The sequence below is a fragment of the Talpa occidentalis genome, unplaced genomic scaffold (genome assembly GCF_014898055.3).
Source record: "Talpa occidentalis isolate TD23 unplaced genomic scaffold, MPIMG_talOcc4v2.1 talOcc4.14, whole genome shotgun sequence".
NCBI classification, from domain to species: Eukaryota; Metazoa; Chordata; class Mammalia; order Eulipotyphla; family Talpidae; genus Talpa; species Talpa occidentalis.
The window spans coordinates 2,395,700-2,535,100 of NW_023601433.1; the positions used below are offsets into that span (position 1 = coordinate 2,395,700).

The 139,401-nt window shown below is 54.1% G+C and overlaps 4 protein-coding genes, 1 long non-coding RNA gene and 1 other non-coding gene across 7 annotated transcripts in view; 4 read left to right on the forward strand and 2 right to left on the reverse strand.

Moving 5' to 3' along the window:
• Window positions 1-6,181: 6,181 nt before the first annotated feature.
• Window positions 6,182-37,250, forward strand: IREB2 (iron responsive element binding protein 2). Of its 2 annotated transcripts, XM_037509994.2 has the most exons (22): window positions 6,182-6,244; window positions 6,861-6,950; window positions 13,133-13,298; window positions 14,311-14,448; window positions 15,185-15,403; window positions 17,606-17,675; window positions 18,142-18,325; window positions 19,196-19,335; window positions 20,945-21,116; window positions 23,495-23,595; window positions 25,108-25,224; window positions 26,008-26,167; window positions 26,988-27,123; window positions 27,669-27,753; window positions 28,346-28,502; window positions 28,806-28,930; window positions 30,440-30,544; window positions 30,634-30,776; window positions 32,894-33,041; window positions 33,118-33,240; window positions 33,904-34,089; window positions 34,486-37,250. In XM_037509994.2, the coding sequence occupies exons 1-22, from the start codon at window positions 6,226-6,228 to the stop codon at window positions 34,594-34,596; spliced, it is 2,895 nt and encodes a 964-aa protein (XP_037365891.1). In that variant the 5' UTR covers window positions 6,182-6,225; the 3' UTR covers window positions 34,597-37,250. The 2 variants fall into 2 exon arrangements, with proteins under 2 accessions (XP_037365891.1, XP_054550698.1); XM_054694723.1 differs by lacking the exon at window positions 15,185-15,403.
• Window positions 37,251-45,117: 7,867 nt separating this feature from the next.
• On the reverse strand, window positions 45,118-56,051 carry LOC119245175 (uncharacterized). The gene is made up of 5 exons (XR_005125185.2): window positions 55,982-56,051; window positions 54,564-54,751; window positions 54,287-54,390; window positions 53,393-53,518; window positions 45,118-47,943 (listed from the first exon to the last, which is right to left on the reverse strand). It is a non-coding gene; the product is annotated as an uncharacterized LOC119245175 (long non-coding RNA).
• Window positions 56,052-59,506: 3,455 nt separating this feature from the next.
• KIF7 (kinesin family member 7) lies at window positions 59,507-74,477 on the forward strand. Its single transcript, XM_037509996.1, is given in 20 exon segments — window positions 59,507-59,551; window positions 61,329-61,669; window positions 62,585-62,785; window positions 63,082-63,475; window positions 63,565-64,081; window positions 64,359-64,475; window positions 64,946-65,173; window positions 66,006-66,133; window positions 66,446-66,561; window positions 66,680-66,811; window positions 67,907-68,109; window positions 68,933-69,130; window positions 69,474-69,599; window positions 69,737-69,913; window positions 70,724-70,939; window positions 71,459-71,665; window positions 72,303-72,501; window positions 72,582-72,731; window positions 72,902-73,020; window positions 73,023-74,477. Coding segments are annotated over 19 exon segments (4,005 nt in total). The 5' UTR covers window positions 59,507-59,551; window positions 61,329-61,341; the 3' UTR covers window positions 73,272-74,477.
• Window positions 73,271-104,936, reverse strand: TICRR (TOPBP1 interacting checkpoint and replication regulator). The gene is made up of 22 exons (XM_037509995.2): window positions 104,283-104,936; window positions 102,308-102,581; window positions 100,613-100,851; window positions 99,304-99,538; window positions 98,287-98,416; window positions 95,813-95,952; window positions 94,302-94,520; window positions 91,818-91,969; window positions 90,720-90,820; window positions 90,352-90,445; window positions 90,184-90,263; window positions 89,789-90,028; window positions 89,189-89,285; window positions 87,502-87,559; window positions 85,434-85,580; window positions 81,143-81,233; window positions 80,103-80,164; window positions 78,968-79,099; window positions 78,272-78,429; window positions 75,002-77,141; window positions 74,803-74,925; window positions 73,271-74,348 (listed from the first exon to the last, which is right to left on the reverse strand). Exons 1-22 carry the CDS (start codon window positions 104,934-104,936, stop codon window positions 74,236-74,238), a joined length of 5,679 nt encoding a protein of 1,892 aa, XP_037365892.1. The 3' UTR covers window positions 73,271-74,235.
• LOC119245418 (small nucleolar RNA SNORA51) lies at window positions 87,334-87,463 on the forward strand. The gene has a single exon (XR_005125346.1). It is a non-coding gene; the product is annotated as a small nucleolar RNA SNORA51 (small nucleolar RNA).
• A 28,856-nt stretch (window positions 104,937-133,792) lies between the features above and the next one.
• RHCG (Rh family C glycoprotein) overlaps window positions 133,793-139,401 on the forward strand; it is a 14,820-nt gene continuing 9,211 nt past the window's right edge. Inside the window, exon 1 of the mRNA XM_037511436.1 lies at window positions 133,793-133,979. Within this exon, the coding sequence (XP_037367333.1) occupies window positions 133,793-133,979 (187 nt within the window). The remainder of the gene's footprint in view (window positions 133,980-139,401) is intronic.

Sequence of the window (139,401 nt, forward strand, 5' to 3'; positions counted from 1 at the left end):
AAGGCCCGTGTTCCGGCTGCCCAGCATCTGGATCACAGCCGCTGTTGCTTCTCGGCCTGTGAGAAACCCAGATGGGTTCATCACCTGGCTCTCAACAGACCCGCCAACTGGTATCGCTCAGCCCCAGCCTCCGTGCACACACAGGACCACCCAGGACCCGAGGACAGGCCAGGCCGGGGCCCGGAGAGCTCGGGGGTGGCTGTGGGAGGATGACCAGACTGGAAATGTCCCTCTTCTGGAAAATGCCGTCTCCTCCACACTGACCACTGCCCTTTTGGAAGAGAGGCTGGAATGTCCACGTGACTCAGGCCGGCCCCTCTGACTTCACAAATGGGCTGCGTTGGGGCTGCGGCGGCGGCGGGGTGGCCGGCTGGGTGGTGCTGGATGGCGCCAGCCTCAGGTCCAGTGGGACAGCACCCGCCCCGCAGGCAGTAGGACGAGGGCAGCCGCTGCCACCCTTGGGATGCGCCAGCCTGGCATGTGGACCAGGTCAGGCTGAGGTCACAGACACCTGCTGGGGGGACCCTCCAGAGGCCCCGCCTGGGTCCCCAGACTCCATAGCTCCGTTTGCTTATCTACTTCTTGTCACCAGAAATCACCTTTCTGGCAGGCCTGACGTGAGGCTGGCTCCGCCGCCGGCGCCTGGCCTGTGCCCTCCTCCCCCTGCAGCCCAGCCCCTGCCCCCTTCCTCGGCTCAGGACGCAGACCCCCATCTTGCCCACTGACTCAGAGCAGGCATCCTGGGGGGTCTGTGCCAAGGTGAGGCCTGCCCTTTCCTCGCTGGTCTGGGCATGGCCAGCATGAGGGGCGCCTGCAGGGCTGGAGGTGTGGGGGGGGGTGCACACAGGCCCCTGCGCCCCAGTGCTTCCGGCCCAAGGCTCTGTGAGGCCATGCCACTGTGGCTGTGGGAGGCGACTGAGTGGGAGGCGACTAGAGGCTCTGGCCTGGATTCACATAAGTGCCTCTGGGGTCTGGGAGCACGGGGACCCAGCGGGGTCCCCGCTGGCTGGCTCCATGCTCTGCCCCCTGCGGCTGGAGGGAGCGGGAAGCTGCTTGGGGAGAAGCAGCGGGAGCTGGGAGGCCCAGGCCTGCGCTCAGGGCAGAGTCTGACCCATGGGGACAGCTCCGCTTCACGGCAGGGCAGCCTGTGTACAGGTGGGTAGGCGAGGCACAGGGTGTGGAGGGCTGCCTGGCCTCACGCAGGTGAGGTGCCTGTGGCACCGGCTCAGACCAAGGGGAGTCCTTCAAGCCCCACCCCCCCCAGCTGAGCCCAAGCAGCCGCCCTCGACAGCCTTCACTGTCACCCAGCCCCAGCCTTGCAAAGGGCCTGGGTCCTCCTGCCCCAGCGGGTCTGGCGTGGGCCTGGGAGCTGCCCCAGGGGCTGAGGATGCCACGCCCTCTGCCGGCTGCGAGTGCCCACACCGAAGGGCTTCCTGGGCCAGCGCTGGGCCTGCTGGGCAGCTGAGACCATGGCCCAGGCCCCCAGGCCTCCCTCAGCTGGCTGAGCTGCAACTCCGCCCTCGGCCCTCCGGGCCCATTCAAGCCCATCTGTCCTCTGTGCTTGTCCTCTGTCCCCCAGGGCAGGGCCTTTGTCCTGTGGCTGGGTGTGAAGTGGGGAGAGAGGCACTTCAGAGCTCGCCTGCCTTCCCCCAGTGTGCCAGAGCCACAAAGCCCAGAGAGGGGATGAGGCTTGCCCAAGAGCACGTGGGGGGAGGGGAAGCTCCTGTTCCCTGCAGGGGTCCTGTGCCCTGAGCTCAATCTGCTTCCAGGCACAGCCTCCTCTGGGAAGCCCTCCTGGGTGTCCTAGTTGGGCGTGACCTTCATGTTCTCTGCTCTTAGAGGCGCTTTCCAGGCTTAGCCTTGTCTCATAGTGGTGCCAAAGGACAGCCCCCCAAAATGTCCCCCCCCTGAGACGGCCACCCTAGCATGTGGATTATGTCGAGCTAAAGTCAATGGAAACCCTGCCTGGGGTGGTCGGAGCCCCCTCTGCTGGGGCCCTCGGGAGCCACGTCCGTCTCTGTTGAGTCCCTAGGAAACCAAGGAGTATTATGTGTAAATAAGCTCTGGCGCCAGAGACAATTAATTCACTTCACCAAGTCTCCTGAGGTCCCGACCGCTCCCCCCCACCGCACTGAGGGAAACTTTCCCACTCCGGGTCTCCTTGGTGGAGGCCTGGAGGCCTCCTGGGGAGCCTTTAACAGTGGGATGGGAGCTGGGGGGCGGGGAACCCAGCCTCCGTCTGCCTGCAGTGTCCAGGCTCCCCGGTGATGGCCATGTGGAGGCTCCCGGGCCGTGGCTGCCTGGAGTGGCTTTTCTGTGCAGGGGCTGCCCGCTCTCCACGGAGGCGCCAGCCGCCCCCCTCAGTCTCTCTCCAGGCCACGTGGTGCCGGTGCCCCCATGCATGTCCACCCGAAGGTCAGCGTTTCCAGGTGACCTGGGGAGCATCGCGGCCACCATCCTCAGGCCTCTGGGGTGGACACAGGCGCTGTCTAAGGCCTCCGGGGTGGACACGGCGCTGACTCGGCTTCTGGGGTAGACATGGGCGCTGACTCCCTCTGTGGTCTGGAGAGCGGTGCGGGGCAAGGGAGTGCAGGGGTGTGTCTGCTACGCCGGGGGCCTGTGGCCAGGGGAGCCACGCTGGACTCAGCTCGTGCCTGGACTTGGCCGCAGGGGTTCAGTGCGGTGGGAGGTGTTGGTGGGCGAGTGCCCTGAGGTCAAGGGAGCCCTCCGCTCACCCCCTCGCTTGCACTGCCCAGGGCCGCTCCCCTCCTGGCCATGCCTGCCGTGGGGCGGTGGGGTGGGGGGGATCTGTAGCTATCACAGCCTTGAGTCTCGGGTGAGCCTGGGGCCGGGGCCCCCAGGCCGGAGCTGCGTCTGTGGCAAGGTTTTCCTCGGGGTCCTGACCACGGCAGCCCGGTGACCAGAGAAGCTCCTGGACTTGATAACGCCCAGTGTTGCTGGAGCCCGTTCCGCTGTCCGTGGACTCCCTAGCTGCCCCAACACGCTGCGCCTGCCTGTGCCAGGGATGACCTGCCGCCAGGCAGCCGGAAGCTTCCTGAGAAGAGACTCGCTTCAGCTGAAGGGCTGGGCCTGGTCTGGGGCAGGTGGCTGCCTCCTGCTGCTCAGGCCTGTGTCCACTCTGCACTGTCCCGGCCCGGGCAAGCCCAGCAGCGGCCCCCGTGCTGAGTGAGCAGTGGTCATGCGGGGGCGGAGGGCATGGGCAGGCCCGCCAGGGAGGGCGGGGGTGGAGCTGGAGGAGCAGGAGTGGAATTGCTGGGGAGCTTGGGAGCACGTAGGCACCTGGGCGAGATGGTGCCGAAAAGCCTGGAAGTGAGCCCGGGATGGGCAGGCCCCGAGTGCTGGGCCGGGGAGAGTGTGTGGGTCAGCCAGCAGGACTTGCACTTGGCCTTGTGTTGGGACTGGGGGTCTGCGCAGGAAGATGGCTGTGGTCACAGTGGGTGGCTCTGGGAGCCTGGCTGGGCGGGGTGCAGGTGGGGTGACTGGCAGGTAGGAGGCCAGGCGAGGGGCGATGCAGGCCCAGATGGGGTGGCGGGGAGTGGGGCGAGGATCACAATGAGGGAAGCACAGGCCCTGGGGGCCACACTGTGCCTGCCCCAGGCGCCATGCCGGCCCGAGCTCTCTCGAAGGTCAGGCCTGACCGGACAAGGCTTCTTCGCGCGACTTGCAGTGGGTCCCGCCTGGCGGTGGCCTCATATGTTTTGTGTTGATGCGGCGGATGGCAGAACCCATTTAGAATAGGCAGGTTTGTGGGGTTTGGGCTGCCCCTCTCCCTGCCCTATAACATTGGCAGCTGCTCAGGAGCAAGCTGTCCCCCAGAGCTGCCCTGCAGCTTGCAGGCTTCAGCTTCTCTGGCTTCCACGTGGGAACCCCCCACCCGCCACGGCAGGCATGGCCAGGAGGGGAGAGGCCCTGGGGAGTGCAAGCGAGGGGGTGAGCGGAGGGCTCCCTTGGCCTCAGGGCACCCACCCACCGACACCTCCCACTGCACTGGACCCATGCAGTCAAGTCCAGGCACGGGCTGAGAGCAGGCAGGGGCTTGGGGCCAGCCCTAGCGTGGGGGCCGCATCAGGAGGTGGGCAGTGGGTAGTGGTGAGTTCCGGGATGTGGTCAGAGCCTGGGAGTCACCATGGGCAAGAGTAGGGAAGGGGCAGGGGGTGGCCAGCACGTATGTTGCGTCAGGTTGGGTCAAGTAGGTCAAATTGGAGCAGAGACCGGAAGCTGAGGCGGCTGGGATGGGTGTTGGGCGGGGGGATTGGCAAGAGGTCAGCAGCGGAGCAGTCAGAGCAGGAAGGGGACCAGGAGGTGAGGCCAGGGCAGGTAGGGGGCCGCGGGGCCCTGCGAGGACTTTGCTTTCACTGAGTGCCACTGGGCTCTGAGCCGATGGCGGGAACTGGCTTCGCTTTCACAGGCTGCTCTGGAGGCTGCGCTAGGGTGACCCATCAGTCAGTGAGTGAGGAGTTGTCAGGAGTAAGGCCCAGGGTCCCGGGATAGGGGAAGGTCACACTTCGACATTTCGATCTCTAGGTGAACAGCCCCCAAGGAAGCGAGGCCGACCCTCAGCCCAGTGTGAACAAGGCTGCTCTGCTGGATCCGTGTGAGGGACAGTCCACCGGGCCAAGCCTAGCAGGATGCCGCCCTGCTCAGCCCAGGGGGTGTCTCACGTAGTAGAAGCAGCTAGTTTGCACGGAGAGATTGGAGGTGCAGCTGGGAGCTTCGCTGACCACGACTGGTGTCCAGGCCGACCTCAGGCCCCTGAGTCTCGGGGTATTTCTAAGGCCTCTCGCTGCTACACACGCAGTCCTCCCAAACCTCACTTTTCTTCCTGGGCCCAATCATGGGCCCAGCTTGCAAACGCCAGGGAAGAGACCCAGGGAAAGAAGGTGGCTCACAGCTCAAGTGACCCAGCAGCAGCCCCGCACCCAGAACCTGGCTTCCTAATTCTGCTCTCGCCGGCCACTAGCTGGGGACGTCAGCAAGCCCCAAGCCCCCAGAGAAAGCCCTTTCTGCGCTGCCTCTTTGTTCCCTGCTTGCGCTAGAGTTTGAGGTCTAGACGTCAAATGAAGTTAGGCTCCCATGTGACCCCACACTTCTCTCTCCCCCCAAGTTCTCCCAGCGCCAGGGGGGGTCCCTGGCCCTTCACGTGGGGGCAGCAATGGTGGGGGAGTTCCCGGATCCCTTCATCATGGGAAAGGGAGGCTCTGACAGGGAGGGGCTGGGCTGCAGGGCAGGGGGGAAGCAGCAGCGTGGTGGGAAGTGGGGGGAGGACACGGGCTGCACTGTCTGCAGCGGAGGCTGCCGAAACAGAGAGCAAGTCCAGGGTGACCGCTGGCTTCCCAGCAACTGGGCGATGGAGGGCGGTGCCCTTCAGGGGCATGGGCAACACAGGGGGGCCCCCCTGGGCTGAAGGGGAAAGCGCAGAGTCCAGTTCTGGGGACTCTGAGCCACCCTGCCGCGGATGCGGAGGCAGCCAAGGCCCCTGGACGCGCCTGTGGCCCGCGCTGCAGGCCCAGGGCGCCCACACATGGGGTCAGCGAGGGTGCGGGAGCGGGCAGTGGACACCGAGCTGGCACACCAGGCCCCGCACGCACGCTCGCGGCCGACCCTCCAGCCCAGGGCCGCGTCTGGACGGTGCGGGGCGCAGCGCAGCCAGAAGGCCAGCCCCGGCGCGGGGCCAGCGGAGGCCAGGGGCAGCGGGGAGGGCTGCGCCGCGGCCCTGCGGGAGGCCGTGTCTCCACCGTGCCGGCCCGTGACCCGGGGCGCGGCTGTCCCGCCAAGGCGCCCTTGGGGACCCCGTTCCCGCGTCCACTCCGCGGGCCTGCGGCGCTGGCAGGTGGCCCGGGGCCCGGCTCCGGGTTACAGTGGACAGTGGGGTCCGCACCACCAGCCCCGCGCCCACAGGTGGGGACCCCGCGGGGGGCGGCGCGGGCGGAGCCGGCCGGGGGCGGCGGGTCGCGGGGGGCGGCGGGGGGCCCTTGGCACCGGGCCCGCGCCCTCCGCGCCTGCGCCGGGAGCGCCGCTGACCCGCCCCGCCGCCGCCGTCTTTGTTCCGCGCCAGCGTCTCGCGAGAGCTGGCGGCCAGTCTCGCGGTGTTTGCGCGGCGCCGTCTCGCGGTGTTTGCGCGGCGCTCGCTTCCTTCCGGCTCCCTGCCCGGTCCCCCGTCCGGTCCCCCCGCCCGGCCGCCCCGCGGGACTATGCTCGCCGGCGATGGACGCGCCCCGCGCAGGTGGGTGCCGCCGCCCGGCCCGGCCCCGACGGGTGGCGGGGCCTGCGGCCGGCCGGCCGGGCGCCGCCCGTGCGAGGGCCCGGCCGCCGGGGTCTCCGCCGCCCCGCTCGGCCCCGACGCGGCCAGGCCGGCGCTCCCCGGACGCGCGCCCCGGGCCCTCCGCCGGCCCCAGGCGGCCCCGACCCCCCGCCCCCGCGGCCCGCGCCGGCCGCCTCCCTCGGCCCTCGGCTTGCTTCGCCTTTGCCCGCTGCCCCCGCGCGCGAGGCCCCGCCGCACGGGCTCTCGGAACCGCGTCCCTCCGAGGAAGTCGTGGCGCCCGCGGCCCCGGGGCTCCCTGCCCGGGCCCGCGCGAGCCTCTTCGAGCTCGTGACTTTGCCGGTGTGGCTTGGCAGGAGCCCCGGGCCGGGGTTATTCTGGGCATGAGCGACGCGGGCCGCCCCAGTCAGTTACCGTCATTACGTCAAGCCAGGCCCCGGCCGCTCGCCTGCCGACGTGGGGCCCCGCCGCTGGGGCGGACAGTTCCGCTGGACACGGCGGGTTTCCGGGACTTTCACTTTGAATAAGGGACTTTGTGGCCAGCTGTGTGTAATAAAAGTTTTTTTTTTCCCCCTTCCAGGAAATGCCTTTGAGTACCTTATTGAAACATTAAGTGACAGTTCCCGTAAGAAGTTCTTCAATGTACCTAAACTTGGAGGCGCCAAGTATGGTAATGTTGCTTTTTGGGGGGCTCGTTTAGTTTGTAGTAATAAATATAGGGTTGTCAAGCCGAGATGAAATTTTACTTACTCCCGTGATGTTGTAAGAAGTACATCTATACAGATCTCGATAACTTTTTTTGAAAAAGATTTGTTTATGCGTACAAGAACTGGGGTATGGGCCAGAGGTGCAGGGTGGTGAGACGATTCACCAGAGACAGAGTGGGGAACAGAACAGGCAGACTGACTGAAGTATACTGCTGAGGGGAGCAGCGGGGAGACAGGAGAGGTCTGCTGTGCCCTGTGGCACAGCTCCCTGTGCCCGTCCAGCTTCCTGGCTGGGGATGGAACTCAGGCTACAGCGGCTGTGGACAGCTTCACAGTGCTGCCACTCAACCCTTTGCGCCACATCTTTAATGGTCCATCTTTAATGTTTTTTCCCCTTCATTTTATTATGAACATTATGTTTGCTATTTTTTCTATAGATTTGATGGAATTAAATGTTCTAGACTGGCACTATCCATGTGTACTTGTACGTGGTGAAAAGACTCGTATATCTTAGAATATCGCAGAAAATTTCTGTATAAGAATCAAGCTCCTGTCCAAAAATAAACAGCCTATCAAAATGGGAGCAAGCGCCTTCCTCGACAGGTTAGGCTGAGCCGCCTGGCCAGGCCTCCGCCCTCATCTCTTACGCACTTTGATCTTGTCCCTTCAGCGCTGATGAGTTTGTGTTAGTTTTGAAAAGGAAACAGCCAAATTGATCACATGCAAAAAAGGTGTTCCTTTAGTTTGCCCAAACATGTAATGATTGTGGACTGGAAAATTTTTAACCCGTATTGTAATAGCTTAATATAGTAAAGAAGCATGAGGGTGATCTTAAAAGCATAGGTACTTTGTGTGGATAATTTGTGGGAATGTGCTTCTATTTTCCAAATGCAGGGAACCCGAGAACAACTGTAAAACGCATTGAAAGGAAGGGCTAGTAATGCAAAGGCTACGTTATCTCTGAAATCAGCATGTTGGGCACGTACACAGAGCTGAGTTCTGGAGCACCTGGGTTTTCATAGCCATGATGAGTACAGGAATAGAACACCTGACAATGCAAATGCTTTCCAAACAAATTTGGTTTTTCTGTGGGGTTAAAACCTGTTATTTCCAGAGAGTGATTATTATGAGAGGTTCATTATCAATTATTTAGTATCTCCGTAATTATTTAAGAGGGAATAAAACTTAGAAGAGTTGACTTTGAAAGAAAGGAGCGACCTGTCTGGACAGTTGGTTTATTATCAGAATACAAACTCCTAGTGTTTTTGGAGTTTTTGCAAAGGTGTTGCCATTTTGTGCACAGCCGTCCAGGCTCGCCCGTCCCTCCGAGTACATTAGCCTTGCATGACTGGGCTGTGGTGGGGTTCACAGCTGCTCCAGTTATCTTGCCAGAAGGGACACGCGGCCCTGTCCACCTTCCAGTCTTCTCCCGTGGGCCCTGCAAAAGCCTGTGGGTTGGGAAGTAGCGGACGGTCTGCCTGTGGTCTTCACTCCAGTGTGAGCTCCCTAAGGCTTGCTCACACACGTGTGCCCGGGCACTTGCCACTGTTGCACGTTGTGTCCAGGGCTCTGTCGGTTTTAACTCTGCTTTTGCTGACAGTTTCTGTTCTAGGTTAGGCCCTGCTACTTCACAGCGAAGGCACCACCTGCCAAGTGAAGTTGGCTCTGTGTGACTGTGGGCGGGCCTGGCCGGAAGCGCATCTGGAGAAAGGGGCAGGGCCATTTCTCTCCGGGGGCTTCAGACTCCTGCTTCCCTCCACTCTTCTCCCTCAGCGGCAAGAGCCTTTGCGCCTGCCCCTTTGCACTTGGCCCAAGGTGGCAGCCTCTGTCCCTGTCTTAGCTCTTGACACCTTCCTGGCTCAGTCCCTGTCTTCATGGCAGTTTCCTCAGCCTCAGACCTGCTTGTCCCAGGGTGTCCTGGCTGCTAGCCGTGGGCCGCTGGCCTGCCAGGGATTGGTTGTGGTTGTGGCAGGGGCAATATAGGGAGGACTATCCGCTCCTGGGTAGCCATTCCAATAGACTCCACGCTTCCCAGGAGCGAACGAGGAGTGAGCATGTCCGCACCGTCGCCAGCCATAGGTATCTGTCTTGTCTTCTCTGTTGGCCAGTGAGTGAGGAACGTGACAGAGCAGGACTTTGTTTTCTCTTCTGACATTTCCAGGCCTCTCGTTAGTGATAGTACAAAAAATGTTATGTGTTCAGCACGGACCCGGTCTAGCTTGGGCTGGCTGGAGACAGAAACAGGCCTTGCTGGCCACACAGCACTGCCCGGAGCTTCTCGCCCAACTCCGGACGCCGGGGGCTTTTCCACTTACCCTGTGGCAGCTCCAGCAGGTGCGAGCCGGGTCGCTGGCCCTCCTTGGGCCTCAGGTAGAGTTCCCGCAGTCAGAAGATGTCCTTCATCCTGTGACTGTAGCTGTCGGTGCTGATCCGTGCCCCATGGTGACCCTTTCGGTGCTGCCTAGGCCAGGACTCTCAGGCTCCAAGACTGTCTGCGCTGTGATGCTGTATCTCTGCTCCATACAGCTGAGGGATGTGAGGCTAAACCTGTGAGTTTGCCTGACTCTGCATCTTCCTGGGGAGGTGATGCACCCTCAGGTGCCCCCAGCACTGCTCTGTTCTCCAGGGGCAGCAGTCTTCAGCCGTGCTGTCTGCTGTGCCCGTTCTGCGTGGTCTGCCCTCCATGTGCCCTTGGCCCACTGCTGTGGGGTGGGTGGGCTGGGGTGGGGGCTTGCGCATTAGGCAGCAACCCTGAGGCCCGGGCCGGCTGGGTGCGGTGTCTGCCAAGACCACCGAGGCAGCACACAGGAACCTTATGCCCTTGTTGGAACTGGAACAGACGGGGCCTCGCTGCTCCGGTAGGGTGGAGGCCCCGGTCAGTGTTGTGCATTTTCTGGTATTTTCCTTGAGACTTGTATTTTTGTGTGAAAAATTTCCCCTTTTTTTCCAAATTTTTTAAAAGATTGATTTATGTATCCAAGAGCTGGGATATAGGCCAGAGGTGGGGGTGGGGTGTGAGAGGATTCCCCAGTGACAGGGTAGGGAACAGAACAGGCAGACTGACTAAAATGCACTGCTGAGGGGAGCAGCGGGGAGACAGGAGAGGTCTGCTGTGCCCTGTGGGTAGCTCCCTGGCCGGGGATCGAACTCATGCTACAGAGGCTGGTGATTGCTTCATAAGTGCTGTGCTTAACCCCTTGCACCACCAGAGAGGCCCCCTTTTTTCATTTTTTAAATATAAAATAAGAGGTGTCCGGGCCAGCAGCGTGTGTGGGCTCTGAGCTGAGAGACCTCACAGACTGCCGCGTGGGCACTGTCCCGCCGGAGGCGGTGGGATGTGTCATTCTCCCCACACCCGCCTGCGGTGAAAGTATCAGAAGTTGAGGCACATTTGAGAAACACTTTCCAAACACCATCGCTTGCCTGGCCGACCTTGGCCGTGCCCAGACCGAGCACGTTAGCATAAGTGGACCTGATCGTCTCTCTCAGCGTGTTCCCCAATGAGCGTCATGACGGTGACACAGCGTGTGCTGCCCAGGGTGGTCTGTGCGGAACCGTGGCCGCCAGCCCGGTCTGCATTTGTGCCCCCAGTGTGGGCTGCTGCCCTCCTCCGTAGCAGCCAAGGGGCCTCAAGCATCTGCCTCCCTGGGGCCCTGAACATGCCAATATCAGTGGTCTTGTGGGTGGTGCCTACCTTCCTGGCCCCGGCTTCCACCAAATCAAGAGGGTGACGGTGGTGACAGCTCGTCATAGACGTGTGGTGATAAGTGACTACGCTTCTGCAGCTCAAGTTGCCATCGTGTCCTGGTTTCCACGTGCCTGAATATCTCCCCTTAAAGTGTTAGTTCTCTAGAGCCATAGAATTCTGGACATTCCTGGTTAGGGACAACAGCAGTGACCCCATCCAGTTCTCAGCTGGATGGTGTGCAAACCCCCACTTTGGTGGGTGCGGTCAGTTCACGTCGCTGCAAGCTTTGGTTTCTGGGTGGGAGAAGGTGACAGACAGGAAGTCAGAGACGGACACAGACAGGCAGACGGCGCTTCGGCTGGCACTGGCCATGGGGCTCTGGAGAGGTCAGGAGAGAAGCTCTGCAGGACCCACCTCGCCGGGGAAGTGCTGCCCACCGACGCAGACCTGGTGAGGCAAGGGCATGGCCTTCATCGTGGTGCTTAATGAAAGACCAGTCTGCTGACATTTCTGGAGACCTGGTGGTGGGCAACAGCGGTGAGGCTGCTCGATGCCCAGGAGTGTCACTTCCCTTGGCTCTGAGACACTTCTGCCCCAGACCCAAGTGGCAGCACCTGGTTTGCCAGTTGGGGTTCTCGGGAATGGACTCTTGAGCAGCCCTAACATCTACACTGGTGACTTTGCGCACGTGACCGGTGTGTTGGTGCGATGTGGGGCCTAGCGCACGCTTCCCGCTGCGTGGAGACTGGACTCAGCAGTCTCTTCTGCCTCCGCGAGGTCGTTCTTAAGTGCATTGGCACCTGTAGGGAACAGTCTCCTGAGCCACATGCACTCTGGTGCCGTGGTCTCTGGGCCTGCTTGCGCCCGCTGTCCGCCCCCGGGGCATTCGCGCCATTGGCGCCCGCGCCAGTGCAGTGAGGGAAGCGGGTGGCGCCTGGGCTGACCTGCAGGTGCCCTGGAAGGGTGGGCCTCCCGGGAGGTGGGGCACACTGGAGGGCAGGTTGCAGGTCGGCATGGTGGCGACTTGGGCGAGAGTCCACAGGGGCCGCAGGGCCCAGCCTTAGTGGGGTGGCAATGGCAGACTCCCAGCCCCGGGAGACCTGGTGCGGGAGCAGCTGGGTGGGCGGCGGTGCTGCTTCAGGAGCTCTCGGCCACGGGAGTGACCTGGTGCGCGCTGGGCAGTTGCAAGATCGGGGAGTTTGCGAACAGATGCGTGTACCTGCAGCCGTGTCCGGGCCATGGCTGGATTTGGTTGGAGCTCAGGCACAGACCCCGGCTGCAGGGAACAGTCTGGAGTCATCGGCGATGACGGAGTCAGCTGAAGTCAGAGGAGCAGTCAGAACCCCGAGAAGAACGGTGTAGCCACCTGTGGGGTCAGGGAATAGGCGCTCTCGAGGGCGCCTGGCTACCCCTGGTGCCAGGGGCTGCAGAGAATGAACACCTGACTGTTCCGTTGGCGAGGCCGCCGGTGTGGTGGCACCGAAGCTGGCGGAAGGCACAAGAGTCCTGGGCCAGAGGCGGCGCCACTCACTGCCTGTGGCAACACTGTGTCCTGGCGCCAGCGAGGGTCACTCTACCCGGCCGGTGTCGAGGGGTGGCGGGTGGGAAGGCCCTCGGGGACCCGCCCGTCAGTGGCCTGCAGCAGGGGCACCGGAGTTCTCCACGCGGGTCCTTTAGAACAGCTGGGACTGGCCTGTCCCCTCTGCTTCTGGCCGCCTCCCCGCGGCCTGTGGGGGAGCAGATGCCGGGTTGTGGACGCCGGAGAGGGTGTTTCGGGAAGGAGGAGGGTGCCAGCTCTGGAGTCCGGGTGAGCGGCCGCGAGTGAGGGTAGAAATGAGGTCGCTGTGGGCTGGACAGCGAGTGGACAGTAGGAAAGTGACACTGGGTGTAGCTCATGCCCAAAAATCGGATGAAAGCCTGGAGGAAGGATGCGAAGTTGCTTTTTGCTGGGACTGGGTGCTGCTCCTGTGCTGCTGGGCCGGCCGCTCAGGGACGACACCGGGCAGGAGGCCGCACTCCCGGCTGGGTGGCATCAGACCGGTAGACGCGGGCTCCTGTGGGGGTGGGAGGGGCCCGCAATGCCTTCATCCGGGAAGGGCCGGCTCCAGAGCCGCTTGGTCGTGGACTGGTGCTTGGGGTGGGGACCTCGGGCCTGTCCCCTGCGGCCAGAGGATCTGCAGCTGCGTCCACTTGGGCTGGGCCTGCTCGCAGTTCATGTGGGTGAGTGCCACCCTCCCTGCCCGGGGTCCCGGTGCCGGGCCTTTGTGCCCAGGGTCGCAGCGGACCTCTCGCGGGTCGCAGTTGGGGTGGGGCGCGGTGGAGCTTCTGGCTCGCCCAGGGTTTCTGCCCAGCGGGAGGCGGGAGAGCAGACGTGGATGCGGGCCCTGCGCTTGGGCTGACCACACATGGAGAATCGTGTTCGCCTGAGTGCCTGTTGGCCCGGTGCTCTCTCCGCAGACGCGCTGCCCTTCTCCATCCGGGTGCTGCTGGAGGCTGCCGTGCGCCGCTGCGACGGCTTCCTGGTGCGCGAGGACGACGCGCTGGCCATCCTGGACTGGCGAGCCCGGCGGGGTGGCGCTGAGGTGCCCTTCTTCCCCGCGCGTGTGCTGCTGCAGGACTTCACGTGAGTGCGGGCTGTGCGGCCCCTCTCGGGCCCGCCGCCCTCTCAGGCCCTCCCCCCTCAGGCCTGCCGCCCTCTCAGGACCCCCCTCAGGCTCGCGACCAGGCCCGTGGCCCTCTCAGGACCCCCCCCTCAGGCCAGCGGCCCTCTCAGGCCCTTTCCCCCAGTGGCTCCCCCCCACTCAGGCCCTCTGCCCTTTCAGCCCCCCCCTCAGGCTCATGGCCCTCTCAGGACCCTCCCCCCCAGGGCTGCTGCCCTCTCAGGCTTGCTGCCCTCTCAGACATTACCACCCCCCTTACCCACCTCAGGCCCAAAGGACTGTCCTGCTCCCTGTCCTCACGCCGTGCCCTGTCCCTCATGCCCTGCCCTGTCTCTGCCCCGCCCCTCATCCTCCGCCCCCCGCAGCCACCAGCCTTGTCTTTTTGCTGGAGAGGCAGTGACTGGTCAGAAAAAAGCCCCGATCCCACCCCTTATGCACTTGGCTTGTCCCCAGGCATAAAATCCCGCCATCTCCTGGGCCCCTGGGGCCCGCTGGCCGAGGGAGGCAGGAGCTGCAGGAGCGGCCTCCCCTTGCAGATTCGGGGTGGTGCTGCTGCCCCAGTGCCAGGCACGCAGAAATCCCCGAGGGCAGAGCTCCCCCTTCCTTGGCTCCGGTCCCACGTCGGGAGCACTTTGGGGTCACGGGGGGATCCTGGACGTGCGCTGGTTGGAGCTGCCCAGTGGCCATGCTGGAGGAACAGGAGAGCCGTGAGGGAGAGTCTGGAGCTGGGGGCAGCATGAAACCAGAGCAGGAGAAAGCCTTGGCCGCTCCCCGGGGTCTTCTAAGTGTCATCCATGTGTGCTTCGGCGTGTCTGCCCTTCGCACTCAAGCTTTCCGGCCGTGTGTCGGAGTTGGTCCTACCCGAGCAGGGCACGTGGTCAGACAGGCACGCGAGCTCAAACTTTTTAAGCATAAAAATAAACTGATGTGTGTCAGTCATTCAGAACTGCGGTTTGTCCACTCTTTGTTTTGTAGCGGGATTCCGGCCATGGTGGATCTCGCTGCTATGAGGGAGGCAGTGAAAACGCTTGGAGGGGACCCTGGGAAAGTCCACCCCGCCTGTCCGGCAGACCTCACTGTGGACCACTCTCTGCAGATTGACTTCAGCAAATGGTATTTCATAGGGAACCGGGGAAACAGGCGTGGGGTTGGGGGTGCACATGGCCGGTGCCCAGGGCTGCGGTGGGGGTGCTGCTGTGTCGTGGGAGGCTGAGCGAGGCTGGCGCTGGCCAGGGCTGCTTGAGTCACTTTGAGTTAAACATTATTTTCATGTTTTTTTATTTCTGCTGCAATTTTGGGTAGGAATTTCTAAGATTAGAATTTGCTTTTTGGAGTGAATTGTCCAAATTCTGTTTCTTTTTTTAAGTTGATTTTTTTATTTTTTGGCAGAGAAGAACTGGGGTGCAGGCCAGAGGTGTGGGGGTTAAGAGGATTCACCAGAGACAGAGTGGGGAGCAGAACAGGTGGATCTACTGAAACACACTGCTGAGGGGAGCAGTGGGGAGTCAGGAGAGGTCTGCTGCGCCACGTGGGTAGCTCCCTGTCTGGGGATCAAACTCAGGCTGCAGTGGCTGCGGGCAGCTTCATAGTGCTGAGACTGACCTCTGCGCCACCAGGGAGGCCCGAACGTGACGAGTATTTTGTGGGGCACTTAGAATTATGTTTTGTTTCTAAATTTAAGTGACCTGTTCTTGTGTGTGTGCTGGTGACCCGAGACGTGCCGCGGGGCCCGCGGTGAGCTGTGCTCTGGCTTTCGGCGTGGGCGTGCGCTCCCGGGGCAGCTCCTGTGTGTTGTCATCTTAGCTTCATTTCTGTTTCACTTAAATGATTTTCTTTTTTTGAATGACAGTGCGATACAGAATGCCCCAAACCCCGGCGGTGGGGACCTGCAGAAGGCAGGGAAGCTCTCCCCACTTAGAGTCCAGCCCAGGAAGCTGCCCTGCCGCGGCCAGGCCCCCTGCCGCGCGCCCTGTGACCCCGGAGAACCCGGCCGGCCCTCGGGACAGTGCTCCCCGCAGATCGAGAACACGCCGCTCCTGTGCCCCTTCCACCTGCAGCCAGTACCTGAGTACGCATCTGCGCAGACCCCCCGTCTGGCAGGGCACACCTGTACTTCCTGAGTTGCTTAGTATCAGGAACAGTTTTAATATTTTTTTGCAAATATAATTAGTTTTTTAACTAACGTAGGTAGAAAAATGGGATCTCATTTTAAGCTGTGAATTTTTCATTTCAGTGAATTTGAATTTGTGCCCTTTCCATGTTTTATTGTTAATTCCTACCTTTTTTGTGTGTTCCCCATTTGTACGTCCAGCTTTTCTTCCATGCCACATCACCTGTTTTTATCCACTGCCTTAAGAACTGTACTCACCCGTAGGTGAAGGGGGGCGGAAGGGGTGGGCATTAAGCTCATGACTGCAGGGGACAGAGTGGAGGCGCTGGCGGGGGCAGGGGTAGGTGAGACGGCCAGGGGTTAAGAAACAGATCTCGTTAGACACGTCATGAGGCTATAGATACTTGGCTGCCTCTTGGCCCCATGGAAAATAGCAGACCTGCCTGGGAGCGAATCCTGTTCCTAGCAGTTGGTTACAGTCCCTAATAGTTAAACAAAACAAGTGAAAAAGTTATACAGCTTAAGTTTTTATATGCTATAGTCTCTGAAAGCACATTGGGCTGCGGAAAAGTCAAAGTCAGGACTTTTAAGGGTGATGTCGTTTCGTTTACTGCCCCGTGCCGTTTACCGCATTGCCAGTGGACTTAAAAAAGAAAAACAAAAAACTGATTTTCAAAAGATTTTTAAAGAGCCCCGAAAAATGGCTTGCTTTTTTAAGTGTAAAGAAACTTAACACAATTAAGATTTAGAATAGCTAAGAGTAATATTCATGCATAGTTCACTTAAGTGCCAGTTAATGTATTAATTCATTTATTCCTAATCTGAATCTTTGAAATTCTGTTCCTAAAATTTTGGGTTCACTATTTATAAAACCATGTGTGTTCTTTAAAAATTCAGTATAATCTGGGTTCTTTGCTATCAAATTGTGACAGTTTATGTGAGTCCGCCTAAGTCTTGCTGCCTAGTTATCCTGATTGTTAGGGGCATGTTGACATTTGCGATTAACATGTTTTTATACAGAAATTAATTTCCTAAAAGGAAGATTTATTTTAAAACTCAGAGCTTTTCTTAAGTGGCAGAGTATGAAGGGCTAAGATAGTTTTCTTTTGCTTCTAAAAGTCCAGTCTGGTTTAATATTTCCCATCTGCTTTTACTCTTAATTTAAAAAGTATTGAGATGAGCGATGTTGTTGTCGCTGGCTGAAGGAGTCTGTCTCCTGTGTGTTTTCATGTGTCAGGTATGTTTACAGACTTGCAAAAATGTCAAGAATAGAAAGGTGGGAGATCCTGGCTCTTGGTCAATTATGAGCTGAGAAGTGCCTGGATGGCAGCTTGTGGCTTTGTGTGTTCTGCAGCTGTGGGGGTGGCGGGCTCTGGACATCTTTGCTCCCTGGGGCCCTCGGAAAAGCCTCACCAGGCTGTGTCGTGACCCCAGGGCTCACCCAGTGATGGATTATTAAGGTGGTCTTTGTTAAAAGGCAAAGTGGACAGTTAAACAAGTATGATTGTCTGGACCCTGGAGGACATGCATAATTCAATCATATCGATATTCTGGGCGGCGCTTAATCACTAGCTGGAGGCTGAAATAAGCAACTTAAAGCTGTTAGAAATAATTTAAAAAATATACCGGTTAGATCAAATGAAGTTTTCCTTCAAAAATGGCACTGATTTTATGGGTTGGAGGTGAATTGTTGGGGGCCTTGGAGTAAGTAATCCATGTGAAATGTGATCTGCCTAAAGCAAGCTGCTGCTTACACCAGATGGAACCTTCGCTTGGGTGAGAGGAATACAAGATTTTTGCCAGAAGTTCTTTTTACATACAAACCTTGACATCGTTATGACATACATAACCAGTGTCCCCCTCCCAGTGTAAGGCAACACGGAGTCACGGGGTGAGACACACGCACTCAGGGCCCAGGGCCTCATGTCTTTCCCGGTGGAGGGCCAGTGTGGCCCATCCTGTCCTGGCGGGCTGTGCCTCACCGCACAGAGCCACCTGGGGTGCTGGTGTAGGCAGCGCCTCTTTGTTGAGAAGAAGGCAGCTCCTGCTGAAAAATCCAGTGAGAGTGCAGGGCTGTTGTGTGTCTGAGGTGTGGGCTTGGGGGCACACGCGGTGCGTCTTCTCTGGGATGCATTTAATACCGGCTTTTCTCTCTCTCAGGCCTGAAACAGTGTTGAAAAATCAAGAAATAGAATTTGGCAGAAATCGAGAACGGCTTCAGTTTTTCAAGGTATAAATGACTTGGGGGAAACTTTTGTGTTGACAGTTACAAACTATTGGTAGGTACAGCGTTTATGTCTCTAGACGAGTAATTGTTAGACACTTCCCGGCAGTAGAGCCCTTTTACTGCTTCAGTAAACTCTTGGCAGAGCCCCCGTGGATAAAACAGGTGAGACGGGAGAGTCCTGTGCCGGGGGCTAGGCGCTGTGCTGGCGCCTTCCCTTGTCCACGTGCGGCCGGAGCGGGAGACTGCTCCTCTGGCTCCAGGATGTCCCCTCTGCCTCTGCTTTGTCTCAGCGATCTGCTCGCGGAGTGTGTCATGTTTTGTGTCAGCACATTTGGTTTCATGTCATGTAAACTCTGATCGTGCTGAACATTGGTAAATTTTTCTGTCAATATTTACTTGTATCGTGATTGTGAGCACAAGTTCATGTAACCTGCTAACACTTGGATTTCTTAAATTAAACACAATACAGTGGAGTTCAAGAGCTTTCAAGGATGTGGCTGTCATCCCTCCTGGAGCTGGGATGGCACATCAAGTGAACTTAGAGTTTCTGTCGAGAGTGGTTTTTGAAGAAAAGGACCTTCTCTTCCCGGACAGTGTCCTTGGCACAGATTCTCACATAACCATGGTGAACGGCTTGGGGATCCTGGGGTGGGGTAAGTAAACACTGGACATACTTACTGTGGGCAGAGCAGGGAGGATGTCAGGGACATTATAAGAGAAAAGCAGCTGCTTTTTTGTGGTCTCTTTGAAAATGTTTTTCATCTATAACTACAGCAACAAAAATGATACCTTAAGTGGTCGGGACAGTGTAGGGGAAGGAGCCGTGAAGGGCACCCCCGGTGTTCACGGGTGGCGGGGCGAGGTAGCGTCTGCCAGGGCGGTGTGCTCGAGGCCCCTACGGTGGCTCCTGGCTCCCTGCATTCTATGCCTGGCCTTGCCAGCCTGGCCCTCTCCGCCTGTGCTACCGCCCGTGTGGCCCACATGGGCTGCCTCCAGCACGATGCTCTGCTCCAGGGGTCGTGAATTGTGGCTTTTTGTCTTTGTCATTGAGTTCAGGGTGGCTGGCAGGGGCTGGGTTCTGCTGTGACCTGGCGTGATCAGCATTAGTGCAGCTGAGCTCCTGTGATGGAAAGGTAAAGACCAACTTTCTGGTCACGTGGTGGAGCCTTTTTTAAAATTTATTGTGTGTAGAAAAACTGGGATACAGGCCAGAGGTGGGGGGGTGAGAGGACTCGTCAGAGCAGATTAGGCGGATCCACTGAAACATACTGCTGAGGGGGTAGCGGAGGACAGGAGAGGTCCGCTGCGCCCTGTGGGTCAGCTCCTGGCTGGGGATGGACTCGGGCTGAGGTGGTGACTGCCTGAGACTGACCCTGGGCCACGGCGCAGCCCTGGAGCCCTTTCCTCGAGCGGACTTGTGTGTCATGCCTTGTCTGCGGCAGCCAAGCTGGCACCACATAGGCGGGGGCGTCACGGAGAAGGCGCCTCGCCTGCCCCTGTTCACCTGCCCGTCGTTGCTGCAGGGGTCGGCGGCATCGAGACAGAAGCTGTCATGCTCGGCCTGCCAGTCTCCCTCACTCTGCCAGAGGTGGTTGGATGCGAGTTAACCGGGCCGTCAAACCCTTTCGTTACGTCCATAGACGTTGTTCTCGGCATCACAAAGGTAAGTTCAGGCTGTGTCACATGCTGGACCCTTTCACGAGTGGAGGGGCCGAAGAGCAGGGCCTGGCGCGAGGCACGCCCTGTCCCCTCACAGGTGGCCGCCGTCGCATGGCCATAGCAGAGGGTGACACGGTGTGAGGGCGGGCGGTCCGCTGTCACTGCTCCTTCCCACATGCTGCTAACATGGCTACTGCCACAGGCCCGTTTTCCTGAGACAGCGGGACGCAGCAGGGCTGGTGCTGCCCAGAGGGCAGGGGCTCAGTGGAGAGCAGGGCTGTGGCCGTGAGGCCACCCACTGTGGTGCTCGCTCGGGTCTCCCCAGTTGCCGGCTGCGTGAGCAAAAATGGTGTTTAGCAAAACATCCTCAGTATTTAATCAGAGCATTTCCCTTCAGAAGTTATCCCTGTGCTTGACGACGCCTTCCAGTTTACATGCTGTGAGGAAACGGGGTTGGGCCGTGGGCTGTGGGCACATTGCTCTGCGGTGTCTGTAGGAGCTGCTTCTCGGCGCAGAGCCGCGTTGGCTGCGCATGGCCTCCTCGGTCACGAGGATCCTCCTGAACTTCTGGTTCTCATTAGCTGGAATGCCCGAGTCCCGTTTTGCTAAGTGGAGGGAGCGGGCGAGCGCCCCCTTGAGCTCCCTGGCCCCGAGGTCTCAGCGCTTTTGTTGAGCTCTTGGTCTGCAGCCTCCCAGGGGAAGGGAGGGCCTCGACCATTGACCCTTCCTCCTAATGAGAGGGGATTTGACATCTTAGGTGATTGATCAGTGAACACTACAAAGGGTTGTGGACTCAAATTGGGAACTGCAGGTTATTCCTAAAGGACAAGGGGCCCATTATGCTTCCAGATAAATCACTTCTTTCCTGCGGGCATCCTGGAAATGGATGCTGCTTCTCAGATCCCCCGGCTGTGCTTTTTCCCCTAACAATGTTGCTCCCTGTTGTTGAGTCAGAGTGACTGACATGCGTGTGTTCACAGTTACCCCGTGTTGTCCCTCCCTGGGGCCCCTGAAGGTAGCGCTTGGCAGAGCTAATCGATACAGCTTCGTCCTCAGAACAGCAAGGAGGTTTCCTGCCCAGTCACCCCCGCGCGCTCCCCCTTGCAACCTGAGCGTCTTGCGGTTCAGAGAGTGAGCAGCGGATCTGATGACCTGCCTGTGACAAGGAAAATTACTTGAGAAGTTCAGCTTGCAGATGTGTGAAATCCTGTCAGAGTGGAGTTAGGATTAGTAGTGCTAAGAATATTTCAGCTCGCAACTGGAAGTTGGAGAGTTTTTATATGTGGTATATAAATTTTTTATTAAAATACAGTTTCACAGCATGTTGGTTTTTAATTAGACCTGAGGGCCTGTCAGTGACTAGCAGCACCACTGATTTTTGTTCTGCTGAGAACAGAAAGACGCCCCATCTGATCTAAGGTTTGCCTGGCCCCGCGGACTTGGCGGGAGCGACTCTGCGCCCCAGGAGCCTCCGGCACCATCGGGCCACGCTCCCGCAGGTGCTCTGGGGACTCCCACGGCCGGCAGCAGCGGCCCTTCCAGCGCTGCCGTTGCAGAGAGCCCAGGCTGACGTCGCTCATGCCCGGCTCACCTCTCCGCATGTCCCCCTGCAGCACCTCAGGCAAGCTGGAGTAGCCGGAAAGTTCGTTGAGTTTTTTGGAAGCGGAGTTGCGCAGTTGTCTGTCGTGGACCGAACTACGATCGCTAACATGTGTCCCGAGTACGGTGCCGTCCTCAGCTTTTTCCCTGTTGACAATGTGACGCTGAAGCACTTAGAACACACAGGTAAGAAGAGCGGTACACGCGCGGCGCCTCGCGCTGCAGTACTCTGTCCTCACTGCCTTGAGCACACTTTAACATGAACGAAGTTCCTGCCTGTGAAACAGCGACAGAGACGCCGCAGATGTCTCTATGGAGTGCCGCGCCCTCAACTCCCAGCCCCTCGTGGCTTGGGATGGCTCTTCCCCGTAGTTACGGACTCCATCCTCCTTCAGGGCGTGACCCCTGGGCAGACTCAGTCTGCACGTGTCCATGCCCCTCCCTCCCTTCATCGCCCAGGCGCCCGTCCGGAGGCGTGCACGTAGTGGGGAGAGGCAGCCGAGGCCGGGGGCCCGGCTCCTCACTGACCAGCGGTCTTGGCCGCTGCCCGCGGCAGGGACTGCAGAACCGCATGCGCGCATGCCCGGGCCCCACCTCCGGGCGTCCAGGTCTCTCTCCCCGTCCACTTCCTTTCTGTCAGATCCCGCTCCTGAGGCGGCATCTGTCACCCTGGCCAGCCAGGGAGGTGAGTCCAGTGTTCCTCAGTTCGGAGGCAGAAGTGGCCGCGCACGGGTCAGTGCAGGACGGACAGCTGGCGTCTGTGGGGTGGGGTGGGGGGTGTCCCTCGCGGGGCATGGAGCTTCGCTGAGCGTACTGTGTGGGATGGACGTGTGGGGGGGGGTGGCTGCGGAAGCCGTGAGCACCGCGCTCTGATGGGCAGGTCACCCGGGGCCAGCGGCTTCCGTGGCTGCTGCTGCTCGCTGTGGTGTCTGCCACCCCGTCCTCTGCGGCAGGGCCTGGGGCCTGTGGGCCCTTCCATGGCTGTGGCGTCCGCAGGGCTGGTCTGGGCTGCAGCCGGGCCCCTGTGGGGTGACGTCGGGGCGTGTGCCTGAGCGCGGGGAGCCGGGGGCCAGCGGGCAGGGCCCAGCTGAAGCAAGTCCTTGCTGCCGGCGTCTTCTCAGATGTAGCGCGCGCCACCCAGGGCTCGCTGGATGCCCAGCCGTGCTGCCTCGGCCTTTCCGCTCTGTGAGACTTTCCTTTCCTTCTTGTCCTCTGACGCCCAATGCTGTCTGTTGTTGTCATTTGTCGTTGTTACTGTGTTTATTTTCTAGGGAGGGAGTGAACCCCACTGTTGGGATGAGCAGTGGTGTGTCGAGTCCAGTGCTCATGCTGTGACGGACCTTTTTTTTTTTTTTTTTAATAGAGGCATGTTTTTATTTATTTGTTTGTTTTGCTTTTTGTTTTGTTTGTTTGTTTATACATGCACTGGGTACAGTCAGAAGCGCGGGAGGGTGAGAGAATTCACCAGAGCCAGAGCGGGGAGCAGAGCAGGCAGAAAGACCGAAGCACACTGCTGAGGGGAGCAGCGGGAGGCAGGGGAGGTCCGTGCGCCATGTGGGACCCTACTCTGGTGGCCGGGTAGCAGCCGGGGATCGAACCGGCGCCGCAGAGGCTGCGGGCAGCTTCGCAACCCAGCGCTCAACCGCTGCGCCACCGGGGAGGCCCTGTGACGGACCTTTAATTGGGATGGTTCCCTTTTGGTTTATTGGACTCCGATGTACTTTTTTTTTTTTTTAAGATTTATTTATTTATGCATACAAGAACTGGGGTACTGGCCAGAGGTGTGGGGATGAGAGGGTTCACCAGAGACGGAGGGGGGAGCAGAACAGGCGAATTTACTGAAACACACTGCTGAGGGGAGCAGTGGGCATGACAGGAGAGGTCTGCCACGCCATGTGGGTTGCTCCCTGGCCGGCCCGGATCGAACCCACACTGCAGAGGCTGCGGACAGCTTCATAGTGCAGTGCTTAACCCCTTGCGCCATCAGGGAGGCCCCTGATGTACATTTTTTTAAAACCTTTTTCCTTTATTGAGGTAACATCAGCTGAGAACGCTGTATGTGACTTAGGGGCGCAGTCACGTCTCCTCTGATGTAGGGCGCAGGCCCACCCCCAGCACACCCACACCTTGTGCCCTGGAATCCCAATCCCCCCGCTTCCTGTAGCCTCACTTCTCTAGTCCTGTGGGGCTTGTTTTGGTTTAGTTCTGGCAGCTTCCTCTCTCTGTGCGACGTGTGTGAGTGACGCCACCTGGCCTTGGTCCGTCATCTTCTGACTCGTGTCCGTAGCATGTCTCCCTCTAGTGTTGCTGAGCGACTTTTAAATGGGTGGGTGGGTGTGTGTGTGCGCGCGCGTGCGTGTGCTGCTGCTTATTTTATAAAGTGGAGTTTTCTTGAAAGTTATAATTTTTACTATTGTGGACAATGTGATGTTCTGATAACTGTGTCCTGAGTTCATTGTAATCTGGGTGTTTCTTGCTCGTTTTAGAATTCAGTGGCACACACTAAGATTTTAGAATCTTAAAATCTTTCACTGCATTTCTGTTGTTGTTCTTGATCTTTTTAGGTGTTGACAAAGCCAAACTCAAGTCAATGGAAACCTACCTTAAAGCTGTGAAATTGTTCCGGAATAACCAGAATGACTCAGGAGAACCTGAATACTCCCAGGTGTGTGCAGGAGGGCCTGGTAGAAATGCGTAAAGGGAACGAAATATGAAAGTTAAGAGTGTAGATGCTGGGCCCCATCCTGGCCGCGTCCTGGCTCCGCAGGCGTTCACCGAGCCTCCTGCCATAGTTGCCTAACCCTGCGCTGTGGGAGCAGCGTCCCCTTGTGGGGGCTGAAGTGATTCAGCTCAAATGCAGACACACAATGAGTGCTCGGGAATGTGAGCCTTTGTCAGTACACACGTGTTACTTGTGACTCTGCTTTTGAGCTTTTTTCATTAGTTTTATGTAGATTTGTTAAATTATTGACTTTTTTGTCATGTTTGGTTCTTTTTTAATTTAAAATAGAGAATGGAAGCGAGTTGTGTGGTGCTCCTGTGCTCTGCCTTGTTGGGTGCAGCCTCTGCGTCCCGTCTGGGGTGGGGGTGGGGGGTGTCTGTCAGAGTGACGCAGGCAGAGTGTCTGGGACACACGGCGCACCTGGGCCTAGTGCGGGTACACGTAGCATCCAGAGGCGTTGAATTTGTGTGATACTTTGGGCAAATCTTTGAATATCTCTGGTTATTTTCTTATCCTTGCATCTGTGTGTTGAATTTAGTGGTTTGTTCACATTACAAAAATGAAGGACATACAAGGGAAGAATTTGGGGGGGCGGAGGGAAAACTTGGGTGATGTAATAGTGGACTGTAAAATTGGCCTCTTATAAACTTGACCTGATTAAGAAATAAAACTACGACTTACCAGGGTGTTGCTTTCAAGAGAAACTCCCCAGTGTGCATGTCAAAGCAGGCAGATAAACAGGCACTGCAGCTGTGGTCAGTCAGAATAGCAGGGCCCTCAGGTAATCCATGAATTGATGAAACCCAAATAATATACATAAAGGGAAAGGGTCGGAATTCCAGAAGAAATATACAGAAAGTTGGGAGATGGGATTTTGAGAAACAATGATTTCTAACCAAGTAATGAAAGCGAGACCTGTGGGGCCCTGGCTGGCAGCCCAAGCCAGGAGGGGCCTCCCCTTGCGTCCCTCCAGGACTGACGTAGCGCCCAGCAGGCTGGGGGAGTGGCCCTGCAGAGTGGGTGAGGAGGAACAGTCTGGGTGTGCAGGCTGCGACCAGAGCGCCCTGGGCAGTGTCCCTGAGCCGCGGCCATGCAGACGGGGCTGTGGGCACAGTGGGCCCTTTGCTTGCCTGGCTGCCATGGTCTCCTCGCACCTGCTGGCCTGTGCACATTCTGTTTCTAACATGCATGCTTTAAAAATCTGTGCAGGGGGCCTCCCCTGCTGGCGCAGTGGTTGAGCGCTGGGCTGCGAGGCTGCCCTCAGCCTCTGCAGTGCCAGTTTGTTCCCCGGCCGCCGGCGAGGGTCCCACCAAAAAAAAAAAATCTGTGTGGGGCTGTGAGTCACCTTAAAGTCCCTAATTGAAAGAAACGTGAATATCCCCACTGTTTCAGCAGTCACGCTCATGTCAGACCTGAACTCGCAGATTATAGTGTCTTTCTGCTCTCACACCCCAGGTGATCCGGATCAACCTGAATTCCATCGTTCCATCCGTCAGCGGCCCCAAGAGACCCCAGGACAGAGTTGCTGTGACAGACATGAAGACTGATTTCCAAGCCTGCTTAAACGAGAAGGTACCCTACCTACCTGCCCGCCCGCCCACCCTCTGTGTTGCGCTTCCTGCTCTATCGTGAGCGCGTTGGGCTGTGGCCGTGCCTGCGTGGGCAACCCTCCAGCTGCCACGTCCGCTGCTGTCCAGAGCGTAGCCAGCCTGGGGGCTCCCCAGTTTCACCCAGGAGCAGAAGTTGATTGTGCTTATTTAATTTAAAATTGTCTTTAAAGCCAGATACAGTTAAGAGTTGAGTTGCGTGTGACCAGGCGGGGCTCACTTGGCACTGTGGGCGTGGGCAGGCTGGGTGGCGGGCGGCCCGCTGGCGCTTGAGTTTGGTAGTTTCCACCTGAGCATCGCAGCGTCCACCTTGTTCCTTCCCTTTGTTCTATAACTGGCAGCTGACTTCCTTTCCAGAGCCTTTCTTTTTATAATTTCTGGGCTTCTGTGTTGTGGACAGCTGCAGGTCTTCTGCACGCTCAGGGCCGTTTTGAGGCGCATCGTCAGTGCCGCTGTTAGCAAAGAAAAAGTTTGTGCTGTCCCTTGAGACTCACTGTCCAGGAACAGAGATGATCTGGGTCATGGGTGGCTGGCTAAACTCCGCGGAGGACAGCTGTGACCCCGCAGGCACCAGTCTCACTGGGCAAGCTCTAGGCTCAACTGGGTCTCGGTGCTGGTGCCCGGCCCCTCACCCACCAGGACTGCGACACGGCATCAGCAGGGGCAGGGATCAGCATGCTTGCCCTCCATCTCTTCCTGCATGTTTTCAAAGTACTTATTAGTCTGTGTCATTTGTGCCTTTGTATAGGTTGGATTTAAAGGCTTCCAAATCGCAGCTGAAAAACAGAAGGACCGCGTGTCCATTTGCTACGAAGGGCGCGAGTATGAGCTGGCCCACGGGTCTGTGGTCATGGCCGCCCTCAACAGCTGCACCAACAACTGCAACCCCTCGGTCATGCTGGCGGCAGGTGGGTGGCCCCGGCCCCTCGCACCCTCCCGCTCCCGGCCTTGCCCTCCGCCTCGCGGAGTGCACCTGCGCTTTATGTTTGTTTGATTTTAAGGAACCTGAGTTTTATTGTATTAAGAATTCTGCTTATTGCACAGGAGGTAGTTTAGTGAGCTGCGTGTCAATTTTCGGTTTCTTTCTTTCTTTTTTTTTTTTTTTTTTTTAAAGATTGATTTATTTATACAAGAAGCAGGGTACAGGCCAGATGCATGGGAGGGTGAAAGAATTCACCAGAGCCAGAGCAGGGAACAGAATAGGCAGACTGACGGAATACACTGCTGAGGGGAGCAGCGGGCACGACAGGAGAGGTCTGCTATGCCATGTGGGACCCTCACTGGCCGGCCGGGATCAAACTGGTGCTGCAGAGGCTGCGGACAGCTTCATAGCACTGCGCTCAACCACCTGCGCCACCAGGGGAGGCCCTTGGCTTGTTTGTTTCCGCAGTGCCCACAGCCCATGCAGGGGCTGGAGGCCATCCAGGCCGACCATGAGTGACGCCGGGCGTACGCCTGTGTGCACCTGTGTGGTGATGCTGGCTGCTGTCAGCTTGTCCTGCAGGGTGGGGGTGCTCAGCTGGTGACACCCACGGGCTGTGCCTTGTGAAGCCACAGCTAATTGTTTGGTGTCTGCTGTGGTTTTTGTTTTAAATGAAACAAACCAGTGGCATAGAATGGACCAGAACCTGCCAGTAAGGTCACGAATTGAGCCCTGACCTGACATGAGGCCGGTGTGCCATGCCAGCCCTTCGATGCCTGCCCTGACGCTGTGCTGTTGCCCTGCAGGTCTTTTGGCCAAGAAGGCTGTTCAGGCCGGTCTGCGCGTCAGGCCCTACATAAGAACCAGCCTGTCTCCCGGCAGTGGGATGGTCACGCACTACCTCAGCGCTAGCGGGGTGCTGCCCTACCTCAGCAGACTCGGGTGAGTGCAGCACCAGCGGGGCGGGTGGGAAAGCAGGGCCCCTCGCTGCTCCGCAGGGCTGACACCGGCAGGCAAGCTCAGCTAGCAGAGCCTGCGTGGGCACCGGGAAGCGCCTGTGGCCTCTGGCTTCAGGGTGGGAGGGCCAGGCAGGCCACACAGCAGAGGTGGAGCAAGGGCTGGTGCCCGGGACGTGCCACGTCCGTAGACAAGATCAGAAACTGGGTGGCGGTTTTGGTTGAGTTGGTTGTCTCTGCGAGTCCTCTGGTCCAGTGGGGCCTGCCCTGCTCCAGAGCTAGCGCAGGCCCTGGGTACGCCGTAGCACATGCCTGATGGGCGGTAGGCAGTGCCAGTCATCCAGGTAGTCATATTCCTGGAAGGTGGGACGCGTGGGTTCTGGGTCAGCGACTATCCTCACCCCAGGCTCTCCCGGCCGATGCCGTGGGCACCCCAGGGACGCCACCGCGGTGGGCAGGGGAGCAGGACGTGCTCTTTCTTTATAAACGTTACCACTCCTTTGCCCAATAGCTTTTATCTTGGGTCTGCAGGTTTGAAGTAGTCGGCTATGGGTGTTCAACCTGCGTGGGGAATACAGCACCCTTGTCAGACGCAGTTCTGAATGCAGTGAAACAGGTAAAATGTGGGAATCAGTAAAACAACTAGATGGTTGGTTTATTTATTTTAAAGATTTATTTTTATCTGCATACAAGAACTGGGGTACAAGCCAGAGGTTTGGGGGGGGGAGAGGATTCGCCAGATAGTGGGGAGCAGAACAGGCAGATCCACTGCTGAGGGGAGGAGTGAGGAGACAGGTGAGGTCTGCTGTGTGCTGGGGGCAGCCCCCTGGCTGGGGATGGACTCAGGCCACAGCAGTGACCGCCTGGGACTCAACGCTTAGGCCACAGGGAGGCTGGAATTTTTTTTTAGACTACAGTGTCTTGTTAGTTGGTAGGAATACACGTGGAAATATTTGTTTCTGTAAGTTCCAGTGCCTCTTGGGAAGAGTAATCTGTGAGTCATGAAGGATGTGATGTGATGTTGTGATAATCAGCGTAATCGCTAATGTAAAGTAAGGAATTAGTTTATTTACCAAATTGGGACTTCTGCGCCTACAATGAGGCGTGTGTGTTTCAGTGTTCGTACCCTTAGAAATATTTGAAATTACGTGTCATTATTCAAATTTGTGCTACCTTTTAAAGTGGATATTTATGTTTTTTTCCTACAGGGTGATTTGGTCACTTGTGGAGTTTTATCTGGAAACAAAAACTTTGAAGGTCGTCTCTGTGACTGTGTCCGAGCCAGCTACCTCGCCTCCCCACCCCTGGTGGTCGCCTACGCCATCGCGGGCACCGTGGACATAGACTTCCAGGCCGAGCCACTAGGTAGCGCCCTTCGCGTCCGTGTCTCGTGCGCACACTCCTTGCATGCACACATGCCTCCCGCGTGCACACGCCTCAGGCACGCACAGGCCCGGGCTGTTTCCGAGCTGCCCCTCGGGCCAGTTGCTCTTTGCACTCCATCTGAGTGTCGTCGTGTGCAGCTGCTGCCGGCCGCGTTCCCGCGCAGGGTGGGGTGCAGGGTCAGCCCCAGCGGCCACTGTGCTGAGTGTCTGTGATGTGTCCTTGGGGAGCTGTGGGCCGTGGAGCAGGTGCTGGGGCGTCGACTCACGGGGGTCTCTTGTGCAGGCGCTGACCCTGCCGGCAGGAGTGTCTACCTGCGTGACGTTTGGCCCAGCCTGGAAGAGGTTCACCAGGTTGAGGAGGAGCACGTTATTTTGTCCATGTTTAAAGCATTAAAGGAAAAAATAGAGGTAAGAGACTTGATTATTTCTTAGTTTAATTATTTTGTGCATGTCACTTTTGAATAGAATAATGAAAAATAAAGTTTCTGATACAGAAACTATAATCAGCCGTCGTCACTGCACGTGGAATCTAATGACGCCGAAGAGCTCAGGGTGCTCAGCTGCTTGGCAGGCGTTTGTGTTAGGCGCTGGGTGTGGGTACCTCGGGGCGGCTGCCCCGGGCCCTGCCACTCATCCAGTGAAGTAAGAGCAGACGGCCCCCACACCCCAGCATGCGCGTCTCCTCCTTGAGGCAGCCCGTGACAGCTGTTCCTTCCATGTGTTTCCAGAGAGGCTTTGTGCGCCAGGAACGAGGACACACGTCTTGCTTCTGTGTCAAGAACAGAATGCAGGTGTGAAGGCAGAGAAAGTGTTCACGTAGCAAGCACCCTTGAGCCCCCGCTAGATTGGGCTTTCCGGCTTTCCGCTGGGTGTTTACCAGTATCAGGGATCCCCCCATCCCCCGCAGTTTTCGTGGGGAGAGGCGGGCAGTGAACTGTAAAGCGAATAGTGAGGTAAATGGCGTAACGTCTTCAACAGTGTTAAGTGCAGCAGGAAACTGCGGGCCAGGTGCAGAGACCTGATGCTGCCCTTGTGTGGGGGGAGGCAAGCTGGTGGGCGGAGTCTGAGGTCTTGGGGAGCGGCCCATCAGGGGGTGCCTGACCTGGAGGTTCAGGGCGGGGTGAGATGGAGGAGGCTCCAAGGGCCCCTGTGGGAGCCACCAGGAGTGGGGCTGGCGAGGGAGATGCTGCCAGGCAGGCCTCTGCGCCGGTTGTGGGCCAGGGAGTCTACGAGGCCCAGAGTGTGGCTTGGGGCAGGATGGTGCAGGGTGATGTTGGGGGGGGGCATCTCCGGCACTGCTCAAAGGTGAAGGCCGCACCAGGGCTCGCTCTTCAGCAGACGGCTTGGTGTTTCTCGACTCTTTTGCTGATTTTTTTCTTTTAAAGATTTAGTTACTTATGCATATAAGAACTGGGGTACAGATCAGAGGTGGGGGGTGGCGAGAGGATTCATCAGAGACAGAGTGGGGAGCCGAACAGGAGGATCTACTGAAATACACTGCTGAGGGAAGCAGTGGGGAGACAGGAGAGGTCTGCTGCGCCATGTGGGTAGCTTCCCTGACCGGGGATCGAACTCGTGCTGCAGTAGCTGCAGACAGCTTCACAGTGCTGTGCCTAACCCCTTGCACCATCAGGGAGGCCCTGATTCTTTTGCTTATTTTGGATTCTGTGACGTCTTTGTGGTCAGTTTATTATGTTGACTCAGCTCTGTGGGTGTTCCTGAATATGTGGGGTGCCAAAATGTGGTGAGAGGCCTTCTTGCCTTCTGGTCAGAGAGCCGGGACTTTGTAGAGTGCAGAGCCTTAGGCTTCTTCCCAATGGGGGGAGGCCTGCTTGCTTTCATCGTGACATTTCCATGAGCTCTTTCCTGACGCCATTTTATCTTTCTCTTACTCGTCAACTGCACCCGCGTCTGCAGCTGGGGGATAAGCGGTGGAACTCCTTAGAGGCACCAGAGTCAGTTCTGTTTCCGTGGGACGTAAAGTCCACGTACATCCGCTGCCCTTCGTTTTTTGATAAGCTTGTAAGTACGGTTTTCCCGTTAGATGTTTGAAAGAAGGTCGTGGACCCTCACTCTCTGGAGGGACCCAACATCTTGACTTTCATCTGCAGACCAAAGAGCCAGGCCCGCTCCGGCCCATTGAGGGCGCCCACGTCCTGCTGCGCTTGGGGGACTGCGTCACCACGGACCACATCTCCCCCGCTGGGAGCATCGCCAGGAGCAGCGCTGCCGCCAAGTACCTGGCGCACAGAGGGTAGGTGTGCGCCACCACCCGCCCAGCCACCTGCGCGGGGCTCCGCTCGGCTGCCTCGGGGTCAGCGGCCCGATGACCATGTGTCGGACCCAGGCAGGAAGTCGCCTCTGCCGTAGCTCTAGGAACGGAGCAGCCGTTTTGTGACTTGAGTCCATGGGACAACAGGTTGGCAGCAGGTTTCTGTGATACCCACCCTCAGCCCCCCTCCAGGGTGGTGGTGCGTGATGGGCTAGGCCAGTTGTGTCAGGGCAGGACAGCACTTCCCGTCTGTGCCTTTCTGGGCATAGATGAGACCTGCAGCCACGTGTGCAGGGGCCCCAGCCTGGTCCACCGGCAGCGTGCTGCCACTCTGTCAGCCGCAAGTGTTTTGATGCCGGGGAGCCCGGCTTTCCAGAGCGCCAGGCTGGTGGTGCCCTGCGTGGCTGGGGAGCGGTGTGGATTCCTTCCGCGCCTCCTGTGGTGGAAACCGCTAGCAGTAGCCCCACTTGGTTCTGCGTGAGGGTGAGCGGTGTGTGCCAGGTGCGGCTGTCGTGCGTGGTGGGGAGCAGTGGGGTACCTTCTTTCTCCCCAGTGTTCTCTGACTTGTGGTTTCCATCTTGGTCATAGCTGAGCATGACCCCCCACACACACCTTTTACATTTATTTCGATGTTAAGTTGATTTCTGAGCTCGTTTTATTTAGTGGTTAAATACGCTCATTTAAAAAAAACAGTCACTTGGCCCAAGCCCCCAGCGGGCCGGCCCGGAGAAGTTCTCTGAGTCTCAGGCTCTCGCCATCTGGAGACCAAGTCTGGGCCCAAGGGCGTGGGGCTGCTGTGGCGTGGTCACCTGCCCGTGTGCATCCATCCCTACAGCGCCGTCACGGTGGCCGCTCCGGAAGCACGGAGCATGCACGGCTCTGGGGGGAGTATGTGTGTGGGACCCCCAGTTCAAGCAGCCCGAGCTTCCCAAGGAAGGGGTTGACTCTGGTCAGGCCTGGGTGACGGGCCGGGGACCCGAGGGCGCGTGTGCGCCAGAGCAGAACCACAGGCGCCGTCAGGCCCGGGGCAGCCGGGCTCCGCTGCTGGTGCTGCCGAGTGCACCCCACTCCCGCGCTTCGGATCCCGAGTTCTGCGCTGCCTGTGGGGGATGACGGAGCCACCTGGGTCTCACCATGTGTGTCTGCTCAGCCGTTGCTGCTGCAGCGTGTCGAGTCTAACCAAATCATGGCGCAGCAAACCGTGTCTGTGTAGAAGGACCCCACTGTCACAGAGCAGGCGCGACAGAGTCAGCGCGTGTCTGAGGGTGCAGCCTGAGCCCTGCCTCCCAGTGGCCGGGCGCTCTGGAGAGTGCTGGGAGGAGCACTGTGGGGACCAGCTTTGTTGGCAGAGATTAAAAGCCCGGATGGTGGGGGTCACTGGGTCTCGGCACACGCCGCGTGGCTCACACGTGTTGGGGGAGAGTGTTGATGGACAGGGACTGGGTCTGCCGAGTTAATTTTTAGACCATGTTTAGATCCTTTATTGACAAACCAGACACAAAGTGTGGGGAAAATCAGAGATACTTGAATATTGACTGGCTGTCTTGTAATTTCAATATCTTTTTTTAAAGATTTACTCATTTATTTATACAAGAGCTGGGGTACAGGCCAGAGGTGCAGGAGGGTGAGAGGATTCACCAGAGACAGAGCAGGGAACAGAACAGGCAGACTGACTGAAATGCACTGCTGAGGGGAGCAGCGGGGAGACAGGAGAGGTCTGCCGCGCCATGTGCATTGCTCCGCGGCTGGCGCGGATCGAACTGGCACTGCCAAAGCAGCGGACAGCTTCACAGCGCTGCGCTCAACTGCCTGCGCCACCATGGAGGCCCTCAGAATTATTTTGTTATCAATAAAACACTGGTAAAGAGACGGTGTCTTTAGTGGCGGGCCAGAGCACGCATCTCTGTCCCCTGGCAGCGGGTTGGGGCAGGGGGCGTCCTCATCACGGAGAGAGCTGCGGGGGGCTGGCCTGGCCTGTGTCTCTGCTTCGGAATGTACTTGACAGGTTCTGAAGGACGCTGACGTCCTTGGTAAGTCTCCGCCACCCTCCGGAGGGGGGTGGTTTTCCGTCTAGGTGAGCATTAACAACTCTCTTGCAGCCTCACCCCTCGGGAGTTCAACTCCTACGGAGCCCGGAGGGGGAATGACGCGGTGATGACGAGGGGCACCTTCGCAAACATCAAACTCTTGAATAAGTTTATTGGAAAACCCGCGCCCAAAACTATCCACTTCCCTTCAGGACAAACGGTAAGGGCGCCCTGCGGGCGTGCGGGCAGCTGGGCCCCGCGCGGTTTGCTTTAAAGATGTTTCTGCCCATCTCCAGCTGGATGTGTTTGAGGCCGCGGAGCTGTACCAGAAAGAAGGCACCCCACTCATCATCCTGGCGGGGAAGCAGTATGGCTCGGGGAGCTCCAGGGACTGGGCCGCCAAAGGACCATACCTGCTGGTATGGAGTCTCGCGCCCCGTCCACACTACCCACAGGGGACTTGTGCTCGTGTAGCTCTGTTTGCATTTTTGAAAGTGATCTTGTGGGGCATGTCATACCCCCCGAGTCCGTGCTCTTGGATCTGACAACGCCCACAGCTGACGAGGCACGGTGCCGGGAGCGTCTGTCCTAAACCCTTGCTTTCCATCACCGTTCTCTGACGTGACGGGTAGCTCGGTTTGCTGCTGCGTCGAGTCTGCTTTGCTTTGCTCTAGACCCAGAGGTGGTGACCAGCTTCCCCTTAGTCCATACAACAGTGATGGCGCCTGCCTGGCTGCCTACTGGGAGGGCTCTTCCTTGGGGCCCCAGCTTTGTTGGGGAGCAGACAGAGCCCCTGCTGGAGAAGAGTGCTGTCTGGGACACGTGCTGTGGACCCTGACAGCGACATGGCATCACTCTCTTGGGGTGCTCAGTCTCCCCCTAAACAGGATAGTCCGAGGACTTGTCAGGACAAGCCCCATCCTCGTGTCCGAGATGCTCGCCGACGGGCCATTCCCAGCAGGGGATGTGCTGCCCAGGGTGGAGTGCGGGGCCAGGCGGCAGCAGAGCTCGTGCCCTTTAAAATGCCCAGGAAAGGCACCTTGGGAGAAGGCTGGGTGGAGCCAGACGCGTGTCTCCTGCAGGGCGTGAGAGCTGTCCTGGCTGAGAGCTACGAGAAGATCCACAAGGACCACCTGGTTGGAGTCGGCATCGCGCCTCTGCGCTTCCTCCCGGGGGAAAGCGCCGATTCCTTGGGCCTCTCGGGCCGGGAGACGTTTTCCTTCACGTTCCCTGAAGAGCTGTCTCCAGGGGTCACGGTAGACGTGCAGGTACCTATGACACTCTCAGGCCTGGGCTGTGTGTGGCGTGGCGAGGGTGCTGCGAGCTGACTGAAGGGCAGCGGCTGTCTCGGTGGCTGTTCTCTTCCCACTTCACCCCGTGCAGCAGGGCTCTCTCCGGGGGACACCTGGAAGAGGAGGCAGCGTTGGCACGCGCGGGCCCCCTTCCAGCTGCCGGGGCGGGGGCGGGCCACCCCAGGAGAGGGCCGGGCGGGCTGCAGGGTCAGGGTGACGGGCCTGACAGGAGCCCCCTGCTGTGCCCCCCTGCTGATGGGGCTCGAGTCCTGGGCTGCGGCGCTTGCGGGTAGGGTTGGGGTGGGCGCTGCAGTGCCGCGGAGCTGCAGGCCACACTCAGGGCGCCTCCCTCACCGCCCTGTTTGCTCGTAGACAAGCACCGGGAAAGCGTTCCGTGTGATCGCGTCCTTTGAGAACGACGTGGAGATAGCATTGTACCAGCACGGAGGGTTATTAAACTTTGTGGCCCGGAAATTCTCCTAGTACCTCCTCCCCTGCTGGGGACGCCCTGGACGCCCGAGCCACCCGCGCGGGCCGTCTCGCCGTGGGCGCCAACAGCCATGAATTGACGTGATGACGGAAATGAAATCTCCTTGATTCTCAATCATACACGAATGGTGCTATTAACATTGCTTCAATCAGCGTGTGAAGTGTCTGGGGAAGAGACCTGTAAGTACGGGGGGATCTTTTATCAGACCATTTTGTAAATAACGGCAGGATTGGAACTTGAAGATTCTCATGAGCGACCTTCCTGAAGGTGTTTAGCTTTTGCACCTGTAGAACTGTACACTGCTGTTGGCTGGTTTAAGAATTGCCTATTGGGATATAAGAAACAAGATCAGACTCAAATTCTGGACGGTGGAATGTGATTTATAAATGGACTTTCAAGCATGTTGATTTCTTTTCATACCTGAGCTGGACACAGCCAGCCTCGTGGTTCGTCGCGTTGACCAGGGCTCCCCGCACGCCCCCACTGCAGGCCGCCCACTCGTTCTGGCCAAGCCTGTCCAGGTGCCCGCTGCGGCGCGTCTGGTGCACAGCCCAGGTCCTGGCAGCGCTTCCGGTCCCGGGGCTGACGGCCCTGGCTTCTCTTGAATTTGCTGCTGACCCGCTGGTGAGCTTGGATGGAGAGTTCATTGGAGCCTATAGTTTTGCTCGCTTTACTAAACTTCCTGTGAGCTAGTGTAGCTGTCATCAACCAAAATTTCATAGCTCTTTTATTTTTGCTAAAGAGATCTTTATTTAGTCATTACACACTAAAGTGACTTTCAGCTTTTAAATTACCCACCCATAAATTATATGGTTGCTTAGCCCTAGGCATTTTTTAAATGTCGGCTGTTTCTTAATTATTTAAGTGGATTTCCTGTCTTTGGGACTCTCACTTTCCTGGGGTGCTTCTGTTAGTCATGGCCTCTGTCCCAACCGGCGTGGCCTCGGGCCAGAGCCCCACTCGGTACTGGCGGCCTCGTGTGTCTGTCCCGCGTCGAATGTCCTTTCAGCAGCGAGGCTGGCGGCTGCCTTGGAAGGGCTGGGTGGTTTCCAGAATGTCCTGTCCCTTTTTTCTTTTAATGAAGGTATTCAGGGAAGTGGTTGGTTGTAGTGGGTTCTTGTGTTTCTTTCACACGGAGCTCTGCCTGTGCTCTGTTTAAATCACTGCAGTTTGGAACTAGCTCACATCACACAGGATTCAGATTTAAGTGAAGCTAAAATGCTGAAACTTCCAATTCATTGGGTGAAAACCTCTGAAAATTTTGCACATACTCAGTCACAATCATGTGAAAATATTCTGCAATTATGGGGTAAGATAGACTAGAGTCTGACACATGATCTTCTGTCTTTACAGTTTTTACAATATTTCTGTCGGTCCTTTCTCACCACACCGTGTCCCAAGCCTCTGTTGTGCTGTCTGTCTGTCAGTGCCTGTGTTTTTACTTTAAATGGAAACATGAGTCAGGAGTGGGGAATTTCCAAGTTGAGTGTCACCATAACAGTTGTCTGCTTTGAAAAAATGGTGATCCCAGCGCGCAGGCCACGTGGGTGCCATCTGGAGCTGCACTTTCTGGACCGAGGCTGGCACTGCTGTCCTGTGCAGATCTGGGCGAGGACGGTCGGAATGCTCGGTGGCTGTGAGCTCAGCATTTCCGTTTCCGGTGACGGTACAAGCAGATCTTGTCCAAAGTCAGAATTCTCTTTGTCTCTTGCTCGTGTGTGAACTGGAAGCCTGGGTCAGTATGGCCGTCGGCTTGGAAGAAGAGGCCTGGGCAGACGTCCCAGGTATGCTGAGAATTCTGCCTCCAGCCAAACGCTGTGTTTTCAGAACTGCCATCTCTTGGTTTTTACTGTTTTATTTACCTGCCTTGTTGACTGTATCTTGGTAATTTTGTATTAAAAACAAGAGCGGCATGGAAGGAAGTGGAGTCACGCTGGAGGCCAGGAATGCGCCTGCAGGCACAGTCCAGAGGTTGCTCCAGCCGCAGCATCCGCGAGCCCCTTCGGCAGACATCACACTCCTCACTGGCGCCTTTGGGCTCTGCCCCCTGGAGAGCAAAACGCCCATCCCCTCGCTGCCGTTAGTTACCATCTCAAAAATGTTTCCAACATGCTGTTGTCATTTCCTGTTTTCTCTCCAAGCTGAGTGAGATGTCTGCACTCCGTCTGAGCGATGGCCTTGCCCCCATGACGATCAGACAGAAGGCCCAGCTGGGCGCGGCAGCAGAGATGTTGGCAAGGATGGGGGCGCTCGCCCAGCAGTAGCACCTGGCGGGATGCAGAGAAATTGGTTGATCTATTTCTGTGGTTGAATTAGAAGACAACTTTCTTTTGCCTTCAGGCCTCGAAGAAGGCACAGAGGCCCTGGGTGTCGGCTCGCCTTAGTTTGGGAGTGATAAAGGGGGCCGGACGGGGCTTTCCGCGGAGGCTCCCGAAGACGCTGTGAAGCCGTATAGATCATTACGTCAATGCAAATCATTGTATTTAAAGCCAACAAACAGTGTAACAGTTTTAAGCTCAATAATGTTAAGTATTGTACAGAAACATTGGAGGCAAGTCCAGTTAGTGACAATTGTGTATATGTTATTGATGCTGTAAATTATTTTTAATAAAGAAAATTGTATTATCACATTTTTTGACTTTTGTTATATTTGATGGTACTTGAACTTTAAGCAGCATGACTTGAAACAGAATGGGGTGTTGTCCAGAAATCTCTCTGTGAAGACATCCCTGGGGCGTCAGACTCAGCCGCCCGCAGTGGGCTCGGCGTGCCCCGCCCGAGGTGGCCGGCCGTCCTGGCCAGTGGGAGGGGAGCCAGGGGCAGCGCTGAAACAGGGACCACGTGGGGTGAGTCGCGTCGAACTCGTCCGGGTGGTGCCAACAGAGCCTGGATACGGGGGTCTTGTTTCAGAATCGGAAAGGCTAGTCTTCACCCAAAGCGAGATCCTTTGTCCAAGTAACACAAAGTGCGGCTCCCTTGTCTTGAGCGCTCAGGAGGTGAGGGGTGTCTGCCACCACACAGCCGGCCCGGTTGACACTCCGGTGGTTAAATAAACTTTGCTTTCAGCCAGTTTCCCCTCACAGCTTCCACTTGCTCGGGTCCCAGACGCCCATGTTCCTCGGGCAGGTGTTGCAGCTCCTCAGCACATGCGCAGCGAAGGAGCTGGGTGGGCCGCGAGCATCGTGAACAAAACACGCTCGGACAAAAGGGAAAGAAAGGGCTGCGGACTGTCCCCCCCTCCCGCCGCGGCTTCCCGAGCCATCCAAGGAAAACGAGTGTGTCACGCCCGGCCAGGTCAGCTCACTCGGGAGCTCACGGGGCTCTGCGGCCATTCCCGGGGTCGGGCCCTGGGCTGGGTGCCGCTCAGGCCTCCCTCTCGCCCTCCGTGCTGCTTCCCCCTCAGCCTCCAGGTTCTTTGTCCTCCTGCTCAGGCCCACCCTCCTCTGGGTGGGGGACCCTGGGGCCTCTTGCAACATGATTTGGAAATATTCTTTTGAAAGTTTTACAAGTTCATTTATAAAGGGAGCTAGGAAGTTGCCGGCTTTATATTACTGTTGCTTTTGCACTTTGGTCGCCGCTGGCCATCATCTCCTAGAATCCACCAAGCCATTCTGGGTAATTTTCAGACGTGCGGAGCTGCCGAGAAGGGACCTTTTCCTTTCAAAACCACACCGAGCTGACCAGCGCAGTTTGGGGACCGCCAGGGAGAAAGCAAGGAGTTGGTTCCTGGTGGTCAGTCAGGAACAGGGTGCCCCAGCCCCCAAGTCCACTTCTCTGCCTGACTGAGAAACACCGGGCTGAAACCAAGAGGGTGCCCTTACTGGCCCCCAGCCCCACTGCCCCCCCAAGCCCTAGGTGATTTAATAGTCTGACTGGGGATTTCAGACACCAGCACAGTAACACAGTGCTAGCGACGTGAAAGGCTGCTTTCAGGAAGCTTGGCCAGGTCAGGTGGGTACCCTCAGCGGACCTAGGTAGCCCAGCAGAACCCCACAAACTCAAGCCCAAGAGACCCCCCCCCGAGAGCCCAGCCAATCAGCAAGAGACACAGCACTGAGACACCCAAGGACCAGACCCCACCCCCTGCTCCCTCTCCCCGTGTAAGCACCCACTTCTCACCCCGAAGGCTGCCCAGCAGGCCCCTGTGTGTGGAGAGCTTTCCGGTTCTCCCTCCCTGCCTCTCAGCAAGCGTCTCGCGTTCCTGTAACTCCTCCATGTCCAATCTTGTTCTCTCCCAAGACCAGACCGGGAAGAGCCCGCCCGGGGTCCTCAGACGCCGCGCCTGTCCCCGGACCCCAGTTCTTTAAGAGTCATTTGGATTCTACTGGTTTGTGTTCCTTTTGTGCATCTAGCGCTGCAGTCCTGATGACACTGGCGTCTTCCCCCGAAAGTGAGCTCATCCCGGGGACAGCCGGGGTCACGCTGGGATGAGGATGATGGGAACAGCAGCGCAGGTACTGCTGACCCCTGAGGGGTGTGTCCGCGGCTGGTGCGGTTCTCAGCGCTTCCCATGCAGGTACCCGCCATGTTCCTCTTCTAGGGCAGGAGTGTATACAAGAACTGGGGTACAGGCCAGAGCTGTGGGGGGGATGAGAGTGTAATAGGGTGGCCCCCAGGAAATGGGGAGGTTCCAGGTTTCCTGCCCTACCCAAGTATAGGGTGGAGCTGAGCAGAGAAGGAACAGGACGGAGCCAGAAGGAGACCTGGGGGTGGCACATGGAGCCAAGAGACACGTGAAGAAACTGCGCTTGCCTTTTGGTCGTGGACGGGTGACACAGATGTGGGGGAGACCCGTGGGGAGGTGACAGTGGCGGTTTTTGTCTTGATTTTGCTCTTTTCCTCCCATACTTGTCCGGTTGTTTCTGACCCTTTTCTGTGGGTCCCACTGGAAGGTGCTTTAACCCTGGGGCAGGCTTTGGGGCCTTGCTCTGGGCCAATCCCATCTGGATGGACTTTTACCCACGAGGGGACGGGGAACTTTGGGTGCTTCATTTAGAAACTAGGTTCTTTGCCTTCCCTGTGTTGTTTCCTAATTGTATTAAAGTCCCTTCCCATTAAAGTCTCATATGTTTTGTGCTGATGTGGTGGATGGCAGAACCTATTTAGGTTTGGGGGGCCTGGGGTGCCCCTCTCCCTGCCCTGTAACAGGAGGATTCACCAGAGACAGAATGGGGACCAGAACAGGGAGAGTGACTGAAATACACTGCTGACTGAAATACGGGCAAGTCAGGAGAGGTCTGCTGCACCATGTGGGTCTCCTCCCTGGCCTGGGATCGAACTTGTGCTGCAGTGGCTGCAGACAGCTTCATAGGTTGTGTCTTAACCCCTTGCGCCACCAGGGAGGCCCCCCAAATGCATGAATTTCTGTGAATAAGGTGAATGGACTTTAGACTATGAGATTAATGTAACATTCACAGTGATGATACCCTAAAATATTTTTATTCCACTGATGGAACTCTAAGTAAGATCATTCTTTTGTGATCTGCTTCATGGTGCCACCAGAGAAAGTTGCACTTAAGTGACTTAGTTGCAGGATAGTGCCAGTGTGCTTTATAAAGGAATCAAGGAGAGGAATTAAGTCAGGAAATTCAAAACATGATACTGGAAAACATGAAATTGATAATAGAGGTAGAACCATGTCACTGGTCATGTGTGTCTGTAAAATCCACAATCCTCGATTGTGGGCTGGTCACTCGCTGCTGGAAAAGTTTGGGCCAAACCCACTCATCCGTGGACTGTCCTTTCGGAAGCTGGACGTGGGGTCTGAATTTGTACCTGGCGAGCAAGGGCACATCGCTGCTGTCCTGGGCAGACTGGTTCATGTCCTCCTATCTTTGCCTCGCTGGGGAGAGGAAAGGGAGGAACCAGATGTTTCTCTCCCAGGCTGCGACCAGCTCCAGCAGGACCCGGGTGTGGTGGACACAGCAGCAGGGTGAGCTCCTGGGTGGACCGTGGTGCATTTTTACCTTGTTCCATTGAGTCCTCCGCTCAGAGTGTTCAGAGCACAGCAGTGATCAGACCTTCATGCTTCCGTGGGTCTCCTGCACCCCCCCTCACGGTGTGGGTTCTGACCCAGTGGGGTGCTCAGGAGTGAACCCAGACCTCTGTGCTCCTCCGTGCCCAAAACACAACCTGCCAGAGCCTGGCAGTTTTCCACATCCAGCCCTCCCTCCCCTGAGTCCTCCCGACTGTTGCCCCCCACTCTGCCATCGGCCACCCACAGGAGATGCTCTTCAGTCTCCCCTCCCTCTGGGCTCCCCTTTTGCCCAGATGGAAGCACAGAGGGTGCTTCCCTGCTGGGTCCTGTAGGACCAGGTTCCTGCCCCCACCCCTGCCCACCCCGTTCCCCCCCTCAACTCTCCCCCCCGCCACCCTGCAGGCCCAGGCCAGGACTTCACTCTAAGTCTTTGGGGAGCCTGGACAGGAGAGGACGGGACTCACAGTGGCGACACCCACCCGATGGTCCCGCTGCATCATGACGGTGTGGAAATTCAAAGTGAGATAGAGGTAAATAGTCCACGTTTCCTCCAAAGATGGTGACAATGTAAAAATTATAAGATGAATGGGGGAAGGCTCAAGTGTCCTTACGTCTGAGGTGGAAATGTTGGTGAGGATATCCAAATGGCCAGGCCCATGTGGGCCTGTGTGCAATTCCATTTCAACATTGCTCAAATGGGTTGAGACTAGAATATCTGTTGCCATTTTTGCTACCTTGAAAGTCACCAGGTCACAAATAATAAAGGTCACGGAAGACAAGGCAACAGCTGTCTGCTCTGTGTCAGTGGCTTCCTTTCATTGACAGTAGACAACATTCATTTAAAGGGTATCTTTTTAGCCAAAAATAAAATCCCCTTTTAAAAAACTGGGAGTTAAATATTGTTGGCATTCTTTGGTTCCTTGAACACTTCCTGCTATTCCCAGTGGGTTTTTTTTTTAAGATTTTTATTTATCTATGCATAAAAGAATTGGGGTATAGGCCAGAGGTGTGGGGGGGGGGGGTGAGAGGATTCACCAGAGACAGAGTGGGGAACAGAACAGGCAGATTGAAGTACACTGCTGAGGGGAGCAGTGGGCGAGTCAGGAGAGGTCTGCTGCGCCATGTGGGTCTCCTCCCTGACTGGGGATCGAACTCATGCTGCAGTGGTCGCTGACAGCTTCATAGGTTGTGCATTAACCCCTTGCGCCACCAGGGAGGCCCTGTTGTTTTTTTTTTCTTTCTTCCTTTTCCTTGAGCCTTAGCACCCTTTTCATTTATGAAACTTCTGACCTTGTACAGTTTACAAGTTTACCCAGAAATAAAACCACTGTTGAACTACCACAAAAGAATCAATATAAATTTTGATACCATCTTTCCTGTCAATGATGGAACCTCCGCTGAAATAATCATGTTTTCATTTCTAGGATGAGACAGAAAATGAAAGTGTTCTGTGTGGCAGGACCCTAGATTTATATCCATCTGTGACAAGTTGACTTGGAATACAGGATTTTCGTTCTATTATGTTCTATATTTCTTTTTGCAAAGGCAATAAACTAGTCGCAGGAAGGTTTTATCAGTTATTTCAAATTTTGTTTTTTGAAATATCATTGCACCATTCAAAATTTTGTCTTTTTCTTCCCATAGTTATTGCACAACTTTCAGGCCTCTTGTATTTGTTTATCTTGTAAAATTTTTATTTATTTGTGCATACAAGACTGGGGTTGTAGGCCAGAGATGCAGAGATACTCTTCTGAGGGGAACAGCAGGCAAGACAGGAGAGGTCTGCTGCACCATGTTGCCAGCTCCCAGGCTGGGGATGGAACTCATGCCACAGTGGCTGCCAGTAGCTTGATAGTGCTGAGACTTATTGGTAGCATGATTAATAATTGGTTTCAGTCAGAAGTTGGCTCTCAAAGAGAATTTTATTACTGTATTGGTCACACACACACATTCACATAGGCAAGCCAACCCCAAGTTCCCAGCGTAGCTCTGACTGAAGACAGTAGCCACAAAATGTCTTAGCCAGGCCTTCCACCCAGGGGAAAGTCCTCCAGCTGTGGAAGTCTCTAGGCTCCAGTGCCCGAAGTCCGGATGGTCCCCAGGATGTGGAGCCGGTCTGCAGCGTGTGCTGCTGTCAGAGAGCAGGCGACAAGTTTGTGGGAGGAAGAACTGGGGAGTGAGTCTGGGTTCGTGGTGTGCCAAACTGAGGACTGAGGAGAGGTTCTGGCTGTAGAGCAGTCTGAGTCCAAAGGGGGCCAGTGGTGAGCTGGACTCGGAAGAGGAGCCTTAGGCAAGTCCTTAGCTCAGAACCAGATTTGGGACTGCTCCGAGACTGCTTCATGAATCCACTCCTTCTATACATCCTTATCAGGTTTAGGCCCAGGTACCATCTGTTTTTATCAGCCTTTAACACTCAGAATGTGGATGCAGCCACGTTCACTCAGCGCTCGCAGGCGCCTTGACATACTCTTAGTTTCACTTTTAGCCTTTGTATTTATATCGCTTGTAAGCGTTTTATGTTGGTTACATGCTTAACCCCTTGCATCCCAAGGGAGGCCCCAGACCTCTTGTATTTGAAAGCTGGAAGGGTCTGGACTTTGAATTAGTGCCTTATTATTTCCACTGTTTTTTATTTTTACCTATAACTAGATGAAACTTGTTGACTAAAACAATAAATATTGTAAAAATTGAAAAAAGGGCAAAATGTGTTCATTTGGACTGACAAAGGAGTTCAAGCTAAAAATTGAAAACCCATTGATGGAATTCAGGTGATGGGGTTCAGTATTGGGGGGGGGTTCTTGGATCCTCTGAGAAATCATTCAGTAATTGCCGCGGACCAGCACAGCAGTAGACGATGAGGCCACCTCAGGGTTGAGAGAAGCGTGCAGGGTGGTCAGGGCGTCGGTGAAAGAAATGACAAACAGACACACTTCAAGAGTGAAAATCTGAGTGTAATTTTCTTTGAGTTTGTGACCAGTATATATATGTTTTCCAAAAGCACAGGAATGAATATCAATGAAATCAGCTTGCTCATGGGCTCAGTCTATCACCATTAGGGAGGTGATCTACATAACAAGCAATGACTTTTATAGAAGAAAGAAGGAAGTTTAGAAAGACAAATAAGGGATTAAAGTTTGTAGTTCTAGAAAGACGGGATAAGATTTTTAGCATTCTTGTAGTGGTTCCTGGTGGTCGTTATCTATTGATAAGCTTCTGCCTTTTCAGGGAACTTCTGCTGCACTTCCTCTGCTTCAGGGTGTTATGCTGTTCTCCCCCTGCGCGCTGGTTGCCCAGCCAGACCGTGGCGAAAGCCATTCCTAAAGGTCACTGCAGGGGGAGGTGCAGCAAGTACGTCTTCAGAGGGTTTTGCTGTTCGTGATGTGACTAAGATGCCATTGCTGGGTAAAGGCTTTCCCACACTCTTCACATCTGTCAGATTTCCCACCACTATGAACTCTCTGATGTTCAGAAAGGTGACCCACATCTAGAAGGGCTTTACCACAGTCTGCACATGTGTAAGCCTTTTCTCCAGTATGACTCCTAAGATGGCGCGTAAGCTGTGACTGCCAATACAAGGCTTTACCACACTCTTTACATTTGTGCAGCTTCCCTCTGAGCACCATGTGTTACCTTTGCCATATCCTTCCGAGTTGTAGGGTTGCTCACCAACTGTGTGATGTTGGATAAGTTTTGAGGACTCCTCAGTAGGATCCCATGTAGTTTTTTGATCTTCCCATTTTCAACTCTGATGTTGAGAACTATTTGACTTAAAGTATAAACCTGTCCTATATTCACAATGTATTGAATGATTATTTGCATTATGGACTAGGGGACTTCCCATATGTTCCAATTTTCTGCTCACAAAATACGTATTGTTAATAAATTTCAAATGGGGCCTCCCTGGTGGCACAAGGGGTTAAGGCACAACCTATGAAGCTATCTTCAGTCTTTGCAGCATGAGTTCGGTCCTCATGTTATAGGACAGGGAGAGGGGCAGCCCAAGCCCCGCAAACCTGCCTATTCTAAATGGGTTCTGCCATCCGCCGCATCAACACAAAACATAGGAGACTTTAATGGGAAGGAACTTTAATAAAAACTAGGAAACAATACAGGTAAGGCAAAGAGTCTAGTTTCTAAATGAAGCACCCAAAGTTACCCATCCCCTCGTGGGTAAAAGTCCATCCATATGGGATCGGCCCAGAACAAGGCCCCAAAGTCTACCACAAGTCTAAAACATCTTCCAGTTGAGACCCACAGAAAAGGGTCACAAACAACTGGACAAGCCCGGAAGGAAAAGAGCAAAATCAACATCCAGATAAAAGCTGCCATTGTCACCTCCCCACGGGTCTCACCCACATCTGTGTCACCTAGTCCACGACCAAAAGACAAGCGCAGTTTCTTCACGTGTCTCTAGGCTCCATGCACCTCCTCCAGGTCTCCTGGCTCCATCCTGCTTCCTTCCTTCCTCAGTCTCTTCTGCCCCTTCTCCTCTTCCTGCTCAGCTCCACCCTCCCTTGGGTGGGGCAGGGAACTCCCCTTTCCTGGGGACCACCCTGTTACAATCCCCCCTTTTAATTTTTATTCCACCATATCTATGGTGGCAGAGATCTCATGGTGCAATCTTAGGAGACAGTCTTTTTTTCAGGGTTATAATGTGTGTAAGAGAAGCAACAATTAGTCAGCAGCATTGTCCATGAATGTCCAGTATGACAGTTTCATTACTTAAAAATAGTCCATTATCCTAGCCAAAAGAAAAAAAGTTGGAGCATTGGCTAAAACAAGATAGCAAATATATCAAATCACAGGGAAAAAATGTTAAAATGGTTTAACTTATGCAAAAACGAATTCTTTCAACCTTGATCCCAAACTTTAACAGCATAGCAAAAGTTTGCAAATTAAATCTATCTTTAAACCATTTTTCCCATTTTTGCATAAAATTACAGGGCAGAATAACTAAGCAGCAATTTTAGCTGGCTTTGTTGAAATACTCCATATTGGATCAGAGCGAACCATTGGCATCCGGTCGATGTAGGCTTCAGGTACAAAGTTAGTGTCATCAGACTCCACCTGGGCTTCCTCTTCTCGAGGGTACCAGGGCATTTTCGTTGGCCGGGTTGTCCAGTCCTGCCAATGGAGGCAAGCTTCCTCACCTTCTTTGGAGGTCTCTGGAACCCTACAAACAAGGCAAACAGGTTCTCCTCTTCTTGGTTCAGCTCTTTTTCAACTTTCTGGAAGAACTCCACACAAAGCCACACAATCAAACTCACGTCCAATTTTCGTTAAAACAGACAAAATCCCTATGGAAGTTATGCAAAAACAGACTCTGAAATAAGTAGCAAAAATTACTACCACTATTTGTATGCTGTGTTGGTATCAAGGGGAGAGAAAATGTGACAAGTTAGCTTTGCTGGAAAAAAATTACAACCTTTCTGCAGATCCTGGTTAGTCAAAACAAAACAAAACAAAACAAAAACTTCGTGGATTCAGGACAGAATGCATAAAAAAAAAAGTTCCAGTATTATGTCAAAGAAACCTTAGTAAATGTCAGGTGTATTTCCAGGTCTATTGAGTCCTTTGTAAGAAAGTTTTACTCTCAACAGTTCCATCAATAGGAATCTGTTGAGACCTTTTCTCCCTATATTTCCAGAAACAATTTCTGTAGATGTGAAACAATTGAATTATACAATATTACAAGGTGACAATCACCACTGACAATTTACATACATACCCGATACTACTGTTAACATATTGGACATACCAAAGTTTTTTACCATTTTCCCAAGTGACAATGCTTCCCTTCCAGTTTTACGTCATTAGGTAAAAAGCCAAATAGAACAAATTCATGTAATGCTTTCCCAGGAGGAAAAGGAGAAACTTCGTGGAGTGTCTCAGGAGCTCTACTGAGGTTCCACAAAATTTCCTTGCATCAGTCAAATGACAGGCCACCAAATTTGTACTTGAATTTAGATTTCTGGGAAGCTTTGCCATAAATATCAGAAAAGTAACAGAAACAACAATATTCAATCTCTATGAAGGCACCGGCTTAGTTCAGTAGCACAATGTTGACAATCAAACCATAACTTTTTGTTTTTCTCATAACTGGAGACTCTTTTTTTCAACTTATACGGGCACCAAGTATACCAATTTGTCGATCACTGGAGGTCAAGACGGTTAGACACAAAGACATACAGACAGACAACATACAGACACAAAGAGCTCTTTAGTTACCATTCATCACGCGTGGGATATCCCATACAACTGCAGTTTGTCTGATAGGCCAAAGTAATAATAAAAAAACAAGCAGGGTTAACAAAAAAACTTCAAAGAAAAAAAAAAAAAAACAAAAGTTGATAGGAAATAACAAAATCAAGATTAAAAACCTTTGTATGAAAGAAAAAAAATACTGTCAGCATATGCATGATCCTAGATGTCATTTCACATCTCCTAAACTTTGCAAGGAAAGAGATTGGTTAGAGCATGGTAGTTTTTTTCTTCTCAGGGTTTCTTCAGAAAAAAAAAAAAAACGAGTTCTTGGGTATCCTGCAACAATAACTGGAAAAAGAAGTCAGTAACATTCAAGTTTCTTTCTGTTTCTTAAATAAATATCTCAAGTCTTCAATGGGTTCACAAGACCAATGGGACTTCGTCTCTGGGTCCGTTCCTTCTGGCGCTTTTTTAACTCTGGAATGATGTACCCAGGGTTTTATTCCTGCAAGTTTCAGAGAAGTATGTGTGCTTAGCAAAACATCATATGGACCAGTCCATTTTTCTGACAACTGGTTTTGGGCATCCCCACTCTGCCAGGTCTTCAGTAAGACCTGATCTCCAGGTTTGAAGGGATGCAATGGTTGATCAGGAGGCATAGAGATTCTCGAGGTTGCGAAGTTATGAATTACTGTCAGAACCTCCTGGATGTGTTTCACATATTGTGTGATCCGGCAATCTTGAGCTATTTCCGGACTGGCTTTCAGAACTGAGGCCTGGAAGGGTCTTCCAAACACAATTTCAAAGGGGCTTAATTGTAGCCCACTTCTAGGTGCCACTCTTATGCGGAGGAGGGCAAGGGATAGTACCTGGTCCCAACGAAGCTGTGTTTCTTGGCACAGTTTCGCCAAGGTTTTCTTCAAGGTGTGGTTCATCTTTTCTGTTTGCCCAGAAGACTGCGGTCTCCAAGCAGCATGCAATTTCCAGTTGATCTGTAACGCACTGCTTACTGCATGAGTAACATCAGAGACAAATGCTGGCCCATTATCACTCTGGATAGAATCCGGCAACCCAAAGCGAGGAATTATCTCCTTTAGCAGCTGTTTTGTTTCTGTACCTGACTGGGGCATGAAGACCTGGATGTCATGAGAAGAGATGGCTGGAAGACAGCAAGTGATGAATTACCATATTTACAGCACTCAAGACAAAAACTTAAAATGTTTATGATATAAAATTAATACCAAATAAAAGACATTGGCATGACGTTAGAATAGGTGACACGTGGGCCTACCTGGTGGTGCAAGGGATAAAGTCTCAGTGCTATCAAGCTTTCCCCAGTACTGTGACATGAGTTTGATTCCCAGCCAGGGAGCAGACCCACATGGTGCAGCAGACCTCTCCTGCCTCATCTGCTGCTCCCCTCAGCAGTGTATTTCAGTCACTCTGCCTGTTCTGCTCTCATTCTGTCCTTGGTGAAGCCTCTCACCACTACCCCCAACTCCTCTGGCCTACACCCCAGAGGAGTCTTCAAAAATGAAAATAAATATCCTGGTTTGATGAATTCCTACTTAACTAAGCAATAATTTTTTTAAAAAATTGAAGCAGGTCTGAAAATTTCAAAAGTGAAAAGGGAAAAAAATTTTAAAACACTTTCTGTGAGGACAGTATTGAATGGCTGTCAAAGACCAATCAAGATTCGACTAATGGGGCCTCCCTGGTGGCACAAGGGTCTAATACACAACCTATGAAGCTATCTGGAGCCACTGCAGAATGAGTTCGATCCCTGGCCAGGGAGATACCCACATGGCATAGCCGACCTCTCCTGGCTCACCCGCTGCTCCTCTTAGCAGTGTATTTCAGTCGGTCTGCCTCTTCTGTTCCCCACTCTGGCTCTGGTGAATCCTCTCACCCTCCCCCCATGCCTCTGGCTTATACCCCAGTTCTTGTATGCATCAATAAATAACTCTTTAAAAAAAGATATGACTAATGAGGAGCATTTCAACTGCACCATCATGAACATGGGTGCAGAGTCCTGAATAAACTATGAATAAAACTATGCACACTGAATAGAAAAGGACATTTAACAACTTTACCATGTGAACAACTGGGAGAACATGCTGGAATTTAAGGGAGACCCAATACATGAAGAGCTATCAATGTAAGACTCCAGAGTAACAGAATAGAGGGTGAAAACTGCATGATCATAACAACCCATGTAGACAAAGAATGAGACAACAGTTAACACTCTTTCATGATACCGTCATTCAGCCCAATAGAATTGGACACTCTAGCCAGGACTGCAATACTTAATATTAAGCTGTCGGGGCCTCCCCGGTGGCGCAGCGGTTGAGCGCTGGGTTGCGAACCTGCCCGCGGCCTCTGCGGCGCCGGTTCGATCCCCGGCTGCTCCCCGGCCACCGGAGGAGGGTCCCACATGGCGAGCAGACCTCTCCTGCCGCCCGCTGCTCCCCTCAGCAGTGTACTTCGGTCCTTCTGCCTGCTCTGCTCCCTGCTCTGGCTCTGGTGAATTCTCTCACCCTCCCGGCTTCTGACTGTACCCAGTGCATGTATAAACAAAAACAAACAAACAAACAGATAAATAAATAAATAAACATGCCTCTATAAAAAAAAAAAAAAAAAAAAAAAAAAAAAATTTAAAAAAAAAAAAAAAAAAAAAAAAATATTAAGCTGTCAACATTATTCAAAGTTACCTAAAGGATCGAAATAATCCCCATTAAAATTCCAGTTATATATTTGAAGGAAGAGAGACCCCACCCCCTAAATTCACGTGGGAATAAAAAGTGTATGTGTGGGGACGCCTGTGAGATGTAGACTCACAGGAGCAAGGGCTGAAGGATTACAATTTCCACTTACAAAATCCACGGTGCTCGCGTCATCCCACATTTTGGATATAAAGGGCAAACTAAGCAGTATTTCCTTTCAGATCTATTATGATGCATTGGGCATACCTCCCAGGAAATGAACCCCAAGCCCCGATCAGGAGAGCATGGACACCCTGAGATCAGGGTAAAACCATGACCAGATAAAATATTCAACATCCTTTAATAATAAAAGCAATCATCAGTATTGCTTTATATGTCATCCAGAAGAAAATAGACTATACATATATATAAAATATACTTTTCATTAAACTATTAACTGTTCTTCCATCAACATTCAGTTAATCTTATTTATCAAATAATTACATTCCCAAATATTTTGTTTTGTTTTATGCTTGTCAGGCAGAATTTTATGTTCATTTTTATTATATTCCTATGCATAATGTGAAAGTTCCTGCCAGAATGCAGAGGTAATTCATATGAGAGGAAGATGTTTTTTGGTGGGGGGGACAAGGAGTGAAACATTCTTAATTATTTAAAAAACACAAGAAACTCTCAGTATTTGTAATCAGGGAAATGCAAATCAAAACTACAATGAGATACCATCTTACACCAGTGAGAACGGCACATATTAAAAAAATTAGCAACAACAAATATTGGCGAGGTTGTGGAGAAAAGGGAACTCTCCAGCACTGCTGGTGGGAGTGCAAACTGGTCCAACCACTATGGAGAGCTGTGTGGAGATTTCTGGGCCTACTAAACATTGAGCTTCCATATGATCCAGCAATTCCACTCTTAGGTATTTACCCAAAGGACACAGAAACAGTAATTCCAAAGGGCACCTGCACCCCTGTGTGTATAGCAGCACTGTTTACAATAGCTAAGCTATGGAAACAACCCAAATGCCCCAAAATAAATGACTGGATCAAGAAGATGTGGTACATATACACCAGGGAATATTACTCAGCAATCGATAAAGATAAACACATGCAGTTTGAAGCAACATGGATGGAGCTAGAAGGGATCATGCTCAGCGAAATAAGCCAGAAAGAAAAAGAAAAATACCGGATGGTCTCCCTCATAGCAGGAATTTAGGAAACCTAAATAAGAGACCAGGAAAAAGACTAATCAACACAAAGTAAAAATCAAAATCAACAAGCAACTATAAACCAGAGACACACTACGGGGGCAGGGGGTGGTAGAGGGAAGGGCAGGGAGAGGAAGGACTAGAGTCAAAATAAGAGGGGGTACAATTGTATGGGGAATATAACCAAAATGAAAATGTATACATTGTGCAAAGATGAAAAATCATGTAAGAATTTTATAAAATAAAATATTAAAATAAAAAAAAAAGAAAGAAAGAAACTCTCAGTGTCATCCTGTAAATGCTGTGAAAGCTAACAACAAGGATTACATTGCTAGCCATTACTCTAAGGACAAAGAATGAAATTCAGCCTGGCCCACAGACCCTGGATCATCTGTTCTCCATCTTCCTCCCATCAAATAAATGGAAAGATATACCCAGTTCATAGGTTGGAAGAATCAACCTTGTCAAAATGGCCATCCAACCCAAAGCAATTTAGACATTCAATACAATCCCAATAAAAATCCCAATGGTGTTCTTCAAAGAAAGAGAACAGATATTACTGAAGTTCATAAGACAACACAAAAGACCCCAAATAGCCAAAGCTTTCCTGATATCAAAGGGGGGAAATGAGGTATCACACTTCTGATTTCCAACTATACTATAAAGCCAGAGTAGTTAAGGCAGCATGGTAATGGAATAAAAACAGACACACAGACTAATGGAATAGAATTGAGAGCCCAGAAATAAAACCATATGTTTATGGACAATTAATATACATGACAGGAGCAAAGTACATGCACTGGAACAAAGAAAGCCTCTTCAATAAAGGGTGCTGGAAAAGTGGACTGCCTCATGTAAAATAATGAAACTAGACCATGATCTCACACCACACATGAAAATCAACACAAAATGGATAAAACACTCAGATATAAGACCTAAAAACATCAAATATAAAGAGAAAAACCTATGTAAAATGCTCCCTAACATAAATTTCAGAAACATGTAAAGGAGAAAGTAAACAACAGATACTATATCAAACTAAAAGTTTTCTGTACAGCAAAAAAAGACAGTGACCCAAACAAAGAGGAATTAACATAAAAGGGGGCCTCCCTGGAGGTGCAGGTGGTTGAGCGCAGCGCTGTGAAGATGTCTGCAGCCTCTGCAGCGCGGGTTCGATACTGGCCGGCCAGGGAGCTACCCACATGGTGTGGCAGACTTCTCCTGTCTCACCTGCTGCTCCCCTCAGCAGTGTATTTCGGTCCATCTGCCTGTTCTGCCCCCTGCTCTGTCTCTGGTGAATCCTCTTACCCCCGGCACTTCTGGCCTGTACCCTGGTTCTTGTATGCATGAATAAATAAATCTTATTTTTTTTTTTTTTTAATAGAGGCATGCTTTATTTATTTATTTATTTGTTTGTTTGTTTTGTTTATACATGCACTGGGTACAGTCAGAAGCGCGGGAGGGTGAGAGAATTCACCAGAGCCAGAGCAGGGAGCAGAGCAGGCAGAAGGACCGAAGTACACTGCTGAGGGGAGCAGCGGGCGGCAGGAGAGGTCTGCGCGCCATGTGGGACCCTCCTCCGGTGGCCGGGGAGCAGCCGGGGATCGAACCGGCGCCACAGAGGCTGCGGGCAGCTTCGCAACCCAGCGCTCAACCACTGCGCCACCGGGGAGGCCCTAAATCTTATTTTAAAAAAGGGAATTAATATCAAAGACATACAAAGTACTTTTGCAACTCAACAAAATGAAAACAACGGAATCAAAAACGGGAAAATTAGCTAAACAGTCACTTCTCCAAAGAAGACATATAGATGGCCAACAGGCACATGAAAAAATTCTATCATTTATCACCAGGGAAATGCAAACCAAACCATAATGAGACATGACCTCACAACTGTGAGAAAGGCCCATAGTTAAAAAACACACATACACACAAACAAAAGTGCTGGCAAGGATGTGGAGAAAAGGACCCTCTTACACTGTTAGTGGATGTGTTAACTAGTCCAGACACAATGGAAAAAAGTGCGGATATTTCTCAAAAGACTGAAAATGGATCTTCCACATGACCTTGCAATTCCACTCCTAGGGATCTACCCAAAGAGCACAAATGAGGGTGCTTCCTGGTGTTGCAAGGGGTACAGTCTCAGCATTATGAAGCTCTCCACAGCCAGTGTACTGAATGCAATCCCTGGCCAGGGAGCTGAGCCACACGGTGTGGCAGACCTCTCCTGTCTCCCTGCTGCTCCCCTAAGCAGTGTATTTCAGTGGGTGGGCCTGTTCTGCCACACACACGCACATCTCTGCCCTGCATCCCATTTCTTGCGTGCATATATAAATAAATATTTAAAAGAAATCTTGATTTATGAAAACGTCCCCTGGATCTTTATGTACAGGAAGAACTGACGGGAAAGCATCTCAATGAAAACCCCAGGAAACGAACCACTCTACCTCTCAGATATATCAAATGTGATGGGCCTCCCCCGGTGGCGCAGAGGTTGAGCGCTGGGTTGCGAGGCTGCCCACAGCCTCTGCAGCGCCAGTTCGATCCCCAGCCACCGGCGAGGGTCCCACACACACACAAAAAAAATTATCATATGTGACTGTGTTCAGTCAAGAAAGTGGAATATAAAATTCTCAAGATAGTGTTATTCCAGCATGGATAGGAAACAGGAATGAACTCACCTAGTGTGCATGTGGACAAGAATGGACTTGGTGTCCAGTGGAACAAGATACAGCATTAACAGCAGGAGGCTCTAGCTGCAGCCAATCCTGGGGATCACCTTGCCCACATCTTGTTCAAAGAGTGTCCTTAGAAAATGAACCAAAGAGGAATGATTTCTATTTCACATACCAGACAAAATCAAAATCATGTTTTCATGCTACATTTCCTAACACACCATTATGTGAGAACGTGTCGTGAAGAGCATGGGGAACTGTTATTGTAAAGGTCACCTATTGGTGTGAACTCAGGGAAGAAGATGATGACATGTGATGGTATGTTTCTTCCCCCAGTTCATGGGAGTTCATGTTGTGATTCTGAAACTCTACATGGATACAAACTGCCCTTATACACATGTGTTTTAGGTCACAATTCAAAATAATGGAAATCACCACGAAAAAAGTCAGCTAACTCATAAAAGTGTTTCTCTGTGGATGAAAGATCATCATTGGCCATAGGTCATTTTATTTTCATGTATGGTTGAAATTTCCTAGAATGTACACAGTTCTCTCCGAGGTTCAGAATCAGTCAACTCTACTTGTGAAAACTCACCGGTGCACTTATATCCCGACCCTTGCCAAGGGAAAAGGAACCAGTCAAATTATTTTCAAAGTGAATCATTCTATTGTAGTCATAGAAAAACTACTTTAAGGGTGAAACTATGGCCTTCCTGCAAGTCAGGCAGGCATGGGCAGAGCAGACTCACTTGGAGTGAATGTCAAGGTCACCTCACTGATGTTAGTGAGGGGGTTTGGGTTTCTGGCCCGAACCCAGGCTCCTGCTCATTCGTAAATCCAAACAAACACATTTTGCCTTTTTTTAATTTTAAATTTAGAAATGTATTCTGCTTAACTCACAAGCTTTATCTTGCTTTGATTAAAACAGAGAGACAACAGGACACGCATTGACAGTCCAGACCCTTCGAGCTTTCCAATACAAGAGTTCTGAAAACTGTATGTACCTATGGAAGGAAAAAGGCCAAATGAAAAATAATGCCATGACATTTCATCAAACAAGATTTGAAATAACTGAGAGATCCTCTGTCTGCCTAGGTAATTGGCCTTAACAAAAAACAAACCACAAAAAAGAACAGGACAGCACAGAATGAAATTCCTGTGTTCCAAATCAACTCACCCCACATTATAGCCATGCCTAGGGTCCAGCCAACAGCAAGCTGTCATTTTCTGTCTCCTCCCAGAGCTCAGATCCTGATGATGGTAGCAGAGATTCCACAGTCAATAAGAGATATGGTGGCAGCAACACAGAGTTCCACTTTTGTGGAATTGCAGCCTTGGGCTGACTTCCAGGCAGGCTTGCCATCCCTACAAAGCCAGAAGCATCATCAATTATTTGGGCGCTAAGACTCCAACGAAGTAATGAGGAAGGAAAAACACCTCTGGGAATAACCAGAGCCAGGTCAAGGAGCCGTAAACATGCCAACATCAGGGTTCTCCACCAAGGAGTAGGAGTAACATCAATATAGTGTCATTAATGGAGATCACTCACTTCAGTCACGTGTGCACTGCAGGGCCTCAGGTCACCTCCAGCAGGTGCTCAGTAAACGTGATTCCTTTCTCCTTACCTGAGGAGCCCAACTTCTCCTCATAACAGGGGATTGCAAGGAAGGATGTAACAACAGTTTAACACATTAGAACGGTTAAGAGGCTAGTGGATTATCTACAAAATGCCCAGTTCCACGTGAATGAGTCGCTGTGGCTGATGCAGGCCCTGAAATAGGAGGAATCCTCTTGGCACCATGGGTCATAGAGAAAAGATCTCCAGAGCTCAGGAAAGGGCCCTTCTGGGTCTCAGATGATCCCCCATGAAGAACTTTCCACCCCTCATTGGTGACAGCACCTGGCTTCACCTGCTGTGTTTCTCGGGTGTGTCCTTTAGTGACACAGAGAGGGTCACTGCTTTCACTACATTGAGTCGGTTAATAATAACCCATTTTAGAAAACCAGAGACGTGCAGCCAGAGTGCGGCAGCCGCTGGGCTCCTGGTCACTCAAGGCTCAGGAAAGCCTGGGTTCTACTCAAGGGAGAGTCTAAAGGCGCCTCCTGAGGCAGTTTCCAGGTGTGAAAGCGCCGTTCCAGGCTCTGAATGGCCACATCAGCTGCGCGACAGCAAGAGACGAGGCCCTCAGACGAAGGCCCAGGCCCAGCAGGGGCAGCACCTCGGGAAAGCGGAGCCCCAGGCCCACGCGGCCCGCTGGTCAGAGCCCGCACCCGGGAGACTGGACGCGGCCCGGCCTCCCGCCTGCTGGACCCGGGGCGGGCGGGGACGGGCCCCGGAAAGTGGAAACCCCGGTCCCCAAGCTGCCCTGTAGCCCGCGGGGTGGAAACGCACAGGCCCGCGGGGGGGGGAGGCCCAGGACCCGCCGGGGCGCCCTCGCGGGCCGCAGTCCGGAGCAAACGCCTCGGGGAGCGGCGGGGCCGCGCACGAGGGACCCGGACCCCCGCGTCCTGCCGGCCCCAAAACGAGCCCCCAAAGCCCCAGTTCTCCACATCCCTGAGCCCCGAGCCCTCGCGCCTTCCCTCCCTCGGCCTCACCTGTCCGCTCCCCGCCGCCGGCTCCCCGGGTCAGGGCAGCGGCGCCCCCGCGGGGCTCCTGAGGGACCAGGCTCACCCCAGCCGGAACCTCACCCCCAAAGGCGGGCCAGCGGGGCCAGGGGCCTGGCCTGGGCGGGAGCGCATGCGCGGTAGCGGCGCAGGTGCAGCCAGGTGCGCGGGGCGGGGCGGGGGGCGGGGCGCGCAGGGGCTCCCGGAGGCCACGCCCACCGGCGCCGGCGCGGGCGGGAAGGTTCGCGAATAAACCCTGAGGCGCGGACGGATGTCGCCTGCTCGCGTATATACTGTGACCCTAAATTATCCGTAGTCATTAAAACGGCAAACAAGGCTGCTCCAGTTTCTGGGAAAGATTTTTTTTTAAATCATTCTTAAAAATCCCCTCACCTGAAGCTGACATAAAAGCATGACTAGGAGCCTCCCTGGTGGAGCAGGAGGTAAGCGCCGCGCTGTGAATCATCCCCAGCCTCTGGAGCCCCAGTTCACCCCCAGCCGGGAAGGTGACCCACAGGGCGCCACAGACCTCGCCTGTCTCCCCGCTGCTCCCCTCAGCAGTGGATTCCAGTCAGTCCACCTGCTCTGCTCCCCGCTCGGTCTCTGGTGAATCCTTTTAGCCCCAACCCGCACCTCTGGCCTGTACCCCAGCTCTTGTGTTCATAAGTAAATAAATCTGTAAAAAAAATAAACAAAATAAAATAAAGGCATGACTAAAACGTCATTTACCTGCAGATCCTGACATGGATCCTATTGCAAACATGAAAAAGCAGCTGCTATTCAAAATACACTCTGAGAAAAATGAAGGCTCTCGGCTCCACATAGAAGGTTTCTCGTTGCACATCATGGTGCAGCACAATACACCGTGGCCCCGACTCTGACATCCCTGAGTCTGCTCTGTGGTTAGTGGTTAGGGCTTGGAGTCAAGCCAAGCTGCAGAGACTGGGGCGGGATACTCTCCTTTTATCATCAGTGATGAATGAATGAGTCAAAAAAAAAAAAAAAGAAAAACAACACACCCCTGCCAATCTGCAATTACAAACGTGTCTCAAATTGAGTTTCCTACCTTGGAAGAATTGATGGAGGACAAGAGTGAAAAAACTGGAAAGGTGGTGCCCCAAGACCACAACCTGACTAATACAAGTTGGTGGGGGTAGAGGGGAGTAACTAATTCCTGAAACAACTTCAGTTTTTCAAGTTAAGTGGATATAGCCATTTAAGTTTGTTTGTTTGTTTGTTCTTGGTAATCAAGGAGGTTTCTAATATGAGATGGAAACTAAAGTCCTTACATGTTCTAATAAGTATCCCATTTCAATCATTTTATTTTTTTAAGATTGATTTATTTATGCATACAAGAACTGGGGCACAGGCCAGAGCTGTGGGGGGTGAGAGGATTCATCGGAGACAGAGTGGGGAGCTGAACAGGCAGACTGACTGAAATAGCTGCTATGCTGAGTTGTGTAGGGAGTGATGGCAAGGGCAGCGGCTGGGCAAGTTCAGGGCAGACACCCACCGCGGCCTCGCTGGATGCGCAGCCGCTGCAGCAGAGGCTGCCTACGGCCTGGCCTGACGCTCCCCCCCTCACCGCCCTGTGGGCTGTGTATCCATCCTCTGTAGGGGAGGGTCCAGCGAGTGTCCTGACACCTCCCGCGGCCCATGCAGGGCCCGGGAGATGTTTCCGAGCCCCGATATGTCTGCTGTCAGCGTCTTCTCCGAGGCAACAGCAGCGAAGAGCTCTGGGAGCGGCTGCTAAGTCAAACTAGAGTCACTTTCTGAGTCATGGGGCCGCCGCTCTGTGGGGCCACCTTCCTAGGACAGCCACGTGCACTGCCGCCCTGCTCCTCCCCACAGTCTTCCCTCCCTCCACCTTTCCATGCTGGAGCCGCCTGTGCGGCGCGATGGTGCCTTCCCACCGGGAGGCTGCGCAGGGCGGCTGAAACTCAGTGTGAGCCACGTGGGTTTTCTTGTAACCGACGACGGTAAACGTATTGTAGCTGATCAATGTTGAGTCCGTGAATGGAGAACCCACTGACAGCACAGCCGGCATAAGGGATCGCAGCTTTCTCCAGGCATTTTGGTGTCTGCAGGGTGGTGGTGGGGGGTGGGTGGCAGCATGGCTCCTCCAGAGTCAACTGCACTTGGCAAACTGGCCACTGGCTGGTTGAGGCACTCAGTGATCATGAGGATGGGCCGTGTCCATGAAGAAGCTGGTCTGGGCAGCTTCCCACCCTACTGCACATCAGTGTCACCCAAGGAGCTTTTAAAATGACACACAGACCCCCCTGCTTCCCCCAGTTTAACCATCCTATGTGCACCTGTGGTGAAAACCACCAGAAAGCTGAGGCCGGGACAGATGGGCTTCAGGAAACAGGCAGAGCCCACAGGGACCAGCTACATCCAGCCCTCTGTGGAGATGTCAGTGGAGGGGACCCCACATCTGTGTGAACCTTCCATACTCACGCCCTTGGTGTTACTGAACCCCCTGCTGTCATTTCCTAGGGTCACCAGTGCCACCAACTTGGTGGCTTTAAACCACAGAAATGGACACTCCCAGCCCTAGAGGTCCAAGCACAAACCCTGGCAAGGCTCCAGTGAGGGTGTCCGCAGGGCCACACACCCCCCCCCCACCTTCTGGGCTGCGGCCACACCACACAAGCCTCTGCCTCTGTCTCCACATCGCACGCGTGTGTGTGTTTTTGCACATGGGTGCACACACCTGGGCTCACACATGCTCAGGCCACACGGCCATCGCCACCCGGCCCCTCACACTGCGGATATTTAAAGTTGAGGTGCTCTGTGGGGCCCCGCAGCCTCCTGCCAAAGGCGCTCCCTGACCTCGCGTGCCAATGGCCTCGGAGCTGATGAAACAGAGGCCATGATTGCCGCCTCCTGCTCGAGTTTCCTTTAGATCCAACTCGTGGAGCCTCACCTGGCTGCTGTCCAGGAGGCAGAGCGAGTCTGCAGCCAGCGGCTTGGCCCCATTTGTCACCCAAGTCCAGCCAAAAAGTCAGACGCAGGGTGCCCCAGACTTGGGGATCACTTTGAAATCCCTTTTGAAGAAATGTTGCTTATCTTTAGCTCACTCTTAGCAGAATTTCAAGGCTGGAAAAGTCACCGACCCCTCGCGGGGGGGAAAAGCCTCTTAGTGGTCGTTTCTCAGTTGCTGCCACTTGCCATAGTGAGCCCCGAGAGGGCAGGCAGGCTTCTCCAGTTCAGAGCATCCGGCCGGCCTCGCCGGCCCCGGAGTTCCCCAGAATTCGCTGGGATCAGAGGGCGGGCAGCGCGAACCAGGGCCGTGGCCCGCCCGCCCCCCGCCCAGGCCCCGCCCAGGCCCCGCCCCTCGAGGCCCCGCCCCGGCCCTCGAGGCCCCGCCCCGTCTGCGGACAGACTCCGCGGCGCCGCCCGGCTCCCGCGCCCCCGCCCCCGAGCGCCGGGCGGGCGGAGTTGCGGGCGAGGGGCGGGCGGCGAGGGGCGGGGGTCCCGGTGACGGCATCCGAGCGCGCCGCGCTGGGGCTGGGAACCTGGCTGCGGGGCTGGGGGACGGCGCCGACGGCCCGGCAGGTGGGTGCGGGCCGGGGGCCGGGAGCGGGCGGGGGCGGGGGCGGGCGCGGGCCGGGCTGGCGGGGGGGGCGCGCTCGCCCCTGCCCGCCCGGCCTGCGCGGGTGGCCCCGGAGCCCGCACCCCGGGGGAGCCCTGCCCGGCGCGAGGAGCCTCGGTCCTTGCTCCAGCCCCGCAGGCCCCTCCCGGGCGGGCGCGACCCCCTCCCCCAAGTCGGGGCCCGAGCCCGGCACCCCGGGCCTGGCCTGGAGGAGCGGGCGCGGGCGCTGCGGGGATCCGGGCCCGCCGTGGCCGCTTCTGCAAACTTTCCGGAACTCCCGTCCCCTGCCCGCCGCCCCACGACCCTTCCCCTAACTCGAGCGCGGGTGTGGGGGCGCGGGCGTCTCGGGGGCTCGGAGCCCGGCTCCCCGGGCAGCAGTGCGGGGAAACGGGGACCCCCCCCCGCCCACACCCCGGCTCCACCAGCCTCAGGGAGAGGGGTGCGCCGAGGCGCCCGCGGTGTCGCGCGGCCGAGTTACTGGGTCCCCAGGGCCGCGCCCAGCAGGTACTGGACGATTCAACAAACCACTGAGCGCACGAACCGTTACACGTGCCAAGAGATCTAAAGTAATGAGAATAAAGGGGGGTGGGCAGCGGGCAGCGAGGACTGCCACCGGCGGAGGGAGCATGGGCGCCAGGAAGGTTCCTTGATGAGGTTTAAGCATGGCTCTTTGTTGGGCAGCTGCTGAGCATGGGGTCCCAGCAGGAAGGGGCAAGGAGGGCTGGCCCTCAGCTTCCAGTCCGGAGGGGGGTCATCAGCTCCCCCAGGGACTAATGATGGCCGAGTGGATGTGAGGGGTGGGGGGACACGGTGCTCAGGGGCTTCCCTGGCTCCCTCTAGAAGGTGGGGTGGCTTAAGGAAAGGTGGTGCATGGGAGGTGGGTTGTCAAGGCAGCCAGTCCCCAAGGCAGAGGGAACCTCCTTTAGGGGAAGGTTACAGAGGAATAGCATGATCGCGCCCCCTTCTGAAAGATGTCCCTGGCTGGTGGGGGAATGGGGGGTTGGAGCAGGAAGACTGACCCAGGCAGCTGTAGGTATCACCCTATCCAGGTGTAAGGACAGGGCCTGGGCAATAGGCAGGGAGTGCATGTGCCCCTGAGAAATGCCAAGGAGGTGGATCTGGCGGTGGAGGTTGACTGTGGGGTAAAGAAGGTGGGGTGGGGCCTCCCCGGTGGCGCAGCGGTTGAGTGCTGGGTTGCGGGGCTGCCCGCAGCCTCTGCGGCGCTGGTTCGATCCCCGGCTGCTCCCCGGCCACGGGAGGAGGGTCCCACATGGCGCGCAGACCTCTCCTGCCGCCCGCTGCTCCCCTCAGCAGTGTCCTTCGGTCCTTCTGCCTGCTCTGCTCCCCGCTCTGGCTCTGGTGAATTCTCTCGCCCTCCCGCGCTTCTGACTGTACCCAATGCTTGTATAAATAAATAAAAAATAAATCTTTAAAAAAAAAAAAAAAAAAAAAAAAGAAGGTGGGGTGGGGGTGATGTGACAAGCCAGACCTAGAAAGCCTGATGGGGTGTGGGAAGGAGTCCTGGGAGGCGGGACCCAGGGAGAGGGTGCAGCCGCAACTCTGACACCCTGGGTATCAGGTGGAGTTAGGGCTGCATCCATCACAGCCCCTACAGCTTTGGGCACCAGGGTGGGCACAGGCCTGGCCTGAGCTGTGACCACCCTCCCCTCCATCCTTCCCAAGTTGGGACTGAGGGCAAGTCGGGGCCTGATAGAAGAAGCCTCTTCCTCTCTCCGCAAGGCGCTCCCTCAACATGGGGCTGGAGGCCCAGAAGCTGCCGGAGGTCGAGGAAGCCCCGGTGAGGGTGGCCCTGCGAGTCCGCCCGCTGCTGCCCAAGGAGCTGCTACACGGGCACCAGAGCTGCCTGAGGGTGGAGCCCGGGCACGGCCGGGTCACCCTGGGCCGAGACCGCCACTTTGGCTTCCACGTGGTGCTGGACGAGGACGCCGGGCAGGAGGCTGCGTACCAGGCCTGTGTGCAGCCCCTCCTGGAGGCTTTCTTTGAGGGGTTCAATGCCACCGTCTTTGCCTACGGTCAGACCGGCTCCGGAAAGACCTACACCATGGGCGAGGCCAGTGTCGGTGAGTGACCCATGGCCCTGTGCCCTCTTGAGTGTGTGTGGCTCTGGAATCGCTGGCCCTGCCCTCTTGCTGCGGCTGGGAGAGCAGGTGTGGAAGTTGCTTCCTCTTTGGGGGTTGCCAGGCTGGCTGTGGGGGGGTCAGGAATCAGGGTTCTGGTTGGAGTGGTCGGGATAGGAGCTGCTTTACCACATGGCAGGGGGCAGCCTGGAGTAGTTTGGGGAGAGTTGCCCCTCTTAAGGAACACACAGTGTTTGCTTAGAAGTTCGGAAAGATACCTGTTGGTCATAGGAAAATAGGAAAATATGGCAGGTCACGTGCAGAGTAAAACTTATTTGGTAGCTGCCTTTTAGAAATCATGCCCTGTTAGCATTTCTTTCTCAGTGAAAATCATACTTTAAAAAATGGGATCATATTGCACCCACTCTTTTCTACCCTGTTTTATTTTCTTAATTTATCACAAACGTTTTTCTGTCTCGTTAAATATTCTTCAATTAAATTTTTTAATGGCTGCCTGGGATTCCACTGGAAATATAAGGTAATTTACTGACCCAGGTCTGCTGGATGTGAGGATGTTTGTATTGTTTTGAAGTTATGAGAACAACCTCTGGTTACCTGCTTGCAATAAGCCTGGGAGGTCCCAAACTGGAGGTCCCAGATCCGGCCATCTGGCAGGAATGTGGTGAAGGAGATACTGACATTGTGAAAGGTGCTGGTGGAACCGCAGAGGTTGCCTCCAACTCTGAAGTCATATAACTTGCCTGACCACCCAGCACCTGGCCTGGTTCAGGCTGCCCAGCCCATTGTAGCCCCTGCTGCTGCCTTCCTGCTGGAGACCGATCCTCAGCTGTGGGCAAGGGCCTCGGGCCATGTGCAGCTGAAGGCACAGTGGCAGGAGGCCCGGCGGTGTCTCCCCAGCCTCCCTGCACGAGGATGAGCAGGGCATCATCCCGCGGGCCATGGCGGAGGCCTTCAAGCTCATCGATGAGAACGACCTGCTGGACTGTCTGGTGCACGTGTCCTACCTGGAAGTGTACAAGGAGGAGTTCAGAGACCTGCTGGAGGTGGGGACCGCCAGCCGGGACATCCAGCTTCGGGAAGATGAGCGAGGCAATGTCGGTGAGGATGTGACCCTCCGCTGGCTGGAGGAGGGGTGCGCCTGGTGGGAGGAGGTTTGCCTGCTAGCTGGGGTGGCTCACTTGAGGGGGTGGCTTCCTAACTGCTTTGGTTTCCAGTCCTCACTGAGCTCAGTAGGCGCCTGAGTGAGAGGCACTGAGGTGGGGCAGGGGCGGGGCTGCATGCCCTCAAGCCCCAACTAGGGTGGGCAGGTCCCCTGGGCCTGGGGTGGGCCCCTGAGTTAGGAGAAGCCATTGAGGCCCGTGGTGCCCCCCTGCCCCGGCCCTCTGTGCCCGCAGTGCTGTGTGGGGTGAAGGAGGTGGACGTGGAGGGCCTGGACGAGGTGCTGAGCCTCCTGGAGATGGGGAACGCCGCCCGGCACACGGGCGCCACGCACCTCAACCGCCTGTCCAGCCGCTCGCACACCGTCTTCACCGTGACCCTGGAGCAGCGCGGCCGCGCCCCCAGCCGCCTGCCCCGGCCCGCGCCCGGCCAGCTGCTCGTGTCCAAGTTCCACTTCGTGGACCTGGCGGGCTCGGAGCGGGTGCTCAAGACGGGCAGCACGGGCGAGCGGCTGAAGGAGAGCATCCAGATCAACGGCAGCCTCCTGGCGCTCGGCAACGTCATCAGCGCCCTGGGCGACCCGCAGCGCCGCGGCGGCCACATCCCCTACCGCGACTCCAAGATCACCCGGTGAGCGCCCCGGCCGGGGGAGCGGGAGGCCCCTCGGTCCCCACGCGCTCCCGGGGTGACGCCCCGCCCGCGCGCCCGCCCGCCCGCAGGATCCTCAAAGACTCGCTGGGCGGCAACGCCAAGACGGTGATGATCGCCTGCGTCAGCCCCTCCGCCTCCGACTTCGACGAGACCCTCAACACCCTCAACTACGCCAGCCGCGCCCAGAACATCCGCAACCGCGCCTCGGTCAACTGGCGGCCCGAGGCCGAGCCGGCGCCCGAGGCGGCGGCGCCGGGCGCGCGGGGGCCGCCGCGGCACCGCTCGGAGACGCGCATCATCCACCGCGGCCGCCGCGCCCCGGGCCCCGCCGCCGCCGCCTCGGCCGCCGCCCGCCTGGGCGCCGAGTGCGCGCGCTACCGGGCCCGCACGGACGCGGCCTACAGCCTCCTGCGCGAGCTGCAGGCCCAGCCCGGGCTGCCCGGCGCCGCGGCCCGCAAGGTGCGCGACTGGCTGTGCGCCGTCGAGGGCGAGCGCAGCGCCCTGAGCTCCGCCTCCGGGCCCGACAGCGGCATCGAGAGCGCCTCCGCCGAGGAGCAGGCCACGCGGGGCCCCGGCGTGCGGCAGGTGGCCGAGGGCGGGCGGCGCTGGGGGCCCTGGGGAGGGGGCGCGCCCAGGGGGCGGGAGGAGGTTTTCAGCCGGACGGCTGTGCCCTTCCCTGCCCGTCAACCGAGCGCACTCGGGATTCAGGGTCACCTCTGCTGGTGACCGAGGGCGTCTCGCGGGCCAGCCGCAGGGTCTTTCTGCAGACCAAGTTAGGGGAACCCCTGGCAGGGCAGAGAGGACCAGGTGTCCAGGGACGGAGAGGCCTGTCTGCCCCTGAAGCCCTTCTCCCGCCCCGTAGGAAGAGGAAGGGGCACTGCAGCTGCTGGCTCTGCAGAGCCAGGTGGCCCGCCTGGAGGAGGAGAACCGAGACTTTCTGGCCGCGCTGGAGGACGCCATGGAGCAGTACAAACTGCAGGTGGGGCTGCCCCCTTCCCGAGGAGGTGAGGTCTCCCAGGGTGAGGAAGTGAGGGGGGACCCGGCAGGGGCGTATAGATGGGGTGGTGCAGGCACACCTGGCACAGGGGGGCACTGGGGAAGGTCATGAGTATGGTGGGGAGAGGGGACCAGAGGGACAGCAGGACGGATTCTGGATCCAGAACCTTTTTGTCTTGTCCCAAGATAACTGGGTCAGCACCCCTCCTGGTGCCCCCTAGGCCAGTGGTTGGCATGGATGGGAGGAGGGGCATGGAGGGGCACGGGGGGGGGGAGGGGGCTCAGGGTGGGGTGGAGAGAACCTGAACTAGTGCTGCACTGGGGGAGAGCACTGGCCCCCACCCCACCCCCCAGTTTTGGCCTAAAGAGGCCAGGGTGGCCTCAGCCCTGTCCTTGGGTCCCCTGCACGCTGCCTGTGAGTGCTGCCCCTCAGCGCATGCTCATGTTTTCCAGAGTGATCGGCTGCGTGAGCAGCAGGAGGAGATGGCAGAGCTCCGGCTGCGGCTGGAGCTGGTACAGCCTGGCTGGGGGGCCTCCGGGCTCCTGCAGGGCCTGCCTCCTGGGTCCTTCATGCCCCGGCCCCACACAGCCCCCTCAGGGAGTGCCCAGGCCCACGTGTTGGGCATGGTGCCTTCGGTCTGCCTCTCTGGAGATGAAGCTGGCCCTGAGAACTGGGGAGAGGTGAGGAGGCGACGAGGCTGGGTGTCTGCTGGGAGAGGTGCCCCCTTTTGGTGTCCCTAGAGGAAGGGTGGAGAGGTGGGGGACTCCACAGGGCCCCTCAGAGGGTCTGGTGCCATCGGCACCCCGGGCTAGCTGGAGACTGCTCACAGTGCGGAGGGTACGGAGGGGGTGTGGATGGTCCCTGGCTTCCCATGCTGCATGGGTTTCGCCGCCTCGAGAGCGGGTGAGCTCACCACCTCTGGGCGTCCCCCGTCCCTGAACACCTCTCTTTGCAAGGTCCTTTCCTGGGAGCCCTAACCTTCCCCGGGCCTGGCCGCCTGCTGTTAATTCTGTCACGTGGACCTCTGGGCAGAGGCTGCTCCTGCATCTCCCCGGGCACCCTGGTCCCCTGTGCTCCGATCCTAGGGGACTGACGGGTGGGCAGACTTGGCTTTGGCAGAGGTCTGCTGTGCACCCACACGCTGGCAGGGCAGTGCTGGCAAGACAAGACTGGGCGCAGCTGAGCCCTGTACACAGAATGGGCAGGTTGTCCCCTGAGGGGTAGCAGGTGGTAGGAGAGCCAGAGCAGGGGGAGGGCAGGGAGGGCAGAGGGAGCCAGAACAGGGTGGGCAGGGAGGGCAGGGGGAGCCAGAGCAGGGGAGGGCAGGGAGGGCAGAGGAAGCCAGAGCAGGGAGGGCAGGGAGGGCAGAGGAAGCGCTTGTTCCAACCTGAGTTTGGAGCAGCCCCCACGGGTGTCCTGAGTCCAGACCTTGGAGGCGCGGGGACTGAGGGGTTGCGAGGCAAGGAGAGGGCCCCGAGGCTTTGCTGTCCTGAGACACCGACATGCCCCTAGCAGGTGGCAAATGGTGAGGAGGCTGGAGCCGTGCTGCTGGCGGAGGGAGACAGGCTGGAAAGCGGGTCCTCAGCTGCATCAGAAGAGGAGGAGGAGGAGGAGCCCCCGCGAGCCTTGCACTTGCGCAGGTGAGGGGCACCCACTGCTCCCCTCACCAGGACCAGCACCCCACTGGCCCTGGAGAGCAGGATGGGCGTTGGGTGCCCTGAGCCAAGCGTTCCCAGCTGGTGGGCCTAGGCCTCCTGGTCCTCAGCCAGGGTGATCACTGTGTCCCCAGCAGCCCTGTGCCCCCAAAGCGGGGCCCCTGACCTCAGAGGCCTACCAGATCAGCACTTGAGGTGCCACCCCACCCTCAGGAGGCAAAGCTGGTGGTCTCTCTCCCGCCCTCTGGACTGAGAGGTGTCAGGGTGGGGAACACAGACTCCCGATTCTTCCTCCAGAAATGGGATCAGCAAGTGGAAGCACAGAGTGGGGGCTCACCCACGGAGCCCCCCTGACCTGAAGGGCACTGAGCTCTGCCTTGAGGAGTTGGATGCTGCCATCCCGGCGCCCAGAGGTGAGTGGAAGGGACACAGAGGGCCGAGCTCTCCCCAACATGTGCCCCTGCCCAGCTGTGCCCCTGCCCTGCCTCCCTCGTCATTTGGGGTGGTGGCCTGACAGTCAGCCTGTTCCAGCAGTCAGGGGGAGCCAGGCCCCTGTAGCCACGGCCTCCGAGTGGCGGCTGGCCCAAGCCCAGCAGAAGATCCGGGAGCTGGCCATCAACATCCGCATGAAGGAGGAGCTCATTGGGGAGCTGGTGCGCACAGGTGAGGGCGTTCCGGGCCTCCCACATGAGGGCGGTGGGGGCCGGGTCGGAGGCCCTTGGTTTCATACCCAGCTCAGCCTCTTCCATCTGTGTGACCTTGAGCAAGAGGGAAACCTGTAGGTGCCCCAGTTTCCTCATCTCCTGAGTGGGGAGCGCGAGTGCCCCTGTTTTGTAGGGCTGCTGTGAGAATGAAGGGTGTTACCTCCAGTGCTTAGAAAGGCTCCAGGAGACACTCCTTCCTCCGCTTCCTCCTCCTCTTAGCACACCCAAGTGCCTGCCGGTGCCACGCCCCTCTTGGACACACTGCCTTGGTCCTGGAGAACACTCAGGGGTGTGACCAAGACTCAGTGCCCCCAAACTGTGTGAAACCTGCTCCCAGTGACGCGGTTCCTATGTCGGGGCCAGGGGTGTGCCCAGACGGTGACCAGTGACCCCGTCTTTGAGTAGTTGTGAAGGTCCCACGCAGTGCTCTGAGAGTGTCCCTGTGACAGGCCAGGTGAGCGCAGGCCCCTCAGAGCCGCTGTCTGCCAGTGAACAGCCCCGAGATGTCCCCTCCTCTGTCTCATGGCTTTTTGTTGCTGGAACATTCTGGAGCAGGTCCCAGACATCACGTCCTCCCCCGCACTTTGCATGTGGCCCGCGGTGACTTCTTCCCAGGCCGAATGCCAGTAGCCCTGGGTGCTGAGCCCCGTCCTGGGGGTGAATCGGGCTCCAGACGTGTCCCGCATTGCCTGTTTGCCACCTCCCGGCCTGGCCTCACTCCCTCTCCCACCTTCACAGCCATCCTGCAGAATGTTCCAGAGTGTTCTGGGCTTGCCTGTGAGTAGAAGGTACTTCTCGAGGCTTAGAGCATGCAGGCTTGGCCTCTGTTCACACACGTCAGGTGACGCGCCCCTGGGTCACCGCTGGGCACGAGCTCCTCTGGAGACTGAGCCAAGACAGTGTTAAGCGGCTGGAGGAGCCGGTGGCGCTCAGCCTTGGCAAGGCCGAGAGGGCAGGTGTCCATGGTGACAAAGGTCTCCAAAGCCATCCAGTGGCCCAAAGAGGGTCCTCTTGGGGGAGGGGCCGACGTGTCGACTCAACCCCTCTCCTCCAGGGAAGGCGGCCCAGGCGCTGAACCGCCAGCACAGCCAGCGCATCCGGGAGCTGGAGCGGGAGGCCGAGCGGGTGCGGGCCGAGCTGAGCGAGGGGCAGCGGCAGCTGCGGGAGCTGGAGGGCAGGGAGCCCCAGGATGCTGGAGAGCGGTCCCAGCTCCAGGAGTTCCGCAAGAGGGTGGCCGCGGCCCAGAGCCAGGTACAGGTCAGTGTTGGGGCCCCGATGGGTGGCAGCTCTGGTGGGGTCCCTAGGATCAGGCGCACAGGCCGAGGAACTAGGCTTGCTGTGCATCCTGTGGGTACCCAGGCCTTGCACCCAGCCCCTGGCCGGTGGTGCAGATGCCTCCTGGCCTCGGACGAGGCCTCCTGGGCAGTGCTGGGATCAGCTCAGCTTTGACACGGCCGCGGCAGGTTCTGCCCAAGACCATCCAGGGGACCAAGGAGAGGGTGGGGGTTGGGCCCCCACAGAGAATCACCCCTCCCTTATGCAGCCCTCTCTTCCCTCCACCCGCCCGCCCCTCCCTGTCGGCCTGCCCGCGTGTCCTCTCCCCAGTGGACGCGCATAACCGCATCCGTGCGCCTGTCCGCTCCCTGTCTTCCTCGTCCCTGACACTGACCCGTGCGCCATCCGTCCACCCTACTTTCACCTCCGAGCTGCCCCTTCCGCCTGCCTGGCCGCGGACTCCCGTCACGCAGCCCGCCTCTCCCAGGCCGGGGTCTGAGCTCAGGCTGTGGCGCCTGCCTGCTTGGGTTTGCGTCCCGGCCCCACTCCTCACCGCGTGTGTCCTCGGCCAGGTCCCTGCCCTCTGTGCCTCCGTTTCCTGATCTTCAGGGTGGGGGGAGAGTCATCTCACTGCAGGCCACGGAGCCCTCGGGACCCAGCCCGCCCCCCCAGGTGCCTGTGGGCGCCGCCCCACCTGTGCGGGCTCCCTTCTTCCCGGGCCCCTGGCACGCACCGTTGGTCCCGCCGGCCCTTGCTGCGTGCTCGGCGCCAGGCTGCGGTGCCAGCAGAGGCTGTGTCGGCCCAGGTGCTGCGGGAGAAGAAGCAGGCCACGGAGCGGCTGGCGTCGCTGTCGGCACAGAGCAAGAAGCGGCTGCAGGAGCTGGAGAGGAACGTGCAGCTCATGCGGCAGCAGCAGGGGCAGCTGCAGCGGCGGCTACGTGAGGAGACGGAGCAGAAGCGGCGCCTGGAGGCGGAGATGAGCAAGCGGCAGCACCGTGTCAAGGTCTGCGCTTGGCTGCCAGGGGCCCGGCCCAGCATCAGGCAGGGCTTGGGCTGGGGCCTGCCCGGGAGCCAGGGAGGTGGCGCCCGGTCTCACGGCTCCCCGCCTCATGGCCTTAGTCAGCAAGGGGGTCCCGGTGGTCTTTGCCACCAGGAAGGGGGCAGTCACGGGAAAGTCAAGGCTGGGGTGAGAGGGCAATGAGGGCCGGCGCCAAGGGGACTGCAGTGGGGAGCTGGGAAGGCTTGGCCTCTGTCTGTGGCCCCCAGGGGGAGAGATGGGGTGCTGGGGCAGGCGCTGGCCCCGCACCAGGCCCTGCACCCAGAGTCTCTCGCTGGTGTGTTCCCAGGAGCTGGAACTGAAGCACGAGCAGCAGCAGAAGATCTTGAAGATCAAGACGGAGGAGATCGCAGCCTTCCAGAGGAAGCGGCGCAGCGGCAGCAACGGCTCGGTGGTCAGCCTGGAGCAGCAGCAGGTGCGAGTGGGAGCCCCCATGGCCTGGCCGGGCCCCCGGGCATCAGCTGGTGGGCACACTTCCCCCCATCTGAGCTGGGGGGCCTAGTGGTCAGAGGTGAGAAGCTGAGTACCCCCCGCCCTGCTGCTATCCCACAGAAGATCGAGGAGCAGAAGAAGTGGCTGGACCAGGAGATGGAGAAGGTCCTGCAGCAGCGGCGGGCACTGGAGGAGCTGGGGGTGGAGCTGCACAAGCGGGAGGCCATCCTGGCCAAGAAGGAGGCCCTGATGCAGGAGAAGACGGGGCTGGAGAGCAAGCGCCTGCGGTCCAGCCAGGTGAGGTCCGGCCAGGTGAGGCCTGGCCAGGTGGCATCCCATCAGGTGAGGTCTTCCAAGTGAGGTCCCGTGAGGCGATACCCCTGCCAGGTGAGCTCTTGCCTGGGGAGGGCCGACAGGCGAGGCTCTTCTGGGCGATGTCCCGGCCAGGTACAGTGAGTCTGTGTCTTTCATGACCTTAGGGGTCACGATGCGGTTCCAATGTGTGGCTTGAACCTCCTCAAGTTCCCATCCCATTATCCATTTTGCCTCATTAGACCCCTGCTCTGGGAGGGTGAGCGAGGAACAAGGGGGGAGGTGCCTGGCCAGAGTGCCCCCCACCTGCCCCCAGCGGCACACCACTGCCCCTCGCTGCCCGCAGTGTTGCTGTTCTCTCTGGAGCAGGAGGCTCCGAGCCACGTTCCTCCCATGAGGTGGAATTCCACATTGCTCTCAGGATTAGAGGGGCAGGCCACACGTGGACCCGAGCCCGCTGCAGGAGTGGTGCTTGGGTAGAACCTCGCTCTAGAAGTCCAGGAGCTTCGGGGTCTGAGCCATGGTGCCCCCTGGCCTTGAGCACCCTCATGGCCTCCCACACCAGGCTCCCAGAGGGCCTCAGGCCCTGTGTCCTATAATCCCCACTGCAAACCCCAGTGAACGGCCATACCAGCCTCCTCTAGGGGCCTCCCTGGCAGCTGCAGGCCCGTCCGTCCCCACCCCTGAAGCTTCTGCAGAAAGAAGGCCGGCTTCAGGATTCTAGAGAGGACTGCGCCTCCTCAGCCCCCGACTGCGGGGCTGGCTGTTTGTGTGACCCCAGCGGTGCTGCCCCAGGCCCTCAATGAGGACATCGTGCGGGTGTCCAGCCGGCTGGAGCATCTGGAGAAGGAGCTGTCCGAGAAGAGCGGGCAGCTGCGGCAGGGCAGCGCCCAGACCCAGCAGCAGATCCGTGGGGAGATTGACACCCTGCGGCAGGAGAAGGACTCGCTGCTCAAGCAGCGGCTGGAGATCGACGGCAAGCTGAGGCAGGGCAGCCTGCTGTCCCCGGAGGTACGCGCCACCTGCCTGGCCCCATCTCCTGGCTCCGGGCACTGGCCTCGCTGCAGCCCTGGACGGGGTGGGGCCGAGAGCCCTGGCCTGGTCCTGGACACAAGGTGGGCCTTGCAGCCAGACCTGGGCTCATGCATCTCGGTTCCCTGGGCAGGAGCCATTGGGGCAAGACCGTGTACCTCGTGGCCATGTGCACATGCCCGACCCAAGCAGCAGGGAAAGCCGGGGCAAGCCGAGCTTGCGTGCAGTGCCCGTGCTCCGCCGTGGCCCGGCCTCATGTGGGTTTCTGAGCTTCCTGGGTCCTGTGACCACTCAGGCTGCTTCAGAGAGCAGCTGAGTAGAGCCCGGCTCTGTCCCTGTCCCACCAGGAGGGGCCGCCACCTCTGGACGGCCTGACTGCACACTCAGGACCGGGCCACTTGATGGCTCGGCCGCAGCTGCGTGCTCACCTCTCCATGTGCCAGAATCGCTGGCTCAGGGAGCGGGACTCGCCCCCTCACCCTGCCCGTGTCCTCGCAGGAGGAGCGGACGCTGTTCCAGCTGGACGAGGCCATCGAGGCCCTGGACGCGGCCATCGAGTACAAGAACGAGGCCATCACTAGCCGCCAGCGGGTGCTGCGGGCCTCGGCCTCCTTGCTGTCCCAGTGCGAGATGAACCTCATGGCCAAGCTCAGCTACCTCTCCTCCTCGGAGACCAGAGCTCTGCTCTGCAAGTACTTTGACAAGGTGGGTCGCCCACAAGCCCCCTGCGGCCTCTCTGGGACGCGTGCAGGGGAGGCGTTTGGCGGCCACCCTCCCGACAGCGGGGGCAGAACTGGAACGGTCCAGGGCCACCTCGGACTCTGCTTTAGAGCCAGTTTTGCTTAGTGGGACCGAGACCGGTCTCCTCACCTACCCTCTGGTCTGGTTGCCCCTTCAAGGTGGTCCTGGCCGAGATCAGCGGCTCTTAACAGGGGACAGATCATGCCTGGGGGTGCTTTCGATCAACACAAAGGTGGGGTGGGCCGGGGACGCCGCTAAACAGCCCACAGTGCACAGGATGGGTTCCCACCGCCAGGAATTACCTGGCTCAAAGCCAGAGGCGCATGGGGAGCAGCTCTGGCCTTGTGGAATCCCACAGCCGAAGCCCTGCTAAACCTTCTCAGTGCGAGCAGGAGGGCTGCTGGCAGGAGGGCAGGTCTGAGTCACCTCGGGAGCCAGCGGCCATCACTTGGATGTAGCTGTTGAGAGCTGAGACCCTGATGTCTCAGGGACCTCTGTCCCGGCGTGGGGGTGGCCAGCTTGCCACGTCCCGGCTGTGCTGGCGGAGGGCGACCGGGGTTCCCGGGCCTGGGCCTGACTGAGCCAGGCGGTTCTGCGGCAGGTGGTGACCCTGCGGGAGGAGCAGCACCAGCAGCAGGTGGCCTTCTCGGAGCTGGAGATGCAGCTGGAGGAGCAACAGAGGCTGGTATACTGGCTGGAGGTGGCCCTGGAGCGGCAGCGCCTGGAGATGGACCGCCAGCTGACCCTGCAGCAGAAGGGGCACGAGCAGAACATGCAGCTGCTGCTGCAGCAGAGTCGAGGTGAGGCAGCCCCGCAGGCCCTGCCCGCCCACCCCCACCCCCCGCCGCCCCTCATCACTGCCTGCCCTTCTCTCCTCCAGACCATGTTGGTGAGGGGGGCGTGGACAGCAGGAGGCAGTACGAGGCCAGGATTCAAGCCCTGGAGAAGGAGCTGGGCCGCCATGTGTGGATAAACCAGGAGCTGAGGCAGAAGCTTGGCGGCCTGAGCACGGTCGCAGGCCCAAGTCGGGGTAACGTTCACCTTCCGTCACCCGGTTCGTTCCTCTCTGGGGGCCACTTCGAAGCCACACTGACCACACCTCTGGTGGGGGCTTTTCGCACAAGGCTTTGGGCAGATCATGCTTCGGGGCAGGGGGAGGGGAGCCACCCCCTCTGACCAGGCTGGTACTTTCTGTGACAGGTGGAGAGAAGCGGACCCTCTGCCTGGAGAGCAGACACCCTCTTGGGAATGAGGAGGAGCTGCCCCCAGCCCCCGAACTGTTCTGGCAGCCCCCCATCACTGAGGGCAGCCCCCGCACCCCCGGGAAGAGATGCGGGACTTGGTCCGCGCACCTTTGCCAGTGACCTGGAAGCGCTCCAGCCTGGGGGGTGAGGAGCAGGCTGCCCCTGAGGAGCCCCGACAGTGGGAGGTGGCTGAGCCCCCAGCAGGACAGGCGCCTCCTGGGGGTGAAGGGGGCCTGTCCCGGGGTTTCGGGCCCTCAGCCAAGCCCCGGAGGGAAGTGCGCAGGGTCAGCCCCAGCATGATTGACGTCAGGAAGAACCCCCTGTAGGCTCTGGGGCCCAGCAGCCTCGAGGGGGGCTAGTCCTGCTGAGGTGCACCCACAGATCTGTACCCCAACCAAGTGACAAGCTGGCCATTGGCCTAAAGAGCTGGACTCAAAACCTGGTTTTTAAAAAGTGCACCCCTCCCCCTTCACTGGGGGACTTGACTGCCCCAGGCCTGGGTCTGGGGGAAGGCTAGCGCCATGTCCAGTGCCCTAGGTCTGGGGCGCAGCAGGAAAGGAAACGGCCTTGGGCTCTAAATGTCTTCTGCACGCGGCGGAACTGGGCAGTACATATTTTTAGGATTTTGTAAAACCATTTTATAATAAACAAGTACAGTCTCTAAAGGGAGAAATGGAGCGTCCACTTGGGTTTGCTGTACCAGCAGGCAGGAGTCGGCTTCGGGAACACGGCAGGTGAGGTGGTCTGGAGACGGCCCCCACGGCCCGGGCAGCGCGGCCTCCAGACCCGGCCCCTCCAGCCAGCCGCCAGGGCGCAGCTGAACAGAAACACACCTGAGGCCGGGGAGCCAGAGGGACTTTATTGCTGCAACAGAAATGGCTCCTGTCGCCCACAAAGGCTTTGGCTTCTCAGGGCGGAGTCCAAGAGCACAGCGTGTCCCGGGGTCCCGCCTGAGGGCAGCCAGTGGGAAGCTGCCTGGGGTGGTCTCTGCCCTCCTACCTGCCCAGGTCACGCCCACAGCAGGGCTGGGTGGGCTCCACCTGCAGCCCAACCTCCAGCTCCCGACAGGTTGGCTTTCAGGGGGTCCTGAAAGCTGATGTGTCAACAAGCCTTGGGGCCAGGCCCCCATCTCTCCATGTCCGCGGGGCCCTGGCTGACTTCACCTCCATCTTCAGTGCTCCCGCAGCCATCAGAGTCCTGGCCGATGACGCAGAGCAGGGCCCGGCTGGAGGGCTGGAGCCCCCCTGGGGCAGCGCATAGTGCTGTGCTCGGCTGGCGGCATCCCCCCAGCTAGCTGATGAGCTTCTTGCGTGTGTAAGTCCTCGCGATGGGGCGCCGCCTGGAGAAGGCTCGGCTCAAGGGGGACTCCTCTGCCACAGGAGGGAAGATATCTGCATCCTCGTCTAGAAAAAGCAGACAAGTGGCCTGCAGAGACGGCTGGGGTGGAGCAGAAAGAAATGCATGCGGGGGTCCCCAGCCTGTGGGTGCCGTCCTACGGGGGCGGGGTGCAGCGCCCCACAATCACGTGCTCCCGGGAACACCAGCCCCGGGGCAGCACAGATCTGTGGGGTGTGGCGTTTGGTGTGAAGGGAGGCCCACGGGCCGCACCCACGCTCAAGCTGCAGGCGCAGCACTGCTCAGGCCCCCTCGGCCCAGAGTCAGCAGCAGGCCGCGTCACCTGCCCCTTCTGGAAGCCAAGGTGGGTGCACCCAGCGGCTTGTGTCTGGGTGCACAGACCCAGGATGGAGTTTCCCTGGGGCCGGCCCGTGGTGCTCCCTCCTGGGCACCGGGCGGAGCCTCGGAGCTCATGTCCACACGGGGCAGGTCTGTCCAGGCCACAGGGGCCCTCGCAAATACCTGAGGCGTCGCCGCGCCGGGCGGGCGCCTTCCCCTGGAGGAGCAGCGGAGACTGGGTCAGCGCCTGGAGCCCGCTGGCAGAAAGGCCACTCCCCACGCTGCAGCTGGGGGGCGGGGTGCAACCTGGGGGGAAGGCACACGGTCAGCACAGCCCCGCAGCACCCCCCCCCCATGGTGTGCTCAGAGGCAGCGCACCCACCTGAAGCAAACACGTCGTCGTCCCCTGCAGTGGGCAGCTGCCAGGCGCTGGCACCCTGGGGCCCGTCCTCGCTCCTGCGGGCTTCCTGGAGCTCTCCCTGCGGACCACACCCCCTCTTGGCCTGGCCCTCGGCTTCCTCCTTGGCAGAAAGGGGTCTCTTCCTGGACCCCAACCCGAACAGGCCCCAGGCGGCCTCCTCTACCCTGGGCATCCCCTCCCAGGGAGGCGACTGCTCTGGCAGCTGGCACACTCCCTCAAGCTCAAAATCCCCCAAGAGGGGAGTCCTGGTGACGCTGAACTCCAGGTGGGGCTCCTTCCCCTCGGGCTGGAACATCAACATGCCCCCGGGAAAATCCAGGGTGGCCTCGCCTCTCCCGGCGTTGGCGCCGACACTGCAGCCCACCGCCCTCTTTCTCCGTGGCCAGTCTTTGATGGGGTCGGGGGGCGTCTTGCCGCTGTGCTTCGGAGATGGGGTCCAGGGAACCCCAATGTCTGTGTGGAAGGGTGAGGGGGTACTGGTGGGGCAGTGGGTGGGGGTACAGCACTGGCAGATGTAGGTCTGCCCCCCACCTTTGCCGGGGGTGCTGTGCGAGGGCCGAAGGCAGGGGGGCGACAGGTAGGTGGGTTCAGGTTTGCTGGAGAACTTGCTGCCCCTGGGGGCGCTGGGGCCGGGGAGGCTGCTCTCCTCTCCCGCGGCGTGCTCCCCGCTTCCTGGGGGCTCGGCTTCTGATGTGGAGCTGGGGTCAATTTTTTTAATCCGCAGCTTGGGGAGGCCGGAGGCCTGCATCTCCAGCTCCACCGCGTAGGTCTGCGGGCTGGCGGGGGCTCTGGACACCGCGGCCGGCAAGCCCCCCGGCTGCGAGGCAGGCTGGCACCACCTTCTGTCTGAGGCCCCGCACGGGGTCCGTGGGGAGCTGGGCCCTGTGGAAGGAGAGGGGGGACGCCCCCGGCTGGACAGATAAGTCTTCTCGGCAGCTGCCACGCTGGACCCCTGGCCTTCCGCCGGCGAAAGACTCCCTTCCATGCCATCGTGGGCACCGGGCTCGGCTTCGTCCAGGAGCGTGAGTGGCTCCGTGTCACCGGCAATCCGCGGTGGTGGGGATGCAGGCCAGCCGCTCCCAGAACGGGCTCCAGAGGAAGCAGGCCTCTGCGGAGCAGGCTGAGGCGAGGGGCTGGCTTCCGCCAGGGCCTCTAGAGCGCCCCCGGCAGCAGCCGGGCCGTCAGTGACAGCAACCGCGGGAGCAGCAGCGGGTTCTGAGGCGCGCTCCAGGAACCTTCTCGTGGGATTACACACCCTTCGAGGCCTTTTCCCCCATTTAGATGGGGGCAGCGGAGGGACACTGTCAGAGTCAGGGTTCTGGGAGATCCGGGGGGGAGTTGAGGGTGCAGGACAGGAGAGCGAATGGGCTGCGCTGCCCGCTGTGTGGGGCCCTTTCCCAGCCAGGTCTCCGGGGGCCGGAGGCGCTACCGACTCCCTGTGTGGACTCCTCCAGGGAACATCGCCCAAAGAAGGGTTCTCTGGAGAGCCAGGTGGGGAAGAAGTCAGAGTTGTGTCTCCTGGTCCCTTTGGGGTGTGGACACTCTTGTCCTCCCATGTCTGTGCTGGCTCCTCTGCCTGAGAAGCTCCGGGGACAGGGGGATGTGGGTGCATTTGATTCAGAGGTGTGCCTGTGCAGGCAGCTTGTCCCTGCACCCCCAAGGTAGCTGCTCTCGGGGGCGTTCTAAGGGCGTATCTGACGGGAGTGGCAGCGGCTGACAGAAAGGGGGCTGCCGGGCCCAAGGTGCCTTCTGGACTGGGGCTCGGGCAAGATGGCCACACAGGATTCTGCAGACAGCCAAGCGGGCGAGCCCCTGGCCCATGGGGAGTTCCTGGTGTCGTCTTTTCCAGAGGAGAGGCAGTTCCTCCTGCCAGGGAGCATCCGCTCTGAGGGGTAACTTTTGGCTGAGTTGGTGCACCCCAGCCACACGGGGAGGAGTCTCTCAAAGACCCCTTACAACCGGCCTGCTTGGCAGGTGTCACTTCTGCAGGGGGTCTCTGCGGCCTCTCGGGGGTGCACAGCGGGCTCTGTGGTGGACGAGGGAACCTTCTTGGTGTTGCTTTAGAAGAGCCTGGAGATTTTCGGGACGTCTTCTTAGGCGTCTGTAAAGGAAAACTCATTCCAGTGCTGGATTATCATAACCCGTGTTCTCTAGGGGGCGTTTCTGTCATCCCTCGATGCTTAGAAGGGCAAATGGGTGCTTTTGATTTATCGTCTCAACCTAGTCTAGTCAGCACTCGTGCTCAGTGGGACACAGACATAGTAATAGTGGGGCCGGTACAATAGGCCAGGCAGGGGCATTGTGGGAGCCGAGGGAGGGCTGCCTGTCTCACCCAGCTGGGGGTTGGGGAGGAGTCTCAAGCCACACCTTCAAGACTGAGTGTCCGCAGGTAAAGGCAAGAGGTGGGAACGTGGGGCAAGGGACTTCAGGCACAGCAAACACTTTAAGTAAAGGCATGAGAGTGAAAAGCAGCAGCTGTGTGCAGGCCAGGACACAGCCTGGTGCTGCTGAGAAGCCCCAGCAGAGTTGGCTGAGGCAGGCCAGCAGGGACCAGACCCAGAGGCCCTTGTCTGTCCAGGGAGCAGCCTGAACTCGGGCCTGCAGAGCTGAGTTTCAGACTTCCCAGAACTCCATGTCCTCCCCCAACCTCAGAGCAGCTTACTGGGTTTCCAAAAATTAATATTTTTTAACACAAGGGCTCCATTTTAAGAAAACTTAGAATATCCTGCTCTAACGGATGAGCGCCAAGCAAGTGATGTGGCCAAAGAGATCTCTGGGGCAGGATGGATTTGAGAGGAAAGGCAGGACAGGGAAGGTCGATGTTCTGTAAGACACAACTTGGCCTAAAATGGGCAGGAATGATTGACTGGCGGTGCCAGGGGAGAGGGAGCAGTCAGGGCGACTCCAATGGGTCCCGGCTAGAGCAGTGGGCAATCTAATGGCGGGTGACATGCTACACGCTCATCTCCCGTGTGTGCCCACGGCCCACTACAGATCAGGAGCAGCCACAAGAGAATGGGACCACTCCCATAGCCTACCCCCACTGTGGCCTCCGCCAGACAGCCGCCCTAGTCCCCGTATACCCAGTCCCCTGGGTCACCTGCTGTGGCCCCCAATCTCTAGGATTATCACCTACAGACCCCCCTCACAGACTCAGTGGACTTCCTTGGCCTTGTCTCTCGATATGCTCCCCAAGACTATGCTATTTTAAATATTATAAAAACTTTATACCTGATAAGCTGTAGGTCTGTCAGACCCAGGCGTGTTTCGTGAAGGCCTTTTAATTCGGGCTGAACCCTTCTCTGAAGGACTGATCACCTCAGACACAGCCCCAAAAAAAAGCCTCTTGGGAGACCGAATACTTTGAAATGGAGAATTTTCTCTTTGTTCTGCAAATCAAAAAAGTGACATCACTTAATTTCTTCACCATTCCTGCCCTCCCAACACCAATGAAATAGTCCATATGAGAAACAAGATGAACTTTTAGAGCAACTGGGAAAGAAACCCCATCAGTAACTGCCACCTTCTTGAAATATAAGCAATTACATTAGTTTAATTTAAACCTATAAATAAAAACTCCTAGATGATCCAAGCTAATGATGGGGAAAATTATAAAGGGGATACAAACAAGCATCACCTTCTCCCTGGGACACCTGTTTGGGGTCTCTGAACACAAGCTGGAGGTTACAGGTGACTTCTTGAACGAATTACTTCTCAGGACAACGTGGACAACCAGCTGGAGGAATCCAAAGGGATAACTCCAAAAATGGTGGCCATGAATTTTTTAGTTCACCATTATGAGCCTCAAAATACAATCTGATTTCACTTCTCTAATGTCAAGAAAGAGAATGTTGAATGTTATCCTTCTCTTCCTAGATTACTCCCCACCAGTCAGCGCGGACTTCTGGAGCAGGCGCGCCACGTTACCTGACTTGTCTTGGGATGAGTGAACTCTCTGCACACTTCGAGACTTGGGCTGAGACACAGAATAGAAGGAACCAGAATTTGTCCTGCTGAACGACAACTGCTTGATTCGAGGACTTCGTCTCAAACCTAATTCTGTAAAAAGGGAATCAGAGCCAGTGGTCAGGGGAGAGCATGAGGCTGACGATTCCCCACGGCAGGGATGACGGCTCTGCACCACCCAGGCGGAGACAGGACAGCTGTTGGTCTTGAGACTTCTGAGTGTGGGTCCAGAGTCAAGAGGCCTTTTTCTAGACCCCAGCAAGATACAAAACACACTGGCTCACCAGACTGTCACCTTCAGAAGTCTCATTTTAAAAAACATACACTGCAGGTTTCACATGTGTATGCTATACATATCTGTATAGCAGTAACACTGGTGAGAGTATTATTAAAGCTAAAAGTACCTCTAAGTTAGGATCACCCAAGTAAGCATTAAAATTTTGACCTCTCTACATGTTCTGATTTTTCAACAATAAAAATCAATTGTAAAAAAAAGCTAGTTTTTAGAAACCCTTTCTTCACCAAATACTTTTTTAAAAAAGCCAAGCTGGGCCTCCCCGTTGGCGCAGCAGGTTGAGCGCCGCCTGCGCTCTAAAGCTGTCCACAGCCTCTGCAACGCGGGTTTGATTCCTGGCTGGCCAGGAAGAAACCCACATGCCTTCTCCTGCCTCGCCTGCTGCTTCCCTTGGCAGTGTCTTTGGTCTTTTTGCCTATTCTGCTCCCCACTCTGTCTCTGGTGAATTCTCTGGTCCTCCCTCACCGCTGACTGTACCCCAGTTCTTTTATAAATAAATAAATCTTTAAAAAAAAAAAAAGCCACAGCACTTTGAGTCATGTGACAGTTACAGCCCTCACTCCAAATTCCATTTCTTTGGTAAAAATATTTCTCAGCACATTCTAAGACCATCCATTCACCCGTAGGTATTTACTGATTGACGCGATGGATCCAGAACTGACAAAGTGTCTGTAAAATATCTAAATCAGTATCTTGAGAGACAAAACAAATAAAGGAAAATTTTATAAACTAGGTAGACTGTAATAAACAAACCCACAAACAAAAGTGCAAGCCCCCCAAACAAACAAATGTTGGTAATACCATGGTCTCCTTTTTCTGGGGACTCTTCAACCACGTCAATCTCAGGCCCCGGATCAGAGGACCTTGAGGAACAACAAGCAGGACGGTTACTTGCCATCACCACTGCTGTGTGCGGGACACAGCCTGTCACCCCCAGGCAGGACCCCTGCTGTCAGTGCCCATCTGCACTCACATCCAGTGGGATGCTTAGGGGGATTTTTAAGAAAGCAGTTTTAAAGATCACATCTAAAACATGTATACCTTCTGCCCCACAACTTCATTTCTTGCTATCTGTAGGGAAACTTGCACAAGTGCAACATCTGTACATAAATGACATTAGGACAGGGCCCTGACAAGGTCAAGTGTCCCCCCACTGCTCCTATTCAAATAGCTAGAGATCCTGGGCATTATAGAGACAACATACTTAAGACTAGAAGTGGAGATAAGTGATAGACTGGTTGGGGAACTCAGGGGCAGGAAAGAGACGGGGCCAGTGAGCCCCCAGTTCCCTGGGTTGGGTCTTCAGAAGCTGACGACCGGAGCACCAGCAGTAGAGCACCAGCAGCTGAGGACAAACACTACCTGAGGTAAAGTCAGTGATCTCCAGTCAGAGGGCAGATGAACGGGACAGCAACCTTTCAGACAAGAACAGCCTGCCCTCTCCCATTCAATTGCCACGGAAAACTGTGGCCCCTGCCACATCCTGTTCTAGCCTGGCCTGGCAGCAATGATGGTTCCCTTCTTCCCTGGGTCACTAGATGAAATGGACGTAAGCTAGCAAAAAACTGCAGCTATCCACTCGATGGAATACGACTCAGCTATAAAAAGGAATGAACCATGGACACACCCAGTCACATGGACAGTCATGCCAAGTAAGACAGCAGGTCAGTGCACATGCTGCATGTGGTTTTCCCGCCCCCTCCCCACCCCGGCATTTACTGAAGACCCTTTGGTTATAAGCTCACAGTGAAGACCTAAGATGCATGGGTCACGAGGAAACAGCGGCACCCCAAACTGGTCACTGGGAAGGCTGCGTGAAGCTGGACCAGGCTGTCACCCACCTGCCCTTGATTTGCCTGTGAAGCAGCCTCCTGGACATCTGCTTGTGTACAGGGGTCTCGGCCACACTCTTCGTCAGCAGTCTGTGATAACCTAAAACATAAACAGCAGGAGCTTCCTTTCACTTCATCAAGCCGCAGCAGCAAAGTAAGAGGAGCATTTTACACTTAAGTGTGCCTAATTGCTGAGCTGGAGCCAATCTTAATGGTTTTGGACTAAGGCCTAACTACAGCCCAACCACTACAACACAATACAGTACAGTACAGTAGATACAGTACAGTATCTACAATATCAGTAGATTATAGAGATTAAATAAAATGTTAGAGATTAAATAAAATGTTAATGTAAAATATTCTAAAATTATTAGTTCCTGAAATCCTGAGGAAAGAAACACGCTCACATACCCATCCTAGTTGGTCATTCTTATATTTATGATTAAATGAAAAATAGGATGTGAACGTGCCGACAGGCCACGCAAAGGTGAAGCTATTTAATATAAGGTAAGCCAGATGGCATACATTTTCTCATTAAGTAGTTAGTAATCTGCTTATGGGAAGACTGGCTTAAAGGAAGTTAAAAATGACCAGAAAGAGGCATTCTATCGGCAGGAATGCACTGGGAAAAGCCAATGTTTAGAACTCTGAAAACTGACCAGTTTACAATCCAGGGAGTAGTTATTCAAGAAAAATAGCAAGGTAGGCCCAAAGACCAAAACCATACAGGGTATGTTCTCCAACCACAACAGAATGAAACTAGAAATCAGGAACAGAAGAAAATTTGGGAAACTCACAAATGTGTGGAAGTTTGACACACAACTAAACACATAACAATAGGGAAAGGAGAACTTAAAGGTATTCTAGATGGAAATAAAAACACAACAGACCAGAACTTTCAAGATACAACTAGAGATGAATTTGTAGCTATATAAATGCCTGCAATAAACATCTCAAACACTTACCTATCTTAACCTTTGAAAACTAAAAAAGATGAAACATCAAAGCAAATAGAGGGATAGAAGTAATGAAAGTCACATAGGAAATAAATGGAATCAAGAATAGAAAAATAGGGGCCTCCCTGGTGGCACGAGGGATTAAGACGCAGCACTATGAAGCTATCTGCAGCCACTGCAGCATGAGTTCAATCCCCCACCAGGGGCCTGATCCACATGGCACGGCCAACCTCTTCTGTCTCCCTGCTGCTCCCTACAGCAGTGTATTTCAGAAGATCTGCCTGTTCTGTGCCCTACTCCGGTGAATCCTCTCACTTCCCCATACCTCTGGCCTGCATCCCAGCTCTTGTATGCATAAATTAAAAAATAAATCTTAAAAAAAATAGAAAAATACCAAGATGAAAATGCATACATTGTGCAAAAATGAGAAATGTAAAAAATACATAAAATTTTTAAAAAAGAATAGAAAAATAGTAGAAATAATAGAGAAAAACAAAAGAGAGAACCAACCTAGTTGCTTCTTTGAAAAGATAAATAAAATCAATAAACCTTAGTTGGATCAAGAAAAAAATGGTGGGCCTCCCCTGGTGGCGCAGGCGGTTGAGCACTGCGCTGTGGAGCTGTCTGCAGCCTCTGCAGTGCTGGTTCGATCCCGGCTGGCTGGCCTACAAGGGTCCCACATGGCGCGGCGGACCTCTCTTGTCGTGCCCGCTACTCCCCTCAGCAGTGCATTTCGTCAGTCTGCCTGTTCTGTTCCCCACTCTTTCTCTGGTGAATCCGCTCCCCCCCCCCCGCACATCTGGCTTGTACCCCGGTTCTTGTATGAATAAATAAATAAATCTTTAAAAAAACAAAGAAAGAAATGGTAAAACGCAAACTACCACCTCAGGAATGAAGGGAGACTCACAGAAAAACAAAGGACTACAGGGAAATACTAGGAACTGTAACTGCAAATCAGATGAGCTAGGTGAGGGGGCAAATTTCCAGAGACATACACTACTGAAAACAAACTCAAAAGAAATAGATTTGACAAAGGAGCAAAGAATATGCACTAGCACAAAGAAAGTTTGTTCAGTAAATGGTGCTGGGAAAACTGGGTCGCTACATGCAAAAGAATGAAGCTTGACCACTACTCACACCATGCACAAAAACCAACTCAAAATGGATTAAAGAACTAGACATAAAACCTGAAACCATAAAATACATAAGTAAATATAGGTGAAACACTACATGACATGCACCTCAAAGACATCTTTACAGACACATCACCCAAAGCAGTGATAGTGAAGGCAAAGATAAACAGCTGGGACTACATCAAATTAAAGAGCTTCTGCACAGCAAAAGAGACAATAACCAAAACAAAGAGAAACCCCACCCACTGGGAGAACATTTTTGCACACAACACTAACGATAAAGGACTGATCACAAAAATCTACAAAGAGCTGATGAGACTCAACAAAAACAAAGAAAATAATTCCGTCAAATAATGGGCAGAAGAGCTAAAAAGAAACTTCTCTGAAGAAGAAATGCAAATGGCCAACAGGCATATGAAAAAATGTTCAACATCACTTGTCATCAGGGAAATGCAAATCAAAAGTACAATGAGATACCATCTCACACCAGTGAGAATGGCACATATTAAAAAAACTAGCAACAACAAAAGCTGGCGAGGTTGTGGAGAAAAAGGAACTCTCCTGCACCGCTGGTGGGAGTGTGAACTGGTCCAACCACTATGGAGAGCTGTGTGGAGATTTCTGGACCTACTAAACAGAGAGCTTCCATAGGATCCAGCAATTCCACTCCTAGGTATTTACGCAAATGACACAGAAACAGTAATTCCAAAGGGCACCTGCACCCCTATGTTTACAGCAGCACTATTTACAATAGCTAAGCTATGGAAACAACCCAAATGCCCAAAAATAGATGACTGGATCAAGAAGATGTGGTACATATACAAAATGGAATATTACTCAGCAATCAAAAATGATAAACACATGCCGTTTGCAGCAACATGGAGCTAGAAGGGATCATGCTCAGTGAAATAAGTCAGAAAGAAAAAGAAAAATACCAAATGGTCTCACTCATAGTAGGAATTTAGAAAACCTAAATAAGAGGCCAGGAAAAAGACTAATCAATACAAAGTAAAAATGAAAATCAACAAGCAACTATAAACCAGAGACACACTACGTGGGGGGAAGGGGCGGGGAAAGGAAGGACTAGAGTCAAAATAAGGGGGGAGGTGCAATTGTATGGGGAATATAACCAAAATGAAAATGCATACATTGTGCAAAGATGAAAAAAGATGTAAGAATTATATAAAACAAAACATTTAAAGAAAAAAAAAAGAGAAATAGAAAATCTGAACAGATTTGTAACAACTAATAAGATTGAATCAGTGATCAAAAATTTCCCACAAATGCCCAGGACTAAATGGTTTCACAGCTGAATTCTATCTAACATTTAATAAACAATTAACACCTTAATGTATATGTTTGATTGTTTTCAACTATGATGTGAAAATGACTGAATGACTAAAGAACAGTTGCTTCCTGTAATTCATGCTGGATCAACCGGAAACTGACACGCAAAGAATGATGTTGGACTGTTATCCTCCCACAAAATAATATACAGAAATTAACTCTAAGTGGATCAAAGATCTAAAAGCAAGCACTTAAACAATAAAACTCTTGGAATAAAAAAAATGTAAAATTAACTAGTAGTAACCACAGAAGAAAGGGAAAAAAAGATCAGATTCCCAAATTTCTGCAACCATGAAGAGAGTGGGGAATCACACTAGGTCCAAGAAAGCCATCTGTAAGAGAAGCAGTCAGAAGCAACCTCCAAATCTACAGCAGATGCTCACAGCCAACCTGATGGTACAAGGTGGAGCTTTTCAGACTCTACCCTTAATGTCACCTCTATGACAGAAGGTGGACTCCATACCTGGATGTCCTAGAGCAGGCTGATGGGAAATAGGGATGGAACTTGGGCTTTCTGTATTTAGACCCTCCCAAGGAGGGTGTCTGTGGAGAATCTGCCTCTGCCACATGAAGCTTCAGCTTGCACCTGGGTCCCTGCTCAATGGATGCTCGCTATCTGGGGCAGGACAGACGGCTTCCAGCCACATGCCAGTCTGTGAGTACTTTCTCTCTCCCCGCCCCCACCCCCTTTCCTCACTCCCTGTGTAAATAAATTCTGTTATTGCTGTTTCTCCTTGCGTGTGTGCTTTTGGGTAGGGTTCTGTGTTCTTAAGTGCATGGATGAGAACCCAGCAACTGGGTCAACCCAGTTCCTCTGGATTTGGTGTTCCACCCCAATGTAGTTTCACTGCTAAAATGTAGTACCTTTGGTCTTCTTGAAGTTGTCAGGTTTATACTGCAGACCTTCCACAGCGGACACAGATTGGCTTCTAGGCAACACCTGCTTTTGTGATCTCTTCGAAGAAGAAATCATTTCCTCATTAAAGAGATTCCTTCGAACTTTGGTCATTTCTGAAAGCATCAAAAATAAAAGTCAGACCTGCTCTGCTCCCCGCTCTGGCTCTGGTGAATTCTCGCACCCTCCCGCGCTTCTGACTGTACCCAGTGCATGTATAAACAAAAACAAACAAATGAATAAATAAATAAATAAAACATGCCTCTATTTTAAAAAAATAAATAAATAAATAAATAAAAGTCAGAAAGTATCACTACTAAATGTCATGTCTGAGAAAAAGACAGATATCCAAACCAGAAAAACTGCTCAAAGAAGCCATTTCACAAACTGATGCTATATTCACATTCACTAATAGGGTTTCCTTAAATAACATGCTCACAAGGTAGATTCAAATTATTTATTCACAAATTCAGTTTAAATCCAACTAAACTGCTATCTTTTTCATTGTAAAGTAGACAGAATCCTTAAAGAGTTTGGTCCTTTTAGTATATCCTACTATAACAATTTTTCTCACTTTGGACCGTTTCACTGCTTTATATTCAGTCCAGCTTCAAGGAAATAAACTCTTCAGTTCCACAGATTTCATTCTTCTTTTTGCTGGATTATTTTAAATTCCCTTTCTCACCCCAGAGCATGAGAGTTGTGACCATCAAGATCCCAAGTTAGGAGAAATAGCTAGAGTCAAAAACACTTCACAAATCCAGCAGGATGGCATCTTAAGCAAGAGGGCCTGCAGGGACTACGCACAAATTGACTAAGGGTAAATTCTTCTAAGAGCAAGTTATTTAAAACCAAACAGGGTTGAGATCCACAAACTAGGAGAGGCCCTCACGCTTACCTATTGATGCTGTAAACATTAATGCTAAGGACACCAATAATAACTAACAAAATCTCAAAGAAAAGTTTTTGCCTTAGGTTTCCTGTGAAACTGACGGGGGAGAAAGAGCAAGTTTAATGACCTGATGGCCTAATTTGATCTATTTTGTTTTGTTTTTTCCTCCCAAGTTTTTAAAAAGTTTAATATCTACAGAATATTTTTAAGAATATAATAGGGCCTTCCTGGTGGCGCAGGCGGTTGAGAGCCACGCTGTGAAGCTGTTCGCAGCCTCTGCAGTGTGGGTTCGATCCCGGCCGGCCAGCAAGAATCCCACATGGCGCAGCAGACCTCTCCTGAGTCTTGCCTGCTGCTCCCCTCAGCAGTGTTTTCAGTCGGTCTGCCTGTTCTGCTCCCTGCTCTGTCTCTGGTGAATCTTCTCACCCTCCTGCGCCTCTGGCCTATCCCCAGCTCTTGTATAAATAAAAATAAAATCTTAAAAAAAAAAAATAATAATTATATATATATATATAATAAACAGACTCATCACTGAAATCCACCAACTGACAGCATCTCCTTTCTTCTCACCCTTTACACTCCGTGTGCAGATGTCACAGCCCCAACCCCCGAGCTCCAGCACCCTCTCCTACAACAAGGGCACACTGTCTAGTACAGAGTCCATCTCTACTTTCTCTCACTGTCTCAACACTATCTGTCAGCTTTCTCCTTCCCCTAAATTTAAGGTGCAAGCAGGGATCATGTGATATTTAGTGACTATTCTTCTAAACCAAACTTACTGTCTCTTCTTTCTTGGCTTTCACGATAATGCAAGATTTCAGGTGATTTGTAGAATGTAGTATTTTGAGACCATGTGGACCTTACTCCCCCAGTGCTTGGTATTTGGGCATTTCATTAACAATTACACAAAAACTGTAATTTACCATGTATGCAGGTGCTCATACAATAAAATAAATTTGCCATTGAGGCCAATAAACGTGTACACTGTGCTTGCCGTGGCCATGTTCTCACACTGACTGTACGGAAAGAGGAGGTGAAGTAAACTCTTCTCTGCACACCCCAGTCCAGGCCACTTGCCTGCTCTGTATTGTGAATAGGGCAACAAGAAGGAACAGAAATAACTGCACTGAGGAGACCAAGAGTACCTTGTACGGCTTCTTTCCCTGGGAGAGGAGGCTGCTGAAGGGCAGGGTGACAGCTGTCCTGAAAGATGGAAAAACCCTGTAAGAAGATGTAAGGAAATACTCGCTGAACATACGAGACTAAAAATCCCACATGAACCCCTTTCACTCAGGTAGCTGCACTTGCAGGGATCCCTAACAAAAGCAGGAGCAGAGGCCCAGAAACAGGCATGTGCTCCAAGGACACTGGAGCTGCTGCGGTGGTGCAGTGAGACGTCCGTACACCTGCACCGAGCATGAGACACTGCAGTATGGCCACCTGACACTCATGAGAAGAATCCAAACAGCTGAGAGCACACAGGAAGGAAGGCCTACATATACTGACACAGAAAGGTCTGCAATGGGGGAAGTAAATTTAAAAAACAAAGAGTAAGTGTAGCAAGTTAACCACTTACTCGGGTTCTGCACGTGTGTAAGAGGGGTCTGTGAATCCCTGACATGCTGTCAGCAGCACAGAACAAGGCCTGAGCATATATAACCCCCAGCTGTCATCAGCGACCACTTCTGAGGAACAGATGAAAAAGGAACACCCTACCTTTTAACTTTATGTGATTTTGGTTTTCAAATTATTATACTTTTCTAACTAAAAAATGAGGAAAAGCCCATATCAGCCACCAGAGGGTGGCCACCCTCAGGAACTTCTCTATTAAACAGCTATGTATTTGCTATATTAGCAGGAGTTTCAAGCGTTTAAATTTCAGATGCATCTAGACAATGGAATTATTTTTAAAGATTTTTATGTTTTTCCAATTATGCTACTCTAATAACTGAAAGATAACGATAATATAACCAAAATTAAATCCTGATCTCAGTAAATCTTGTCTTAAAGAAGTAAATGGTCTTGATCAATCCCAAACAGAAAATTTAGAAGGAGTGCTGGAGAGGACCTGCACCGCTGGCAGGTCTGAAAAGGGGAGGCCTGACACAATGCAGCCTCTGCTTGTGGACTATGCACTAGAGAAGCACGACCCCAAGGTACCCAAGAAAGTGAATACCGTGAAGTCTTTAAAAGAAAGCCGAGCTCCATTCCAAAGAGAGCTACAAGTCCTTAGATAGTGCGCAAACCACTATAAGGATTTAAGATTCTAGAGCTAGTTCTCAGTTTCAACTATTTTCAGATCTTTGTCTCCTGTCCTTAGCAAGACATTAATTCTACTTAGAAAATAGGGTGGTTTTTGTTTGATTTTTGCAACCAGTGGAAACCTCAAGTCCTTACAACCAGGGCCATACAGAAACAATTATGGCTGATTTCATGACAGCAACCTGGCCCTTTTCTAACCAATGGCCTCTTTGCTTATGTTAGGTGTTTTTTTAATGGTTTCCTATCTACATTAAAGATTTTGAATTAACTTATCCCTAACACTTATTGCTGATTATTTTCATATTTCCGCTTCACCATCACACGTTTGGATAAGAGAGTAAAGGATACCGAGATAAAAGCAGATGTTTATACTGTGCACACAACTGTGCACGCAACTGGAAGAAATCTACATTTCTTTACTCCTGGGATCACGGCTGCACACACACTCACGAAAACACCTGCTCATCTCTGCACCCTCCAATGCCTACTTCCTGAAAATCAAGACACTGCCTTTATTCTCACTGGTTGGTCAACTCAGGCCGGAAGGAACAACCGCTGGGAATGACTTACAGTTTTTGTAGCTCTCTTGGATACTTTGGGAATTTCAATTTGCCGAAGAGTCTGTGAAACGTCAGCAATGCTTTTATGTCTTATTAATGCGTTTTTCCTTTTAAAGGAAGAAAGAAACAGTCAATATACACTTGCCCGAGGGGACAGTAGTTATATTAGCACAGAGCTAGACTTGAAACATCTAAATAAAGGCCAGTCATAGTTAGGATGGTATGCGTTTACAACAAAATAATCAATCCCAGCATTTCCAAAAGTAACTGCTATAAATTCAACTGTTATGTACAATGAAAAACATCAAGGAAAAAAATAAAAAGAAAAGCTCAGAAAGTAAGCTGGAACCCTAAACTCATCTCAAAAGGTTCCGAGTTCTGGGTGACCCCACATGATGGTGAGGGAACACAGGGTGGGCTACATGATCAACACACATCCTGTGGGCCCTGTGCACCCGCAGCGTCAGAGCTTGTCAGGATCCAGTGACTGGCTCCTGGGAGTCTGCCATGAGGGCTGCTAGTCCCTCCCTATTATAGACAAAGACAGCTGGGCTGTGGCTTGAAGGCGCCCTTCGTTGGAAACCAAGAGTGTGTGTAGCCCTGTAATTACCTCCTCTTCTTGGCTGATCTGGTGCGCAGCTCCTCCAGCTGGTCCGATTCAGTGCTGGCCGACACTGACCTATTAGCACATGAGGTGAGAGGCTCGGAAAGAAGGGGTGACTTGCTCTCCTGTGTCAGGGAATCATCACTAAAAAAGTCGGCAGGAAGGACACTGGCCAGCTTCTGAGGGATGGCTAAGCCGAGGCTGTCATAAAGCTCCCCGAGTGTCTTTGGGATGGAGTCAATGTACCTGGGAACAGATGGGTACGATGTGGTCGCCACCCTTCCTCCCCCTCCTCCACCCAGCATGAGGAACGGGCCATAAATGCCATAGTTATGAGACAATGCCACATGCAGTTCTCGGCAGAATAATTTTAAACTTAAACCAGTAGTTATCAAACTCACAATCCCAAAATTTCCTCCAGAAAGCCGGCCAGGTACGCTAAGTCCTCTGTCAAACACACTATGCGCAACAGATCCGCCACCTGCAGGAGAGTTCAGGATCACCACCCACTGCTGTGGGGAAGCTGGGGGCACCCAGTGCCTTCCCAGGGGCGCCCGCTGTACACTCACCTCTTTCACCACTTGCTCCGCGTCACCCGCGTGTTCCTGCGCTGAAGGGCACTGCAGACACATCTCCAGACGAAGAAACACCTGGAGCTGGCACCTTGGGAGAACAGACACTTGGTCATATGTATGTTGCATGCTGCGAGTGCTCTCCTTAAGCAGAGATCTGGTTATGCAGAAACCACCACAGCCGCCTCTCAGCAACGGTGTGGCCATTAGGCTGACTCAAACTGCACGAAGGAGCATCATCCGGAATTAGCCACAAAGGCCGCTTGAAGCAACTAATGCTCTATTTTAAACTGACACAAGTGAATCCTGAGCTTTGCCTTGAAGTATTGGTAAAGAGAAAAACAAAGAAAAAGGTAGTTACTTACTCTCTGACTTTTTCTCCTTTATCCAGGTTCTTCCCTATATTCTGTCGAAGACTTTTGCTAGTCTTTAAGAGGTTATTTTTTATTTGATTCAGGCAGTTCACCTGAAAGTACAAAATTATTGCATAAGGGAATGTTAAGTTACTTGTCATTCCTCATTTTTTTCACAGCTACCCAATGCCCTAAGAAGGGAAGTACATTCCCTTATAAAGCTCCCCTTTCTGGTCTCCCTGGTGGCACAAAGGGTTAAATCTCAGCACTATGAAGCTATCGCCAGTCTCTGCAGCATGAGTTCAATCCCCAGGCAGGGAGTTAACCCACATGGTGCAGCAGACCTCTCCTGTCTCGCCCGCTGCTCCCCTCAGCAGTGCATTTCAGTGGATCCACCTGTTCTGCTTCCCACTCAGTCTCTGGTGAATCCTCTCACCCCAGCACCTCTGCCCTGTACCCCAGTTCTTGCATGCATAAATAAATAAATCTTTAAAAAAAAAATCTCTCCTTTCCTTCAGATGAATGAAAAATAGTGAAATGAATATTCTTCTGTCTTTAAAAAGAGCTTGGTAGAAAAAGCACTTGGGAGCACATGGGCTCTGACACAGCAACTCTGCAGATCTGGATTTTCTAGAAAGGAGGACCCTACGAAGCAGTTGGCTGAGAAGTCTAAATGGTCAAAGATGGTTCCATCTGTTCACCTCAGAGAAGGGACTGGCCGCCCCCAGTAGCCAGGAACAGAACAACAAAGCGCGGTCTCATACGCTTCCTGAGCTCAGGAGTCGTTTGGAAAGCTTTTAAAAAGCACAGATGCCTAGGTCCCACCTTCCAGCCTCGCTTCAGCTGGCCTGGAGGGAGTCGAACACCAGCATTTAAGAAAATGTCCTAAGTGAAGTCTAGGCGCAGCCATGGCAGCCATGCAGCAGCTCGCGGCTCATGTGGGGAGAAAAGCCAGGCCCCAGGCCTCCCACCTCACCTTCCACCAAGGCCTTCTGAGTTATGCTCACCCCTGTGCTTACCTTATTTCTGAATTACATGTGGCATAACACACTTACAAACATACCAACTGAACCCCCCAACAAGCAGCCAAGACCACACCTTGACTCTTACTTCTAGTCCCTGGGTGCCTGTGGACTTGAGGAACGCTTTAATGGTGGAGACCATGTTCTGAGCACATGGATACAGCGCAATTTCCCCTGCGGCCACGGTCTTTTGGTAACTTTCATGTATGTAAGATAGTAGCTCCTCCTCAGTTTTAAATTCTGTGAAAAAAGTCACATTGGTCATTACATTCAGCTGAAATCATCAGATTATTTAAACCACTGATTGCCTATTGAGAATTTTTGCCTCTTGGGGGACACCTGGTTATGTCTGGGTTGCCATGACTGTGGAGAGAGGAAGGGAGAGGCAGGCTCCCAGAGTGCGGAGGCCTGGGATGAACCCAGGGCAGCCCCACAGCACAGAATTATCCAGCCTGAATGCAACCATGCTGACACTGAGAAAGCAGATAGTGGTTAATTTTAACACTTTGCAAAACAAGTATACATGTTATAAATTTAAGGGTGACTGCTAATGAAAAAGAAACTACATGATCTCCAAGCTTAGCAGAAAGGAAAAACAGGACAAAGAAAACTTGATTATTCCCATGGTCTGCTAAAAAGGAAAAAAACAACAGAAGCACAATATAAAATACACCTGAGCTTATCAGGAACCATAATAATCATAAACACACACTCTACAAATACATTTGCTGGTCAAAAGATGATTCTTTAAAAAGCTGAAAAGTCTGAGGCAAGATAGTATTTATTTATTTTTTTAAAGATTTATTTTGATTTATGTATATAAGATCTGGGGTGCAGGCCAGAGGTGCGGGGGGTGAAAGGATTCACCAGAAACAGTGGGGAGCAGAGCAGGCAGAAATACACTCCTGAGGGGAGCAGCGGGGAGACAGGAGAGGTCTGCTGCGCCATGTGGGTCAACTCCCAGGCATGGGATCGAACTCGTGCTGTAGTGGCTGGCGATAGCTTGATAGCACTGAGACTTTAACCCCTGCGCCACCAGGAAGGCCCAAGATAGTATAATTTAAAATGAGACAAATGTAAGCAATATTATTAGTATAGAAGAGATAGAGGAGGGATTCAAACTAGTATTATGAAGATCAAGGTTCATTTTTTTCCTAGATAACTTTTCGTTGAAAAGAGTATCCTCTTACATGGATGGCGCTGGAAGGGATCATGCTCAGCGAAATAAGCCAGAAAGAAAAAGAAAAATACCGGATGGTCTCACTCATAGCAGGAATCTAGAAAACTTAAATAAGGGACCAAGAAAATGAATAACTATAAGAAAGTGAAAATCGGGCCTCCCCGGTGGCGCAGCGGTTGAGCGCTGGGTTGCGAAGCTGCCTGCAACCTCTGCAGCCGGTTCAATCCCCGGCTGCTCCCCGGCCACCGGAGGAGGGTCCCGCATGGCGCGCAGACCTCTCCTGCCGCCCGCTGCTCCCCTCAGCAGTGTCCTTCGGTCCTTCTGCCTGCTCTGCTCCCCGCTCTGGCTCTGGTGAATTCTCTCACCCTCCCGCGCTTCTGACTGTACCCAGTGCATGTATAAACCAAACAAACAAACAAATAATAAATAAATAAATAAGACATGCCTCTAGAAAATTAAAAAAAAAAAAAAAAAAAAAAAGAAAGTGAAAATCAAAATCAACAAAAACTATGAACCAGAGACACTTTTGGGGGGGGGGTGGCGGGAGGGGAGGGACTGGGGTCAGAATGAGGGGGTTGCAATTGTATGAGGAATATAAAAATAAAATTTATTATTTAAAAAAAAAAAAAGAGTATCCTCTTCCCAATGACTTACTAGAGCACCTCTGTCAAAAACCACTTTAACACAAGTCTAATTCTGGAAAGAATCTGGTTGAGGCCACACTGTCTGGGCACTTGCTCCTGCTCTCCTTTCAATGCACTATAAAGAGACGCCCTCCCCCTCACACGTCCTGTCACCGAGGAACCTAGCCTGCACAAGAAGAGAACTTTAAAGGAGTTTCAGAATTTTCAAAAGAACGCAAGGTGATATGTAAAGTTTGTGCCCAAAGCTCACAAGCTATTGTCACAACCGCCCGCAGGACTGTTGCTGAGAGTGCAGATGTGCCCTGAGACTCTGAAACAGGCCCTAATCCAACCGATGTCTGGAAAAGAAAGCCACTGGCTTCAGTACCTTTCCAGCACGGTCCTTCGTCCTCTGACTCTGCTCACGGCCCCTTAGGAGCCAAAGCCTGTTCCAGCCCGACTGACCTCCCTTTTTGGCCCCAACAATGCTTTACTTCCTGAACGAGCAAGCGTTCTCTGTGACAGACGCTTGACTCTTTGCATTAGGTTTATTAGTTCATTATATACGTCTGTTCCTTGTTATTACCTTTGGAGCTAATCACACCAGCGACATCACCTTACTCTTACTGTGGCCCCTGGGACATGCTGTCGGGTGTACTCAGATGGCCAGCCTGCAACCTCTACTGGGGACGTGACTGGTGTACTGGGGCGGGGGGGAGGTGAGGTGTGACCCCCCCCCCCCAGATAGAGGTGCTACAATGAGGAGTACCTTTAGCTTTGGAGCTCCTCAGCACCCTCCCTCTGCCTTCCAATCTATCAGTTGCTCTCCCACTGGCCATCTTCAGGGTGCCTTTCTCCCCACTGGCCTCTGGACTGCCGTTGGGATGCAACTTCTGAGCCTTTACGTTCAGCCTGGCGACATTCAGCATCTTTAAGGAACGGCACATGGTGTTCATCTTCTGCCTCACTGGAGTACGAGGGACGCCTCCTGGCAACACACCATGGGAAGAAAGGAAAACCTTTTACTTCTGTGAAACCAAGAACTGAAACTTCATGCAGATGAAATATTTTGTGGGAGGACACTGGGACAAAGTACAGGCCTTCAGAATCTTTCTACCTACAATAGAGGGTAGAAAGAGTATAGCACAAGTTCAGAAACAAAACATGTCAGTGTGGTGAGGTGACTTACAAAAAGCAAATGCCAAACGGCCCATTCCGGTGCTACCCAGGGGCCGCTGGGCTGAGAACACTACTCTGGAAGACAGCAATCTGCATCAAGAGCTACCTTCTTGCAATTTTTTTTTTTTAAAAGATTTGTTTATACAAGAACCGGGTTATAGGCCAGATGAGTGGGAGGGTGAGAGGATTCACCAGAGACAGAGCCAGGAACAGAACAGGCAGACTGACGAAATACACTGCTGAGGGGAGCAGCGGGCGTGGCAGGAGAGGTCTGCTGCGCCATGTGGGATTCTCGCCGGCCTGCCGGGATCAAACTGGTGCTGCAGAGGCTGTGGACAGCTTCACAGCGTGGCACTCAACTGCCTGCACCACCAGGGAGGCCCTTGCACTTTAATACAGTAACTTGGCTCTGGAAATTTTTGCTATGGAAATCACTCAAAGAATAAGTCATATGCCTATTATCTATAATGATAAAATTTTTTCCTTTTTTTATAATAAAATTTGAAAACAAGATGAAAAGTTACCTTTTACAGAAAAATGGAAGGAACTTGAGGGGAATCATGCAAAGTGAAGTAAGCCAGAAAGTTAAAGACAAATACTGGACAATTTCACAGTTGTGAGTTTCGAAACAAAGCAGATGAACTTGATAAAGCCAAGTAATTATAAACTAGCAACACTGTAACTGCTCTGGATGGGGGAGAGGGGTCAGAGGTATGAGAGATGGCAGTGATAAAAGTAAACAACTTTAAAAATTTTTAAAGATTGTAAACAACCCAAATGTTCAACACACATATTTTGTAAATTTTGCTGAGCATCGAGGCGGAACAGCAGCAACAAAGGCAAGGCAGCAGGCACACACGCAGACAAAGCCAAGTGCCAAGTCACATTTAATGTATCATGACTGAAAATGAAAATGGTTCTCTCACTAAGATAGCGTTACGGATTTTAAAAAATTATTGCACTAACGTCATAATTTCCAAATACGAAATATAAGGATTTGTCCTTCTTTACTCAGCTACTATACCACTCTCGCTTCAGGGAGTGTCAACCTTTTCAAAGAGCCTCCATAAAGACCGCCTCGGGGACAGCTTGTGTGCCTACGTTTCTTTCTGCTGTCCTCCTGGTTGGTCACGGTGGCATCTTCCCGAGACCTCCGCTGGTAGAGCTCAGACAGGCACCGTGTGAATTCACTGTCGACTGCGGAAGACTCCTCCTTGTGGGACGAGGCAGCCTGCAGTAACCTGTGAACAAGCCAAGATGTCGGGGTGAAGCTGAAATTCTGACTTCCCAAAATGTTTTAAAAACAAGCAACAACAAAGTTCACTCTCCTTTAAAAGCGAACCCAAATACATCACAAGATGTCATCAAAATCTTTTTGCAGGAGGGAAAACGCCCTTCATATCACAAACGATTTGTCAAAAGGCAGGGCCAGAAGCTACCTGTTCCTAAAACCATCAGTCATTACAGTATTGACCTTTCTAAATAGGATTCATTTCCCAAGACACAGGTCTCATTTAAGAACTCCACCCCCAGTCTGATTTTGCTTTTCACATTTAGTTTTTTAATGTCTTATCACTTTATCATCATGGATGCTATAAAACAGAAATCTAATTTTTGCCCTTTTTCTTCTGTGTATTTTTCAGTTTATTGAGTCATGTATTCTTTCTTTTTCAGCATTTTATAATGCTGTCCTTTGTCATAGGCAAAACCCCCCTAGGCAAAGTGTGGGTCACTTTGGGGGCTTATTCTGTTCCATTGGTCTATTTGCCTATCCTTGCACCAATACCACACGGCCTTACTCACTAGAGCTTATTCAATTTTGTTATCTCCCAGGGGTAAGTGTGCCGACCTGCTTTGTTCTTAGCCCTTTTGAACGGTACCATATCAGTGCATCAGAAAACTCACTATTATTATGTGTCAATTCTTCCAAGCTGACCTACAGACTTATTGCATTGTCAAAACTCTTAACAGACTTTTTTAATGGAAATTAACAGACTGGTTATAAAGTGCACATGGAAAGGCAAAAGATCTAGAAGAACCAAAGCAGTTCCGAAAAAAAGGCAAAAAAGACCACAGCCGAGAGGACTTAAACGGCCTGATTTCAGTACTCAAAGTCAACTCAATTGACTTGATATCACAACATCAGTTGATATTACAATATCTACATCATATCTGGACTGATTCTTTCTAGAGAGACCTGCACACTGGCAGTAAACTGATTTTCAATGGAGGGCACAGTAATTCAATGAGAAAAAGACTGTCTTTTAACAAATGGCATAGAAGCAACCTTGAATTTACCTCTTAATGAATTTCTGCTGTACCTTTTACACTCCTAATATTTTCTGTTGGTTAACCTTGCTATAGATTATTCCACCGAACTCCTCAAAGAACCATCTTTGTCCCCGTTGCTCTCTATTGCTTGTTTCGTATTTCACTCATTTTTGTTCTGATCTTTACAACTTCTGATCTTTCCCTGCCTTTTTTTTTTTTTAAAGGTTTATTTATTTATACATGCACTGGGTACAGTCAGAAGCGCGGGAGGGTGAGAGGATTCACCAGAGCCAGAGCGGGGAGCAGAGCAGGCAGAAGGACCGAAGCACACTGCTGAGGGGAGCAGTGGGTGTAGCAGGAGAGGTCTGCGCACCATGTGGGACCCTCACCAGCGAACCGGCGCTGCAGAGGCTGCAGGCAGCTTCACAGCCCAGTGCTCAACTGCTGCGCCACTGGGGAGGCCCTGCCTGCCTTCTTAATAAAAAATAAATACCAAAAGAGTTTGCTTTATGGTATTATTTCCTATGTTAAACCATGAGGTAACTGGTCTTTAATTTTTCTTCCTCAAAGGACAGTTTAATTCTGTAAATTTTCCATTAAGTATAAATTTAGTTGCATTATACAAGTCTGCTATTTTCCATTTTTATTGAAATTTAATATTAAATATTTTCTGATACCCGCATAAGAGAACATCTTACTTTTAGAATTAACATTTTCCCACCTTTTACTGTACTAAAATGTACAATATAAAGTTACCATCTTCATCACTTTTAACTCACAGTTCAGTGACATTAAGTGTATTATAATGCGGGGCCTCCCTGGTGGCGCAGGCGGGTGAGCGCAGCGCTGTGAAGCTGTCCAGTGGCAGTCTCTGTAGTGCCGGTTCAATCCCTGCTGGCCTCGGAGCAACCCACATGGCAAGCAGACCTCTCCTGTCTTGCCTGCTGCTCCCCTCAACAGTGCATTTCGTCAAACTGCCTGTTCTGCTCCCCCCTCTGTCTCTGATGAATCCTCTCACCCTCACACGCATCTGGCCTGTACCCCGGTTCTTGTATAAATAAAATAAATCTTTAAAAAAAAAAAAGCGTATTATAATGCGCCACCATCACCAACATTATTCTCAGAACTCTTTTCAGCTTTCAAACTGCAACTCTATACCCATCACAAATATTCCCCCTCTAATCAGCTTTAACACTGTGGACAACAGCCAGGAAACGTGATCTAGGAAAACAAAACAGACCCACATGCAGACAACTGAGAGCCGATTTCAATAACCAACATCCAGAAGAAAGAAAACATTTTACCAAAATGACTCCATCAGGTCTGAACTGGCGCCGCTGAGGTTGGAGCACGGGAACCAGCTCTCCACGACAGCAGGGCTCCAGCGCGTGGTCCGGCGCAGCTCCTGCTGGGCCCACTCTGGAACAGGAGGGGCTGCGGGGCGTGGGAGCAAGGGAGGCGCGGCAGTGGCATCAGTACCAAAGCAGACCAAGCACTTGCTCCCCCTTTGGGCTGCTGAGATCCCCCAAGAACAGACGAGCGGGATCACTAACCACCCTTCACCGCCTCCCGCGCCGCCACTGCCCAGAAGGCAAGAGCACAGGCTTCCTGTGTGCCTCACCCGCCCAGGGCCCTGCCACCTGCTGCCGCCTGCACCCTTCTCCCCTGACCCTTCCTTCAAGCCTTGGCTCACGTCCGTGTTCTCCGCTGACCACCCTACTCACACACACTGCAGCCCTCTGGTTCCTGAACATTCCCCATTCCTTTCCTCCTGCTCTGTCGCTTGTTTATACTCTATAGGCTCCTTATTCATTGTCTTGTCTCCCCAACTAGATGTTAAACTCCATAAGAACCTTTGTTTCGTTCTCTGATGTATTCCCACAACCCAAAACAGTGCGAACATAAAGCAGGCACTCGGCAAACCCACTGAGCACATGAATGAACATGACTATCATGAGCACATGATAGCACACCCACTGAGCACATGAATGAACATGACCGGACCGACCTAACACAAGCGAGGCTGGTGCCACACAACTAACAACTCACCGAGCTGAGAGGCTGAGGGAATCACACGGTTCCGCTGCAGCCGTTACTAGAAACCAGTTTCATCTTATGCTTTTGATTTCAACCTTGTTTCCCAGAGCCCGTGGCCTCCTCAGAAGTGCTTTAGGACTTCTATAAATAACGGAGTAAACTGCCAGGAACCTTGCAGCTTGCTTTTATCTGTTTTACACGAGATCCTGGAGCTCTTCTAAGAGCATACTGGAAAAAAGGTTCTGCTGCCCTAGACTATGCTAGTTAGTGGCTCAGGTGCTTACCAGAAGCAGCAGGATCTTCGTGTGAACTGTGACTGTTACTCAACACATCGTCTAAGACACTGGAGAAAAGAGAAGCTGTATCCTGGGAGCTTTCTGCTTCGAGCGTGTGGAGAAAATGTCCTTGGAATTGGGCTTCCTCGGTGCGGAACACAGTGAGGATTGTAGCGTTGACAGAGAGTGGGGAAATAACTCCAGTGACAGGGGGCCAGCCCTCACCAGGGTCCACATTGACAACCTACACGAGAGGTTTCCATTAGCTGTTGTCAGACACCTCAAGAAAAACTGTTTAGTGAAGGCAGCATGGTAGCTCCCCATACAATGATTATTAATAAAAAACTGTGGAACAGACTTGATGAGTATTAAGAGCTAGACTCCAACTCACAGACCATATAATCCTGATCCCTCAGTTTACCAGTAATAAAAGCCTAAGGCAGCCAAGAATATTTACCTAACACTACTTGTGCTTATTGTAGCCCACGGAACCCTCACCACCATGGAGGTCAAAGTGACTGCCATCCACGCGAGAGAGGCGGGGCCGAGGCCAAGGGACACGTCACCTGCTTAAGGCCACCATGTACCAAGGAGCAGAGGTCAGGCATGTCTGACTTCAAAGCCTGCGCTCCGCACAACGGGGCCATAGCAGCACCTGGGGGCTGGCTCAGGCCGTGCCGTGGGAGGCAGACCAGTCCAGACTGGCCCAGCGCACAAGTCAGCAGCACTCTTGGAACAGTATCTAACCAGAGGACGACCTGGTTCTCCTTTAGAATGTTTTACAGTGGGATTTGGAACGCAGACACTTTCTGACGTTACGCGGCAAGTGACAAAGCAAGATGAGGAGTTTGTGGAAAATTTAAAAAGCAAAAATCACCTTTAAATAAAATCTGGGTGCATATGTGTTCCTTTTCAGAAGATACTTCAGAGTTGGCGTAACCACAGGACACTACTGTGTCCAATTTTACAGTGTAGTCATTTTTTAAAAGATGTATTTACTACGGGAAGGCAATAAATACATAAAATTAAAAAAAAAAAAAAGTTCATCAGCCACCTCGGCACCCTAACACAATCAACTCTGGCCCACTGCTTTTTTTCTCTGTATGAGTATAATTTAATTGGATTCAGGGAACAGCAACTTTATAAATGGTCTCTTCACTAATGAGCGAGCCATCACAATACCATACGTAGACAACCTTTTTTGCAAGCACATCATCCATCTCACTGAGAGGATGAGACACAGGGCAATCCTTGGCACGTATAAACACCCTTGTTTCACAAGAATAATGGCAATCATGGGGGTGGGGCGGACACCTACCAGATGCAGGTCTTCAGCAGTCAGCCTGCTCACCAGCTGCTGGAACAACCCCCTTTTGGCTACCGAGTCCTCCTCTGGGATCTGCAGCATCCAGCTGTCAGTGGCCAAGGTGCTGCTTGCTGGCGGAGACCACTGGGCCACTGTGCCCTTTAGAAAAATCCTTACTGGCTTTTGAAAATGTCTCTGCTGCATGGCCAAGGGCTCCAAGATAACTGCCCATGTCTCTTGACTCTCTTTGCCTATTAATGAGAAAGAATAGGAAAATTCTAATAGGAAACAGTTCATGAAAAACATTTAATAGTAAGAAGGAAAACCAAGCTTTTCAGCTGAGCTGCTAGCATCGCAGACTGAGCTCACACCTCATCCTGCTGAGTAGGCCGTTGCGCCACTTCACTTAGCTCCACAGGAAAAGCCATGCACGAATGAACTGCAGGGCATGACCTAATGTCAGAACTTCTCCATAATTACTGTTTAGAAGTATCCGTGCAATGCAGACTTACAAAAAAGACGTCGCTTCTTAAACCCATTAAATATGGGGCCTCCCCGGTGGTGCAGCGGTTGAGCGCTGGGTTGCGAAGCTGCCCGCAGCCTCTGCAGCGCCGGTTCGATCTCCGGCTACTCCCCGGCCACCGGAGGAGGGTCCCACATGGCGCGCAGACCTCTCCTGCCGCCCACTGCTCCCCTCAGCAGTGTACTTCGGTCCTTCTGCCTGCTCTGTTCCCCGCTCTGGCTCTGGTGAATTCTCTCACCCTCCCGCGCTTCTGACTGTACCCAGTGCTTGTATAAATAAATAAATAAATCTTTAAAAAAAAAAAAAAACATTAAATATGGTACATCACACCTTAAGAGATTAAATTCTAAAGAATTCAGTCCCATAAATTAAGAATTTCAATAAGGGACCTCCATGGTATTGCAGGGGTTAAAGTCTCAGGGCTATCAAGCTATCGCCAGCCACTGAGGCCTGAATTTGGTCCCCGGCCATGGAGGTGACCCACACGGCATGGCAGACCTCTCCTGTCTAGCCCACTGCTCCCCTCAACAGTGTCTTTCAGTAGATCTGCCTGTTCTGCTCCCCACTGTCTCTAGTGAATCCTCTCACGCCCTGCATGTCTGGCCTACACCCCAGTTCTTGTATGCATAAATTAAAAATCTTTTAAAAATATCTGATAAAATTTCAATAAAAAAAGAATTTAGTTTGATGCATACATTTCAACATAGTGTGTGAATGTAGAACTAGTAAGAAATGAATTCACCACATAGTGAATTCATAGAAATGAATTCACCAAATCATATAGAAAAAAAAATTTACAAAGATTCCAACACGCTGGCTCTTGTTGGTAATAAGCACCATTTTTAGCTTCTTTTGACTAACAATTTATCAATCTCCTCTATGAGGCAATGAAATCTTACCACCCACTTGCTTGGGCACTGGACAACATTAATTCATTGCAAACAGCTGGGGGGTCTCTCAAGCCACTCAATCATTTACCCACGGACCAGTAATGATACTCGATCAAGTCAATCCTATCTATGGTACCTCTGATTGTGTGGAAGTGCTTTTTCATTCTTTTAACTATCAATATAAGCGTTCACTGAGGCCAAAGTTGCTGGAAATTCTAAAGAAGTTAAAAGCAGGAGCCTACCCCTGAAAGATGAGTGTTACAAGACCAACTGCCCCAAATATCATTCACTTACCTGCAACAGGGAGAAACAAAGTTCCTTCCACCCGAGGAAACGAGGCCTCATACTCGGGCGACTGATGGAGCAAACGGTTTAGTGTGGAATCAGCTGGCAGAACCGAAAGCCACGAAGAGAGGTGAGGCTCATGTGGCAGCTTCCTGCCGTGCGGAGTCCTTCCAGCTTTGGCAAAATCCTGGCTGAAGGTCTCAGACGGCAAGATGGTACCCCCGACGTGGTGGAGTAGTTCACATACTGTCCAGTACCCAAGGTGGTCTGGGGATTCCCACAACTGAAATAAAAATTACCAAAAACCCCCCAGGTTACTGCAAATTAGGCATTCATGAACAAAGCTGAGGGAAATCAAGAGAAAGTAAAGAGATGCCTGATGCCTACGTTAAAGGATCAAATGAGGGGATCTGCTGACCTAAATAGCAGCCAGACTGTTACTACCCGGCCCGAGAGTGTCACTCCACGGTATGCTGGAAACAAGTCTCCAGTTAGCGAAACAGCAATTCCATTCGATTTTCACTCACGTGACAGAAGTAATGCAAATTGCCGGGCAAATGTGTCAGTTAAAATTAATACAAAACCTTGATACGTGAACAAAATCACCCTGTCCCACACAATGGGGACCACGTATGGTGAGAGCGAGGCAGGCACAAGTGCCCTGGAAGGTGACCACCGCTGGCCTGCCTGCTCAGGGGACTGTGGGGACAGAATTGGTCTCGCTTCTGCTGTCACTGAAGGCCTGGTGCTCTCTCTCTCTTGGACTCCTTAGGGCCTGGGCCCTGCTCAAAGAAGTGTCCTTCCAGAGCACGTGTCTGATCAAGCCACTTCTCTAGAACTTTCAAGGGCTTCCCCTGCCTTCACCATAAAGTATCTGCTCATTTTCAATTTGCCCTCTTGTCCTTTAACCCACTCCCAGAGTAATGGCATGCATTATAAGAGGTGGAATCACAGCTCTCACTTGGTTAAAGGACCTTCCTATCCAACCCAGACCAGCTTGGCCCTACAGAGACCCCCAGCTTCTTGACTCCTCCCTGGCTTGCCTCGCCCCCAGGGCCTCTGCACGCCTGCCTGCTTCTGAAACAGGAGCTCATCTCCAGCTCAGGTCTTTGCACCTGCTCTTCTCTTTGCCTGGCACGTCCTTCCCCAACCTTCATGTCCCACCCATACCGCTAACTACCCCACTTCTCTGCTCCAAAGGGCCTTCCCCACCATCATCCTTCTGCCTCCTCTGCCCCACCCCAGCCTCCAGCCCCCACCCCAGCTTTATTTTCTCCAGCGTGTCCTCTGCCATCCTATCACTTGTGTACCCCTTTAACAGTAAAAGAGAAACTCCACTTGGGCTGACCACCACGTCCCCAGGAGCAGAAACAGCTGAGCGGGTCCTCCATGTGGCTTCTCAATATTGGTTGACTTAAACGAAGGGACAGGAGGAGAGTAGGGATGGTAAAAACAAACTTTCCACAGCACTGAACAGGAGGCGGGGCCTCTGTCCCATCAAAAATCCAAAAGGGCCAGTTAGGACTGTCAGCACAGGAAGAGGCGCTCAGTCTGCCAAGTCTTTGTCCGCTGACCGGTCTACAGGGGAGGAGAGAGGCAGCGAGGCTGGAGCACAAAGAGAGCGAGCACCCCAAGAAGAGCTTGGAAATTCAGAAGCGGGGTGGTTGTGCCATTTGGGGAAGGCCTCGGCTGGCCTTCCGGGCGACTGGACAAGGCCCAAACGAACCCTCAGGACCTGTTGCCGTCGAGGAGGTTCGGAGAGGCTGGACTATGGCCCGCGTCGCGGCCACTGGGAAGGGCCTTCCAGGCTTCTCCCGGCTTGGCGCGGAGGACCTTGGACTCGTCGGCCCCTGCGACCCAGGGCCTGCTTCTGAAGGGTCCCCCGCGGGTTATGCGGGGCTCACCCTGGGCCAACCCGCCTCTCTGCAGGCGCTGCTCAGTGGCCCGGGGCCGGGCGCGCGGCCTGCGGCCTGCTGGAACTTACCCGGGCCCGCTCGGTGGTGTCCACCCAGTACAGGGTGATCCTGCGCGCGATCATGACCTCCTGGACCCTCCTGGGCAGCAGCGAGTCCATCACCTGCGCGGCGGGCTGGCGGCGGCCCCGCGCCTGGGCCTGGCCCCCGGACGCGAACTGCAGCAGCTCCCGCCGCGAGTGCGGACAGGCCGCCAGCAGGAAGACGGCGTTGGCGAAGCCCCCGAGCGCGGCCGCGGCCTCGCCCTCCACGTCCAGCAGCCGGGCCCCGCGGCGGCGCAGCGCGGGCTTGGCGGGCGACGAGATGTCGGGCCGGTCCCACTCGTAGTCCAGCAGCGCCTCCAGCAGCGCGCCGCGCGTGTGCGCCGCCCGGGGCGCCGGGCCCGGCAGGTGGGCTCCGGGCGCGCCCGCCGCCAGCCGGGCCGCCAGCGCCGCCTCCAGCTCCTGCCAGGCGCGGGCGCCCAGCTCGCGGAAGTCGGACGCGCGCGACGGCCCGGACCGCGCGCCCTGCGAGTCGAAGAACCTGAAGGCCCAGCGCACCCGCGCCAGGCCGAAGCGGCAGCCCAGGTGCGTGAGCAGGCGCAGGGCGGCCCGCCGCACCGGGCCCTGGCCGGCCGCGCCGCCCGCCGTGTCCAGCAGCAGCATCACGTCGTGGCAGCCGGCCATGGCGGCCGCGCCCGCCCGGGCCCCCGCCGCGCCCGCGCCGGACCCCGGCTTCAGGGCGGCCGCGCCATCCGCCGCTCCCCACACACAGGCCCGGTCGAATGGCTCCCGCGCTCTCCGAGGGCTGCTACCATTGGCGGAGCCGGACGCCTGGGCCAGTTTCTATTGGTCGCTCTCCTTACGTGAGAGACGTGAGCCACGTCCATCCTTAGCGCTGATTGGTCCAGCGGTAGGGCCCGCCCCGGCTGCCTGGGTGGAGGGCGTGTGCGTGGGCGGGGCTAGGTGATCCGGAAGAAACTCCCTGCTCATTGGCTGGGCGTACGTTTTAAAATTTAAAGAGATGGAGCTCGGGCTCTCGTCGCGGAGAAGCCCCGCGGAGGGGGCCGCGCCGGGCGGTGGGCGCAGGCGTGGGCGCGGGCGCGGGCTGCCGGGACCCTGGGAGCCTGACCGCCACCCCGGGGCGAAGTGACCGGGGCAGCTTGGGGTGGCTCGGGCCGTGCTGCTTGGAGTAGCGCCCGGCGGTGAAGGCTCCCGTTCCCTGTAACTTAAGACCGGTTTTCAAGTTTGCTCCCTTGGCCCTGGTATCTTCGAGGCTTTTCTCCGATGCAGGTAATCGCAGGTGCAGGTAAAAGAGACCAGTTCACCTGGAGGGAACTGGAAACAGCGTGAATGGGGGTGGTTAAGGTATGGTGCACCCCCAGAGGAGCCTCGCCCGCTTTCTGCAGTGGCGTTTGTACAGGTGATGCTGCACCTGCCCTCGTCCGTGTCCTGCGTTATATATAATGTCTATACACGTGTTTATGTTTCTGTAAACTCAGGATAATAACGGGAACAGAAGCTGTCTCTGATTGTCTCTGGAGGATGAGATGATGGCATTAACTTATTTTTCCACTTTGCTGAAATTTGCACAGTTCAGTATTTCTGTATTACTTTTGCAATAGAGAAATAGAGGGGGAAATATCTCTTTGCATAATCCTCTCGTGGCAGATGGAAGAACATCTTTCATGTAAAGAAGTTGGGGGAGCAGTTTCTATTGTTGGTTTTAACAACAGGGAAGGATTTAAACTGTCCTGGTAGACAGGCCTGCCTTTAAATCTCCTTCCAACCTGAGAGTCCCCCCAGCCAATTGTTTCAGTACTACTACTGATACTTTATAGAATGTCCATGAAGAAAATAAACATTTTCTGATCCACCCACTGTCATTTGAAAGCACAAACATTGGTTCGTTTCAATGTGTTTATTATTCATTCAACAAATAGTTATTTCAAGGGACAAAATCAATAAGTATCTTTACCTTCAGGGAGTTTGTATCCTAGCAGGAGTCAAACAATAAATAAGTAATTATACTATGTTATCTTGTATTAAAGACTTGGAGAAAAAAAAAAAAAGCAGAAAAGGGGGCTAAGGAGTGTCATTTCCAATGGGATGATCAGGGAAGCTTCACTGGAATGACATTCCAATAAGGCAGTGGGAAGATAAGGGAGAGAGGCTTGTGGGGGCAGGAAGTGGGGCGGGAAGCAATAGTAAGTGCAAAGGCCCTGAGACAGGAGCACCCTTATTCTCCAAGCTAACTTCTTAGGGGTCATTGTGGCTCTTAATGAATTAAAAGTTCATTCTTCCACAAATAGAGGAGGCTGATCAACTTAACTGCATGGAACAGTTAAGAGTCATCTCCACCATTCCAGCCTGCAGGGCCCAACTACTGAAGGGAAGAGGGGTTAGTGGCCATTGGGGAGTAGCCAGCCTTGGTCACCTGGGATTCAGTGCCATTGGGCTGGAAACACAGGGGAAGGAGAAGGGTGAGGGATTTGAGGGCCTGTGCCTGGGACAGGTTGTACTGATTAAAAATTATTTCAGCTCCCAGCACAAAAAGCATGACCACAATGGCTTTTCCCCTACTTAGCAAGTGGGTGGGAGTCTGTGGCTGCTGCCATGCTTCATGGGTAGACCATGTCAGGACCCACAAATGTTCCATCCTCCTGTCTATACCACTTGCTCATCACCACTAGGGGCTGCCCACATCTGGTTGGTACTCAATGCAAGAAGAAGGAGCAGCTCACTCAACAAGAAGCAAAGTTTCAGGGAAGCCACCCCTGTGGCTGGATTTTGACATAAATCTCATGGCAGAGAAGTGGGCAATGTGTCCTCACTGTAGGGGGGGGGAAGGGGCGAAGGGAGCTGTGGGGGTGTGGTGATCCACTGAGGGGCTGTTGGCTGGATCCCAGCCAGGTGGAATGAGACTTGAGCAGGAAAACAGTCTTCTGGAGGCCGTGGGGGCATGGCTTCTGCAGGGAGTATCCAGGGTTCCTAGAAACAGGATGGGAAGGTAAAGGAACATTCCAGGGAGAGGCTGAGGGCAAAGGGGAGTCACAATAAATAATAATGAGCTCAAGATGTTTTAATCACCATGAGAGTAGAGGAAATAGCCAGAACCATTGAGAACAGATTTAACTATACTTGGAACAGAGTACAATCAAATAAATTTTAAAATTGTGTGTGTTACTGTTTTAACACTCAAAAAAGTCACACACACACACACACACCCCCACACACACATCAACACTTGAACCGAGAAAAAAAGTATTTGTTTGGATGAAAATAAATACCAATGGACCTCCAAGATCTTGCACAGGGTGTAATCAATGGTGAGACCCCCCCCAAAAAGGCATAGGTTGGACAAGATAAGGGAATGTCCAGGAACTAGCCTGAATGTCTGTTTATGCTGGGGAGCTGACACTGGCCATGGGTGGGGGGGTTTGAGGGGGTGGGAACACAGCACCCTCAGCTCAAGGGAACTCGAAACATCTGCTGCCAGGATCTTGGGGTGACTATGGCCGAGTCCTGGGCCCCTCTTCTTCCTGCATCCCATAGATGAAAATGTTGAGTGTCTATTCCAACTGTAGGAAATTAGTGTGCTTTGGTTCATAACATGTTTTTTTTAACTTTTTATTTCAAAACCATCCTAGATTGAGGTTCATTATTTCTCTGGATCCAGCCCCATTTGTTGAAAACATTATTCTTTCTTCATTGACATGCATTAGCACCAAAAATCAATCCTTGAAGATATTACTTTTAAAATAAATGTTTATTGAAGTAACACTGCCTTATAATATTATATAAGTTTCAGGAGTGCATCATTATACATCAGCATGTATATAGACTACATTAAATTCACCCCTAAAAACCCAATTCTGTCATTCAGCACACAGTGACTCCTTTTACCCCGCTTACCCCCGCACCTTTCCGTCTGGTGGTTTGGTCTTACAGTCTAAAGGTTTTCTTTGGTTTCTCTCCATACCACATAGGAGTGAAATCACACAGTGTTTGTACTTTATGCTAAGTGAAATAAGCAGACAAATACTGTGTGATTCTACCTTTGGGAGACAGAAAGCAGAAGAGTGGGTGCTGGGGGTGGAGGGAGTGGGTGTTTAATGAAGACAGAGCCTCATTTGGGGGTGATGAGAAAGTTCTGGATGTGGAGGTGGTGAGGGCTGAGTAACAATGTGGGTGTGCGTACTGCCACTGAACTGGACACTCAAAAACAGTTACAATTGTCATTTTCTATTATCTCTGTGTTATAATAAAAATTGATCTAGAAAAAAACTCCACTGGGAATAGTAATCTGTGTTGGCTTCTTTATTCTGTTCCACTGATTTATGTGGCTGTCCTCCAGGCAACAACATACAACCTTGACTACTGTGATGGGATAATAAATCTCAAAACCCAGACCAGTGATCCCTCCCCTTTGTTGTTTTTGTTCAAAATTGTGTTAGGGCCTCCCTGGTGTCACAAGCGGTTGAGCACAGCACTGTGAAGCTATCCATCCGCAGCCTCTGCAGCACAAGTTCCATCCCTGACCATCCAGAAAGCTACCCACACGGCACAGCAGACCTCTCCTGTCTCACCTGCTGCTCCCCTCAGCAGTGCATTTCAGTCAATCTGCCTGTTTTGCTCCCCACTCTGTCTCTGGTGAATCCTCTCACCCCTCGCATCTCTGGCCTCTACCCCAGTTCTTGTATGCATAAATAAATAAATCTTTTTAAAAAATGCCACTTCTGGGCCTCCCCGGTGGCTTAGGGGTTGAGTGTCTGCACTTGTGGCCTGAGTTCAATCCCTGGCCAGGGGGGCTGACCCACATGGCACAGCAGACCTCATCTATCTCCCTGCTGCTCCCCTCAGCAGTGTATTTCAGTAGATCCACCTACTCTGTTCCCCACTCTGTCTCTGGTGAATCTTCTCACCCCCCACACCTCTGGCCTACACCCCAACTTCTTCTACACAAAAATTGAAAGAAAAAAAAGTGCCACTTCTGCCCAGCCCTCTGTGGCAGCCAGCCCCCACTGAAACTGGGGGGAGCCCAAAGGGTGCAGTGGAAGTCCTGTTTCTCTCGGTTAGTCCCCCCCCATATCATCTGGTAGGGGCAGTGGTCATCCTGCCACCACCTGGTGGGTGTGGAAGCCCAGGTTCACCTCCTGTGGGTCCCTGATGTGTCAGCAGTTAGGCCTCCTCCACCACCAGGTGGGGTAGTAGTCCCGGCCCTGTGGAAACTAGAGACACTGATGGGTTAATAGGCTAATGGATGCCAGAAAACAGCAAACAAACCAGAAAACTAGTCGAAAGACCACGGAAGGCAGACAGACCAGTGTCTCTAGTATCCAGCTGGATATAAAAAGCAAGGGGAGGGCCTCCCCGGTGGCGCAGCGGTTGAGCGCTGGGTTGCGAGGCTGCCTGCAGCCTCTGCAGTGCCAGCTCCATCCCCGACTGCTCCCCGGCCACCCCACCGGAGGAGGGTCCCACATGGCGCGCAGACCTCTCCTGCCGCCCGCTGCTCCCCTCAGCAGTGTACTTCAATCCTTCTGCCTGCTCTGCTCCCCGCTCTGGCTCTGGTGAATCCTCTCACCCTCCCGCGCTTCTGACTGTCCCCAGTGCTTGTAAAAATAAATAAATAAATAAATCTTTTTTTTTAAAAAAAGTAACATACCATCACTTAAAAAAAAAAAAAAGGCAAGGGGAAGGGAATCTCTGCCCTGCGCTCCTTGGGACTCCCCACCTCTCGGCAGTCTGCCTCTTCTATGTGGTGCAGCAGGGGTGTGGGAATAAATGTGTCCACTCCTTTGTGTCTGGAACCAGAAATCAGCTTCATTGTTTGCTCCGTAACTGGCCACACTGTACTATATTCAAGGTGTCTCTGTAACAATTTACTTTACTTTCTAACCTGTGAGGCTACAGGGCAAGGGCTGTGTTTTGTCTTTGTATCCCTAGTGCCTAACAGAGTAGCAATAAATTACTTTTTGATCAAACTGTAGTGTGTTGAGACAGAACTTGTGAGCTATAGACAGGCCCCCAGAGGGCAGCGGCAGAGCCTGAGGACAGGGAAGCAGCCTGTGGGGCTCCAGGAACAGTTCCTCAGAACTGCAGGCAGCTGGGCCTTCGCAGGGAGGTAAATCACCGCCCCCCCCCCAGGGTGCTCGAGGCTGCCCTGGAGCACACGGGTCCCACTCTTTGGGGGTAGTGGGCTTCCCTGTCTTTCTTGGTAAAGAGAAGGGAACTCACCTGCTAGGCTAGTGGTGACTCTGGCAACTCCTCACAGTGACTGCACGAGGCAAGCTTTATTCACCCCCTTTACAGATGGGGAAGCCGAGGCTCTGCTGGGCTGGGACAGCTAGTAAGGGGGCCCTCGCAACTCTCACGCTGCTTCTCCCAAAGATGCAAGGTTGGCCCAGCTCCTCATGGAGTGGCAGGAGGACCCTCCCAGGACAGGCCCAGGCCAGTGCTCAGGCAGGGGAGGCTGCACCCCACCCCTCCTGCCTCACCCCTGAGAGCCCCTGGACCCTGAGTATGTTCCTTCTACTTTAATGGGGGTGATAATTACTCTGCTTTTAAAGAACTCTGTGGTCTAGGGCCAGGCCAGCTACATAATTTGAAGTACGAAGTGGAAATTTTGTTTAAAAAAATGTAAATGTCAAGACAACTGCAGGGCATTCCCCAAGCACATCCCCCTGCTAGGCACGCAGGCCCAGGGACCCGCCTGCCACACGCCCTTAGTCCAGCCCTGCCCAGAGAAGCCATAGAAACCATGAAGCAATAGCTGCTCTTTGGGGGCCACTTACCCTGTGCCATACTGTCCCTTAAATCTTTTATTTCTCTTAATCTTTCTGGGTTTGTCCCCCACCCCATGCGTTTTTATCTCTACTGGGAGGAGGTTGGACCAGACCAGTAACTCTTTTCTTTCTTTTTTCTTTTTTTAAGATTTATTTTTTATTTATACAAGAACCAGGGTACAGGCCAGATATGTGGGAGGGTGACAGGATTCACCGGAGACAGCGGGGAACAGAACAGGCAGACCCACGAAATACACTGCTGAGGGGAGCAGTGGGTAAAACAGGAGAGGTCTGCTCGCCATGTGGGTCAGCTTCCCACTCTGTCTCTAGTGAATTCTATCATACCCCACAAGTGATAGCTTGATAGTGCTGAGAGTTAACGTCTGAGCCACCAGGGAGGCCCCCAACTAGTTTTTAAACCTTATTTTTGCAGCTCAGAAAGGCGAGGCAGGTTGCTGGGCCTCACGTTGCTGATGAAATTGTCCCTCTACTGACTGGAGGGAGGCTGATGGGGCTGGGGGCATAATACAAGTGTGGGGAGAAGGCTGGGCAGCCCCGCCTCACCCCTGCCCTGACCATCTGTGACACCTTTCAAATGAGGCCTGGAACCCTCCTCTCTTGCCTCAGCTTCACCCCTCACCCAGCCCAGCAGTGCCCCCCAGAGTGGACTTGTCTGCAGCCAGTGCAACACCTGTGCCTGCCTGGCCCATACGGTGCTTGCATGTGCCCCCAAAGGCCCCATCAGGCTTAAAACAATAATTAAGTCTCCACTCTCAGGGTACACAAGGAAGCAAAGGCCCCTGGGGAGGAGGGACTGGCTACTGCCGTGGACTCAGGGGCTGCGGGCACAGGGCAGTGCCCAGGCCTTGTGGTTGGCCCTGAGGGTTTCTTAGTCATGTGATTGGATGTTGCTGATTAGCTCTGAACACCCACCATGCGCCTTGACTGCCCCACAAACGTACCTTCTAGTTTCCTTTAGCACGCGACTGGTCTCCGCCAATTCGATGCGGCCTCAGAGCCTGTGATTTTGGAAATGAGCCCCCACAAATGGCAGAGGCACCCAGATTCCGGCATCAGCCATGGGAGGAGCTGCGCCTGGCCCCCACCCATCTCTCCTGGAGCTGGGCCTCATCACAGCTGCCGGGGCCTGACCCGAAGACCCTCCACTGCACGACCAGCCTTTTCCACTTAGTCTCGCTCGGGAGGGCTCTGTTGTTTGCAATCAAGACTCAGTGATTGGCGCCTGCATCTCCCCAGGCCTGTGACGAGAGAGAAGGAGTAGTGTTGCCGGCCTGGGTCAGAGCCCTCTGACTCAGGGTCTCCACCTCCTCAAACCTGAGTGCCTCCAGGGCTTGGCTCCACTGGGAGGGAGCCCTGTGATGCTGGGGAGAGTCCCTCCGGGGTGGTAAAGTCTCCCAAAGAGCCTGCCCTCTCCTCCACACCCCCAGCGACACTTGTTCCTTGTCTCGTTGCTGATGGCCACTCTTGGGGGTCGAGGAGAATCTCATGGGGGCCCTGGTGATGAGCAGAACTAAGCATCTTTCCATGTGCCCGTGGCCACTGCATGTCCTGTTGGTTCATATGACCTGACTTGGCCTCTGGAATAAAGTGAAATAGAAAGGGGGAGAGAGATGTTGTCCTCACCCAATTTTATAAAAACTTATTTTTTTTTATTTATGCATACAAGAGCTGGGGTGTAGGCCAGAGGTGTAGGGGGTAAGATGACTCACCAGAGACAGAGTGGGGAGCAGAACAGGCGGATAGACCAGACACACTGCTGAGGGGAGCAGCGGGGAGACAGGAGAGGTCTGAGTAGCTCCGTGGCCAGGGATGGAACTCAGATCACAGGGGCTGGTGATAACCAGGGAGGCCCCCCTCACCCAATTTTAGAGGCATGTTTCCTGTTTTCCCTACCCAGGGCTGTGTTTCCCCTAAGGTTTCAGTCCATGAAGGTCATGGGTGTACTTGAGTTATTTCTCGCCTCTGGCTGAGGTCTCCAGGGCAAGCAGGGTCTGGTTCTGCCAGGAACTGGGCTGTGCCCGGGCTCTCGTTTATCAGAGGACTGACTGGCCAGAGCAGCGGCCTTCAGTCCATTCTGAGTCTGCTGTTGGGTCACCTCCAGCCCCATCCTCCCAGCCCTCCATCTCCTCCGCTCACCCCCTGCCCCATTTCCGGTTGGTTACAAGAGATTCGTGGGAGAACTTCAGCGTAGGAAAACCTTGTTTCTTTCTTTTTTTAAAGATTTATTTATTTATACAAGCACTGGGGTACAGGCCAGAGGCGTGGGAGGGTGAGAGAATTCGCCAGAGACAGAGCAGGGAACAGGTAGAAGGACCGAAGTACACTGCTGAGGGGAGCAGCGGGGAGACGGGAGAGATCTGTCGCGCCATGTGGGACTCTCCCTGGCCGGCCGGGAATCGAACCGGTGCTGCAGAGGCTGCGGACAGCTTCACAGCGCTGTGCTCAACCCTCTGCACCACTGGGGAGGCCCTGGAAACGCTTGTTTCTCCTTCACTCTCACCTACTGCCACACTCAACCACGTCTGCCGGCGGATGTGGTGTTTCCCCCCCAAGCAATTCTCTGGGACACCAGCCGGTGTCACAGTGATTCAACCCAGACACGGTCCACCTGGAGAAAGCGGCAGATTCCACAGGTGAAGGCTCAATGCCACAGCTGCCCCCCACTCCATCACCAACTGCAAATAGGAGGGTCCCAGGTGACCCACAACTTCTCTCTGACTCAGCTACAAGCCAGAGGGTCCCGTGACCTCTCCTGGGATGCGGTCACTTGCTAGACCAGAACTCAGGGCAGCGGTTGCCTGTGCATCCCCGCCCGTCACAGGGTCTGGGAAAGGACACAGGAGCAGCCAGACAGAGGGGGGGCAGAGGGCAAGGACTGTCGAGCGCGGGAGCTTCTGCCCAGCAGAACTGGGGTACTGGGGTGCATCACCCTCCTGGTATGAGGATGCGTTCACCCACCAAAGCTCTCTGACCCCACAGGATTTCATGGCGGTTTCTTTATGTCGGCACCGTCAATTATTAACTCCATTCCCAGCCCCTTTCCCCTTTCTAGGGTGGGGTGGGGGTGGGGTGCAGCTGAAGGCTCCAGCTTCTTATCCGGGCTTAGTCTTTCTGGTGTCCAGGGCCCCACCCAGAATCTTCTCACTAGAATCCCAGGAAACCCCAAAGGATTTAGGAAAGGCTTGTCTCCAGAGCCCGGCCAAAGACAAAATACAGAAAAAATTACCCTCTCCCTGCCCCCATGCCTCCCCCCACAGTGCTCTTAGACCTTAGGGATTTGCAAGGAGCCCTGGGTCAGGAGTTGGGGTGAGCCCAATCTATACAATCTTATTTCACACTTCTACCTTGCTAGTTCCCTGGGCACAGCTAGCAAAGGGGTCCTTGCAAGACCGGGGTGGCTGCTGGCTGACCTCTCCCCTTGGGTCCTGGCTTCTAGTCTCAAGTCAAACAAGGCGCCAGATCCAATCCAGCCCAGCGGCCTGGGCCTGGCTGGCAGCTCAGCTCTCAGCTTCCCTCGAGGTGACTCTCCTTCCAGGTTAAGATCATTTCCCTTTCTGGGGGCCTGCCTGGTGGCACAAGGAGTTAAGCACTGTACTATGAAGCAGTCTGCAGCCTCTGCAGCATGAGTTCGATCCCTGGCCAGCCAGGGAGCAACCCACGTGGTGCAGCAGACCTCTCCTGCCTCGCCCGCTACTCCCCTCAGCAGTGTACTTTGGCCACACTGCCTGTTCTCTTCCCCACTCTGCTGAATCCTCTCACCCCCCCCACCCCCGCCCCACGTCTCTGGCCTGTACCCCAGCTCTTGTATGCATAAATAAATAAATCTTTTTTTTTTTTAATCGTTTCTCGGGCCTCCCTGGTGGTGCAGCGGTTGAGCGCTGGGTTGCGAAGCTGCCCGCAGCCTCTGCGGCACCGGTTCTATCCCCGGCTGCTCCCCGGCCACCGGAGGAGGGTCCCGCATGGCGCGCAGACCTCTCCTGCCGCCCGCTGCTCCCCTCAGCAGTGTCCTTCGGTCCTTCTGCCTGCTCTGCTCCCCGCTCTGGCTCTGGTGAATTCTCTCACCCTCCCGCCTGCTGACTGTACCCAGTGCTTGTATAAATAAATAAATCTTAAAAAAAAAAAAAATCATTTCCCTTTCTGAAACACCAACAAGCCAGGGCCCTGGGTGGGGGAGCCTGCGCTCAGCACGCCCCTTTCTCACCCTCTTTGACCTCGCGGACCCTCCCTGCCCCCCTGGTCCTCCTGCCCCCTCCGCCTCCCTGCCCACCAAGGCTGGCCTTGGAGTCCCACACTGTCCCCCGGCACAGAGCTCTCCAGTGTGTCTGGCAGGGGCTTCCTCTCCCCGGGGGAGGTGAGGAGGGGGAAGGCCTGTCCCCCACTTTGGGCCTGCTGGTGGGAGTGGCCACAGGGCTGCTCTCACCTGTGGCTCTGTACACAATTCCTGTGAAGGCCAGGCCACCCAAAGATGTTCAGACAGGACCCCCAGATGTTCATATAGACCCCCCCCCCAAGAGGGTCAGAACAGGCCTTCCTAAGAGGTGTCACTTTGGCATGTGGACAATTTGGAGCAGAAGTCACTTGAGGCCCTTCGGGCTTGAGAAAAACACTTACCACCCCTTAACTACCCAGAAGAGCATAAACTGGGGGAATAACCCAGAACTCAGATTACTACCAGAAACATCCTTTCCCTCGGAGAAGCCCATCTCCATGCAGAGCAAAGGCCAGTGCAGACCTCGTCATGCCCCCCACCCCCTCTAAAGCCCCGGGCCCCCAGCCCCGTCCTCAGCTCAGACAAACGCCTCTTTGGCTTGAGTTACTGGTGTTGTAGATTCTCCGCACACATGTGATTGTGTGTGCACTTTTCTCCTCCTGCTGTCTCTGAAGCTACTGTGGTTGTTGTGACCAGCCCAGAAGAACCCAGAGGGGACAGGGAAACTTCCTCTCCCCCCAACTGCACCTGCTTACATGGAAATGTCCATCTTTCTCACCACCCCGTGTAGCTACATGTAGCTGAGCCTTAGGTATACACTTTACAGACACATGTTAATAAACCAGCCAACCCCCTCGGGGACCCACAGTGGACAATGGACAGGTCAACCCCAGGGTAGGGGCTGGGCCTGCAGGACCATTGGCAGAGTCGGGCCCTGGGAGCCCCGACTTTCAGAAGCTTGCCTTATATTATACCAAACAGATTTGTTAGTGCGTGACTGAGGGGTACCCAGGGGCCCTGAATTCAAGGAGTGCACACTCTACAACAGGGTCCTGCCATCCGCCGCATGAAGACAAAGGAAGCCGACTCTCCGTGTGAGATCTTTCGTAGCATTAGTGCGTGGAGCAGGAGGAGAGAGGCGATTCCTAATACATTTCCATAAACCCCCCAAATTACTGTGGGTAAATGCTCAGCCAAACAGGATCAGCCTGAAGCCAGGCAGCCCAGGCCCCAAAAGCCTAAGGCACCTTCTGGTGGGGAACAGCAAGGAAAGGGCCAGGCAGATCTAGACAAGCCTGGGACAAAAGGAGCAAAATCAAAGAACAAATCAAGATGACCGCCGCCATTGTCTCCACCAAGGCCAGTCTCCCTAGCCTCTCACAAACATGGCTCTCTCTTTTTTAAAGATTTATTTATTTATGCATATAAGAGCTGGGGTGCAGGCCAGAGATGCGGGGGTGGTAGTGAGAGGATTCACCAGAGAGAGAGTGGGGAGTAGAACAGGCAGACTGACTGAAATACACTGCTGAGGGCAGCAGCAGGGAGAGGTCTGCTGCACCATGTGGCTTGCTCTCTGGCCGGTGGGGGATCAAACTCTTGCTGCAGAGGCTGCAGATTGCTTCATAGTGCAGTGCTTACCCTCTTGCACCACCAGGGAGGCCCTTTATACAGCAGATTGAACATGTTTGCATTTTTCAATGTTATTGCAGTTATCTACTAACATAATTCTTACAATTTTGCATTTGGACTTACTTGACTACAGGTTACTTCAGTTATGATTGATTCTGATTCCTTAATCATCATCATGTAAGGTCTTGGCAAATGAGAAAATCTAAGCTATAAGCGAATTTCAAATGTCATAATGTTTATGAAGACAAAGTTAAAATAATAATATGTTTTTTCTGTGCACTTGTAATAACAGTGCACTCCCTAACTTTGATTTTGCAGGTTTTCAGGGGTTTTTTTTGTTTTTGTTTTTGTTTTTTTGTATTTCAGGTCATTTTTCCAGCTCTCACTTGTTTCTGTTGATAGGAAAATGGGTCTGGAGTTTCTGAACTTCTGAGCCCTGTGCCCAGACAGGGCAGACGCAGTGGCAAAGTAAAGGTGGGAGATTCTGGCCTTGCCTTTGGTGAATTCTGCCTCCTTCCAGGTGGAAGCCACTGCCCTTGTCCACCAATGGGCACCCACTGTGCCGGGAGGGCCAGTGCCTGGAAGGACAGGGCTGGGATTTGACCCTTCCTCAGGCTGCAGCCGGGTACACTGTATAGTTGTGTTCTCAAAATCCTCCCAAGAGGAAAGTTACTCCTGGTTCCCAGGAAGGGCACCTAGTTCGGAGAGGTTCACCCACCAGCTCCAGATCACACAGCCGAAAGGATTCTGGACTGAACAGGCATCTGCGTGATTCCAAATTTGCTGCCTGAGCTTCCAAGGGCCCCCGCTGCTGCCCCCGCTGCCACTTTGCTGCCAAGTCGAGCCCCTTCTGCCCAGTCCTCTGGTGCCTGAGCCCCTTGGCAGGAAATCCACAGGTCTGGCAATGAGGGTGGAGAGGGGCACAGGAGGCCAGGGTCTCTGCCAGCCTCTGCCCTGTGCTGGTGAAGGGGCTATTTATGCCAAAGTGCTCGCCCCCGTGGGTCCTCCCCCGTCCCCAGGCCTCTTCTCTCTCCGCCCTCCTCCCCAGGGCCAGTGGGTGGCCGGTTGGGAGTAGGCCCGGCTGCTTCCCCAGTGATAGTCTCAGCTGGCTGCCTCCCCTCCCCCAGGGTTCCCTTATCTGGGGCCATCGGAATCTCTCCAGCCACATCCCCTCCCCCAAGGTCACCTCCAGAGCTGGGCACTTGCTCACTGCCCTGGCCCCCCTCTACCTCCGCTGGAAATGGGGGAGGGTTTTAAAGAGCCAGCCTGTCCCTGGCATCCACCCTCCACCTTAGAGACCGACTGGGAAGCTGAGGGGAACGTAGCGGCTCTCAGTCAGAACACGAGGGCTTTGTCCCAGGCTCTGTGCCTGGCGACTGTATAGCCCTGGGCGAGTCAGGACCACTTGATGGGCCTCAGTTTCCTCAGTGGAAAGTGTGTGGCGGCATTAGCTGCTCTCCAAGGTCCTCTCCTTCTACAGGCGTGTGGGCGAATCTGTGGCCGGCAGAGCTGGGCTTGTGACAGGGCCAGGTGGGTGGTGGGCCCGTCCTTAGGTAGATAGGTTATTGACAGATTTATAGATAGAGGAACAGAATAATAAGTTAGTGATAGATTATTCATAGATCGATTTTTTCCTTTGGTTGGAATACTGTCCCTGCTCTCTCAGGAAGATGTCCGGTCGATGGTTCAGTCCAGAGGGGAGAGGAACGGAGATGAGACCCACCCCAGGGGAGAGAGGAGAGCAGGGTGAAGCAGAAGGGGGCAGTTGCCCCAGATTCAGTTCTGGACAGCACTGGAATCAGAGATGGCGCTTTTGAAAGTGGGATGCCCAAGTCTTACCCCACACCAGCTGCCTCAGAATTTCTGGGGGTAGGCCAGGCATGCTCCCCAGATGAGTCAATGCACAACCAGAGAGCAAAGGTCCTGACATGCCAGCTCACCTCTGTGTCCCTGCAGAGCTGTCCACACTGAGCCAGGACCGCCATGTCCCTGACTGGTGGGTCTGGGATTGGCCTGTGTTTCCTGCCTTTGTTCTACAAACTAAATAGCTTAAACATCCCAGGTGGGGTGAGGGATTACAAAACCCTTTTTTCCAAATGCCTGGGATGCTTCAGATGGCCCCTTTGAAGACAGAGGCCAAGACTCAATGGTGCTCCCTAGGCCTCGTCCCTTGCAGGTGCCTGCAGCCCACGTCCCCACAGCTGCCGCCTTTTGGACCTACCAGCCGGAGTGTTCGGTCCCCTCTCCCGATCCTATGACATTCTAGGACCTTTGTCAGGTTCCGTTCAGTCCCTAGAGACAGTTTCTTCTAGAGCACTTCACAGATCTCCTGTCTGTGTTTTACTGGAATACACACACATAGAGAGTATGAGTGTATATTTATATGTAAATAATTACCCAGTAAATATAGAGACAAATAATATATATCTTGCTGTATGCATGCACACAGATATACATATACCTGTGTAAGTGATTCCATTCCTTGGGAGAACCCTGACTGACTAATCCACTGGCTACCTCAGACATACCTGAAATGCAATGAAAGAGCTAGCACCCTGCACAGCCAGGGGCCTTCCAGTGCTTACTTCCTGCACTGGCTTGTTCTGATCAGTCAGAACTTGAAAATCGTCCCTGAGTCTGTTTTCTCCTTTTTCGACTAAGCAAGAGAAGGTGGTTTCCCCAGCATTCTCAGCAAAATTCTGAGTTTCATCTGATTACATCACGCACTCATCCTTCACCTGCTCTCTGGCCTAGGCTAATTACTCATCTCTCCCTGACCCCACTGGTCCCAGCATGAGCCACATAGGTGGGAACAGGATGCTGGATCTTTAGGATAAGTAGATTGGACTAGTTCCTTCATTCACGAATCGAAGCAGTGGGTTTAAGCTGCCAAACAAAACAGACCCAGTTCCTGCCCTTGCCCCAGCAGAGACTTTGCAGGAGCATGTCAGTTAGCAGACGCTGTGGACAAGCCACCAGACTCAGTGCCTCAATGCCTTATAACAGCCGTGTGCTCACCACCGTGTGGGCCAGCGATTTGGCTCGGCTCAGTTGGGTGGTTCTTCTGGACGCACGTCTGCAGCTGCAGCAGGCAGCTGGTACAGCCGGGGCAGCTGGGCTGAAGGTGGCATGGCTGCTGGCATCAGCCCCAGCAGGCTAGTCCACTGGGCAGCTGTGTTCCCAGAGGGCAAGTCCAACACCTGCAAACTTTTCAAGCCTGTGCCATCTTGCCAATGTACCTTGGGCCAAGCAAAGCTCATGACAGGTCCCACAGTCATTATGGGAAGGGCTTCACAGCATGGGTGTGAGCGGCACCATTACTGAGGACAGACTGTCCCAATGCCCCACAATAGTGACCCACACATCAGCCAATGACAGGTTGAGATGATTGCTCTGAAGGGCGTTAGCAAGACAAGGCGAGAAGACAGCAGGAGGTGCCTCTCTGAGGGATGGCCAGGATGGCCTTTTCACAGGGCCTTTGCTCTGCTGTCTAAGCAAGGAGCTGTCAGGGGAAGGCAGGAAGGGACTGGAAGGGAGGACGCCCTTGGCCTCACTACTCAGTGGTGACAGAACCTGCTGACAGAACCTGCATTTTAACAAGCTCCCCAGGACATTTATGGGCTCCGTCCGAGAAGCTTGTGACTATCAGGAACAGGCCAGAGAGGAGAGTTAGAGGGTAGAAATCGGCCCAGCTAGCCAAACCACTCCATGCTCCTGCCCTAGAAGTTTCTGCTGTGACCCGGTGGACCCCGCCCCCCTCTGCCCTGTGGCTGCAGGAGTGCCCCACAGTCACAGCTGCACAGTGAGGAAAGCTTTGGGTCAGTGGGTCTCACCCAGAGGGAAGCACCCAAAACCAGAGCACTGCTGGGCCAGGCAGGGCTCCTGCCCCAGGAGAGAGTATAAACGGGGCACTGTTTGTGCCTACACATCTCCAGGCAAGGAGGGAGGCCAGTGAGGAAGCAGCCATGCCAGGGCTCCCTGGAAGCTCTGGGAAGGCCAGACGCACAGGACGCTTGGGGCCCGGCACCTGGCCAGCTGTGGGGGTGTGATGAGCCCTCAGGTCCCCGGGGTCACAGGCTCCCGAGCTCTCTGGTGGGCAGGTGGGTGGCGTTCAGCTGTCATGCTGGGCTGGTCAGCAGCCCACTTGCCCTGTTTATGCCTGCCAGCCGTGTAATCATTAAGGTGACTGCTCCCCGGGTTTGGGTGCTAACGAGGGTCACCCTGGTTCAGCCTGTGTTTGACCCTTAGGACTGAAGGAAGGTAATGCTGGCCCAGGGTCAGGAGCAGGAGCTGGGGGGGCCCTGCGATGCCCCTTCCCTCTCTGGCTGCTTGTCTCACCTCTGGACTGAAGGGATTGGCCAGTGGGTCCCTCTCAGTGGGATGTCAGGAAAGTGAGACCCTGGCAATTCGGCCATCCAAGCCCAGGCATTTCCCTTCTCTAGCGCTTGGCTTTGCATCCTGGGGGGACCCACACTCTCTAGTTCTTCCTCCAGGCCCTGCCTCTGTGCCCGGCCTGCAGAGGCCTGAGGCTGGTGTCTCTGCCCAGGGCTCCATGCAGGCAGGGCCCCCCCAACCTCCCACCTGGGGGGGCCCTTCTTTAGTTTCCTCCTGTGATGTCTGGGACGGATAACTGAGTCACCCCCGTGTCTCCGCCTTCACAGGGCCAGGAGGCTCTGGCAGGGCCAGGGAACCTGCCCACAGAGTGCCCTGCTCACCGAGGGAGCCCTTAAGGTCCTCCCAGCCTCCTAGCTCCCATCTGAATGTCCATAATCCCTATCTCCCCATCTGCCCCACTTCAAGGGAGAGCCCTAGAAGATAACTCTGTAACTAGAAGTTTCTGTAAGAAAGTTCTGTAAGAGCTTCACTCCTCTCCCCATGTCCCAGACTATGCGGCTTCCTGGTTGGTGACCAGCGTGGGGGCTGATTACCAATGCGGGGGACACGCTCTCCTGGCTGTGACCCGACCTGCAGCCTCGGGTCTTCACCCTCACAGCGTGTGGCCCCTTTAGCTTCCTTCCCGCACAGCCTCCTTCCTCTAGCTCTTGGGAGTTTAGTGGCATCTGCAGCCCCTATCCCCTCTGAACCCTGATTTCAGGGTACTTTGGTTTCCCTGCAGAGGCCTCCTCTGGCCTTTCCCTGGGCTCCCAGGTTGGTTGTTGGGTGGGGCTGCTTTCATTTGAAGCTTCACTGGGCTGGATGTCCAAGGCAATTCTCACACGCTGGCAGTTCTTTCTGGCTGGGCCTGGGAGTATCAGCCGAGAGGCTTATGTGACTGTTGGCCCAGGGACCTGTCTGGCCCAGGGGTTCTGGTTTCTTCCATGGAGGCTCACTTCCCTGCCACAGCAAGCACCTCCAGGGGGCCAGGCCCAAACTGCACGACTTCTTATGACCTAGTTCTAGAAGCCACTCACCTACTCTGCTCGTGGAAGGCCACAGAGATTCAAGAGGAGGGGATGTGACCCCACATCCCTACGGAAGGGCCAGAGTGTGGGATGGGAGAAACTGTCAAGGTCCCTTGGGAAAATGCAATCAGTCACATCTCCCCAACGCATGCGTAAAGTGGAACATTTATGGGCCAGCACTCTTGCTCATGAACTTAGACACTGGCTCTGGTTTAGCTTAAACACAGCATTTCGGGAAATCCCATGGAGGTGAGAAGATCAGCCTGGTAAGTGGGGCAGAACCAGGGAGGCCTGGAGGCTGGAGAAGCAGGGAGGCTGGTCCAGAATCTGTAGAGTAAATACAAACCGCAGCCACCCATCTTCCTTGCAGCTCTCTGGGAAGCACAGTCCGGGAAAAGGAAGCCGATGAGTTTAGTCACATGCTCGCCCCCGACGGAGCCAGTTAGACAGAGGGAAGGCCTGGCGGCCCCTTTGGCTTTCCTGGGAGAAGTCAGGACTTCCTCCGCAGAGTGGTACTCAGAGAAAAGTGTGCTTTGGGGCAGGCTGGGGGAGTAGATGCTGGGGAACCCCAAACCATAGAAGCCTACCAGAGACCCCACAGACTCAGTCATTGGTGCCCCCAGTTCCAAGAAGGAACAAGAGCCAAAGATGCTCAAGGGAGCAGAGTGCAGTCTTGGGCTTACAGGGCTGTCACTTGGACGAGGAAATGGATTTGCTGGACAGTCAAAAATCTCGCAGGACGGGTTTTTGATTCAATATCAGGACGACCTCTCTTTTTCAAAAATCTTGTGTTTGTCATGTTTTGAGCAGACAATGAGTTGCTGCAGAAGCATTAGAAGGAACACCGTGGTCTTCCTCCCACTGCTGTTCCCTGCCCACCTGCTTCTCCTTCCTCCCACAGCCACTGCAGATAGTAAGATATTCGTCCTAATAGTGCCTGTATATGCTGCCATCGTTTTTTTTTTTTTTTTTTTTTTTTTTTTTTTTTTTATAGAGGCATGCTTTATTTATTTGTTTGCTGGTTTGTTTGTTTTGTTTATACATGCACTTGGGTACAGTCAGAAGCGCGGGAGGGTGAGAGAATTCACCAGAGCCAGAGCGGGGAGCAGAGCAGGCAGAAGGACCGAAGTACACTGCTGAGGGGAGCAGCGGGCGGCAGGAGAAGTCTGCACGCCATGTGGGACCCTCCTCCGGTGGCCGGGGAGCAGCCGGGGATCGAACCGGCGCCGCAGAGGCCGCGGGCAGCTTCGCAACCCAGCGCTCAACCGCTGCGCCACCGGGGAGGCCCTATGCTGCCATCGTTTTTGTGGTAAAATATACATGACATAAAACTTGCCATTTTAACCAACCACCTTTGTTTAAAGATTGATTGATTGATTGATGCATGCAAGATCTGGGGTACAGGCCAGAGATGTAGGGAGGGAAAGGATTCACCATAGACAGAGTGGGGAACAGAACAGGGAGACTGACTGAAATACACTGCTGAGGGGAGCAGCAGGGAGGCAGGAGAGGTCTGCTGCACCCTGTGGGTTGCTCCCTGGCAGCTGGGGATTGAACTCGTGCTACAGAGGCTTCGGATTACTTCATAGTGTGATGCTTAACCCCTTGAGACACCAGGGAGGGCCCCATTTTAACCACTTTAAAGTGTCCAGCCCAGTGGCATAAGTAGGTTCACATTGCTGTGTGACCATCTCCAGAACTTTTTCCATCTCCCCCAGCTGCAATGTGAAATGCTGTTCTATTAAATAATCACCATTCCCCCACCCCTACTCAGTCCTTAGCAACCTCCAGTCTATGTTCTGTCTCTATGAACTTGATTGCTCTAAGTACTTCCTGTAAGTGGAGTCCTACAATATTTATCCTTTGGTGACTGGCTTATTGACTTTTTGTAATATCATCGTTTCATCCATGTTCTATGATACATATTTTTAGGGTTGACTGATTTTACATGGTATGTATATGCCTATGAATACAGGTGTACGCAGCCCTGCCTCTAAGGAGACTGCTCTTAATTCTTCCCAAAAGGGGAATTTCTGGCTCATATAGTAATTCTATTTTTAACTATTTTTTAGGAATTGTGTAATTGAGATTTGAGAATTCTTTCTATATGCCAAATACAAGGCCCTTAATCAGAAGTGTAAATATTTCCTTCTCATTGGTCAATGATTTTGCATTCTCTTAACAGCACCTTTCAAAAATCAGAAGTTAATTTTGATGAAGTACAATTTATAAAAACAAGCTATGGATCATGTTTTTGGTGTCATATCTAAGAAATATTTGCCAGGTTTTCCCTGGTGGCACAAGGGGTTAAGCCTCAGTACAATGACGCTATCAGCAGCCACTCAGGCAGTAGTTTGATTCCCAGCCAGGGAGCTGACACACATGGCACAGCAGACCGCTCCTGTCTTGCCTGCTGCTCCCCTCAGCAGTGGATTTCAGTCAGTCTGCAGGTTCTGCTCCTCACTCTGTCTCTGGTGAATCCTTTCACCCCTCACACCTCTATTCTTTCATGCATACCAGTTCTTGTACACATAAATAAATAAATAAATAAATAAATAAATAAATAAATCTTTATTTATCTACAGATCAGTGTGAGGAGACTTTATATTAAGTCTTCCAACCCAGGGCCTCCCCGGTGGCGCAGCGGTTGAGCGCTGGGTTGCGAAGCTGCCCGCGGCCTCTGCGGCGCCGGTTCGATCCCCGGCTGCTCCCCGGCCACCGGAGGAGGGTCCCACATGGCGTGCAGACTTCTCCTGCCGCCCGCTGCTCCCCTCAGCAGTGTACTTCGGTCCTTCTGCCTGCTCTGCTCCCCGCTCTGGCTCTGGTGAATTCTCTCACCCTCCCGCGCTTCTGACTGTACCCAGTGCATGTATAAACAAAACAAACAAACCAGCAAACAAATAAATAAAGCATGCCTCTATAAAAAAAAAAAAAAAAAAGTCTTCCAACCCATGAATATGGTATTTCTTTCCAATTTTTTAAGGATTTCTTTAATTTCCTTCATCAATTTTTGATACTTTTCAGCGTATAGGTCTTCCATTTATTTTGTTACGTTTATACTTAACTATTTTATGTTTTCTGATAAAAATGTGAATAATGCTTTTTGTAAAATATCAATTTCCAATTCTTACTGCTAAGAGATAGTAATGTTTGATTTTTGACTTGCCCTTAGACTTTTCACTTTGCTAAATCACTTATTTTTTGACACCTAGCAATTATTAGTGTTTTATTAACATTTAAATTGCAGTCCAATCCTTGCCATACCTGATCTATTTTAGCACACACACACATTTTTTTGCTATGACATTGATTCCTGTATTCCATAATTTACCTGTTTTCTGTAATGTTTGTCTTTCCTACCCCATGACATTAGGAAGCTAAGATTCATAAGAGCAGAGATTTTGCCTCTTTTAATTACTGACCTATTTCTTTGTGGCTAATGAGCACTGAACATAAAGTAGTCAATCTACAGCATTTGATTGCATGGATCAGCAGATACTCAGAAAATGTCCAAAAAGCAACTGGGCCACCTTGAGAGAGAAAAGCTTTTGTGCCACCTATGATGTCCCCTGAAAGGGACAAGGGGAGGCGATCAGAGACTTTAGCTCAGTTGGACAAGGTGGCCCGGAAGCTCTCTTCCAGACTCAGGAAAACAAATTTGAGACATGTCTGATCTCAAGGATGGTAGTAAACACACCCCGTGCCAGGCTGGACCTGGAAAGGCGACAGGAGGAGGCAGGGAATTGACATCCTGGTCTGTTTGGGAGAAGCAAACCCCCATTCTGAGGGAGGGGGAGGCTGGAAGCCTGCACTCAGGAACTCCTTGGTCACAGGTGCCTCTCGCTGCCATGGAGGCAAGAGCCTGGCTCTTAGAGACCCAGCGGGCCTATCCTCACTGAAGGCAGGGCCAGCCCCTTTGCCTCTCCACCAGGCTTGTCAAGGGGGCTGGCTGCGGGTGGGTTTTGTCAACTCTCTGTCCCCAGAGCCTAGCACAGTGCCTGGAAATGAAGGGCTCCTTTCTGTTTGTTGACAGATTAACTGTTTTACCAGGAGGACAGAAAAAAAAATTCATAGGTGGAATGATTACAGGCAACAGCTTGTTGAAAACAGCTGTATTCGGAGAGGTCTGTTTTTGCAAAAACATCCTCAGTGTTCCCTTCAGGATGAAACCTCTCCCTCTCCACATCGCACTATCAATCATCTCGATTGCAGATGTTGCCTAATTCTTTGTTTCTCCCACAGTATTTGACTTATTGAATGATACGGCTGCTAATCCACAAGGAAGTTACATCTAAAACTTGTGGTTCAAAATTAGCTGTCTTTCATAATGTACGTGTGTGGGTGCATGCTCGCGCGGCGCGTGTGTGTATGTGTGTGTGTGTGTTTAATGATGCTGCAAGAGGTAACTTTTCTCGAAAGTTATCTGTAATGGGGCGGGGGGATGTTACCTGGTGTTAAGAGGTTAAGTCAATGAATTATGGTGTCTTGATACTCTAAAATATTTTCAGTACTATAATGAGATGAAATTTTACTTACTGATAAGAAAGAATGTTTGTAAGGTGAGATTTAGTGAAATGAAAGCAAGGCACTATGGACAGTGTGGCCACACTTTTGTTTTTTAAAAATCTTATATATATGGGGCCTCCCCGGTGGCATAAGCAGTTAAGTCTCAGCACTATGATGCTATCGGAGCCTTTGCAGCATGAGTTCGATCCCCAGGCCGGCCAGGGAGCTGACCCACATGGCGCAGCAGACCTCTCCTGTCTCACCAGCTGCTCCCCTCAGCAGTGCATTCAGTATATCTGCCTGTTCTGCTCCCCACTCTGTTTCTGGTGAATCCTCTCACCACCCCTCAGCACCTCTGGCCTGCACCCCAGTTCTTGTGTACATAAATAAATCTTTAAAAAAAATCTTCCATATATTGGGCCTCCCCTGGTGGCGCAGTGGTTGAGTGCTGGGCTGCGAAGCTGCCCACAGACTCTGCAGCGCCTGCTCGATTCCCGGCCAACAGTGAGCGTCCCACATGGCTCACAGACCTCTCCTGCCGCGCCCACTACTCCCCTCAGCAGTGTACTTCGTCACTCTGCCTGTTCTGCTCCCCGCTCTGGCTCTGGTGAATTTTCTCACCCTCCCATGCTTCTAACTGCACCCAGTGCTTGTACAAATAAATAAATAAATCTTTAAAAAACAATCTTCCATATATTTAAACATGTTAATAGACATATAAATTCTAGAACAACATGGGACAAAAATGTTGACAATAGTCATCTCTGGGATTTCGGATCATATTTACATTTCTTTCTTTTTGTTTTCATTTGTGATAATGAATTTTCTTTTTATATTCAGGAAAAAGAATGATGTTATTGTCATTTTGTGGAAAACTAAAAGTACTGAAAGCACATTTCCCTCTAAGAACACAGCTCTGAAATGATGGAATCAGGGAAATGAACATGAACTACACCTGATAGACCTACAGGGTCCCTCCCCATCACACACACACACACACACACACACACACACACACACACACACACACACACACACACACAGTACTGTCCGCCCATCTGCCAGTCCTTACCTGCAGAAACTCTCCGGTCCCACGCTCTCTCAAACAACAGCTGCTGGCCCTGGCTGACCCCGCTCCGTCTCCAGCTCCTACAGGTCATGCCCAGGCTCTGAAGTTCTCACCATCAGGCTGGCAGTTCTTCCTTATTCTCAGCCCAGATCCTTCCTGCTGCATTTAATCCAGAGCCTTTTGTTTTATCCCTAGAGTTTTTAAAAAATGAAGAAAAACTGGTCTCCTTGCTCTGAGGGAGAGCTGTTCATCTTCTAGGACACGGTGACTAGGCCCGTCTCTCTGCTGCTGTTAAGCCCATGCAGCCACTTTAAGCAAAGATGTGAGGGAGCTGAAATGGGCTTGGGGATCTTCCTCACTACCCTCTGCTCCACAGGGACCCCACCTGGAGGCCCTGATCCACTTACCACTTTGGACTAGGATTTTATATTTTTTTAAATTTTATTTTTTATGAACTGGGGTGTAGGCCAGAGGTGCGGGAGGTGAAAGGATTCACCAGAGACAGAGTGGGGAGCAGAACAGGCAGATTTACTGAAACACACTGCTGAGGGGAGCAGTGGGCAAGTCAGGAGAGATATTCTGCACCACATGGGTCAGCTCCCTTGCCAGGAATCGAACTCATGCTGCAGAGGCTGCGGATAGCTTCATAGTGCTGTGCTTAACCCCTTATGCCACCAGGGAGGCCTCCTGCCCATTTTTTAATTGGGGTGTTTGGTTCCACTGGTTGCTGTCAAGTTGTGTGAATGAGATTTGCCAGTATCTTCTCCCATTCAGTAGTTTGCCTTTTTGTTTCGATGATGGTTTCTTCTGTTATGGAGAATTTTTTTAGTGTGCTGTAGTCCTGTTGGTTTAGTTTGGCTTTTATTTCCCCTGCTGTTGGAGTCAGGCCCCAAAGACATCACGGAGGCATTGAGAAGGCCCGTGTCCAGGAACCAGAGGTCTTGATGGATTCGGAGTGTGCATCCTTGGGTGGGTACATGGTTGTGAAAATCTTCTCTTGCCCTTTTCCCTCTTAATGGCATCTTTTGATGAGCACGGGTTTTTTTGAATAAAGTTTTATTTGCTGATTTAAAACATGTAAGTTCTGCCTACAAGACCATTAGCCTTGGCTGTGAAGATCCCTCCCACGTCTTCTCCCAGGAGGCTTATTCAGGTCTGTGACCCATCCTGAAGGTGCTGCATGGTGTGAGGAAGGGGTCAGAACTCACTTTCTCCCTTAAGAAAACACTTGGAAAAGAAGCTCTGCCTGCCTGGAACCACGTGGGCACCTGCATCAGAGACATATCCCAGGCTCCCCCCAGCTGGAGTAACCGTGTCAATGACCAGGTCCTCTTCCTCTAAAACAAATCCATTTGCCACTGTGGTCAAGCATCAGGCATCAAGCCAGCTTTCCTTTCCCACTTCACTTACCTTTCCCAGTGTGTCTCGCCTTTTACTCAGCCCCACTCCGATCAGGCCCCCCCATTACACATGCACAAGGCACTGGAACCTAAACAAAGGAGCATTAGGGTGCAGGCTCTGAGGGCGGCCCCCCACAAACAAAGCCAGAGAGCACTGGCCATACGGGGTGAAGAGGCAGCATTTCCTTCCATGCGAGGGGCTGTTCCTGGTGGCAGGGCTGTGCACGGTTAGTTAGCTTACAATTAGAATACGGGCCTCCCTGGTGGTGCAAGGGGTTAAACACAGCACTGTGAAGCTATCCGGAGCCTCTGTGGCACAAGTTCAATCCCTGGCTGGCCAGGGAGCTACCCACATGGTGCAGCAAACCTCTCCTGTCTCCCAGCTGCTCCCCTCAGCAGTGGATTTCAGTAGATCTGACTGTTACTCTCCACACTCTGTCTCTGGTGAATCCTCTCACCCTCCACACCTCTGACCTGTGCCCCAGTTCATGTATGCAGAATAAGTAAATCTTTTAAAGAAAAAAAAGGAATTAGAAACAGAAACCAAGTGTTGTCACAAAGCCACATACTTACATGTTTATGTGAACTGAAAAATGCGTTCAGATTTTCTTTGGCCAGAGAGTAAGCCTAGTTGAGCCGATGGGCCTTCAGTGAGTTTGGGCTTTGTCCATTAGCTTAGTTGGCAGACATTTTCCATAAATTAAATAAACCAAATGTGCAACTCGGGGGTTCTAGAGAAAAGACAGGCGACATGCAGGAAATTGTAGGTTGCAGCTGATAAAATGATCATTAAAAAAAATTAGATGTCAGCTTAAAAATCAGAGAGTACACAGTTTCCTGCAATTCTTTTATTTGATCCATAGCATGTGAATTTGAAGACCATTGATCTGGTGGGTGGTTGCCAACACCGGCTGCAACCGGAATCACTCGGCCGTGTCAAGGAAGATGGTGCGGGCACCACTCCAGGCCATTTAAGTCAAGGAGCTGGGAGGGAGGACTCGTAAAAGCTGATTCAAAGTACAGCCAGCTGAGAACCACTTGTTCCCTCCTCCACCCTTGCCTGTTCCTCCACACACATACACCCTCAGCCCCGCGCCACCCCAAAACCCAAGCCTCTCCCCCCACCATGTCTACTCCAAGACTATACCTTCCTCCAGACCACCCTTAATACATGACGTGTCCCACATCAGCCTTGGCCACATTTTTAATAATGTATCCATAACAAAGGTGGAGGTCTACACCCCAAAATAGATGCACATTAAAAAATGAACCAGACCCATATATCTCTGTTAATATGTCCTGTGCATTATTAAATGCCCACAAAATAGAAAAGACAAAAACACAAGACTAAAAATCAGTGTAAACACACATTCTAGCATTTTCTCCCATAGCCTGTGGATGACTGTGGGCCTGTGCACCTGCTGATCTCGCGCCCTGGCACTCCCTCCCCCACTCTGCCTCATCACACACTTCCCCTCATCCTGCAAGGATGGCTTCCATCCCTCCTCTGAGGCTCGCACAGGCAGAGGTCACCTGCTCCACGGAGGCGGGACAGCACAGGCCTGTCCTCACACCGACCACACTGCGTTGAGTGAAGAGGAGAGGTTGGACCCCGTGAGCCAGGGGCACTGGCTACCATGGTGACTCGCCGACTCCCTCATGGAGTCTCCCTGCCAAGGACCCTGGCACTGCCAAGGCGCCCATGGGGCTGGCACATAACGGGGCCAAGACTGCATGGAGCTCTTCTGGGACCGACAGCCTGTGGCCTCTGCCCCCAGTCTTGGGGAGACAGAGCTTCCAGGCAGATACTGGGGACTCCCAATTACAACCTCACCAAGGCTTTCCCCAAAATTTTTGTTTACAAATTTTGAAACCTCCAGAAAAGTGGCAAGAATAGTATGAGAAATGTGCTACGTCCTTCACCCGATGTCACCACCATTGCTTGTTCCTCTGCATGTTCACACACACACAGATGCACACACACAGATGCACACACACAGATGCACACACAGATGCACACACACCCCACACAGATGCACACACACATAGACGCACACACATACCCACACACAGATGCGCACACGCACACACCCCACACAGACACACACACACAGGCATACCCCCAACACCCTCCCAAGGGCCAGTGAAGCACCGCGGGTGCCTGCCATGTGGCTCCCGCCCCTTGCCTCCCTGCTTGGTGTCTGGCACACCTGCCTATTTTTTTTTTAGAATCCAGGCAAGTTTTATAGACCAGCCTTGACTCGGGTTGGCCTGCTGCTTCCACAGGATTAAACCCACGGCCGTGTTCCAGGCAGGAATAGCACAGAGGGTGCCCATCACCAGGGAGCACAGATGCCCACTTGCCCACTGTGGGGGTCTTAGTTTTGCTTAGGCAGGTTGTCACAGAGGAGACAAGACTGCGTTTCCCCCCAACCTCACCCCACAGGCCACCCACTGAGACCCCCCTGGGATATGCGAATGGGGGGGTGGCTTGGAGGGACAGCAGCACAGGGGGCCCCTAACCCGGCCCCAGCCCTGCAGTTTGGGCTGCTGGTGGGGTGAAGTCCAAGAAGCCAGGGAACTGACAGAGACCCACCAGGAGGGCTGGGAAAAGGGCAGGGCCATAGCTCCTACCGGCCCAGCGCTGCTCCCTCAAAACACCTGCCTGGAGCCAGGACCCGACTGTCTAATCATCTTTGCTCCTAAATCATGGCTCCCCTCTGGCCTGCCTCTGGGCTGGGGACAGAACCATCCTGCCTGGCCACCAGTCCTGCCACACCTTAAGGCTCCCACATGTTAAGAGGAAGTGGCCAGCTCCTTGGTAAACCCCCTATGCTCGAAAGACCTGAGCAGCTGGTTTCTTGCACCCTGGTCTAAAGGGACAAGCCCAGAATCCAGCCTGTGGGTGGGCATTGGAAGTCCTGGGTGGGGGAGGTGGACTGGAATCATCTAGTGGGGGCTTGGGGGTGGATAAGACAAGAAAAGTATGTGAGCAGAGGGGATGAGGCCCACCTCTTTTCCTCTCTGCAAATCCAGATCAGGCCCCCTCTTCCAGGAAGCCGATCCTGCTGGCTCCAGTGCCCTCAACTGCATAGGAAAGACCTTGATTCTGCTTTAACCACCAGAGCAAGAACCTTATGCCTCTTCTTTTATAGTGAGGCGGGGTGTGTGTGGTATCTTTGGGCAGTCATTTGGGCCTAATGCTGAGCTGTGTGTACAGTAAGGGCTCCGTAAATGCTTTGATTAGCTGAACATATTGAAAGTGTTCATTCATTCAAAAAATAATTAACAAGCTTCTCCCTGGTGGGTCACTCTCCCCTGGATGCCTTTGCCCTCGGGGGCTGACACTGGGAGGAGACCAGACACATAGCCCACATGCGTGAGGGCAGCACTAGGAAGAGCCTGTGGATGGATGCAGGGGACTCTGGGGACAGCAGAAGCTGCAGCGAGCACCCATCCTCCCGCTTCCTGGCAGTCCTGCCCCCCCCCAGTCCCCCACCCTCTGAGGACAGGCCTGGGTGAGAGACAGTCTTGGGAGGATCTGAGAGCAGTGGACATTTCTCCCCAGGAGAGGCAGAAATAAAACTGCTGACCACTGAGGGAAAGGCTGAGGTCTCCCTCCACCACTGAAACTGAGAACAGGGCCTCCCTGGTGGTGCAAGGGGTTAAGCACTGCACTGTGAAGCAATCCACAGCCTCTGCAGCATGAGTTCGATCCCGGCCAGCCAGGGAGCTACCCACATGGTGCAGCAGACCTCTCCTGTCTCACCCGCTGCTCTCTCAGCAGTGTGTTTCATCAGTCTGCCTGTTCTGTTCCCCGCTCTGTCTCTGGTGAATCCTCTCACCCCCCCCCCAATCTCTGGCCTGTACCCCAGCTCCTGTATGCATAAACAAATAAATATTTTAAAAAAATAAAATAAAATAAAACTGAGAACGTCCTTGGACGGTTCAGAGAAGTGCAAAAGCGTCAAAATGCTATGGGGGGTTGTGCCCCCAAATCAGGGGTGAGCTGGGCCTGGCCCACCTGGGGAGGTCCTCCCTCCCCCCCCTCCCTTCCCCCTCCCTACCTGATGGTGAAGATGGGGATGGTGATCTGGGTGCCGGCAACGGTGGTGGTGATGCGGTGGGATGGTGATGGTGGTGGTGGGGATGCCTTTGATGACGGTTTATGACCAATAACCCCTTCGTTTGCATCTGGGGGGAGGCACGGGAAACTTTTTCTCTTTTTGTTCATGGGAACAACAGGGAGAGGCAGGGCAACCCGTCTGGAGAGGGCGCCTGGCCCGCGCCCACCGCGCTCCCAGGGCCCGCCATGTCCGCCCTGACGGCCCCGGGGAGCTGAGGGACCCCGGGTGGACGCCGGCGGGCGCGGGTCCCGGGAGAGCTAGGCGGGGCGCCGGGGCCGGGTCAGCCGTCTCGCCCCGCCGCGCGCCCCGCCCCTGGCCGGGCTTATTTATAAGGCGCGCGGCCCCGCCAGCCCCGCAGCCCCGCCAGCCCCGCAGCCCCGCCACCCGCGCCCGCATGGCCTGGAACACCGACCTGCGCTGGCGGCTGCCGCTCGCCTGCCTGCTGCTGCAGGTGGCCCTGGTGGTGCTCTTCGGCGTGTTCGTGCGCTACGACCCGGACGCCGACGCCCACTGGGTCGCGGAGAAGCGCTCCCGGAACGTCTCCAGCGACCTGGACAACGAGTTCTACTACCGCTACCCGAGTAAGTCCCGCCCGCGAGGAGCCCCCCAGGTCCTCCCCTGGCGGCCCCCGCACCGCCGCCCCTTCGCAGCCGCTGCCCGGAGGAGGTGGGGGCTGCGACGATCCGCCCCGGCGCGGGGCTTCCCTCCAGGGTCTCGGCCAGAGGCAGGGCCAGCTGTGCGGCCACAACTCCTCGCCCGCGAAAGAGCAATGGAGCGATGGGGAAACCCGCCACTGAGCCGCTCTTCAGACAACCTCCCGGGGCGGAGCCCTAGGCAACGCGCTCAAAAGCCCCGTGGTGGGGGTGGGGGGTGCCTCTGGGGGCTGGGGGACAGGCTCTCTTGTCCAGCTGTGTCCCCACTCTCCAAGTAAGAGGATAGGTCCCAAGTCAAGGGCGGAAGGGTTGGCCTGCGGGTCTGCGCGCCTGCTGGGGGCCAGGGCAGAAGGCTGCACCAGCCTCTCGTGGTGTGCAGTCGGGGGAGGCGCACCTCCGGGTTCTCTGGTGAAGAGTATGGCCTCGGAGTGGCCAAACGTCCCGTCTATCTTGGTTTTACCACTAACCGGCAGGGCAGCCTTTGGCTGGAACTTGCTGAACCTCAATTTCCTCATCCCTCAAGTGGGGGTTATTAGATTAGGACCTACCCTTCAGGGCTGGGGAGGCTGCCAGGTGACAGTGCTGGGCAGAAGCCTCACTGCACACGGGAGACAAAAGAACAAAAGAGGCAAAAGAGACAAAAGAACACTAAGCTCAGAGGCCCCTACTGGGAAATGGAAGGAAGGGCCCAAGGTCAGCTGGGTCAGCCCCGCCTCCAGACTCCCCACACAGCAGCCCCAGGCCCAGGTGCTCCTGGCTCCCCTCCGGCTACCAGCCAACCACAACCTTTCTTCCTCTTGGTGCCCCCATGGGCACAGACAGTTGGTTTTAGAAAAGACCCATAAGCTCATCTCCAAAAGTCATTTCCACCTTCCAGGGCTACTTACCCTCAGTCATAGGATTCTTTACCTCCAGGGGTAAAAAAAAAAACAAAAAACACAACAGTTTAATTTTATCCAAGTAAATAACTGCACTCATTCAGAATAGCAGCCTGCACAAAAAGGACAAGAGTCACTGGTTCATTGAGAGCCAGTTAATTGCGTGACTGCAAAAAGTCCAAGCAATCACGGGCTATATTAACAGAAATATGGTGCTTAGAAGAAAGGAGGTGACAGAAGAGGGCTTGCTCTAAGCCGGGGAGACCACAGCCTCTGCCAGCTCTAGGTGGAGATCTGTGACTGCCTCCTGGGAAGGAGTGGGCCAGTGAAGAGGGGAGAAGCAGGGCCACTGCAGGCCACCCCGAAAGAGCAGACTAGGAGGTGGGTGAATATCTGTGTGGCCCAGCAGTAGGGTTTGGGAAAGGGATAGGAACGATGTTGCTAATGGGGATGAGACTGCCCAGCTAATCAAGGAGGACCCTGAGTTTGTCTCCCAAGCACCCTGGGAACTGCTGTGTATCTGAGCAGGAAGTGACAGAGAGAAGAGGAATGCAGGGCAGGGACAGCAGCTCGAGCCCAGGGAGGAAGGCACCAGGATGATTTCCATTTTTCAGATGAGGAAACTAAGGCAGTGTCTTGGGGAAGCACCTCGTGAAGGTCACCGAGCTAGGCAGCCAGAGGGCCAGGGCAGAGTGGGGGTCTGAGCCCACACCTGGACCCCTCTCCGCCCCCTCCCCCATCTCACTCTTCCCAAGCCCCCTCCCAGACCCTTGGCCAGGGGCTAGAAGACTCATGGGCTGGGGCCCAGGTGGGGCTTCTGGGCCTGGCCTTGAAGTAACACATAGTGTATGGGGTGGGCCTCGAGGTAACCCCCAGGGTACGGGGTGAGTGTAGGGTCCTGTGGTACCTTCCAGTTCTTGGCTCCAGGCCATCCGCACCTGTCAGGCCTCATTCCTGCCTGAGGGATTAGTGGAGCCCGCTGGGCATCTCGGTTTCCAGAGGATCCAGCACCAGCTGGCTGAGGCTGGGGCTCAGAAGGGCCTGAGGACAGCTCTGGGCAAGCAGCAGGCACAGAGCCAGCTGGGGACCCGCCCTGGCTGTGCCCTCAAGGCCTGTGCCACGGCCCCCTGCCAGGCTGCAGAACAGGCAGCTTCCTGGGAGGTGCTCAGGGGCGGGAGTGCTGGGGACAGCTTGGCCCCAGGAAGAGCCATTGGAGCCAGGACTCCAGAAGCTGCCCAGCAAGGTGGGGTGAGGAACAGGACATACTTCCAGATGACCCAGGGCAGAGGATGCCAGAGCTTCAAACACGGGACTGTTTCAAGAGCCGGCGGCCGCAGCCCCAGCGCTGGGGACCTGAACCTGGGACTCCGCTCCAGCTAGCGCAGGGCGGGCTTTCGCCCAGCAGAGGGCAGTGTCGCCCGGCGGTCGGCTTCAAAATGAACGCCCTGGCTCCATCCCTCGGGGGGCTCCGCCTCCAGCTCACCTGTGAGGGGAGGGTCCTCGGATGCGCGGGGTCGCTGGGAAGGTGGGAGCTGGCAGGTGCTGGCGGGCGCATCCCCGGGCGGGAGCTGAGCAGACGCACCTGCTGGTGTGGGGCGCGCGAGCAATTCTCCCGGAACCCTGGGGTGAACTGTTCCGGCGCCCAAAGCTGTGCTCCGCTCAGTTGCGACGTCCCTTTTGCTCTGCCAGGCTTGGCATGGAGGAGTTTCCCTTTTATGGTGCAGGAAATGGAAGTTAGAGATTTACCCAGCCCCCCTGCTCCTCCCTCACCCCCACCGTAACACTCCGACCCCTCCCCCCACTTGTCTCCCCAGGAGATGCTGCAGTGTGGGAGGTGGGCCCTTGGAGCCTTGGGGGTCTGGGGGACTGGCCGGTGGGCGCCAAAGAAGACAGATTAGTGTGGGCTGTCCCACAGAGAATGCAGGGGCGATGCCCAGGCCCCGGCAGGGCACTGCGCGGCGCTGACGTGGCGAACCAAGGGCACTGCCGTGGCCCATCAGCGTGGGAAACTGTGTCCCCACATTTCAGAGATGTAGCTGACTGTAAAGGCTGGACTGGGCACAGTGCAGGTTTTCTGATCCCATGCAGACCGGGTAAAGGAGGAGTCAGAGTCCTCAGTAGTTTTGCAGGTCCTTTATTGGGGTTCACCAGGCATATAGCAGGCAGGGGTGCTGGCTGGGGGGCTGGGAGGCTGGCAGGCCTCCCAGCCCCCAGCAAGTCTTCACTCTATCTGGGCTCTCTAGCGTTCGTTCTGCTGCTTCTCGGCTTCTCTTTCGGCTTCTGTTTCAGCTTCTGCTTCGGCTTCTACTTCTTCTTCTGCTTCTGCTGCTGCTGCTGCTGCTGCTGCTGCTGGCGTCCCCGTGACGCCGCCCTTAAAAGCACAGTCTCAGCCCAGGTGAATCCCATCTCCCTAGGCCCACACCCTGCTCCAGGTGCCGCCATCAGGCATGCATTCAGGACAAGGATCCATCATCTATCCTGATGGCGGAAGGGCAGAAAAGCCTGACATTTTCTTTACCCTACACCGACTCAGCCAGCAGAGTTGGGGACCCAGTCTGGGGGGCAGGAGACAGCGAGTGGGGAGAGTGCAAGGGGAGAGCTCCGCCGCGTGCTGCTGCCCTCTGTTGGCGGCGCTCAGGCCGGGCCGCAGGTGGAGGCCCTGCTGGGCTGCTCCAGCCACCTGCGCTGGCCGGGTGTCTCCCCAACTTCTGCTGACCCTCCTCAAGCCGCCAACCCGGGGCAAAGCTCCTGGTCAGCGGTGGCAGAGAAGTGGAGAACTGGTAGCTCAAGAAACAGAGAAACTGCTCAGAGCCAGGCCTGCATTATCTCCTTAAATGTGCACCACAAATCCTGGGATGAGCACTCCCCCGGGGCGGTTAAACCCCCCATTTTACAGGTGTAAATCCTTCACTCAGAGGGGTCAGCTAGGCCCTTGCTGAAGATGCTCCGACATTCAGACCACTCCTTTCAAAAGCATTTTCAGGAGCAAGTTCGGGCCCCCCGAACTACATGGAACATAAATGAGCAAATTGGCACAGTTGGGGAGACAAGGGGGAGGGGCAAAAGAATGGACAGGGGTGGGGGAGAAAGAGACACCCACCCAGAGAGCGTCAAAGAGAGCCAGGGCCCCCACAGAGAAGGACAGCAGTTCCCCTTCTGTGATGCTGCCTTTCCCAGGGGTTCCTTCACCTCCCCGGGCCTGGAGCCCTCTGGCTGGAGGCTCACTTCAAGGCAGCCCAGGCCTCCTCCTGGCCCCTTGTCCCACCTGCCCACTCTCAGCCCATGTCAGGCCTGCTAAGTCTCAGCCGCTCCCCCTGCCCAGCGGCTGCGCCCCTCCGGCAGCCCCATCTGCCCCCACCAGGCCCCCTGCAGCACCAGCATCTCCGTCCACCAGCACTCGCCCTGCACTTATAACCAGCCCTGCCCCCGCCTGCTTCTGGAACTGTCTGAATGTCACCTCCCTCTCTTTCACACCTCTGCTCCTGTCACTTAGTCCCCAGAATAACTACCGAGCCAGGGGTGGCGCTTCCCGAGCGTGAGCTCAGTCTCCCCGCGACACTTGGAAACGTGACAAACCATGAAACTAGATAATCTATGAAATCAGCTGTGTGCCCTGTGAACCCGGGTTGAGCCACTGTCTGCAGGAACTTGCACAGGTCTCCTCCCCACAGAGCTGAGATCAGTGCAGCCAGCGGAGGCATCAGCATGTCCAGCCCCCACCAAGCCTTCAGATGGATGCTAGCCAGGGGGTGCCTGGACCCCTGACAGCAGGGGAAACCAGTGAGGGCAAAATCAGGGCAGCAGGAACAGAAACACTGCTACCCCCACCATGGTCAGGCTGTTGTGGGCACCAAGCCCTGCCCACCTTGTGGGCACCAAGCCCTGTCCACCCTGCAGGCAGGAGGGTTGGACTTGGGAGGGAGAGGCTGAGGCCTCACCTGACCATGAAATCCCACTGGGATGCCCTCGCTGCTGCTTGGCCACTGAGACAAGGATCATTATTCATTCACTCCCTCGCTCTCTGAGTGCCCTGGACACCGTGGCAGGTGCTGGGGCATAGAGGAGTGAGCACGTGGCCTTGCCTGTGTGGAGCTGTGTGCTCTGGGGGCCAGACACCCAAACGTAACTGCAGTCTGTGGCAAGAGCTAGGAACGGAAGAAAATGGGGGCGCCGGCGGGAGGGCCCGACATTACCTGGCTGGTCAGGAGGGCCTCTGGGAAGAGGTGACAGTTTGCTGAGATCTGCAGATCTGTCCCGTTCTCCGGGACAGCAGCCTGTGTGGAGGAGAAGCAGGGGCAAAGGCCCTGGAAGGGTACTGCGGGCCTCGGGGGGCCAGTACAGTGGGAGCCCAGGAGGGGGCAGGACCGGAAAGCAGGGGCGAGGAGGTAGGCAGGTAGGGCCAGGTCTGGCAAGCCCCGAACTTGCCTGGTTTATTTCTCGACCTACTTATTATCAGTTAAAAGTTTAACATC

Excerpts from the sequence above, each read along its gene's own strand:
- IREB2 (XM_037509994.2), top strand. Across the intron at positions 17,676-18,141 it reads AACGGCTTCAGTTTTTCAAG|TGGAGTTCAAGAGCTTTCAA; the intron begins GTATAAATGACT and ends AACACAATACAG. Across the intron at positions 27,124-27,668 it reads CCCTACCTCAGCAGACTCGG|GTTTGAAGTAGTCGGCTATG; the intron begins GTGAGTGCAGCA and ends TTGGGTCTGCAG.
- TICRR (XM_037509995.2), bottom strand. The coding sequence starts at position 104,936 with ATGGCCGGCTGCCACGACGTGATGCTGCTGCTGGACACGGCGGGCGGC. Across the intron at positions 98,417-99,303 it reads CGAAGATCCTGCTGCTTCTG|CCCCTCCTGTTCCAGAGTGG; the intron begins GTAAGCACCTGA and ends CACGCCCCGCAG. Across the intron at positions 94,521-95,812 it reads GGAGGACAGCAGAAAGAAAC|GAGGCGTCCCTCGTACTCCA; the intron begins GTAGGCACACAA and ends GTGTGTTGCCAG.